Source organism: Rattus rattus, chromosome 4, assembly GCF_011064425.1.
Source record: "Rattus rattus isolate New Zealand chromosome 4, Rrattus_CSIRO_v1, whole genome shotgun sequence".
Taxonomy (NCBI): domain Eukaryota; kingdom Metazoa; phylum Chordata; class Mammalia; order Rodentia; family Muridae; genus Rattus; species Rattus rattus.
In genome coordinates this window covers 52439066-52568910 of record NC_046157.1, presented here as the reverse complement: position 1 = coordinate 52568910, position 129845 = coordinate 52439066, and the positions used below count along the sequence as shown (strand labels likewise).

The 129845-nt window shown below is 46.5% G+C and overlaps 2 protein-coding genes and 1 pseudogene across 2 annotated transcripts; 2 read left to right on the top strand and 1 right to left on the bottom strand.

Moving 5' to 3' along the window:
* The first annotated feature begins 10742 nt into the window (after positions 1–10742).
* Mrps6 (mitochondrial ribosomal protein S6) lies at positions 10743–66637 on the top strand. The gene is made up of 4 exons (XM_032899669.1): positions 10743–10763; positions 13806–14213; positions 55951–56090; positions 66265–66637. Exons 1-4 carry the CDS (start codon positions 10743–10745, stop codon positions 66455–66457), a joined length of 762 nt encoding a protein of 253 aa, XP_032755560.1. The 3' UTR covers positions 66458–66637.
* Positions 14101–34763, top strand: Slc5a3 (solute carrier family 5 member 3). Its single transcript, XM_032900410.1, has 2 exons — positions 14101–14213; positions 32238–34763. The coding sequence occupies exon 2, from the start codon at positions 32574–32576 to the stop codon at positions 34728–34730; it is 2157 nt and encodes a 718-aa protein (XP_032756301.1). The 5' UTR covers positions 14101–14213; positions 32238–32573; the 3' UTR covers positions 34731–34763.
* Positions 66638–111914: 45277 nt separating the features above from the next.
* On the bottom strand, positions 111915–112094 carry LOC116899939 (annotated as a pseudogene).
* Positions 112095–129845: the final 17751 nt, after the last annotated feature.

Sequence of the window (129845 nt, the reverse complement as noted above, 5' to 3'; positions counted from 1 at the left end):
CGCTCTGGTTCTGAGCCTTCAGGCACAAGCCACCACACACGAGGCTCTACTTCTTGTTTTTGAAACAATCTGCTCTCTTGTACCTGTTCCATGGACCAGGTTGTCCTCCAAGTCCTTCCACGGCCTCCTGAACTCTGTGGTATGAGTCACCACTCTCAATTCTACCTCATGTTTTTGTATCAGCAGTTTAGGTCTTGTATGCATATTTTAAACGTTAGAGCACTTCTGCTGGACAGAATAGTGGACGTTTTCCCCCATGGCTTTTACCATTCTTTGATTAGGCTAACTTTTGTTACTCTCACTTATACCCCCCCCCCATCCCATGACCCTCTGCTCTTTCCTAATACTTCCCTTTTATAGTTTTAAAATCAGAATTCCACACCTGAGAGACAATATTGTGTGTATGTTTCTGAAAGCTACGACAACTCCCAACACTAGTGTGTGTGTGTGTGTGTGTGTGTGTGTGTGAGAGAGAGAGAGAGAGAGAGAGAGAGAGAGAGAGAGAGAGAGAGAGAGAGAGAGAGAGAGATGGCCCCTTTGAGCAAACCATCTCCCCCGTGGTGCAGGCTGCTTCTCCTTAACTGCACCTTCCACGTGAACTGTTTTAGAGGTAGCTCTTGGCAGCCATAGTGATTCACGTGAAAGTGCGTTCTATTCCCCTGAAGTAAATGTTATCTCTGAGGCTTACGGCCTTGCCTGCTAACCTAGGCCCAGTCCTGGAAGCTTCTAGGCTCTGTATGATCCAATCTAGGACTATAAAGTTTTCAGCCTCTGAGGCTTGCTGCTGACTAAGTTCACTCTCCTAGTTCTTTCTGAGCTCTGTCTGCCTGATTTAACTTAGCAGTTCTGGCTCAAACGCCTCTCCAAGCTGACTGACTCAATCTGCCCTGCCTGTCAGTCTGTCAGTCTGTCTGTCTGTGTCTGCCTGTCTCTGTCTTCTGTCTCTATGTCTCTATCTCTGTTTCTCTCTGTCTCTCTGTCTCTGTCTCTGTCTCTGTCTCTGTCTGTCTCTGTCTGTCTGTCTGTCTCTCTCTCTCTCTCTCTCTCTCTCTCTCTCTCTCTCTCTCGCTCTCTCGCTCTCTCGCTCTCTCTGACTGAATTGCTCTGCCTGGCCTCACACTAACCCTGGCAATCCGTTCTAATCTTCTGGCTCCTTCTCATTCTCTGCTCATTCTGTCTTCACCTGCGTCTAGCTTGTTCCGTGTTCAACCTGTCTCTGTAAACTCTCCTGGTAAAACTCCCTCCTCTCCTCTCTGCACTGCCCTTCAAGAAGCTTCTCTTTTCCTCTCTCTTTTTGTGAGAGTTGGTCATATCCTATTCTGTCAAATCTTTCTGATTTGTCACTTTGTCTGCTACTCAAGTAGACATCACTTTCAAACATGGGTGCTTCCTTCAACTAATTTTACCTTCAGTGTTTGGGATTAAAGGTGTGTACTAAGGGTGTGTCTGTATTCCAGCCAGAGGGATTAAAGGTGTGGGCTAAGGCTGAGCCACATTACAACTGGAAACAGGTTTTTCCAGTAAACAACATAATCTCAGGGTTCACAGTGCGATCAAATATCCTGCAACATATGCCATTAGATTTACTCTTTAGGCCTGGCTGATTGGCCCGATGTGGGGTTGCTAGCCCAGGGTAGGCTAATCAGCATGCAGAGTGGGAAGGCCTGCCTCAGCCTCTGTCTAGGCAGTTAGAGAGATTCTAGGCAGTGTAGACTGAGGAGTTAAAGATGGCTCTCATCTGTTGTGCACAATCAAAGGCATAGACAATGGGGCCTTAGAATTGAGTGGATGGGAAGAGAAACAGAAAACAGAACATCTCTTTCTGGTCAGTTCCACAGTCTGGGTCATTCACACATTGCCTTGAATCTCCAGTGACATCTGTCACAGTTATTAACTCATCCTTCCCTTCTAAACCAGTTACAGCCAGCTTCTATTATTGGTACCCCAAATAAATCTAACATGCATGGAAATACATTGAACTCATTGTTTAAAGCAAACTTGTGTGTTATGTTTTCAATCAGGAAAAAAAAAATCCCAGTGTAGAATTGATATCTGAATCCCAGTGTAGAATTGATATCTGAGCCTTGAGCCCTGGTAAGTCTGTAAAATCAAATTTAATTGAAACCCAGCTCTTTTAGAAATTATACTCCGATAATCCCTTGTAGATGCCCAAGACCGACTGAGAATGAGGAAGGTCAGGTAATGGCTGTGACTGTAGAGCATTGTGCGACCTGTAGGAAGTGATCGGAGGCCCCCGCACACGGTCTACGGCAGAGCCTGTTAGTTCCTCATCCTTTTCCACTGAAATTTTCTGTTTCCTCTTGAAGTCACAGATCAACAGAGACAGTAATAAGTAATGCGTTGGATCCCCTGGGGCAGGAGTTACATGTGCTTGTGAACCATCCAATGTAGGTGCTGGGACCTGAACTTGGGTCCTCTGGAAAAGCAGCAAGTGCTCTTAACTGCTGAGACATCTTTTTAGCTCCCCACTTTGGAATTTTTTTGACCCTATTTTTCATTGACAGTAAATAATAATTCCTCCTCCTCCTCCTCCTCCTCCTCCTCTTCTTCTTCTTCTTCTTTTTTTTCTTCTTCTTTTTCTTCTTCTTCTTCTTCTTCTTCTTCTTCTTCTTCTTCTTCTTCTTTTTCTTCTTCTTCTTCTTCTTCTCTGCCTTGAATTCACAGAGGTCTACCTGCTTTGGCCTCATTCCTGCTGGTATTAAAGGCATGTGCCACCATTACCCTGTTCTTTGCCGTCTTTTAATGTTTTGCATTTCTTTAGAACTGATACTTAAACTTTTTTAACTTAAGACACATTTATATCTTCTCTTGCTAGATTATAACTTCTTGGAAGCATGGGCTGCTTGTTGCATATCTTTGCTCTGTTTATAGAGATTAATAAAATTCACTCAGTATTTACTATTAATTTTTGTTTAATCGATTTGAATTCAAGAGGTGGGTGTGGACTTTACCCCTTTCCAAGAAATTAAAAAAGGGGAAACAGGGGACTGTGCAGATAGACTCACCAAAGCGTGGTCTAAAATGACATTTATTCCTCAGAGAATACTAATGCTATGAATTTTTTTAAAGTTTTGAGGTATAATTGACTCAAAACAATTAGTACATAACAAGCCAGGCATAGTGGTACATACTTGCAATCACAGCGACTTGGAAGGTTGAGGCAGGAGGGTTGCAAATTTGAGGTTTACCTGGGCTACTTAGAGAATTCAAGACTGTGCCTGGCAACCTAACAAGACCCTGTTTCAAAAATAAAAATGATAAAGAGATGGGAATGAAGCCAGAGGTGGAGCACTTGCCTAGCACACACAAGGCCGTGGGTTCAATGCCAGTGCTGTGAAAACAAGCAAGTAAGCAAGCAAGCAAAGACAGCTATTGGATAATGCTTGGTTTGAGCACACATTCACTAAACTATTGCTTTAAGCAAGATAAACACTTCATTCACTAGGCCTCCACAGTTCCCTGTAATCTCTGATTTACTTCTACTCAACAATTGATGTCCTTTGTCCCTGTCATTTCTCATTCTTTAAATTTTTATAAAAATGGGCGCATTGAATGTGTACTTTAAAGATATCTATTTCTTCCAACCCAGCTCCATCGAGAGGCATCAATGTTGCTAACCATATCAATAATCCATTCCTTTTTTGTGCTGAGCATTGTTTCATCATGTGGATATGTAACTACTGGCTTAGCCATTGCCTCCTGTTGGGCATTTGAGTTGCTTCCAGTTTTTACTCTTGTGGATGTTTTTGTGCGTGGTTACGTGCCTTTCTACACCGTGTGCAAGTGAGAATAGGATGGCCGATGTCTAGAATCACATGATGTCTAGAGAGGACATTTTCGGAAAGTGCCAAATGAACCCACCAGGTTCATCCTCCTGAGTATTTCAGTGACCCCTCCAACTCTTACATTTGGTCTTTTGAGTCCTTTCTTAGTTACACAGTGACATCACACTTCACTGTTAAGTTGCACTTGCTTAAAAATGATAATGGTGAACGTCTTTCAAACCATTACGTGCCATTGATGGCTGACTCCTTTGTCTTCCTCTTGGACACTGTATTCAGTCACAATATTTTCCCCCCTTTAAGAGACTAGGTTGTTTTCCTATGATTGAATTTTGGCTTTCTCAGTGTAGATGTAACAACCTTCATCCGGTGTAACAACCTTCATCAAGTGTAACAACCTTCATCAGCTGTAACAACCTTCATCAGCTGTAACAACCTTCATCAGCTGTAACAACCTTCATCAGCTGTAACAACCTTTATCAAGTGTAACAACCTTCATCAGCTGTAACAACCTTTATCAAGTGTAACAACCTTCATCAGCTGTAACAACCTTTATCAAGTGTAACAACCTTCATCAGCTGTAACAACCTTCGTCAGCTGATGAACCTTCATGAGAGCAGTCCCACATATGTCAGACACCAGTCTGGATTCACACTTCATTATGCTCAGTCAATGTATTAGTGACTTTTTGATTGCTGTGATAAACACTGTGACCAAAATTGACTGATTAAAGAATGAAGTTCTGTTGGCTTTGGGTTCTGGGGGGGGGGCTGTATTTGATGGGGGAGGCATGACTGACTGACAGCTGGTTGCCAGGACAGGAGCTGAGAGATCTTATGGCCAATGACAATAGGAAGCAGACAGAGATAATTGGAAGCAGGGCAAGGCTCTAAACTCTCACAACCTGCCCCCTGTGACATACTTTCCTCAGCAAGGTTTCATAGTCTCCCCAAACAGCTCCACCAACAGGAACCAAGTGTTTAAATACCTGGGCCTATGGGGGACAGTTCCCATTCAAACACTGCAGTCACCAACTGAGAGCAGTGGCCTGAGGAATATGCAGCCTTAGTCTAAGTGGAGAAGTGGGATGGGAGGAACAGCAGCGAGGGACCTGGCCAGTATCTTCTCACATCCAACCTGTGTATCCAAGAAGGGATGCTAGGGTGGTGGAGGAAGCACAGGTAATGGCGGCCTACAGATGAGGGGCTCCAGACTGTCTCAGCCAGGGCTACTCTTGCTGTGATGAAACACCATAACCAAAATCATGTTGGAGAGGAAAGGGTTTATTTCACTCACAGTTCCATATGACAGTTCATCATCAACAGCAGTGAGGGCAGGAACTCAAGCAGGGCAGGAACCTGGAGGCAGGAGCTGATGCAGAGGCCAGGGAGGGGTGCTGCTTACTGGCTTGCTTCCCATGGCTTGCTCAGCCTGCTTTCTTGTAGAACATAGGACCTTCCCCAGGGATGGTGGCCTGGGCTGGGCCAAAATGGGTTGGGCCCTCCCACATCAATCACTAATTAAGAAAATGCCCTGCCAGCTTGCCTATAGTCCAATCTTATGAAGGCATTTTATTAAGTCAGTCTCTCTCTCTCTCTCTCTCTCTCTCTCTCTCTCTCTCTCTCTCTCTCTCTCTCTCTCTCTTTAGCTTATGTCAAGTTGACATAAAACTGTCCAGCGCACTGACTCAATCTCTCAGAATTTTAGTGGGCTTTATGAAGGGGCATTGGACAAAATATAGAACGGGAGCTAGCAAAATCATACACATGGCAGACCAAACTGCTGAGTAGTACCTGCTGTTTTGGAAAATGTTTTGTAATTAGCTGGAAAAGCTGAAGTTTCGCATACCACAGAGGTACATTTCATTTGCAGGTCCAGGTCTTAGCAAACACTCACACGTGCACATCTAGATATGAGTCTAAAAGTTCAAGAATTTCCCCACAGGGGTTGTTGGTAATAACTATCTTCCCAGTAACCAACCTGTCCTCATCAATGGTAGAGTTCATGCATGGTGGTTCGATGGTACAACGCTGTATCAGGAGAGAAAATGAGCTGGTTTCAATGGATGAAACTCATCAATCTAATGTTGGGGAGGAGAACAAGACACACAACACTGGAAACAAGCAGGGACATGCTGTTGCTTAGCAACATGTACACAAAGGATAATGCTATGAAAAGAAGCAAGAAAAGGGTCAGGGGAGAGGTGGTATTTTTACAGAGGTGTGGAAAGGGTGATTTGCTAAAGCTTCTTTTAATTACACATGCTTTGTGCAACTTCTGCTTATATGACATAGTTCATAATAAAAAGGAAAAAAATAGGAATAGGCCAGAAGAAGGGAAGGATGTGTACTCCAGACAGAAGGCAAAAGTCAGCAGGGAACGGTTATGCAGAGTTACAGGAGTGCCAACAGGGTGGACCGGTGAGATGGTGAAATGGTGTGGCAAGGAGTGGCCAGAGGAATGGGGCCCATACAGAAGGAAGTGCTATATTAGTCCTGTGGAGAAATCTGGACTTTAACCTGAGGGCACTGGGAAGCCACTGCCGTAGATAGGCTATGGAAACAGAATCAGATCTGCATGTTTAGAAGAAGCCTTGGGGGATGTGCCTCATTGTGGTAGTGAAGTGTGGAGTCTTCAGTGTGGCTACTGTGGGTGACCTTTCCCCAGAGCCTTGCCTGCATCTGGGAGGCTGGGAGCCCAGAGCTCACAGTTCAGTAGCACTGCCCCCAAAGCCTTTGGAGCAATGACCTTGCTCAGTTCCCGATAGTGCCATGTATCTGGGGGACTTGTTCCTGTTTAATCATGGCATCCTATGACAGGGGCAGATTCTCCTCTCCAACGTCAGCCAGGCTAACGTTTGATTGACGCGAAAGAGCCATCCCTCTTCCCAGTCACCATCTCGTTTAGATTCTGAGTGTTTTGGAGCAAAGGAGAAAAATTAATACAGGATTTGAGGGCCTCAAAACAGCTGGCAACCGTTGAACACTAACGCTGTGCAGGACCCATCCCAGGGCCTAAGTCTAACAATACCGCATGGGAAGTTCAGCTTACTGTTAAGACAGCTTGTTCCATCTGCAGTAATGTCAGAGGAACATCTGGTCCGTGCACAGTTTTCTCAGTGCCGTGGGCTGCTTTCTTCGAGTCAGGAACTACATTCCCTAGGTATAATCCTGCATCCAGTCTCAGGCTCTCAGTTCCAGCTGAGTTATACTGAGAGGCACCATCGGAAAGCTCCGATTAGCTTGCCATTTTAATTGTGCCCGACGGATATATGTTTTTCATGGTAGTCTAGATAGCCACTGCTATTGCTGCTAATGGATCTTTTTTTTTTTTTAAATACAAACAGCCTAGACACACAGCCCTCCCCTACACATTATGTATTGAAATAGTGTAGATTAACTTAATACGTTCTAAACTTAAAGACAAGAAAATCTCCCTTGTATCTGCTTTTGAAAGGTTTGGCTTGTGGTATCTTCACTGCAAAAGAGTGTTTATTTACTCATTTACCTCCCATTTCTCTGTTGGAGTTTTGCCTCCCACACACATCAAAAACAATATTTATTTATTTATTTTTTTCTTTTTCTTTTTTCCGGGGCTGGGGACCGAACCCAGGACCTTGTGCTTCCTAGGTAAGCGCTCTACCACTGAGCCAAATCCCCAACCCCAAAAAACAATATTTATTATTTTGAAATACGTGTGTGTGTGTGTGTGTGTGTGTGTGTGTGTGTGTGTGTGTGTGTGTGTGTGTGTGTGTGTGTGTATGTGTGTGTGTGGTGTGTGTGTGTGGTATGTGTATGTGGTGTGTGTGGTGTGTGTTTGGTGTGTGCCTGTGTGTGTGTGTGTATGTGTGTGTGTGTGTTTGGGTGGTGTGTGTTGCGTGTGTGTGGTGTGTGGGTGTATCTGTGTGTGTGTGTGTTTGGTGTGTGCCTGTGTGTGTGTGTGTGGTGTGTGTATGTGGTGTGTGTGGTGTGTGTTTGGTGTGTGTGTGTGTGTGTGTGTGTGTGTGTGTGTGTGTGTGTGTGTGGTGTGTGTGTGTGTATGTGGTGTGTGTGGTGTGTTTGGTGTGTGCCTCTGTGTGTGTGTGTGTGTGTGTGTGTGTGTGTGTGGTGTGTGTGTGTGTGTGTGTGTGTGGTGTGTGTTGGTGGTGTGTGCCTCTGTGTGTGTGTGTGTGTGTGAGTGTGTGTGTGTGTGTGTGTGTGTGTGTCTTGTGTGTGTGTGTGTGCTGTGTGGTGTGTGTGTGTGTGTTTGGTGTGTGTGTGTGTGTGTGTGTGTGTGTGTGTGTGTGTGCAGGTTCCTGCAGAGACCAGAAGAGGACATCATACCCTGGAGCTGAAAGAAGGTGGGAGCTGTTCCATGTCACTGCTGGGAACCGAACTCAGAACTGAGGAGCAGGAAGTGTTATCAACCACTGAGCCATCTTTCCAACCCCACACTTTCTTCCTTTTTCTTTTTAACAAATTCGTTGTCTTGTTCCATAATAAACGGGGAAGTCCAAAAAAGTTCAGATTTGGGGCAGAACTCTTACTCAGACAGTCTCACCCCCAGCCAATGTGCGCTGAAGAGCTATTGGGCCTAATCAGATGCCTGTAAGGTTGATTCCTGTGACTAATCCTGTGTTCAGCCCGGCCTGAACGTAATGTTCCCCTGTTCACGCTAGAGCCACTGCCAGAGAGCACTTGCGAGCAGAGGTGGGATGGCCCCCACGGACAGGTGATTCTTGTACATTGACCTCACCAGGAAGTGCTGGCCGGTGGCTATGACATCGTCTGTCAACATTCTAAAGGTGGAAGGATCTTCCAATGGCAGACTCAGGGTGGCTTGCTGTGTGACCATCCTCGAAAGTTTAAACTAGTGTAATAAAGGAGGCCACCATGGTATATCAGAAGCCAGTCTTGCTGTAAGGATTCATGAGGGGGGAAAATCAATGGACTGAATTGTGAAGTAAGCACCATGAATTAAGAGAGAGATGAGGACATCTCCAAGACAGACATAGCCTGAACCAAACAAAACTGGCTCGGAATGAGCTGAGCCTCAAACGTCCGATGTATCCTGTGTGCCACAGACATATCCCAACATGTCTTCTTCAACCCTCAACAGCCCAGGAGCATGTGCTTTGCCTGCTACAACAGCCCACTGCCATTCTCTGCACTTGGCATGTGTGAATGCCACCTTTCAATCCTTTCCTGCCCTATCTTCTCTCTTTGCCTGCAGTCTTAGACCTCCTCGTGCAGCGCAAGCCTGGCCCAGGTGACCCATTGCTCCTCTTCTGTCTCACAGTTCCCTGGGAGGGAGGGGCTCTCCTAGACCTCTATTTAGTGCCCCTTGGAGCCCCTGGGCAGATGGGGTTTGCTCCTCTCAGGCTTCCTACAGCTGCTGACCTGTCTTCCTTTTGCTAAATCTGAAAAATACTTCCAGAGCGTTCTTCTGAATTTGCTCTTGTGGGGAGAAAGCCGTTGTATCCCTCTAACATTATTGACATTGAACATCAAGGACCCTTGTGGGCCTAAGACAAGCTGTTGGGGGACACTTTACAACACTGTTAGCAAAGAAAAACTAACTTAGGAAGTGGAGACAGCAGGAGTGTTTTGCCTTTTAAAACCATAGTTTAAAAAAATATATTAAGTATCTCTTCACTAGAAAGTGATGTTGTAAGAATGTCTCTTAAGGAACAATCCATTACTTTTAGAAGGAAAAAAGATTTATTTGTATCACTTTAAAAGACTCTGTGTGTGTGTGCCTGTCTGTCTGTCTGTCTGTCTGTCTGTCTGTCTCTGCCTCATTCATGAAGGCTAGAGGTGTTAGATGTCCCTCGGATTGAGTCACAGCCTGACACATATACATGCCGGGAACTGAACTTGGGTCCTCTGGAAATGGTCTTGACTGCTGAGCCATCTCTCCAGCCCTGAGTTTTTGTTGTGTAATAGGAGAAGGTGAGGTTAGGGAAATTATGCTTCCAAGACCTTAGCATTTTCTTTGTTTGTTGCAGTAGAGTCAACAGCCCTTCTCCCTCAAAATGTACTTAATCAAAAATTTTAAAGTAACTGGGAAATTGGTGTATGAAAAGTGAGAAAATGTTTAAAGAGCTCGTCGAACACCTACCTGAAAAACACGCCTTCTATGTGGCATTTCATTCTGCAGTCAGGGCCACCGAGAGCATCTAAACAGGTAGTGTCTACTCTGTGTTTACTGAGAAGAAAGAATCCCAGGTAAGGGGTCTGGCCGAAAGGGGAGGGAGGGGAAGAATGTATGTAGTGCATGTAGTGGTTTAGGATTGACCAGAGGGGCCACAGGTAAAACAGTTTAAAGCAAGTAAGTACTAAATGCTGTGGCCTAAATTGGTCCATTGACTGACAAACACAAATGCACATGGAGTCATACACAGGACAGGCACACAGGGCAGGCACACAGGGCAGGCACACTGGGCAGGCACACAGGGCAGGCACACTGGGCAGGCACACAGGGCAGGCATGCCAGTGCTTCAAGCGTAGGCTATGGGAACAGAGGGCTGTGGAGCAATCCTAGCTCCCAGTGAGGTAAGATTCAGGAAAGTGCATGCAGTGTGCTGTTAACAGAAGCTCCTTTTTCTTAAGGGGAAGATGACATGTGATGGAGCACTGCGGTAACGGATGAGAACATGGTTTAACAGACTAGCACATGATTGTACATTAACTGAAAATTTTCTATTTCTCCACTTCTTTCTTTTCACTTTTAATTATGTGCCTGTCTCTCTGTCTCTCTCTCTCTCTCTCTGTCTCTGTCTCTCTCTCTGTCTCTCTGTCTCTGTCTCTGTCTCTGTCTCTCTCTCTCTCTCTCTGTGTGTGTGTGTGTGTGTGTGTGTGTGTGTGTGTGTGTGTGTGTGTGTGTGTGTGCAGGGCAGGAGATCCGCCTGAGTTAAAAGGAGTTGTATAGGTGCTGGGCAAGCAGACTGACTTAACTCAGATGGAAGGCAAGAACAAGCTGGTAAGCAAAGGTATCCTTTTGTTTTCCTTTTGAGTTGTGCCAGCCCAGGCCTTTATGATTTGTGATAGTTTGCCTTGTTTCCCTAACAGATTCTTTATCTGTGGACTATACTTTCCATGGCCCAACTGCTGTGCAACTGTAGACTGGGATCCTGGCAGGAAGAGCAACTCAAAATTCTACCCGGCCAAATTGCAATGCGCTTGAATTACAGGAACTCAGGATATGGCCCCCTCATGCTTTCAATCCTAGTTACCAGGACGTTGGCTGCCTCTGTTGGAGAACAGCCACCTTCAGGGACAGGGAGGGGAAAGGGACTGGGGAGGTTCCATCAAGATGGCAGCCAAGACCCTGGGGAAACTGCTCCTGGGCAGTTGGGGAGGAGACCCTGTAGTGATAGCCTGGGCAGACACAGACAAAGGGGCAGAGTAAGTTTGGATACTGTTGGAGAAATACAAGCCGAGAGGGCAGCCGGCCTAAGGAAAGTGAAAACAGACAGGCAGTGGTTGGGGGGGAAAAGGATGAAGCTTTCAGGGGAGAAGAGAGTTTAGTATAGTCGCTGGAGGGGAGGCTACAGTCACCTGGAATACTGTTGGTCAAACCATGGCTGCCACATTGGCTAGTAAGCACCAAGAAGCTGTGCAGTTTTGGGGTTAAATGTGCCAGCCCAGAGTTCTGCTCTGTCAGGCTTCATTTTCTTCCTGTGTAATGGCAGTAGGGATGACACCCATATTTATGGTCAGAAATGAATATTAATACATGCAAAGCACTTATAGTGCTTCCTGGCTCACAATGAATGCCAAAATGTTAGGTCTGGTAATAATAATAGTAATAATAATAATAGTAATAATAGTAGTAGTAATAGTAGTAGTAATAGCAATACTCAGCTATCTCGAGAATTATGGTAAAAAGCTCAAGGTCAAATCTCTCCCTACACAGTAATAGAAGGTGAGACAGCAAGGTGATGAACTGACCAGAGCATCCTGGATTTCATCTTCCACCTTTATTCTGTCTTCCTATTACTCCCCAGAAGACTTTACTTAAAAAATGAGTCAAGGGTTGGGGATTTAGCTCAGTGGTAGAGCGCTTGCCTAGGAAGCACAAGGCCCTGGGTTCGGTCCCCAGCTCCGAAAAAAAAAAAAAAAAGAACCAAAAACAAACAAAAAAAAAAAAAAAAAAAAGAGTCAAAATTTCTGGCCAGTAAAATCTTACATATCTACCGTGTTAGATTTTTTTCAAGATCCTAAAAAGACATTTTTTAAGATCAATAAATTAAATGCTATAGAAATGGCTGATGATTCTTCATGCTCACCAAATATACTATATATAGTATAAAATTATCTTGATAAATTTCAACTTGCAGTTTTAGTTGCAAGATGCTAAACTTTCATCCGTATAACTTTTAAGAACAAAATTATTGAAGCCAGCGCCACTTACTTAAAACTCTGAAAGAGGAGGGGGACTTAGGATAGCTAATTTCTTTTTTCACTTTAAGAAACGGGATGAGTCTGTGGGTGGCCAACAGCTTGGGGGGGGATGTGGGGGTGTTGTCTTCCCCTCCCCCAAGGCATTGTTCAGCCAGACTGACTTCCTCACCCTATTTGTCTAGAGAACTAGAACTTCATTCTTCCCTGGGCATCAGGGAAACCTGTGGTGCTTCCCAGAGGGGGCTAGTCCAGGCCAGTCAGTTCAGGGTGTGAGGCCCTTATCTTCACATTCCTAAACTGGGCCATGGAATTGACGACAGGAAGGACAGTTGAAGTGGGATGTCAGACAGATCTGGAATTCACTTCTTGAAGTCCAGAAATTCCTTCTTCCTTCTGGTGTTTTTTTTTTTTTTTTTTTTTTTTTTTTTAGCCTGCTGCTTAAAAACCAACCAACCAACCAACCATTCAAAAAAACACCCAACAATCAAAACAAAGCAAAAACCCAACCAACCAGGTGTGTGACTGATGCTAAGTAGATGGTTTTGAAGTTTGTTTTGAAGGGCACAGGTTATGGACAAACCTGAGAAATGAAAATGTTAAAAACCCAGGTGTCATAGATTGTATTCAATACCGTAATCTTTTGTGGAGATTTGTCTGTGGAGGTGAAGAAGATAAGTCTCCATTTGTGCTTTACTAAGATGTCTAATGCCACTGAGTAAGACCAACAAATATCCTGGCCTGTGAGGAGTATGGGGCGAGGTTCGTCGGTGTAGGCAGTGAACCTACTCTTCAGACACTCTGGACACAATTTTTCTTTCTAGGTGTTTGTGTATGACCTTGGACTAACGAAGTTATCCTTGCACGTTTATGGTTGCTAATACCTAAAATAGGGTTGAGCTGTAGGATTTGTTTCACAGAGCTAATGTGTGAACAAACAGCCTTAGTGTCGCGCCTGATAGGACAGTAAGCTCTCAATAAATTACCTTGTTATCAGAGCACTTTAAAGTTACAAGAACATTTCACTCAAAGACCCTTTCAGCTGGGGTAAGGTGGGAGCAGATGACGTCGATTGCAGCGGGATCAGCGCCTTCCAGAGGTAAGAAAACAGCAGAAGGAGGGGAGGGGAGTCCTGAGTTCGCTGTGTGTGCGCGTGTACGGGTGGGTGTGTGCATGTACGGGAATGTGAGTGTATGTGTGTGCGCTCATGTGCGTTTCCGTGCGCGCAAAGGAGTGCGGGAACTGGAACCTTATACGAAGCCCTTCTTACACCTGTGCCCCAGGGAACCCTTAGATTCCTTTTCCTGAAAAGCAAGGGTAATATTTAAAGAATAATTGGCAAGAGTCGAAGCATTAACCTGCTTCTGGGCCAGGCTAGGCGCACACGGCAAATGCCCATATAGCCCTTCGGTTCCAGGCTCGTTTCTTTGGGGTTGGGTGCAGCAGCACCCCGCCTTTCTCCCTAGAGACGCCGGCGAGGGGCGCACACTAGCCAGACCGCACCGCACCGCACCACAGCGCACGCGCACACGCTCGCCTAGCGCCCGGGAAGTGGCCGGGGGTGGGGGAGAGGGAGGAGGCCTGGAAAGTTCCACTGGGTTCTAGAGCCCAAGGTTGGTAGGCGCGGAGGCGGCGCGCAGCGGGTGCGTACGGAGATAGGATACGACCTCCCACGGGCTGCTCGAGACCGTGTCCACGCGCCGCGTGCTCAGGGGAACGGGCACGGCCCAGGAGGGAAGGCGGGCACCGACCGAGGCGCGAGTGCAGGCGCCCTCCGGGCGAGGGGGGCGGGGCCGAGGGGCGGGGCTCTCGGTGGGCGGGGCGAGCCGTCTGCGCAGCTGCCGGAGCCTTTAAACCGGGCCTCGCGGGGTCGCACGGTGCTTTCGCCGCCAGGGAGCCTACCGGCTGCATCTCCTCTCGTCTTCCACAGCACCCGGAGTTTCCCGACCTAGCGACCCCGGACTCGGTGCCGCCATCCCGGGCGATGCCCCGCTACGAGTTGGCTTTGATTCTGAAAGCCATGCGGCGGGTAAGTGACCTTCCCTCAGACCGAGTTCCCGCGCGGGCGCGCCCCGCCGCCTCTAGGCCCTCCCAGCCCCGCGTGCCCTGCCTGCGGGACACCGGGACCCCTCGCGCGGCCCGCGGGAGGTCGCGGGAGCAAAGGGGGCGCGCGTGGGTCGGGCGCTCGGCGCGGCCGCGTGCGCGCGGGAGGCGGGTGGGGGTGTGCCCGCGCGTGTGCGCGGTCGCGGGAGGGGGTGTGCCAAATACGCAGGGGGCCAGGGGGCGGGGCGGGCCTCGGACCCCGGCTCTCCGGAGTCCGATGGAAGGACTGCGGGAGGACACACGCGCGAGAACCCAGGCGGCCCCGCTCTGCGCCCACGCGTCGAGAAGCTGCTCGTCGTCCCCGCCGGCCGCTCATCCCGATCGCCTGCCCTCAGCGTCCGCGATCAGTACAGCCTTCCACCAAAGCCCGCCAGTGCCGGCTGTGTACCCCACGCACTTGTCACCGCTGTCACGCTAAAAAAAAAATCTTTTGACCTTTCTTTTTCTGACTCCAGCGAAAATCCTGCTCCGGGTACCTTTAGCCCAGTTTTATTCATCCAAGTTGTGGCCTTGCTTGTGCTTTCCGAAGACGTGTCTTCCCCCAGCTTTTGATTGATCTTGAGGTAGGGACTTTCAGGTTTGGAGGGATGATAAACCACCAGCAGCCGGGTCACGGACTGGGGTCAGCGGTGGAGGCAGCTATCTTCGTCCTCTGTTCTGAGTCAGGCACTTCTCAGTCGTCGCTGAAATCCCCATTCTTCTGAGAGAATTCGGTAACGTAGTAGCAGGTACAATTTAAAACAAAAGCAATCGTGCCATTTCTGAACTTTGGAAGCAGCTTTCTTTTAGCCCTGGGCATGTAGGCTTTGGGTCAATTTCAAGTAGTAGCTTCATTTTGAAATAAACTTAAGCCTGGGGTCATGGGCTAGGTAGGCTCTGTTGAACAAATGCAGCAGGAGGAGATTGTTAGGTGTGCCTTGTACAGGGTTAGCTTGGAAAGGACTCCAGAGCCACCTGATGGTCCAGAGGGTGGTCAGCATACCTTTGTGCCCCCAAGCTTATGGACTCTCTGCCTGGGGAGAACGTTGAGTTGTCTCACCTCTTGGTAAAGTACTTTATTTACCTTCCCTCCTCTTTGGGTTTATACAGCCTTAAAAGGAGCAACAATGGTCAGGGTTGCAAGAGTATTAAAGAGGGACCGTTTCTGATTAAGTGGAAATTGCTTAAGCCTTCCTGTATACTTTTTAGGTGATGTTAGAAACTGGAAAAAAAAATGTGTACCACCAAGATTCCCCTTTGACCTTGTGTTAGGCAAGGTGTGAGGTAGCATCGATCCTTTGTACTCCTGTGAATGGGAAACTCCTACCTAGCATGGCTGCCAGTATATTGGTAAATGTATTTTACCATTATATGGATATGTGTTCACTCTGATTCAAAAGTCGAGTATAACCTGCTCAAAGCCTTTGCCTGAGGGTAGGGTCAGAGCACCCTTGGGGAATAGGGAAGAAGAGCACTCACTCGCTCACAGTGTGGAAGTTGTACTGAGGAGATCCTTGACCCAAAGAGACCTCACTTTTTCAGTTCTGACTTTGAAAAGGTTGTTTGCTTTCAGCTTTAGAAAATTGAATTCTAACAGGATGCATACTTGTGTGGGTAAAGGAATATGCACCGTTTTAATATAAAATGCCCCAGTGGCTTGCACATCTACAGCAGGTGTTTGGGAAGCCACAGTTCCGACCTGGGACAGTTAGCTTCTGTAGCAGGAAGGCTTTCTAAACCCTGAGTTCTACGATGCATGTTGGATACCTGATAGTGCACCCGATGCATGTTGGATACCTGATAGTGCACCCTTTCATGTGACCGTATTCTTTCTCTCCAAGCATATTGTGTTCCAGAACTGAGAGTAAGCAAGCTTTGTGGCAGAAAAGGGAGTTGAGAGAATGTTGTCTGCTAGGGACTGACTCCCAGTGTTGTACTCTGGTTTTTCCTGTGCCTTCCAAACAGTCTGTCTGTCTTCCTATTGTGACTCTTGCTTTATTTTACTGTCCTTGACCTCAGGCTTGACTTACTGCAACCGAGCTTTTAGAGTTTAAAGATAGATGTTGACATGCCATAGTGCCTTTGTAGCAGATTGTCTGTGATAGTTCTCGGGCTGAGACCTCAGGATAGAAGTCCAAAAATTCTAGGGCTGTCTCCTCATTCTGTAGTTGGAGTTGACTCTCACGAGCCCTTGTTTTTGATATATTTCTAGGTTTGTGTGTTTACAGGTGCAGGCCACAGTCCTCAAGATTTGGTGCCCTTGGATTTTAATGCTATTACAAAGTTGTAATTTTGTATTCTCTAGCATAAGAAACAAGATAAAAACACGGGTAACTTCTGGAATACTGTAGAGCGTGAGGTTGGGCTTTGAGGGTGCTGACAAGTCATTGGAAAGGTAGCTGCTTAGGACACACAGCCTTGGATGTCTTCATAGAAGAGCTACCGACAGTGGCTTTGGAAGCGCTCCTACCCGGGCTTCTAATAGCTTCAGGAGAGAAAACAGGAAGGACAGACAGCTGCAGAGGGAACACCAAGCTACAGATCCCAGCAGCCTCTTCTCGAAAGGACTGATTGCCTGTGGGATGGTGAGTGTGGTCTGCTCCCTACCTCCACTTGGGAGGCACTTGGATGGAGATAGATTCAAGACTGGGCGAGGCTGAGAGTACTTGATGAGTTGCTTCTCTGGAGTCTGGGAAGAGCTATTGGACTTTTTGCAGTTTTTACTTTCAGATAGGTGAAAGGTAGTCGTGGATATGAAATGATAAAGCCATACCCAGCCCTAAAGGACTTCATAAGTTTTTTGTTTTTGTTTTTTAATACTTGAAATAGGTGTAGAAGAGGACATTTTTTAGAAGAAGAATCTGTGCAGTAGGTAAATATTCTTTGGTTACATAGTTCAGAGCACTTTGTTAGGTCTTATTCTTTTGGTCAGGTGATCGGTCATTGTTAGGATGGATTTGTGACAGCCACGAGGAAATACTTTTCTTGAAATCATGTCATTATTACTCAGGAATTGTTGTGTGTGAATTGTTTAAATAATAACTAGTTTAGTTACTAGACGGCTGAGTGTACAGTAAGATAGCATTTATATGTCCTTTTGTATATAGGGATTTTTTTTTAAACTAGGAATCGCAGTGCGTGGTGGTGCATGTCTGGGGAGTGGAGCTGGGGCGATCAGGAGTACAGTGTCACCCTTGGCTGTAGAGTGATTTGATGCCTGCCTGGAATACACAAGAACCTGCTTTCCTAAGAGCCATAGAGATGTTCAGGAGGGAGTACAGGACATCGTCACCGCATTAGAATGTGGAGCTTTGCTCAGTACTCTCCATTTTTAGTTTTAGTAAAAAGTTGATTATAATTTATAGTAGCTCACTAAAATAGTTTGCAGGATAAGAGTTTTATGGAATACTTTGGAGTTAGTTACAAAAGACTGTTGATAATTGTAACGTGCAGAAGGCAGTGATTTTTCCAAACTTAGCAGCTGAAGAGTTTCGTATTGTTTCTTTCACCCTGGCCTTTTTTATAATACAACCTGGCTAATGTTTTGTGATGCTCTAAAATTGTGTCCAATTTAGGATATTCTGGAAGAAATACTAGAAATGGTAGCCTTTTAGAACTCCCAGATGGGGCTGGCTTGACAACATTTGATCAGTAGACATGGTGAGATTTCTGTTGTTAGTTGGTGCAGAAGGTCAAGTGGAAGTGTCCAGCTATCATGTGTCATTCATATCAATCATTTTCTTGCTCTTAGCTTTAATGGTCATTCTTAGTGCTGTACTTGAAGCTACACACTTAAAAGAGCTTTGTAGACAATTTTGTACTTTAATTTGGCATTAACGTTCTCTTGGGTTACAGCTCACTGCAGCAGCAGGTGATAGAAGGAGTCTTGTGCCTGCCCCTGAGCTGCAGCTAAGTAACAAGGAGTGGCGTAGGGGTAAGGAGTATCCTGTCAGATACGCTTGTAGATCTACACTGCTGTCAGTGCACTCTACCCCAGTGGCACTCATGCACGCATTACTAATGTCTACTGTAGAGTTAGAACCCAGGTCGTATTTATAAGGAGGTTTCTACTAGATCTTTTCAGTGTAAAATACCCCAAAGCACCGAGAGCTATTTCGTAAAGTCATACTTTCCATGAGTGCTGTTGCTTGTCATGTTTAGTAGGTGAACTTTGGGACACAGAAGTCTGGCTGAGTATGCAAGTGCAAAGAGGAGTAGAGAGAGGAGGATGTGTCTGGTTATTCATATGTGTGTAAAAATTGGTGGCAGTTGATTTAATGGTAGGGATTTCTAGTTGACTTAGTCACTGGCTTTGTACTAGAATTTATAATATTCTCATGAGTTTATATATTCAAAAGAAAGGGGTATCGTCTTTTTTTAAAAAAAAAATATGCATTTTATTATTTAGACTCACCAGCAGAGGGCACCAGATCCCATTATAGATGATTGTGAGCCACTATGTGGTTGCTGGGAATTGAACTCAGGACTTCTAGAAGAGCAGTCAGTGCTCTTAACCATCTCTCCAGCCCAGGGATCTCTCCTTTTAGTGTTTCATTTAAGAAGGCCATTTTGTTAAACCATCAGATTTGTTGCAAAACATGTAATTATCTTTGTTTAGGGAAGTCAAATTTAAGGAATTAAATAAATACCTCATAGGCTATTAATTTGCATAAAAGGAAAACGGCTGGGCAATCAATTGGTCCCTCTTACTCTTCCATTGCTTGAAAGTAGAGTGCACACTGGCTCACCTGCCACTTAGCTTTTCTCCACCATGGTCTAAGAAACAGTTTCACATTTAATAGTTGAGGAAAAGGAGTGACATTTTATGGCTCTGTGGAGATGAGAAAAGTGAGGTTGTATTGAAGTATGAGCCTGTTCCGTTTATCATGTAGTTCTTTACAGGATAGACACTTTCCAGGCTTGACATTTCTCTTAGCTTTTGATGGTGCTGTTTTCTGACTTTCCTATTGTGATCCTTCCCTCTTTTGCAGTGTTTCACATTTGACATGTGGTTTGTGAATCAAGCCCCAAACTGGCTTTTCCCTCTGCTTGTTGTAGGCTCTCAGACATCACCTTGGCATTGCCAGCTGAGTGTAGAGTGTGGTTCCCAGAGTCACGTTAGTGCTGTGGAACGTCTGTTTTCGTTACCTCAGACTGAAACCGTGTGTTCCTGAGGTCTCAGTCATGTGCTTTCTGTCTTAGGTGAGCAATCTTAGATTCTTGCTTTAGTGGTTTCTTCTGCTGCTGAGAGGAGCTCTTCACTGAGGATAGTTAGCACTCATAATTTATTGGAGTACAAAGTTAGTTATTCTTGGAATATTTTAATAAATCTGAGATGAAGTTTAAGAAGGAAATAGGATTGTGTAGCTTTGATAGTTCATACTAGTTGATAGTGTGGACACTTGCTGAATTAGGGTATACTCTTTTCACAGAAGAGTGTGAAATATGGCATCACGGTGGTGGCTGATATAATTCCAAACTATTCTGACATCATTACTTAATTTCCTGTGTTCTTCACTCAGCATACTGAATAACAAAATTGTGGATCTCTGTGTCTACCATTCCCTTTCATTTTCTTCATGCATGTACTACATGGCTCTTCTGTCTGGAATCTCTCCCCTTTATACCACTTCCATGAAAACCTTCACGTTCGTTTAAGTTTACTTGCTACCTTAAACAGGTATCAAGGTCTGGCACTTAATAATGTAGACGTGGGTATTCCCAGTGTGTGCTCTGCATTGTATCATCCCCATGGGTTACTTTCTACTTTGTCCTAACAGCTAATTGATTAGTGTGTCTTACCTGCTGTGATAGGTTGTAGTTCTTTTGGGTCGGTTGTGTTTCAGTTTCATGTTTTCCTGTGTTCTGTGTAATAGGTGTTCACTAGCTGCCTTTGAGGACTGCTACTCTCTCTGTAGAGTAGTTTTTGATAGCATATAGCATGGTGACCCTCTATAACAAGCGATAACAAGTCAGTGAGCTTTCTTGGGACTGTGTTGTTTACTGCCCAAAAGTCTTTTTATAGTACTTTGCATATCATATAAATGGACTAAAATAAAGACAAACTTTATTCAGAAAACCAAGTTGGGGTCTTTGGAATGAGTTGGTCCAAGGCGAGTGGTTAAAATGGTGCCTATAGGATGAGAAGTGCTCAAGTTTTCTGAGCTCAGGAGAAGGAAGGACAGTGGGCTTGGACTCTGCCGTGTGGATTGCCTTACAGAAGCTTTCCCCTGTCAGGAAACTGGCTGGAGTTGCAGCTGCTGCGTTCGTAGATGCTGCACAGTTTGAACAAAGAGACTGTCATCATCTCCATTCTCCAAGGCTTGGTCTCATGTTAAGGTTGACCAATAAATATACAGTTCATGTATTAAAACGTTTAAGGTATGTAGGGATGGTTTGTGTCAGATATGTTGACTGGGTGAAGAGACCGGCTTCAGTATGTGCTTTGATTCTGTTGCTAAATGAGCAAACGAACATGCAATTCCAAATAAAGAGATTAGTTGCTATGGTAGGATCAGTAAGAACTGGCAGCGGGAGACCTGGAAGGTTCTTTAGAGGCTGATAGAACCTGTTTAGAGGCCGCTTGCACGTCCTAGGATTTTTAAGCATTTTAGACCCCTAGTTTCTCATTTCTGAATGAGGATGATCCGTACTGAAGGCCTTTGAAGGAGAAATGGATGCACAGTGTGCCTCCAGAATAGCTTCCGAACGCTATTTCCCATCGATCCTTTACTGATGCCTCACAAGGTAAACTTAATCCGCTTACTGTATCAGCAGCATCCAGTACTGAAACACAGTTGTTGCTCACCGTGAATTAGTGTGGTTAGTGCTGGTCACTCCAGTGACCGCTGCACTTGTGACCTGGGCTCACCACCCTTTCTCACTCTTGCTTCTTTGTAGAAATCAGGTTTTATAGGAAATCCAGTCTTCAGAATGTTGGCACCATGGGCCAAATGAGGTATGTCTAGATCAGGTAGCGCTCTCACTTTGTAACTTCTGAGTTAGTTAATTGGGTTTAAGTGGCTGTTCCAAATCTCTTTGGACAGTCATATAGACAAAGTCCACCTTGTTTATTTGTCATTGGTTTATAATGGACTAATTACTTACTCAGTAAACATGAAATATGTTCAATTCTTAAAAAATAACTACAAAAACCCAAACCAAAAAACCCTAGCATTTGTAGTTTCAGATTGTTGGATTATGTGAGGCCGCTTAGGCTAAAGTGCACGGAGAGGCTTCGGCGGTGCATCTGACTAGTGTGCCTTGACAGTGGGAGCTGTGAGGAACGGCATCTACATACACTGACACTTTAATTGTTGGATTATTTTAAGGATGCTTAGCTTTACTTTTGTTTTTCCTTTGTCTTTTTCCCTCCCTGTCCAGGTAGAATTTCCACTGTGCTAACCAGACTGACTGGCTTAGTACTCAGTACATAACCCAGGCTGGTCTCTAATTCATGCCATTCCTCCTGCCTCAGCCTCCTGAGGACTCTTACAGGGGTAAGCCACCATGCCCTGCTCATCAGGGCTGCTTGATCTGCACCCATTTTATTGATTTCTTAGGGGTTAGAGTTAGTGCTTCCACACAGTGATGCTTTGTCTGGAACATGACATTTATGGCCAGGAGGAAGATGGTAATCGTTAATCCATGATCCTCAAAATAGAGCGTTAGGGAAAACAGTGCACTTTCTTAGTCAAAACTGGAGACTGAGTTTCTATTTGTGACTAGGCTCTGTGCTTCTGTAGAGTAGAGACCATGAGTACCTCAACTAATCTTTTCTTTGTCTTTCTCCCTTCTTTACTCCTACTCCAGATACCTGACATCACATTGCACATTTGAACCCTCAGCTCCAGGCCCTTGTGAGCATACCTTTCGGAAAGGCTGTCTCAGTTGACTTGTTTGGTTCTCCTTTGCCTTACTAATTTCTCCTGTGATGTACAGTGTCCTTGTTAAGAGAACCTTTACTCAGTTTTTGAATACCCAAGAGATTGGTACTTAGGTAAGACCTTAGAAAATTGGAAGTGAAAGCATAAAAGTAACCAAGTATCTCCCGGTATCTCCCGGAGTCCTGAGGCTTCAGATCCTGGTACTTAGCTGCCTTTCCCTATAATCAACAGGAGTCTATTTTGACTTGGCTTTTATTTTACTTTTGGAAAATGTTCTCCTTGACATCTGTTCTGGCCATTAAATTCTTCCATTTTATCAGGTGCAGCAGCAGGAGCCAGATTGCTATGTCTGTAGCCAGAGAGTAGTGCTGTGGATGCTCAGTGGCTGGGATGAGGTTCCCACCAGGGATGTGCAGTTCTTGTCTCTGTTAGAAAAGCACAGAAACGGCTAACATCTCCAGTAAGTGCATCGCAGATAGAAACATCCAGTGGGTGCGGGCTTTGGTTCAGTGGTAAGGTGAGTTTCAGTTGGTGAGTTAAAAGTTAAAATTTGAGCATAGGCTATTTGCCTGGTGTTTTCTAGCATACATGTACTTTTGCTCCTCTGTTTGCCTTTTAAATTGCTTGACCTCTTAAGTCAGTGATCCAGTCTAGGTTGTTTTGATTGTTCTTTTGTTGGTGTACTGCTTGCTGGCTGATTTGTTAGCTGTAACAGAGAGAGTGCCTGTGTGGAGTTTGTGATCTGAAACCATAAGTCGGCAAGTTTCTGACAGGGACAGCCCAAGCCTGAGGCCTTGGAGCACTCTGGTCTCACAAGAATGCCACTTTCCTGTGTGGACGAAGTAAGTTTTTATTTTCCGGGGTTGTTGTTGTTGTTGTTGTTTTCCAAATTCAGTCTGTAAGAGAAAAAGAGTGAAGAAATTTGAGAATTTCTCCTAATAACATTTTTTTTTGTTGTTGTTGTTGTTAAATATTTTACCTGATTAGGATGAAATTACTGGAAGTTACTACTAAAATTTTCAAGATCTTATCTTCTGATATCCAAAGGAAAGCGGTTCAGATCCTTTCTCTGGAATTTTACATCTTTTCGTGTCTTACCTGAAACAGAAGAGTAGAGCCTCCTGCATTCCGTGTTTGCAGCAACATACATGCTTTGCGCTGATTTATTCAGGATATTGTTAAGTTATTCTGTTTCTGGTCTTAGTTTTGCTTCTTGAAAAAAAAAATTCTTTTTCCTTAGGGGAAGTTAGGACACAGCTAAACTGGCTTTCATAGGAGGCCTTGTTCTTAGGAGAGTTAGAGAGACTGTTTTATCATGAAGATGCTGTGGTTGCAGTGTCTGTCTCGTCACATGGGAAAAGAGAAGCCATGTAGTAACTGTTCTAGGAACAGGTTTTCTAGAAACATGAAACAGAAACCAAGTAGGTTGAACACCTACATGCACACACATACCTATACTCCTGTGAAGGTGAGCTCTAACGTTGACCTGGTTGTGTTTACTGCTTTAGGTTATATGGTCGTTAGCCTTAGAGAGGGATAGATACTCAAGTTGTACTGCCCAGTCTCAGTGATTACTGAAGTAGAGGCTGTGTGTGTGAATATGAGGTATGTGCTTTTCCTCCACTTTGGATTCTTCAACATCTTGAAGATTAGTGTGATTCACATTATGAAGAAGAAGAGGAAAGAGGAGGGGGGAGAGGGGGAAAAGGAGGAGCAGGGGGAGTGTTCAGCATCACATGGCTTACCCAGGCTAGGACTCTGGCAGTCTGAAGTGGGAGCCATGCCTTTATTAATTACATCTGTACTGTAGCTTAGTCCAAGTGCTTTTGTGTTGAATGTAGTCTACATCTATTGGGTACCAGTAGGTGCCAGTACTACCATGTATTTCAGGAATGCTCTGGTTAATACATAGTCTGAGTGTTCATGGTTTTCAAGGTTCAGATTCTAGCAGGAGACACTAGCAAATGTGTGTAAAGAAACAGAAGGTGCTAAGTTGCTTTATAGTTAAGGTGCTCAGATAAGGTGGAAACTCAGTACATAGATGAGCTGAGGCTGTTAACTGGAGCATAAGGAGGTCTTGATGGAGTTGTATTCATACATTTTTCAGCTCAAAAGATGTTGACAACTACTGCTGTTACTTTTTAGAAAAACCTTGCTTGAAAGAGTTGACAGAGCACAGAATTACTTAGTAGTTTTTCTGCATTCCCCTTGGCCCGTCTTGACACAGGCTCTCATGTATTTCAGCTGTTCCTGAACTTGGGAAGACCTTCAGCTTCTGTCTCTCCTGGGTCCACGTCCCAAGTGTAGCATGTGCCAGCGTATCTGGTTTATACTGTCCTGGGGATGGAACCTTCTCAATGAGCTGTATCCTCAACATCTCCACAATTCTTTAATTTGATAGTATCTGATGTTGCCTTGGGGTGCGTATTCCCACATTTCGTAGGTGTGATAAGGGTTAGGCCTACATTAATAGCACCGCTCAGCTCTAACAGATCCACCAGCCTTAGTCTTTAGCTACTTCTGTTGCCTGTTTTTGAAGTGTATTTTATACTTTGTTTAACCCTTAAAGTTTTAAACTGTTACAAGAACAGTCGATTTTAGTTTTCATCACAAGTTGTTAGAAGTCATACAATCTTTTTTTTTTTTAAAGATTTATTTATTTTATTTATATGAGTGCACTGTTGCTGTCTTCAGACACACCAGAAGAGGGCATCAGATCCCATTACAGATGGTTTAAGCCACCATGTGGTTGCTGGGAATTGAACTCAGGACCTCTGGAAGAGCAGTCAGTGCTCTTAACCACTGAGCCATCTCTGCATCCCTACATCTCTGTTTAATCTGAGATCTGAGTGATGTACACCTTGATACTAGTTAGGAGTGAGAGCTTCTCAAGTGCAGTGCAGGCATTGCATTAGAAATTGGTATAATAGTCAATTTATACTGAAATTTATTTAATTTTAGTTTTTAAAAACATTAGTAGTAAGTCAAGGATCATGCTTTTAGGTGTTGTTTGGTTTCCTTGGGCAATTCCACAACCTTTTCCAGAATGCCATTGGTGCTTTGCAGAATCCACACATCACTCAGGGTCTTCTGCAGTTCCTCCTTGTGCTTAGAGGCGGAGTAGATACCTCAGTAGGACTCTGCACAGGGATGTCAGCATTGTGTTGGGCGCTGTGCCAGTGTCTTGTTGGGGATAGTAAGCAGTTACCTGGTTTGATGATGTGTTAGATGACTCTGTGTTAAATGGTGCCTCCTTTCCTTTTGTGACAAGTGACATGTGGAATAGTAAACTTGGAACTGGATATTTTGATCTTGAGCAGGTATGTACTGACTTTCATACTTGAGTCAGTTACTGCTGGAAGACGTCAGTTTAAAAGCAAAAGCAAAGATGAGTACACCAGTTCTCCTGTAACCAGGAGAGTTTTACTGTGACGCCCTTTAAAAACAGCCACCTTACCATCTGCTGTTACGTCTTCACTGTCCTTTACTCCATTCTGAATTGGAACAGGTTTCACAGGTTACACTTCCTTACTGGTCTCACATGCTGTTAATAGTAGTGAATCCAATGTCTGCGTGCGCACAGTGTTCTTTGAGTTTCAATTTTCTGGAAGGTAGTGGGTAGGAATTTGGGTTCTTGAGGCGTACGTTTGTGGAGTACCGTGTAGTTATGGTCATGTGGCATTCCATTATAAGACTGACTTGTCAGTTAGCCACCAGTGTTTGTCCTAAGGGTTTTAGCACAGGTGCCATTACCGCAGGTGCATTGCTGTGCAGGATTGTGTGGGTCGTAAATGTTGCTTCCTCCTTTCTTGCATCAACTAGTTGTGTTTTTCTTGATGTGTATTCATTTCTGCTCATCTGTGTTTGTGTTTTCCTGAAGAATACTACAAAAGGATGCAATTCCATAACCACAGAGGTGTTCCTGTATTTCAGCAACCCTTGACACTCCTCAGTTCTTGCTTGTTTTTAGTCCTATTAGGGATCAAACCCAGGGCCCTGTGGAGGCCAGGCAAGTGCTGTACCACTGACCTGCATCCCCAGCCTCAGTTTTCTTACCTTTAAATTGGGAATAATTGCATCTGCTATTGAGATCTTGTGAGGACTGGAGGAGTTTCTCTATGTGCTGTACCAGCACTGCTTGGTGTTTGCTCAGTGCTGGTACAGGGACCCTTTCATCCGGGCTGCAACTCGGTGAGTGTTCACCTAGCCTGTGGCAGGTTCAGGAGTAAGCACCCGGCACTAATGATCATTATAGTTAGTGATGCAACTCAGGTCTGTTGGAGAGGTGGAGAAGGTCAAAGTAGCACATAAGCTATCACAGCAGGAAGCTCAGACTTAGGGACTTGCTGCCTGCCTGCCTTCAGAGTGTGTGGGAGCAGTCGTCTAAGAAGAAACAAACATGAAGCAACACAAAGAGCAGTAGATGTGAAACATGTTCCAAAGAGGAGTTAGGACAGTAAAGGGGACTGCTGGGAGGGGTGGGGGGCAGGTGGCATCCCCAGGTATACATTTCTATCTCAACAAAGGTCTTTCTTGCACGTAGAATGAGCCCATCATTCTACATACACCTATTTGTACCTGCTTGAAATTGAGGGAAGGAAGTGCTCTGTTCCTTTTTGACCTCTTAAATCTGCCATCTCCTACTGCTTAAGGAGCCATTCTTGGTGCTCGGTGATTGTGCAGGAGATCTGAACTTTACAATCTCAGTGCAGTACCTGTGAAGGAAACACCGTGTAAAGGACACTGGAGTCCAGTTGCTGGGCGTGTGATGTATGTCGGATGGTGATGTGGAAGGAAGGCAAACTGGAGGGGTTGAGGTAGACAGGGAGCAGACACCGAAATAGAGAGCAGGAGTGGGGACGGCCTTGAATGTGGAATCACACAGGTTCTTGTATGTGTTAGGCAACACTCTGAAACTGAACTTCATGTACCTTAATCTTTGTGTTTTTAATATCATTTTCTCCACATACTCACTTACACACGATTGCACTTAAATCCTTGAGTTGGATTTTGTTACATGTGCTCTTTGCAGTGTTCTGTTCATGTTCGCCATGTGTCTGCCATGAGGATTTTCTGGCCACTCCACATTGTTTCTTTTGAGCTGGTCTTTTATTTATGGTCTTTATGCAGCCCCACAGACTGGCCTCAAACTTGTGATCCTTCTGCTTCAGCCTTCCCAGGATTACAAGGATGTGCTATCATGCCTAGCTTGCAAACGAGTTTTTAAACGCATATGATGTGTGGAGGTGTTTTTTTTAATCTATCATTAGTATTTTTGTCTGTCAGCACAGGAAGACTTTCTCTGAAGGCAGTCAGTATTTCAGTATAGTTAGGGACAGAAGCAATACAGATACTGACGGTATACAAATTCTACCTTATACACAACTAGATTCTGGGGCAGGTTAACTCTTTGTTTTCTCGTGTATAAAATGATCACAATAACTGTCATGATGATGATCATGAGGGCTTTAAGATTTCAGTTTAACTCATTTATAACAGTTTATAACTCATTTATAGCATTGCCTTTAACTGTACCCATGATTAGGTGACATCCATGTCAGTTATATTAAGAAAACTTGTTTTTGCTTTTAAGTGTCCCTGGTAAACTGTACTATGTCTACATTCTGCCTCTTTAAAGTCAAGTTAGAAGACAGCTATGTGAGTACTTAATACTTCGCCTCAGGGGTTATTTACTCCACTCACAGAATTGTCATTGTTGGACTTGACTCAAGATGACATAAAGTGAAAATGTGTGTGAAAAGTCTAAGATGACATAAGTTTTGGTGTTTCCTCAAATCAAAGACGTAAGTTGATGGAGTGGTTGGGAACCTCTTTAAGACTTTGTAAATGAATTGCACACTCTGAGTACATTGTCTAATTTTACTCATTTGTTCTGTACATAAATAACATGTGTGAAGGCTCTGGAACCCCTTGCATGCAGTTGACAGGTAACAGGCAGAGTCCTCCTTCCCAGTCTGTTCAGGCTGGAGAGAATGAGTTGAGCCGAGCTGCCACCCTGTTGTTGGGGCAGTATCAGGACTTTCTCCATGTTGGTTATGTCCCTGTGATCAGGCAGTGGTTGCACATCACACTTGACGTTCACAGAGATATATTGTTATAATTAGGAACTGACAGATCTTCAGGTCCTGCTCTTCTCAGAGCCACTATTTCCTGCTGTGATAAAGGACCTGTACCTGTGTCCGGGCAGCCTATACCTGCTGTTTGGCTGGGTCATGCAATCCAGTGTTAACCTGTGCGGCTTTGTGGTAGAGACAAAGGAGGTCTCTTTTGTAACCCTTACATTACCAGAAGCTGAGTACTTTTCATTTCTGTCACTACAGTCTTGACTTGCTAGGCCTACCACCGACAGTGCTGGGTTACCCCAAAGCTAAGGACAGTGCAGTTGGTCATTTTCAGGGTCAACATAATCTATGCCATAGGTTCTCAGCCTTCCTAATGTGGCAACCCTTAATACAGTTCCTCATGTTGTGGTGACTTCAACCATAAAGTTGTTTTCAATGCTACTTCATAACTTTGACTTTGCTACTCTTACAAAACATAATGTCGATATCTGATATGCAGGATGGTCTTAGGTGACCCCTATGAAAGGATTGTTTGTTTTTGGGGTTGCTACCCACAGGTTGAGAACCACTACTTGATGCTTTGTTAGTTCACTTATATCTTGAAATTGCAACAGGAAACCAAGCTGAACTCAGTGACTATTTTCCTTGTTGCCTGTTTGGTGCTAGGACCTGTGGCTTTTCCTTTTTTAGATATATGCATCCTGGATTTCATAGATCGTTGCAAGTGATTTTCCGGTTTGGCGTATCAATAAAGTAGTCGCCTTAGACAGTAAAAATAAGATTCAGTGTTTAACTAGCTGTTTTCATAATTGTGTTTCTAACACCTAAAGGAGTTAATGGTTGATTTAAGTTGACTTTCACATCTCATCTTTTCTTCCCTTGTTGGTCAGACACAGCACCGTGTGTATTTCTCTCCTGTCTGTGGGTCTAATTCATTAATGCATGAACAACAAGTCTGCATTCTGAGTGTGAAACTATAAGTAATGTATCACCCATGGCTTTAGTGGACAAAGTCCTGCTACTTCAGAACACCTTTGTGTTTGAAATTATCATGAATCTGCCTATTATGGGGGACCATTTCTGTATGCTCCAAATATTTCTGTTCTGGAAATGTTTTCCTTAAAAAAAAGTTATATCAAAGAAAACTATTAACTGTGAAAAAAGGCTTATGAATACAAAATATAGTTTAAAATGTTGCATGTCAGATGGAGGTGTTTCCATGTGTATTCTTCCTAAAATAAAGGAACTTTGGACCTTGTTCATGGTGCTTTTATTGAAGAATTATTCACTTCTTAAACTTAATAATATACAAAATTTATTGTATATTTTATTTAGGACCCTACCCTCCACTTAAAGAAATGTGAAATAGTCTTGAGAAGCTGAAATTCAAGGCTTTGGTAATGTCTGTTCATAACTGACACTTGAAGTGTACTGTCATTGTACTGTAGTACTTATGTCTTTGTACAATCTGAATTGACCTGTTTCGTTTACTATTTTCTATTTTGAATTCTTTAAAAAGTATTAATCCCTGTAAGTACTTTAAGTTAGAAAACTCTAAAAACATAACTACACGCTATTACAGTGTCCAGTGAGAAGCTGGTGTCAGCAGCGGCTTTGGGGGAGCTGAAAGAGAGAAGACAGATTCACACACTTCCTGGTTTTTGAGACAGTCCCACGGTGGCCCAGGCAGGCCTGGGACTGAATGAAGCAGTCCTTTGCCTCAGCATTCTCAGTGCTGGGATTGCAGGTGTGTGTCCCTGTGTCCAACCGTGGACAGTTCTGAGTTCAAATTTGGCCGCTCTGTTTCCTGTGATGGCAGATTTAAGGGAGTTAGAACTCAGACCCTGTATGGGAATTTCAGCCAGATGGACCATTCTACAGAAAGCAGAATGTGACTTAGCTGATGCCGTGAGTGAGTCCTATTTGACAGAGAAAGAGATGGTCCTAGCACTGACTTCTAGTGATAGAGACAGGAAGTGTGTCCCTTGCTTTTGGGTGCTTTGCCTCTGAATTCATAAGCTGCTGCATCAACAGTGGTCAGAAACAGATCCCCTCCACCCTCCAAACAATGGCCTTTGGAAAACATGCTAAACTAATACCAAGAAGAGCTTTATGTGAAGGTCCTTGGAACCAGCAAGGGTTTAGCTTTGTGAGTGAACAGGTGACAGGGTACACCAATCTTCGAGTCATAGGGTGTCTCCACCAAAGGCAGGTCTCATGACTGCGCTCTGCATTGTGGCTGAGACACTTAAAGCTATCCTAAATAAATAGGTTTATTAGTCATCTTAGAGCTTACTGCAGTTTTGGAGGGTTCTTCCTAAATAATTTGGAAGGTTTTTGTTTGTTTTATTTTTGTTAAACCTGAAAGATTTGGAGAATTAAGAAAGCAGTTATTAAATATCTTCAGGATTTGGCAAGTATGAAGTAATGATACAAATTTATACTTAAGTTGGTTTTTTTGTTTCGTTTTGTTGCTTTTGGCAGTCTCTTGTCACTGTCATGACTTTGAGGAGGCAGGATTTTAATGTGGATTTTTTATTTGCATTTTTTAAATGTAGGTGTGATTATTGTGCGCATTGTAAGGGTGCTGGAGATGACAGAGTGCCATTCTCTAGGGAGTGGCATGGGTTAGACCTGAGGAGTGTGTAGGGCTCCGGTCTTTAGGAAACGACTCTCTTCTTCCTGGTGAGAATGTGCTCATGTTTTTACTTTTTAAAAATTGGTTATTTTATTTATTTGGTGAGCTTTTAAGTTTTTAACAGTATAGTTTTATTTCAAGCTGTTTTGAGAAAAAGTAGCCTTATTTTTATTTATGGCTCCTGAGTTTACTGTTGATTTTTAAAAACAAAATACGTAGGTTTATAGAAGCAATGGTTTTTCTGAAGCATGTGAAGCTTTATTCAGTGTACGCACAGTCACGTAGATCTTAGCATGTGGCTGTAATACTTTGAGTAACAACAGTATTTTTAATGATCTGTCAGCTGTTTTTATGATTAACTGAAGATTTAGGATTTGTTTCTTTACTAATTGGAGAACCATCAGCTTTATAATTTGATTGTAGTTACATTTAAATGTGTGTTTTACAGAGTGATCATCTTAATCCAGAACTGAAAATGTCAGATGGATTTATTGAAGATGATTTAATGGTTGACAACTGCTTTGTTCGGGTTTAGAAGAAGAATAACAAATTATTCATTCTTCCAGAACATCGTCTCCCTTTGCTTTTCATTCAAGAAGAAAGAATTAAGACACATCACAGTGTTGAAAATATTCTATAAGATCAAACCTTGAGTGAAATGCTTTTCTCTTCTTAGATTTTGTTTTGGAATTATTACCTGAAAAAGGGAAGAAGGAAGGGAAAGATGTTGTTACTTCTAAAGTTTTCTCTTTATTCCTTCCAGTACCTCCCTAGCAGAAAAGTGTCATAAAGGTAGTGTGCAGTATGGGGAGTTGTGTGTTGTACCACTTTTGTGTAGGGTGTCTTGTTTCTCATTAGCCATTTATAACTCTAGGTTTCCTTATGGCTATGCATTGACTATAGGAACATTTAACTTCTCAGGCAGATGCTAACACCTAGTAAATGTACCTGCATCTAGGACTCTAGGTAGCCTAATGTTAGTCCCCCTTCCCCTAGTTCTGCAAGGATTAATAGTATTTGAAATTCTGTTTTTGCTTTGTTAGGAAAATGTAGTGTCCCCCTGCTCCTTAGGGTGCTTTAAGATGTCCATCTCTGTTCTGAGCTGAGCTGGTTATAGTGGGACAAGAAAGGATGATGCTCATGGTGGGCAGATGCAGTTGTTTTTAGCTCAAAACAATGGCTGCTATCATCTATCCTCTGTGACAGTATTGATTGTGCTTTGCAGTTATTAAAATGTATTATAAACGTTTTTCTTTTAATAACAAATGTTGCGCCGCCATGTTTGCTCGATTGAAAGTTTCCTCATCGCTCGGTGAGACACTCCTCTAATTCAATCTTTGTCTTTTGTCTTTGCTGCCTTGCAGGGTTGGTACAGTAGGCTTCACTAGACTTAGCTGCAACTCAGAATTTCTCCTCCAGCACCTGAGTAAATGCTGATGGTCTTGTGGAGAGTGGATTAAGAGTACGAGCTAAGTTCTCAATCCCAATTGAGAAGCGGAGGAAATTTAAACTGTCTCCTTCCAAGTTTATCACAGCCACCACCATCAAGACAGCAAACCAAAGGACAAAGACTTTGAACTGCTGTGTTGCTCTGTGTAGTCCAGTGCACGCATGGTTTACAGACTTGGCTGGGGTTACTAATAAGTAATAAAAAGCTGGACACTTCTGTCATTCGGACATTTTACTCACAAGTTCCCAGAATGAGGGCTGTGCTGGAGACAGCAGACATTGCCATAGTGGCCCTGTATTTTGTCCTGGTCATGTGCATTGGTTTCTTTGCCATGTGGAAATCTAATAGAAGCACTGTGAGTGGATACTTCCTGGCCGGGCGCTCTATGACCTGGGTGGCCATTGGTGCCTCTCTGTTTGTGAGCAATATTGGGAGTGAACACTTCATTGGGCTGGCAGGATCTGGAGCAGCCAGTGGATTTGCAGTGGGCGCATGGGAGTTCAATGCCTTGCTGCTCTTGCAACTTCTGGGATGGGTTTTCATCCCTATTTACATCCGCTCAGGGGTGTACACCATGCCTGAATACTTGTCCAAGAGGTTCGGTGGCCATAGGATTCAGGTCTATTTTGCGGCCTTGTCCCTGCTCCTCTATATCTTCACCAAGCTCTCAGTGGATCTGTACTCAGGGGCCCTCTTTATCCAGGAGTCCTTGGGTTGGAACCTTTATGTGTCTGTCATCCTGCTCATTGGCATGACTGCTCTGCTGACCGTCACTGGAGGCCTTGTTGCAGTGATCTACACAGACACTCTCCAGGCTCTGCTCATGATCATTGGGGCACTGACACTTATGGTTATTAGCATGATGAAGGTTGGAGGGTTTGAGGAAGTTAAGAGAAGGTACATGTTGGCCTCACCCAATGTTGCTTCCATTTTGTTGACACACAACCTTTCCAACACAAATTCTTGTATGGTGCATCCTAAGGCAGATGCCCTAAAGATGTTGAGAGATCCAACAGATGAAGACGTTCCATGGCCTGGATTCATTCTTGGGCAGACCCCAGCCTCCGTGTGGTACTGGTGTGCTGACCAAGTCATCGTGCAGAGGGTTCTAGCAGCCAAAAACATTGCTCATGCCAAAGGCTCTACTCTGATGGCTGGCTTCTTGAAGCTCCTACCAATGTTTATCATAGTCGTACCTGGAATGGTTTCCAGGATACTGTTTGCTGATGATATAGCTTGCATCAACCCAGAACACTGCATGCAAGTGTGTGGAAGCAGAGCTGGGTGCTCCAATATTGCTTACCCACGCCTGGTGATGGAGTTGGTTCCTGTGGGCCTTCGGGGCCTGATGATGGCAGTGATGATTGCAGCTCTGATGAGTGACTTGGACTCCATCTTTAACAGCGCCAGTACCATATTCACCCTCGATGTGTACAAGCTTCTCCGCAAGAGTGCAAGCTCGCGGGAACTGATGATTGTGGGCAGGATATTTGTGGCTTTTATGGTTGTCATCAGCATAGCATGGGTGCCAATTATTGTGGAGATGCAAGGAGGCCAAATGTACCTTTATATCCAGGAGGTGGCGGATTATCTGACCCCTCCGGTGGCGGCCCTCTTCCTTCTGGCAATTTTCTGGAAACGTTGCAATGAGCAAGGGGCTTTCTATGGTGGAATGGCAGGTTTTGTTCTTGGAGCTATCCGTCTGATACTGGCTTTCACCTACCGTGCTCCTGAGTGTGACCAACCTGATAACAGGCCCAGCTTCATCAAAGACATCCATTATATGTATGTGGCTACAGCATTATTTTGGATCACAGGACTCATTACTGTAATTGTTAGTCTTCTCACACCACCTCCCACGAAGGATCAGATTCGTACCACTACTTTTTGGTCAAAGAAGACCGTGGTGACGAAGGAGAGTTGCTCTCAGAAAGACGAACCATATAAGATGCAAGAGAAGAGTATCCTGCGATGCAGTGAGAATAGTGAAGTCATCAGCCACACTATTCCCAATGGGAAGTCTGAAGACAGCATTAAGGGGCTCCAACCTGAAGACGTTAATCTGCTGGTGACATGCCGAGAGGAGGGCAACCCAGTGGCTTCCATGGGTCATTCAGAGGCAGAAACACCAGTAGATGCTTATTCCAATGGGCAAGCAGCTCTCATGGGTGAGAGAGCGCGAGAGAAGGAAACAGAAAGTAGAAGCCGGTATTGGAAGTTCATAGACTGGTTTTGTGGCTTTAAAAGTAGAAGCCTGAGCAAGAGGAGCCTCAGAGACTCGATGGACGAGGAGGCCGTTTGTTTGCAGATGTTAGAGGAGACCCCACGCGTCAGAGTGATCCTAAACATTGGACTTTTTGCTGTGTGTTCACTCGGGATTTTCATGTTTGTTTATTTCTCCTTATGAACTTATGGATATGGTGAGATACTTAAAAAAAAACATGGTCTTTGAAAACAAAAATGTAACTGCTGCAGCTCTCAGGCATTGTTTATGCTGAAGGTTTTAGCCAAATTCTACTTAGCAGAAAAATCATCTATTTGCAAGACTATTTTCCCAGAGATGGAGGAAAAGTAAATCTGCAACTTATCTGAAACAAAGCAGAATGAATTGTGCAAAAAAAAAAAAAAATGTGGTTTTAGAGTTTTCCATACCAAAGTAAGGAGAGACCAATTATTCTCATAGATCACCTAGAACAGAACACGTGTTAAGGTATCATGAGTAAAGTGTCTTGTCTACATTGCCAAGTATTGGTAGACTTTATGCTGAAGTAAATTTGCTCATTTATAAGTTTTTTGTCTCTAATCCCTGCTATAGTTAAAAAACTGAATTTGTAGAGACTGTATGATTAATTACGTCCTGAAAGTCTAATGTGTTATGTAGTAATGACTTGAGGACAACTTTGTGTATGTGTGTGTGGTTGGTCGTTAGCATGAGTCTATGGATTCTGCTTGCCAAGAGAAAGGAAGAATGTTTTCTCGTGGGTCTTTTTGTACCACTTGTATATAAATGTTAGCAACCAGTTTGGAGCAGACTTTGTGTCCATTCCCCCCTCCATTTTCTCCTACTTAAACTGAACCATACTCAAATGACTATCAAGTCTGTAACTTTGCTTTTAATTGGGGGGAAGTAAATACAGTTGATGATCCCCACATTTATTGATTCCGATAAGGTTATTTTAAACTATAGTTTGAGAATTACCAACTCCCATGGTAAATTTAATGCTAAGTGGATGATGAATCATTTTCTATCTGTGTTCTGGCTGATTCCTTGTCATTTTGTAACATTCCTTGTTTGCCAAATGTCTTCCCAAATGGGTCCAGTTGTAAGAAGATGTCCATTATCATAAAGGAGAGTTGACACTGCTTATGTGCTGGGGTTGGCACTTGCTTAGTTTGTGAAACACTGTTGTTAAGTTTTAGAGGAACAGTCAAATTCTGATGTACTGCATCCTTTATAAGTTCTCTTCCTCATTTCTGTCTGTCTTGAAGATTTGCTGTGTGTATCTATGCTGCTACAGTCAGTTAGCACATGAGTGTGTTTCACTACAGACTGGCTGTCAGTCAGAGCACTCAGCAGTCGTCCTAGGGATGAGCGTGGGTTTTCTGTGGCATGGCCAGCATGTTCTTACGTTGCCATGAAGGGGACTTTTGGGGTTAGCAGTGTGCTTGTGGGGGATATCACACTTGGGGAGTACTCGGGATTTTGACCTTCTCTTAGCTTGGAGGCCAGTTGTAGCATACATGGGCAGCAGATCTTTTTTTTTTTTTTTTTTTTTTTTTTTTTTTTTTCCGGGCAGTTTCTCCTTATTGAGGATAGTACAGAAGGAATTCGAGAAAAATTTTAGGATGATGTGTGTAGTCCCGTGTCTTCAACACTGCCTCTTCTCCATTAGAGATGAAAAAAGCAGATTCTGTACCTACTTTAAGCTGATAACTTTTTTAATTGCATGACTTTTATTAAGCCTTGTACTTAAGGAGAATTATTACTTTTATAGATCATTTTGTAGATTTTCAAACTCAGTCCTGATGACTAAAAACAAAGACAAACAAACCCCTTTTTTTGTAATGCATCAACTTGTTTGCAGGTGATGGATTTCATTCATGAGTCTGATGCTGACCTTAGGGCTTGTCACATAGTCTTCCTGTCTCTTCTGGAGGTTTGCTGAGGGACTGAGTCTGTAAATGGAAGAAGTCATGTCTGTATGAATCGCATGCATTCCTGAAGAACTTAGAGTGCCTTGTACAATTTTTTTCTCCGTTTCTATTTTGAGATTTATAACCTGGGGCCAAATAGATAGGGACCGTCCTTCTCGTGAATGGAAAGTTGAGAAGTCAGTTCTCCAAATGTGGACTTGAGTTTGCCCATGTGTTTGGATGGGTATTGGTGGTTTGTGGCTGTCTTCTCCTAAACAATTCTTCTCTTTGAGATCACCTTTCAGACTTTGAGAAAGTAACAGAATCTTGGGTTGTCCAAATTTGGATTAAGTTGTAGAAATTAACGTTTCCTTTGAACTCATTCCTATGCAAATTAGCAGAAATGGACACATTGGCCCGAGTGGTCTTCCTCATCCTCTCGTGTGTATAGTGTAAGTGAATAGGACATATTTATGTTTAATTTCTCCCTTTTATTTAGTGTGGAGTCATAATAATTTGGGATACTAGAGTCCTCTTGCCCCATTGTTGTTGACTTATAGTAAGATACATAATATACACCATCATGTGTCTGTCTGTGTAAATAGCAGTAGGTCAAGTTTAGAGAACTAATGTTCATAAATAAGGAATGACAGTGTATCTCCTAGATGTTTATTCTCACCAGTGTAAATATCACCTTATTTAGTCTGAAGTCCCTAAAGCTGCCTTTCTTCCTGCTTCCCAGCAATAGGTAATATGCTAAAGTATGTAACAGCAGCCTCCTTTCAGGGACCAGTCTTAAGAGGTCATCCCAGAGTCATCCCAGTGATTGCTCCTGGAATGATATATGACTTTAGACTGCAAAATGTCAGTCCTTCACCTGCATATGAGTTCTAAACGATGGCATGGTCTGTAGACATTCACACAGGTATTTCTGTGTTTGTCAAAGCTTAGGTTTGACCAAGACTACATTGACTAAAATAGTGGCTAAAAGTGAGGTACGTGAGGCTGTTGGTCTGTGGCTTTGTCTTCCTAAGCAGCTCTTGTCTGGGTCTGGGAAGGAGGGCTTTTGTTTCTTTCTGTTTTGTTCTGTTCTGTTTTTTGTTGTTGTTGTTGTTGTTGTTTTTGTTTTTTGTTTTTTTTTTTTGTTTTTTGTTTTTTTGTTTTTGTTTTTGTTTTTTTTGCCAGTGGTCTGTAGAATGATTGATGGCTCTTCTGTGGGATTTCAGGTTTCTCATTCTCTCAGAAGATGGTCCCACCATCCCAGGATAAAGAGCTGGGCTGAACTCTCCCAGCTGCTCTTTCTAGGAAGTGATTGCCTATGGTTTTAGAGCAGCATCAAGTAATAGCACCTGCCTTTGACTCAAATTCAGTTGATCTTATTTCCTGGGCTTCCTTTTCTCCAGCTCAAGGGATCCATTATCTTGTACAAAGAGGCTGACCTGGTTAGACTGTTCCTGTCTCTTACAGGTATTAGCGTAAGAAATAATCAGAGGTCCTTCACTTTGTGACACTTCCCATTTAGGAATAGATCGGTGGAGTTATGAGTTCTTCGAGTGTGAGGTTAAAAGCCTTGTCCAGGGTCATTAGGAGTATTTAAATTTCTATACCAGGATTCTATCTTTATTCCAGGTGCATGATCTTCTCACCTCTGAACATCATTTAGTGTAATCTACAGAGGAGCCTTATGCTCCACCAAATATATAAGCATTGTCATTCATTACCCTTTAAAGAGTTAGGTCTAATTTGGCCGATATTGTAGTACTAAGATGACTTCATCCCTCATGCCTTATTCCCTTACAGCTCCATTTGGAGGTGTGAGTGTAAAGGGACCACATAGGTTTCTAGTAGTAACACCTCACCATTCTCTAGGTTTATGTTGAAAGATTTGCACAAGACCATTCCTGTTGAATTATGTGACTGCAGAGCCTTGTTGGTGCGCAGATGTTCTAAGAAGTAATAACAAAATCAAACTTTGAAGATGTGAGAAATACCTGTGTAATACAGATGCGAACAGATTGTTATCTTTAGCAGCAGGGGCTGGAGAGACGGCTCATTGGTTAAGAGTACTGCTATTCCCAAGGACCAGGGTTCAATTCCCAGCAACCATATGGCAGTTCACAATTGTCTGTAATTCCAGTTTCAGGGTATCTGATACTTTCACACAGTCATCCATGGAGGCAGAACACAATGTACATAAAATGGAACAACAACACAAAACTGTAAAGTTGTACAATCACATTCTTAAATTCTAGAACTCAAGCATCTGAGCTGTCAGCTGGCATAAGCCCCTCTCCAGGGAGTAAGGTCCAGCCTGCTAACTCCTAGTTTAATGTTAAATAGGAAGCATAGATACATTGACAGAATAGATGCTCACATGCTGGTACCTAGTATTGATAGCTTAGTAAAATGAAGCTTTTAGGCTTCAGTATCTGTAGGCCTTCTCATCTCCTAAGCAGAGTGTCCGAGCACTGTTCTGCTTCTCTTGTCTTCATTGCTCCGTAGCCTGCTCTTATTTCAGCAGCTCTGCTCTCCTGCATAGCGCCTGGTCTGTCCCTCACACTGTCTTGATGTAATGAAGTCTTCCTTTGCTCCAGTATTGAGGACTTAAGAACCAAATAATGAGTTAAGCAGTTAGCTTTTAAACCTACCAAACGTAACAGTAGCTAAAGGTGTTTGGGAATAAGTGTTTCTAGAGTAACTTTCTCAGATTTATATTGGTTAGTAATAATAAAAGCACTAGTGTTTTGGTCAGGAAACAGTCAGTAGTGAGTTTTCACAGACGTCCCTTTGAGGTGATGGTGACACATGATGCAGAAAGAGTGTTTTTTCTTTATTTTTTTGCCTTGAGGGTAAAGGTTTGATTTTGTTGCTATAAAGGGAAACACTTGTACTGTTAAGGTACAAGGCTGGTGCATAAGCAGTGACAAGCTGAGACCCTTCTCGTGAAGACCATCTCTTAATTTGGTCCTGTCCTGTTACAGTCTTGCACGCTGTAGCTGCTCAGCTAGCTGCTTTGACTCCTAGAGTGAAGTGAGCAGAGGGTCTGTGTAAGAATGTTGCTAGCTTTAGTCATGGTTTCAGTTAACGTTCTCGCTCTCCTGGGCCAGTAAGAAGGCTTTACTACTGACTGAGCGTGTAACAGTGTGGTGAAATTGATCATTCATGTTTCTGTCTCCACTCCTTTATAAAAGGTAAGTTTTAGTTGTGAGCCACTCATTTTTCTGGCAACCAGCAAGTGTTGGCCTGTAGCCTTTTGCTCACAAACAAACAAAGATGTGCTGTGTGTCCTTTCTCGTGCTGTGTGTCCTTTCTCGTGCTGTGTGTCCTTGCTGCTCTTGGGCACGTTGCTCTCCTTCCAGCGGTGCATCCTGCATGCGCTGCAGACTGTCTGAGTCCTCTAAGTGTAGAGCAGTGGTTGTGTTGTGCTAGGAAGGCTGTGGGCTCTGCTCTGCTGACACGGTTGCCCCCGCCCTTTGTTTCTCTCCCAGGCAGTGTGTGTCTAGGGGAAGACATGCTAGGCATTTTCTTGACAGCACTGTTGACAGTGTACACACAGTGGAAATAGATGAATTCACCCTACTCTCCTAGTGCTGCTAGATATATAAATTTATATGTAAATAAGACATACATTTAATGTTCAGTTTATCTGCATAGCCTAGGCTTCTGAAAATAGAATGTCATTAGTAACTTTTGTGTATGTATGTGTGTCTGTGTGGGTGTGAGTGCATACATGCGTGTGTAAATTGGAGACATTGGGCTCATTGGAATCTTCAGATGGCAGATGCTGGTATACACTGTTTATGATCAGATTTTGAGATTCGTGTTTTGGTTGGTGCCTTCTGCTCACCAGTATTGATATGCTAGTTCACACGTGTCCCTTTCTTAGTAGTAGGCTCTCTCTGTTTGTAAACATGTATTATAAGTAACTAGTGAAGGAAACTAGTAGAAAGCGCACATTTACACACTTTTCTGCAGTCTTTTGATTCAAGGAGACAAGGCAGATGAGTTTCTGTATTGTTGCTTAATTTATTTATTCATCTTTACCAGCTTCTATATTTGTGTTTAGAATTTTAAGTTATATTCTAATTTTGTGTCTATTTTAACTTCAATCTAGGTTTGTTAAGGACATCTGAGGAAAAATAGTTCATATTTTCATGTGTGAGGAGAGGCTAAAGGTCCACAGAAAGCACAAAGCTGTGTTCCCAAGCATGTGTTTCCACTTGTGAAAAGCACAAAACCTAATAGCATTCTTACTAGCCCTCAAGTGCCAGTCATAAACCCACCCAGTCTTTGTCCAGCGGTGTCAGGAAGACCACAGCACAGAAGGCCTAGGTGGTGAGCCCACTGTCACAGCCCAGACCTCGGTGAGCTCACTCTGTGTGGCTTTGATGGAGAGGGCTACTGCTTATATTTGGGGGTTACTAGGGGAAATGAGGCGTGCACACAGACACACAGTCTGAATCTGAGACAGGAGCAGAACAGGCAACAGCTTTGTAAGTTGTAGTCATTTGACAGTTGAGAAAAACCTCATCTAGAGGAAATATTACTTGTCAACAGTGCTCTAAAGACATGAAAATATTCACATTAAATAGTGCAAGTACTATATTGGTTTATATAGTTTATACAAGGTGACGTTACCTTTGTTTTCTTTATGTGCCTGACTAGACTTTTTAGTAGAGAGTTGGATCTCTGTGTTCTGAACATCAAACTATTTCTGGACAGATTTGACATGACACTACTTTTCACAGTGGTACTAAGACTGTTTAATCTGTTCTGTTAACTCCTAGACTCGACCCTGGGAAGCTGTAGGTGTGCACACAGGAATGCAGTTGGCATTTCTTCCCACTCAGCATTGCTTTTCCCTTGTTTTCCTTACCTCCAAAGAGTCGCATGTTTACCAGGAGTGAGAATGAGCCGTGTTGACTTCCGTCTACCTTAAGACTCAGCTTGCAGAAAAGAGAGCGCCTCTTCTGTTTGGAAACTTCTTCTTAGGGAGAGGCTTGGAAACCTCTAGCAAAGATCTTAGATGGCATAGACCAGTGTTGCTGAGAGACAGAGGCAGACAGACAGACAGACAAGGCCTTGGTATGTGCTATGTCTTAAAAGGGTTCACAAGCACAATGATAAGAGATTTTTCCCTCCAGCAAAAAGCTAGGCTTGTGTGCCCACAACAGAATTTTACAACAGGTGACCTTGAGGCTGCAGTGTGGGTGGGAGCTGAGGGGAGGAGTGTCCTTGGCTTAGCAATATGTGATAGTGTAGAGCAGTTACCTTTTAGGCCTAAAGACTGTGTATTCCGTACCTTCAAGAGTTTATTACAACTTTATGAAATATTTGTTAAAATTTCTTTGGCAGAAATGATTTTCATTTATAATTTCATGGAAAACTGCTTTAGTTAGACTAAGTGAAATGTAGTTATAGCAGTGTAAATATGTATAATTTCCTAATTTCACTGTGAGATCTCAGACTTTTGAGTGGCAAACAGTTCACCAAGTCTTTTGCTGATGGACTTGTCTGTGGGGTTAGTAAGATGTAAAAGCTTTATTTTTTTAATAGCAACATATTGTGGTAATGCTTGGTGGTGGTGTGGGGCCGTTCCTCCACTGCCCTTGTTGGTTTTGCTTCAGTCTGTGAGGGCCTGCGATGTTCAGACCCAGCAGGGCTCGTCGGTCCCTTGCTTGGCTGCCTTTCTTTGTCTAGAACTGTTGCTAATCACCACATGAACTGTTAGGCTTTCTGCTCTGTCATTGCTGTTGTTTTCCTTTTTTGACAAGATGGATATCAAAAATAGTTGCTGTGCAAAAGTTAGTAGTCTTCTTCAAGAAGAAAACAATTCCTTTTCTAATAATATCCTGTGAAATTGCTTCATTCATTCCTTTATTTTAAAGCCAAATGTCAGCAGAATACTGCTGTTTTTATCTAAATGATTTTCATATGTAAGTATTAATGCATTTGAAAAGATGTCTCCATTGAGAAATATTTTCCCCAGTGTATTGTCTGTGAAAGCTTTGTTCCCATTTCTGGCTAAGACCCCAGTCAGTACCTGGGGCTGTGCATTATGTACACGTATGACTTTAGTCTGGTATTGTTGTACACCAAGTCTGGTTATGATAGAGTAGTTCAACATTAATTTGTTGTCAGTTAATTTTTAATTATTTCCAGTTTACTCTCTGTTGTCCTCAGACTCTCGTTTTCAAGTTCCACTAATCAGGTGCATTTCATTGTATCAGGCTTTAGTTTCAAAGAAATTAGGATTTGGTGTAAGCCAGGTGACTTCCATCTTGAAAGAAAAACAGTTAAAACTGTAGATTTAAAATTGTTAATTATCCGCGACAATTTTACCTTGCCTATACTGTATACAACTGATTTCTAAAACTGTAGACATGTATAATCTTGGTTTACTGTGTTAAGTGTTGCTGTTTATTAAATGGGGAGAAAACTGAAGCAAATCTGCTTAAAGAGCTGTCCGTTTTTATTGCTGACTACAAACCTCTCTGTTCCTTGTGTACGCGTGTTATTTTGCCAGCTGCTGCACTAGCCTTCAGAAGTATTTGAAAATTTAAGATGAATATATTTCTTGCAAAGTCCGTTCCTTTCTGTGGTATTTTGTCCTGTAACTGAAGTGTAGTAATTATTTTATGGAAATGTTAGAACTTCTGTACCAACTTTGAATAAAATGAAAAATTTACACTTCTGTGACTCAGTGTGAATATCTGTCTCAAACTCCGTGTTCTGTCTCAGTCAAGTTCTTGCTGACTTTGCTCTTGAGTGTTTTCAGAAATCCCCCTGCTGCTATTGTACATTAACCATTGTGAACAATGACACAGATAGTGGCTAAGGTTACTTATGTGTAAAACATGGAATAAGAATATTCTTGGGTTTTCCCTTATAACTTCAAAATCACTTCACGTTTCAGGGAAGTTTGGAAAGACAAGGGGGTATAGGAATGTCTTCCCCCGAGTCTCCCAGAAGCTGCCGCCGCCACCTTAGCTAGCAGGTGCACAGCTGTTTGCTCTGTGCTTCCTTTAGTTCTTGGTTCCCTTTTACAGCCAGGACAAGGAGTCATAATTAGTGTAAAAAGCCAGAGCGCCGTTGAGTGGCTTTGGTCCAAAGACTTCAGATGTGTCTGGGTAGCAGCCTTACAAGTCTTACAGCAGTCTGCTGCTGCATTGGCTGTGTGCCTTTTGTCTCTCTTAGTCTGGGACAAATTCCTTCTCCCACCTCATGTTTGAGGTCAGTGAATGTGAGTGCCTCACAACTTGGGATCATTTTATCTCCTAATGATTAGATCTAGATTGTACATTTGGGGAGGGAGTACAACGTAATGGTAGTACGGTCTCAGAACTTACGCTAGTGGGCTGTTGTGTTATCCCATTATGGTTGAGATTAATCTCGATACTCGGTCAGGGCAGTATCTTTATATCTCCACTGTCAAGCTGTTTTTCTTCTGATAGTTTGTGATTTAAGGCTATGAAAGCGCTTACTATTCTCCATCATACTGGAGCCCATTGTTTTGAACACTTACCATTTTTGCTTAAGTTGGAACTGACAGTACGGAATGGCTATTTTCCTCATCAGTGTAGACTCTGGAGTAATTTATTCAGTAAGTCATAGACCACTACTGTTCTGCTGCTGTTCATGTGTTTCCAGATTTAGCTAATGGGACCTTCAGGAGAGCTTTTGTGTTCTTTTGACATGGTTCTTCCAGTGTTTGATGTGCCTGATTCTAGTATACCAGAGTGTACTTTTTCTATCCCAGTTGGGTCAAGCATTTGGTAGAAAATGGTCTGGTGTGCTCGCTCCTTGCTGTAGAGAATGGCACATCTTACCCTATGATATATATACAGGGCATCACCTACTATCTACGGTGTCAGTTCTTTTTAATGTATCTGCTGCTGCTGCTGCTGCTGCTGCTGCTGTGTGTGTGTGTGTGTGTGTGTGTGTGTGTGTGTGTGTGTGTGTGTGTGTTTGACATTCAGTATCTTCCTTAATTGTTTGAGCTTGCTAACTGTAGTTAGCCATCTTGTCCTTGGAATCCCCTGTCTCTGCTTCCAGTCCAGTGTTGCAGTTACAGATGGCCACAGTGCCTGCCCAGCTTTTACATAGGTTCTGGGAATTTGAACTCCAATGAATGATAATATTAACCCTTTGTTACAATTAACTCTAAAGTCTGTAGAATTAAAAGGCTTTTAGTGGCATATTTAGTGTTTAACTGAATATAGAATTCTGAGTTGGAAAACTAGAAGCTAGAAAACAGTGGAAATTTGGAAGCGTAATAGAAATTTTTTCCTGGCTTGTATGTCTCATGTTCCAAAACTTCATAATTAAAAAAAGCTTTGCTGAATGTCTCTGGTTCCAGGTGGGCTCTTTGAGTGTGGCAGCATAGCCCTGGGGAAGTGGGCAGGGGGCTCTGCTCTCTTTGGCCCTTCCAATGCCTGCTTGGGTTGCTACACTTCATTTTCTCAGTCATTTCCTCTGCTCAGGAGTTTCTAAACTGTATCTTCCAGCTAACTCTGTGGACAAGCTTAAGTAACTTCTACCTGGTTTCATTTTAAGAGCTCGTTGGCCTTGTGACAGCCCCTCTTCTTGCTTCCTGGATGTGGCTCTCTCTCCTGGGGCCCTGGCGCTTTCCCTGCTGTGTTACCCCAAGACAGCTTTTCTCTGTTCATGTTGGTCTTTCATGGAAGGCTTTCCTCAGCTGTGTGCAGGTCGTTGGCTATCTGCTTATGGCTTATAAGGTGAACAGCAGCAATAAGGCTCTGAGGGTAAGTTTTTGTTAGCTTCAGTATTTGGCCTCCATGGCCTCCTTAGGGGAAATCCTACAGTGTCTTTAGAAAAGGCAGATTGACTGGCAGAAAGCTTTGAACTGAAGGGTATGGCTGGGAATGTAGCTCTGAGCACTACTATAGTAGGAGGTTCTGAGCAGCTGCCAGGGAAGAGGAAGAGAGCCAGGGTTCCAGTTTTTAGCCTTTTGTCATGGCACCTACTTGGAGCAGTTCTTGTGCCTCCTACCTCTGATGAGTCCACTCCAAAGACTCCAGCACATACATTGTGGCTTCCACCAATTCTGTGTGTTTTCTCTCTGACTTAAGCCCTGGTTTCAGAGGCTGATCCTCCTTACCATAGGTTTCCCAGCTCCTCCCTGTGGCTGTCTCTTTCCTATTTTTTTCAGGGCTTTACCCTAGAATGTGTGTCAGTGTATTGTGTTGCATACGTTGTGTGTGTATGTGTTCTGTCATACATGCTCTGATAAATCTGAACAAGTCCTCTTCTTAGAAGCCTTAGTGGATTTTCTAGAGACTAGATTCCAGCACTGACTCTTCCAACTTCCCAGTGTGTCTTGTGTTTAGCCTTTGAAGGTTGACATTTTAGAGCAATTGCCCTGAAAGAATTCTTCCAGAAAGAATGCTAGCCACCGGTAGCATTGCAGGCATTTGCAATTCTACTTATGTAGAACTGTGAAGACATGATGTTTCAAAGGTAGTAAACTCTACCTATCAAACCATTTTATTATGACGCTTAACTTGCTCGGTGCACAAAACAGCACAGATGTATTGTGAGTGGGTACCAGTTTTCACTACATCCTACAAATTGTTTTTGAATACTGATTCCCCTTGGCCAGGTTCCTGTGAACCCATTTTGTCAACTGGTAATCTTTATTACCTGTTTCTGCTTAAGACACCACATTTAGTATGTAGCAGGTGTGTTAGGACTCAGCTTGAGGCCAACAGCACTACAACTCACACCCTTGTGCTGTGCAACTAACATGTTCCTGGAGGCCCATTGTTATCTGCACACTACATCATTATCACTACATCATTATCTTTCTTTTGCTTTTTAAACAGTAATATCTATGAAACCATACACGTACAAAAAGCAAGCAACAACAAAGGACCCCACATCAATGTGGTACTAAATAGAATGCAAGATGGCCACTTGTTTATGGAATGGGAGCCCACGCAGGCTGGGGCATTGCCTTGGTCTGCTTCTGTTGGGAGTGTGTGCAGCAGCTGAGTGACCTTTATTTTTCACCACCTTGCATACATGGATGTCTGCAAATGGCTTTTAAAACTTACAGAATATGCATTTGGGGATTTCAAATGCAGTTTTGAAAATGCATTTTCATTAGGAAGAAGGTCCATCCATCCATCCATCCATCCATCCATCCATCCATCCATCCATCCATCAGCAATAGAACACTATCAGTCTCCCAGAAAGTCCTTGTTTTAGGGAGCTTTATCTAAAGGTCCCATTACTCAGGTTTTATTCAGAGTTCTATCTGAAATGTTATTTTTTCCATCCTCTACTGAAATAAGTGTACTCGTAAGTTTCAAACTGTGGTGTAATGTACTCCATTCTCTGGAACAATGTCTTCATTTGTTTTCTGCCATTATGACAAAGTAACAGACGATAATTTGTGAAGAATAGAAGTTTCTTTGAGTCGTGGTTGTAACTGGGAAGTTGAAGAATGTGGTGCCGGCATCCCTCACTGCCACCTCCCAGTCCAGTGTGCTGAGGACCTTGTTGAGTTATAGCATCAACAGGGCATCGGGCAGTAAGGAGCTCAGAGTATGACAGAGCCGCTCCTATGGTAAACCTCTAATCGTCAGTGTATCAGTCATCTCCCAGTGGCCCTATTCCAGGTAGCTTTAGCATAAGATGCAAGGACAGGACAGGGTTTCTCACACATGCAGCTTGGGAGATATGTTTGTCCTTAGCAGGTGTACACTCAGGACACGAATTTCAGTTGCCATCTTAGGGTTTTGTTTTTTGTTTTCTTTTTTTTGAAGACAGGGCCTGGGAAGTAGTGTAGAGTAACCTTGAACTTATAATCTTTCAGCCTGAGTTCTGGGATTAAAGACATGGGCCAAGAACCCTGTGAAGATGCATCTCCATCCTTGTATGTTCTAGACATCTAGACAGATGTAGCTCATTTTTCCCTAATCTCTGCCTTGGCTTTTGTACTCCAGATCTGATACTGTTAATGTTTAGCTGGTAGTGACGAGAAGGGAGCAACACGTGTCTGTGCATGCATGGACACGTGTGCACATGTCCCTGCTCACATGGACACATGCATGTATACATACACACCACAGAGAAAAGTATGTGCAACACAGAGACTGTGCTCTTTGACTCGTTCCCCTCCAGTCCCAGTGGAAGTCTCACTGTTACACTGTGGCAGGTTTCCTATAGCCGCGCCAAAAGGTGTGCAAGGCTTCGGGTTTGCTAACTCCATTTTCATAGATTTTCAGAGTCTTTGAATTGTTGTAGCTCTAAGTTCCCTGAATGCTTTAGGATTTGAGCATCTAATAAGGCTTGTTGTTTTACACATCCCAAGATACTCTAGAAATTCAAAGGCTCAGTGACTGACCGACCACCCTCTGCCTCCTACCTCACCTCGGCTGCTTCTCACTCTTGCTCTCTCTCTGGTTTTGAGTAAGGTTGTGCATTTGCTTTCTTGTGCATTTCTGCCTTTCAGAAATTATAGGACTGGTTTCTTGTGTGCAGCACAGATTTTCTTCGTTATTTCCTTTGTTTTCTGGCTATTTAATTCCTTCCTCCTTTCCAGTTGGATCAGTTAGTAAGCAATTTTCACTTCTTGGCCCTTTGACTTGTGTAGTCATCAGATGCGTGTTGAGCCTCTCACCTCCAGGGATGTGAGGGTAAGGTATGAACTTGAAGGGTTTGGTTTAGGAGAAGGCACGTCCAAATGACTGTGCTAGTAGAATGCTCACAGGATAACTGAGGAAAGGCTTACTTGTCATAAACGCCTGAATCTCACGGACAACTTTTTTCCTAAAATTTTCATTTTACAAAAAAGGTGCTTTTTTGACCTTTGTGTGTCTGCCCTGCTTTTTATGGTAGAAGAATTAGTTCAGTACCTTTATTCCGTCACCTGAGCTTCAGCACCTGTGCCGTGGTCCAGTCGGTGGGCTCCTGTGTTCTGCTGCTCAGCAGAATGTGCCACGCCGGTTTCTGATTTGGTAGTCTCAGGGTTTTTTTTTTTGTTTGTTTGTTTTGTTTTGTTTTGTTTTTAAAGTAAAGAACACTTCTTAATACAGACAGCCACCTAATTGATATTTTTCTAAACATTGCCCTGGCACAGAACCTAACTAGAATTTCCTTAGGAACCTCTGTCTTTGCTGTCAAATTCTTCGTTGCTTCCATCCTTCCATAGTGTCTCGGGCACTCAGTGCTGTCCTTCACGTGGAGAGGGTGACGTAGGCGGTGTAGGTGGGGACTAAGTAGTGCACAGACACAGCAATCAGCAAGCCTGGTCCTTGGCAGGCTCCACCTGACCCCTGCTCTCACCGCCTATTTTGGGAGCTGTGGCATTTCACTTACTTGCTGCCATAGTAACCAGGACTTCTGCCTGTTGTCTCCCATCCTTTATTTATCTGGAAGGGATGGGGAAGATAGAAGAAGATGCTAGATTTGTGAAATGTTCTTAGAACAGTAAACATAGGTACCTGAATTTTGGTCTTGTTTGCTGATGAAGAAGTAGAAGCCACCTGCTAGGACTGCTGTTCATGTCGCTCTCAGGGAGGGCTATAGTATTAGCACAAGGAAAAGAGATTTACTCGTTAAATTAGACACAGAAAAGGTCTCTGTGTCTAAATGAGGCCACCCGCACCCGAAAAGAAAGACCCGTGTTCATACAGATCCCAGTCTATGATGTGTCCTTGTGTGTACATACATATACATAAACAGTGTAATGTAGAAAGGACCAAGGGAAGGTAACAGGTGTTAAGGAAGGACAGAACACAGGCAAAAAGGCGGTCATGGAAGAGAATCTAAAGCTAATTGTTTTTCTAGTTACACTTCTTATTCTTAATGGTCGTATCATTTCATGGTGGATAAGTGAATATAATGTAACTGAAAGTGAAAGTGTAAAGGTCCTAGGTGAAGCTCCATCCTTCAGAAGGCCACCCTGACTGCAGAGGTCCCATCCTTCAGAAGGTCACCCTGACTGCAGAGGTCCCATCCTTCAGAAGGCCACCCTGACTGTAGAAGTTCATTGAGATACATAGAGTATGGACTGGGCAAGGGTTTGTTTAAGGCTACCTTCACTTAGCAGTGTGACATTTACCTTCGTGAGTTCATTACAATAAGGTGAAAAAGTCTTTGGGGTTTCCAGGATGTCTCAGAAGGTAAACATTGTCTGGGCAAGCCAGGGGGCCTGAGTGGGATCCTTAGGACCTGCATAAAGGAAGGAGAGAACTGAGGCTGTGAGGCTGTCCACACGGGCCACCTCACTCCCAGACACACAGATAATAGTAAGTGAAGAAGCACTGAGCAGAACCTCCACGCGACACAATAAGCCCACCCCCAGGCTGAATTGGATGGGAGAAATCAGTGTACTTGAGAGAGACTCCCTCCCCACCCCCCTGTGTGTTACAGCAGTGTCCACTACAGGCAAGACACAGAGAGAGTCTGTGAGACCGTCAGAGAACATGCTGAAATACATAGTGACATACTCAGACAAAAGACTCACGCTACCCGCACCAAAAAGGATGAGTCTGACTGGGATATTGCATGTCATAAGCAGGCACCAGAGGACAAAACTGCAGGAGCTTACTTCTGAAGAAGCTAAATACCTCAGCCCCACAGGTAGAGAGCAGACTGATTACTAGAGACCAGATTAACTGAAGTTAGTAATGGATTCAAGCAGCAGGAGGCCAAGAGGGTTACTAACTGAAGCAGCTAAGTGGGTAACTGAGAAACTTAGCCACTGCGCAGAGAGTGGGGAAGATAGTTTCTGTGTTCCTAGCACAAAGTGGTAATATCTAGGTGTGGGTAAGACAGACTAAGCTAATGAACACTGCTGTGCTCTCCAGAAAGCTTGCATTTTTCCCAGCGTTGTAGGTGAGCTCTGAAGCACCTGAAACCATAGAAGAGTGCAGCGAGCAGGAAACAACTCGGTAGCCTCCACACTGACTGCCCCACATTGCAGCTCCCTGTCTCCCGGCTCTCCTGCTCCTCTGGTGTGCAGCCTGCTCTCAGCACGTTGGCTGATACTGTGTTTCAGGAGCTGGCTGGACTTTGCTTTCTCTCACCTACCCCTTAACAGTGGCTGTCTCTTCCTCTGAGCTCTGTCAGTGATGCTTCTTCTCATGTGAGTTTTGCTGTGCTTTAATCAGCCGCTTGTCAGTGACTGTCTCCTACCTGTAGCGTGCTCTGATGGAAGGAGACTGCGTACCACCCCTTGGGGGTAGATTTCACAGGGAGCAACTTGGGCGTACTTATCTGTGGAAAGAAACTTTGAAAACAGTGTTTCCAGATAAGTATTTTGAGCCAAGAAATAGTATTTGGGTTCTTCCTGACTCTCTCAAAATGACAGCTTCAAAAGGCTTGACTCCCATCTCTGATACTAGGGAATTGGCACCCTCCTGAGAATCTGTGCTGCTCCGTGGCTAGTAGCAAGGGTGTGCACACATACCTTCTTTTCTACAGCTCACTCACTCAAAGGTGTGCACACATCTCTTCTACACTCACACAGAGGTGTGCACACATCTCTTCTCTTCTACACTCACACAGAGGTGTGCACACATTTCTGCTCCTCTACAGCTCACTCACGCCTTGTAAATCATGTCCGGGTGGTGAGGGGAAGGTTGATAGGTGCTTTGCCCATGACTGTTACTGTAAATGATTTTAAGTTTTGCAGAGTGATCATTTGGATCGCCTGCACTATGAATCTTGCGGAATTTTTTGTCTGTTGCATTTACTGGGACGACGACTGTGAAAGTGTTAGATTTGTTCCCACAGTCAGCGCCCTACTGAGTAGCAGCAGGGGACATAAAGAGGAGCATGATGGGAGGACGCATCCCACCCAGCACAGAGATGGACAGTGTGATACTAACAGAGGAAAAGAACAGCCACGAATACTTCAGCTAGATCGACAGCCCACAGAACCGTAGAAAACACCAGTTCCCTCAATAATAACTTTAAAAGGTACTAGCATCAACTCACCAGTTAAAGGATGCAGACTAACTGGGTTAAAAAGTAAGAACCAACTATCTGCCACCTTAAACACACTTCCCTGGCAAAGAGGTCAGGAAGCTAGGTCAAAGGATGAAAGTCAGCCTACCCAGAAAATGGAGGATGGGAAGAGCCGGCATGACCAATCTCATACCAGAACTAGTCAGAAGAGAGAAACTACTTCTGATAGAACAGTTGTAAATATTGATGTGCTGAATCTTGGCCTTCCAACTTCTTGAAACAAACACTAAAGGCTCTCTTTCAGTCATTACTTTAATGCCCCAGGAGACTTTAATACTCCACTCTTACCTTCAGACAGGTCTTCAAAACTCAGTCAGCAGAGTTAAATCATATCGTAGGGCAATTGGAATTAACAGACATTTACAGGACAGGACGGTCTGTCCAACAGATAAGAAAGCATGTTCTTCTCAGTGCCCCCTGGAGCTGCCCATCAAACTTTTAAGGTACCAACACTTCTCAACCTGTTCTGCCGAAGAGAAAGCAAAAGTACTTGTTCTGTAGTTTTACCCTGATATCAGCACCACAGAGGGGCAGAACAAGGAGAAAAATGGCAGACCGTTTTCTCTGATGAACATAAATGTAAAAATTCTCAACATTTGCAAACTGAATTCAAGAAAAGTCAAGAGAAAAAAAAAAGCATCACTACCAAGTTAGTTTCATTCCAAGGTTGTAGGATGTGAATCTATGGGTTTAATTCACAGTATAAACATAAGAACAGATATCACATGGTCATCTTGATGATGCAAAAAAGGCCTTTACCAAAGTTTTGACAGTTCTGGGCAGATGAGAACCAGAAGGAACATCCTTAGCCTGGTGTAGACTATGCCGGAAGTGTATCGTCAGCATTGCACTACAGGAGAAAACAGCATTTCTTACACACTCTGAAATGAGGCAGATTTTCTCTGGCAGTACTTGAGCTCTTACCCAGAGCAACAGGAAAGAACAGAAAATTAAGAGACTAGAGTAGGACATAAGTCATGCCGATCTGTTTGTTCATGATGTGGTCCTGTATGTAAGGTGTGAGGCACTCTCTGAACTCCAGAAAATTGAGAGCTGATGTGTGCGTTAGGAAAGTATCAGGATACAGAGTCAACACAAAAATCAGCACTTTTTCTCTGTACCAATAGTGAACTTGCTAGGGAAGTACCTGTTCTTCATACATAACAATAACAACAAAAACTGTAGGGATAACCCCGCTACATAGATTAAACTTGAAAGATACCAAAGAAAGAAATTGAAAGCATTGGTAGAAGGTGGCAGATTTTTCTATCCATGGATTAACAGGATTAATATGGTAAAAACGGGGTCTGTTACTGAGAGCAGTCTATAGGTTCAGTGCAGCCACTAACAAAATTAAATATATACAACTAGGAGAAAAGAATTCTAAAATCCACATGGAAAGTAAAATACCCTATCTAGCCAACTCAGTCCTAAGCAGAAAGCCCACTTCTGGAGTACCATAATATCTGATTTGAAATTACAGTACAGAACCACAGGGACAAACACAGCATGCTACAGGCACAGAAGAAGACTTGTAGACCCTGAGGGATTGAATGGGAGAGTCTAGAAATGAGCCCATGTGGCCACAGCAACCTAATTAATTTTTGACACGGTGTGAAAAACATAGCGGAAAAGTGGTCACTTCTTCAAAAAATGTTACCTGGGAGAGCTGGTTATCCATTAGGCAAAGAGTGAAATCAGACCCTTGTCTTTAATCTTCACAACAATCAATTCAAAGTGGATGGAAGGCAGTATAAGCCATGAGATGCTGAGGAGGACGTTAGGGGAAGCACTTCAGAATACAGGCACCGGCAAGAACTTTGTAGAGAAAAGACTTTTAACAGCACAGGAAGTAAACCCAAGAGTTCACAGATGGGATTCCATGAAACTAAAAGGGACAGGCACTCTCAGCACGGTACGGAAGCAGGCCGCAGATGGGAGATCGCTAACAGCTCTGCGTCAGATGGGTCTAATGCTTAGAATGTATAAGGAAGTGCAGGAATTAAACACCAGGTCCCCAGTTTTGTAACCAGCGAGTGAGCAGTGAAGTGACCAGTGTTAAAGGCGCAGACGCAGGTGGCCAGTGAGCGTCTCAGGATGTGTTTAGCATCTTTAGTCATCAGGTACAGCTTAGAACTGTGGGAAAGAAATCAGAGAAAACGTGGTGAGAGCAGAAACTACATAACAGTTTGCTGTATCGTTTACTATTATAAAACACACACAGATAGCTACACAAGATTAGAAGTGAGCACACTTGCCAGGCATGGTGGCTTCTTTCTGTATTCCCGACATTTGGGAGGCCGAGGCAGCTGGGGCTGCCTACTAAGTTCTGGCCTAAGCTACAGAGTAAGGTCCTGTCTCAAAACCAAAACAAGTTGGAAATTACACAGAAAACACACTTTTACTTGGAGATGCCAGGAGAATTAAGGACAAAATCTGAGTTCTGTGCAAGCGAGTGAGTGCTGTGCGACAGGACTGCTGTGGTCACTCCAGCCGGGTCCTGTTGCTCGTACAGTGGGCTCAGGTCTTAGCAGGATGCCCAGAATGAAGCTGTCCACCGTGAACAGTTCCTTTCTGTACTCTGCCGCAGCAAGGTGATTGTTGGCTGTCAGGTTTTCAGCACACGTAGCGCACGGCACATCTGATATATGCTAGCCGACTGTTCGGCAGGAGTCACCGAGACTCCTGGTTAGCTGGCCAGGAGTTAGGTGTTTGAATATCAAGTTTAGTTTGGGATTTGGGGCTTCAGGTTGGCACAGACAAACTCTGCTGCTGCTCGAGGCTCTACTATAGGGGAGAACACTACATTAACATAAATCCAGATAGGCACCAAGGTTTTTACCACTCCTGGATTCTTCAGCACCACATAAGACGCTGTGTTGCGAGATGTGACTCAGGTTAGAAATGGCCAATGGAGCACTGAGTTCCGGAGTTGGTTTTGAGCCTATGGCAAATTGAGGCTGACAGTGTTCATCAGCCTGCTGACCTGTCGGCTGGGATTCACTTTCTAAAGTCAGTCACGGGCTAGGCTGTGATCTGTGGTGCCTTTTAGGGTGAATGGACTGAGGCCCTGCTGGCTTCCTCATCCCTTCACAGTGTAGAACAGAGGTTGGCTACATAGTAATTATCAAGTTTGGGGCCATCTGGTCTCTGTTGTAACTACAAATCTGCTTTAAGCACAAACAGCCATAAACACTTCAAATGCGTGAGCTGGCTGTGTTCCCATAAAACTTAATTTGCCAAAACAAAGTTTGAGGCCCTGTCTTTAAGAGTCTACTTTGTTTTGAGGTAAGGTATATAAAAAAAATTGTGTAACCTTAATAACCAAAAATCTTTTGTTTCTCTTGCAGTTTCTTTTTAAAAGTTATATCTATTTAATATGCATGAGTGTAGGCTCACTTCCCACTGTATGCATTTAGAGGGTAACTTGTGTGAGCCAGGCCTTTCCATCTACCCTGAAATTAAGTACCCAGAGATTGAGCTCAGGTTGGGCACTGAGTACTGTTAGCCACTGAGAATCTCAGCAGCCCTCAGGTGGTCTTTAAACTACTGACTAACTTGAAATTACAGCAACAAGTAAGTCCGCCATCGCAGCCCACGGGCAGCCCACGCACCTCACGTACCTCACGTACCTCACGCCGTGATTTTGAAACAAAGGGAAAGAGTGAGCTCTGTTTTTGTGTTAGGAACTGGTTTCTTTTTTGACAGATATGATAAAATCCCTTTTTAAGAAGAATGTTTCTTTGTGCTTATATGGTATGTGCATGTGTATACACTTGTGTATGTGGGAGAGCGTACTCCCCCATGAATGTGTGTGTGTGTACTTGTGCCTGTAGAGGGCAGCGGGGGCGAGAGCACGGGTTTACTTCAGTGTCTTCTAAGTTTTACCTGCCACTTTCATTTTTGAGACTTAGTCTCTCACCGGACCTGTGCCCAGAGTTTGGCTAGACTGGCTGTCCAGTGAGCCCCGGGATCTGCACGCACGCACGCACACACACACACACACACACGCACATGTCTATATCAAACCACTGTGCTTTCCTCTGTCTGGGTCCCTTTCCATGTGTTTTGTTAAACTCTTTATCAAATTATTAGCTCCTTTGGGATTCAACCTCTTTCCCACTGAGCTGCGGCTGATACACACTATCAGGTGCCCTGCCAATAGGCTGACCTCTTGGAATTTCTCTCTGAGTCGTAGTGTAGAAGGGACGGTGTTGGCACTGGTTGAGCCTGCTGAGGCTCTTGAGAGAAGCCATGTTAGTTCTGCCCCCAGATCCTGGAGCCACACTGGCCTCCGAACTCCCCTTCCTTTGTGTCTGTGAGCTGTCTTACGTCGTCACTGCCTTTGCTCTGTTGCTTCTTGTTTAAGTCAGCTGAAGCCAGTTCACTTGCTTTTATCCAGAGACCTCTAGCAGCATGGACTTAGTCTTTCCAATTGTCATATTGATTGTGGTCCTTTTCTTTTTCTCCTTAAAAATGGAAATATAAAACAGCCAGAGACCGCTGCTGCTTTAAAACGTACAATAGAATCCCTGATGGACCGAGGAGCCATAGTGAGGAGCTTGGAAAACCTGGGTGAGCGTGCACTCCCATACAGGATCTCCAGTCACAGCCAGCGGCACAGCCGAGGAGGGTAAGTGTCTCCATGAAGTGGATTCAGTGTGGGCTTGGGAAAGGACACTGTGCATCATAGAAGCTGTCACAGTGCTGCTGCCATGAGTTCCCAGGTGTGCTGGGTGACCTTCAGGTATCACTTACAAAAGCAGTGTGTGTCTCAGATTGGGACGTTACGCTGACCATGCCATGCGGGTCACAACAGAAATCCATGAACAGAGCCACGGCTTACAGGCTCCCGCGGGGGAGCTCTGTTTTCAGCTTCAGAACGTTTGCCCTCAGAACACCTCAGGCTCCGCACACAGGCTGAGAGAGAGCACAGACAGAGATGATCTGTCCACTGCACACAGCGCTTGGATTTCTGAAGGTGTGGTGTGCTCTGTCCAGGCCCCTCACTCAGTACTCTTTGCCTTGTTCATGCACGTCCTCGAGTATTGACCTAAGTCTCACGTTTGAGTTGTCTTGGGGACGTCGTCAGTGCACTGTCAGGGCACCGCTTTATTCCTGTGGTTTCATGGTGTGTGCAGCGGACTCAGGTGGTCCAGGAATTCACACATTGCAGACATCGTCATTGCCTCGCCTTGTTTTGTGTTCAGCTTCTTGTGAGGGCCTTGCCAGATTGCCTTGGCGTTGCTAGGAAACAGGAAGTGCCAGTGGCTGAGCTTCTCCCACAATCATAATAACAAGGATGGAGTGTATATGTATGAGAGGGAGGGAGGGAGGGAGGGAAGAGAGGGAAAGAGGGAGGGGGAGAGGGAGAGAAAGTAGAGGAAGAGCCCCGAGCAAAGGAGGGGCTTTGTAGTTCACTACATGTGTGCCCTGTGAGCAAGCACAGAAGTGGGTACCTCAGTTCACTACGTGTGTGCAGTGTGTACAAGTACCACGAGGAGGACCTCAGGTTTTAGGCTTGTGTTGCTGAGAACAGTCATTGTCTGCATTTATCTGTTGAAGTCCTGTTTCCAAAGTGCTCTATCTGAATACTAACTTACAGAGATGAGGAACAAACAAACATTGGGTGTGGACATCAGTTCCATGTGGGGGCCTTATATGACCTTTCCCTGTATAGACACATTGGCATAGCAATGGTGAGGCGTTCTGTGAGCGTGTGCGTGCATGCGTGCATGTGTGCGAAAGTGCAGGCCTGTGCAGGCCATGGAGCATGTGTGGATGTCAGACATGACTCTTGACTCAACTCTTGACAGTTGGATCTCTCTTGCTACCTTGTAGGATCTAGGAAGTGAACTCAAGTGGTCAAGATTGTGTGCAAGCTTTTCTGCCTCCTGAGCCATGTTGCTGGCCCCAGCATGGCACTTTCTTTCTGTATAGTAGAGAATGTTTTCCACAGGGTTTTGGTTAAATGAGCCTGTGAGGGCTAACATACTTAGAATTGCCTGAGAAAGGGTTCTTATCGCCTGCCTTGGGGAGCTTGGAGTCAGTTGGATTCTTCAGAGTCCTCAAGCCTCGCCTTCCTTGTAGTAGGCATTTTCTCTGTTTGACAGATTGCTTGTGTGTATATGACTTTTCTATGTTCCTAAAGGCAGCCATGTTGCAAGTCAGCTGGCTGCCAGATCATGGTCTTGTAACTGCAGGCTTGAACAGACCCTTCCACTGCTTGGGTCCAGTGGTAGTGGCTGGGAGCCTTTGGTCTCCTAGATCAGCTTTCCAGATGGAGGCCTGGCTTCAGTTACCCCCTATTGTCACAGGCAGTGCTGGGAAGCCACTGGTGTTAGATCACCTGGCAGTTTTCTTCTCTCTGAGTTTGCTCTGGTCCCACTCAGACATTTGAACACTTTCTCTCTCTTTGTGCCTCAGAGACTCAGCCCGAACCTCTCTGTTTGTTGGAGAGGGTTTAATGGAGTCACACATTGTAGAGGGAGCAATGGGAGGAGGTGTTTTGTCGACTCTTTCTAAAAAGGGCGAGCATCTCCCTGAGGCCTAGTGATACTCCACTGCAGACACAGCAGCCAGCCTCACTCCAGGACTGCACACCGTTTGAAGCTCTTTGCACTAGGTGCTGGAGGGAGGACAGCAAAAGAACTGGTGATCTCTCAGTGCTGAACTTGTGTGTCCGGTGGCCTGTGACTGGCCAGGAGACTGGGCTCACTTCCATGCTTGTAAGAACTCGTCAGTTGTGGAAGGAGTTCTGGTCTTACATTCGGGTAGATGCTAAAGGTACAGCTGCATGTGTCTGAGATGCCCTTCTGTGCACAGCTCTGCTGCATGTGTCTGAGATGGCCTTCTGTGCACAGCTCTGCTGCATGTGTCTGAGATGCCCTTCTGTGCACAGCTCTGCTGCATGTGTCTGAGATGGCCTTCTGTGCACAGCTCTGCTGCATGTGTCTGAGATGTCCTGTGCACAGCTCTGCTGCATGTGTCTGAGATGGCCTTCTGTGCACAGCTCTGCTGCATGTGTCTGAGATGGCCTTCTGTCACAGCGGAGCAGAGGGATCAGAGTAACCAGCTCTTGGGTGAATGAGTGGAATTTTACTGACTGCTCCCAAGTGTATCTGCAGCCTCCTTACTCCGAGAGCGCTGGCGCCCTCTCTAGAGGAGCTTGAGTCTCCTGCAGTTTTCCCATTAGCTAACATTTCTGTGTTCTTGTGTTTTCCTGCCAGCATCGAGTCAAGGCCTGTGCCATGGCTCCAGTTTTGTGTGTAGATGCTCTGCAGCTTGTTTGGGGTGGCGATGCTCATCCTTGAAGGTTTAAGTGTCATTTCCCCCAAGATTTGTAGAATTGCTCATTTTTAAAATGCACGAGAGCCAACAGATAGGAAGAAAAGCAGATGGAGGCTCTGTGACAGCCTTTGGATTAAGGTGGACAACCCGTTGCCTCTGTGGAGTCCCAGATCAGAAAGGTTTAACCAAGACAGTCTAGGACAGGCATCCACACAGATCGACTCTTGTCTTCGAGCAAACAGCTTCCAAGATGCTCTGCTGCTGCAGAGCCCTCCCACCCCTCCCAAACTCCCCCACCCACTGGGAGCTACTGAGCACTTGAGTGGAAAATTCCACTGTGTGCCACTAGGAAGGGGAGGGTGTCTGAGAGGGACAGTGACAAAGAATACGACTCCAGTTTAAGCAAGCTCTTTTTGTGGGGTTCAGACAAGTGGCGATTGAAAGAATGTGACCTTTATATCTAAGAGCACCACCAGGATACATTTCTTTCCCCGACATCTCTAGCAGTGGGGCTGGGGGCTCAGCTCTGGGCAGTGACATAGTCTTGTGTCAGAGTCTGCCCTTGTGGTGCTGCAGGGTGGGGGCTAGCTTTCAGAGGCATGGCAGATCTGGAAGCTGGTTCCCTGGGAGAGCCCTGGTGTGCAGGGAGCCAGCTTGGGAGCATTATTCCCAGGTTGGGCACAGCCTGCCCTATGAAGCCATTTCTCTAGGCCCTTTCAGATCTCTGGAGCCCTGATCCTTGTAATGGAGAGTTTGGTGGTGTTAACGTGTTAAATTCAGAGGCAGGAAGCCGCCACTGCAGATCATTTTGTCAGAAGCAGTTCACTGCTCTCTGGCCTTGGAACATTGCATCTGCATGAGATGTGCTTTAGAATTGTGAGCCTGCTTTGGCCCCACCTCTCCCTGCTTGGAGGCAGTGAGTACCTCACTTCCACCTCTAGTGCTGTTGTGCAACTCAACAGAGAAGGTTGGGGGCAGCAGGTGACAGCTCTGTATAGTTGGAACAACATGGGAAACAGGCCTTTAAATGTAAGCACGGCTGGGCTCTGGGTTCAAGGCCGCCATAGCACTTTTACCCATCCGGCTGCCTGCCATGTACTGTGCTGTCTGTGGACAGCATGTGCTTAAAGAGGCAGGTTTGTGTTTGTCATTAGACTTTTAGATTATCACACTGATTTTTTTTCCCCAAAATGATCTGTCCACTTACTGCTTCAGTTAATGGTTAAAGTAAAAATGGGGAATGGAAAGTAATTTGTGTTTTACTGGTACTGTTTATTGGAATGTCCTCTTTGAGGCCTGTCAGGCGGTAGCAGGGGAGTCAGAGTTGTAAGTCGTTTTACCATGAGTGACATGGATGGATGGCAGTGAGAGAGAGGGGCCACACACCAAGGCCTAAGCTGTTTCTGCCTAAGTTGCCGAACTCAGCAGCTGCCCCTTTGAGGGGCTGCAGTCCTGAGTTCGTGAGGTGTAGTTTGATTCCCTTGGAGATCCTGGGTCTGTCTTTTACCCTGGATCTCCTCTGGCTCTGGCTCTGGAACCTGCAGGAGGTTTAGGGAGCTGATTCAGAGCTGCCCTCTCAGCACAGATCTGGGTTCTGTGTCTTCACGGGCGGCCAGTGGTGCAGCTTGTCTGCAGGCCTGGGTGGTCTCTCTCAGTGCTCTGGGGTCTGCGGCCCTCAACTGAGCATGGATCTAGGGTTTTGTGGAAGTTGTAGAAACCTGGACTTCTAGCACCAAACCTTGGCCAAAGGACTGTTCTAAAACCTGTGCATCTGTTGCTTCAGCCTTCTGAGGTTTGTCTGCACTGCGCGTTTGCCTGAGTCTAGATAAATAGTTAAGAAACAAAAGGACACCATGGAAGCAACCCAGGGACCTTGCAGCTCTTTTTTGTGTGTGAGAAGCCATGGGGACAGACTGAGCCACTCAAGCATCCAAGTGGGATATGCCTGGCCCTCAAGGAGGAGGAAGAGGAAGATGAGGAAGAGGGGGAAGATGAGGAAGAGGAGGTAGAGGTCGTTTGGCTTTCAAGGCGAGGTGAATACAGCATATCTGCCCATCTCTGAGGTACTTTACCCTTCTCTATTGGGTGTTTCCTTTTCATGGAAATTTCCATGGTGTAATGAGGAGCAGGGGAGTAGAAACAGTTTTTGCCCATGTCAGCCTCAGGCACAGATCAGCAAAGTGATAAGCTTGAGATGACAGTCACATGCTGTGGTTGTGGGCACAGACCCACTTGCAGTTTGGCTCAAGCTCTTGTTTGGGTTTGGTTGCCAATGGACTGGAAGACTGGTGCAAGGGAGTTAAAGGGTAAAGGTCACAGAGTTTGATAGCAATGGAGACTCCCAGAAGCCACGAAGTAGCCAATTCTAGAGACCTTTGTGTATCAAGGATGAGGTGTATCTGGGAGTTGCAGCCTAGGGCCCTGGCTTCCATGGTACACTGTGGAAGAGGTCAACCAGTTCCCTTTCTGCTTGTCATCTCCTCCGATGAAGGGATTGGGCTGTGTTTTCCTATCTGTCAGTTATAGCCTATAATTCTGTGACTTTTTTGGTCCCAAAGTTGTCAGCAGCTTCATGTGTATCCGGGATTGGAAAGACCTGATTTGTTTGATCCTCACTGCAGCCACACACGTGGCAGCAGGGTGAGCTGAGGACGCCATAGAAGCCTCCGGAGTCTCTGGTTCTTACCATTGGACTGTGAAGTTGAGAGACTGCGTAGGAAACCATACTGGAGAAAAGGATGCTGGGCCCAGACTGGCACTCAGCTTCCTGTCCTCCTCTTCCATTTCCTCAGCTGACACATGCAGGGTCACTGCCTCCACCCTTTTCCTCAGAAGACGTTGAAGAGACGTGAGGCATTTTGGAAATTAAGATGCATTAGACCTCAAGGTCTGCACTGGGAGGTTTCTGGAACAGCTGCCTCTGTGCTTGCGTCCTAGCGTTCTCTGTGCTCTTACTGCAGAGTGCTGCTTAAAGCTTTGTGTGTGCGTGTGGATGGTTTGGTAAGCAGTGACCAGGAAGACTGGCCGTTGACAGGAAGATGGCTGAGCTGGCTGTTGGCATCTGTAAATACACTCTCCTACACCGTCAAGATTCTCCTGCTACAGGTGGGCTGGAGAGGTCCGTGAGGCAGTTGAGTGGAGTGTAGAGTGCACCGCCTACTCTTTAGCTAAAACCAAGAGCGCCCAGATCTGCTATTTAAATACATGGGCTCTGAACTGTGGGGAGGGTAGGACTTAGACCTCACAGAGGAAAGGCTTGGGGCACCACGGGGCTGATGTATTACTGGGCCGGGATACCACAGAATCAGTCCCTCCTTGTCCCCTGCCAGCACAGGGCTGTGCATGGCCAAAAGCAGGACACACAGAGCAAAGGGGGAAAAAAGGCCTCTTAGACTGAGTGTGCTCAGAAGACGCTGCTGTCAACCCGGTGTAGCAGGGATCTAGTTAGAAAGAATATTTTATGAATACCAAGTGAAAGAGCGAATAGACAAGAGGGAGAAAGAAATGGGTTGGATTAAAGCATCCCGCCTGCCACCAAGTAGCTGAAATGAAGTGGATGAATAAGAGGTCCTGCCGTCAGCATGAGGAGGTTTGAGACAGTTCCCAGTGGACATGCTAGACTCTGCTCCCTAGCCGTGCCTAAGGTAAGTAGTCATCATTTAGGGTTGAACAAATGAGCAGTGCAGAGATTGGAAGGTTACAACCCTCTCGTTTGTATGCGCTGGATCAAAACAGATGGAATTAGCCCTTGGAGAGTGTGGGGGTTGGTGCACAGCTCCCACAGTCATCACAAGTGGTTGCCTCCTCAGGGCACCCAAGAAGCCATTCCAGTGGTGTGGTGCTGAATGAGAAATGTCCCACACAGGCTCCTGTTTTTAAAGACTGAGCTTCTAGTTGGTCCTGTAGGAATGTTTAGGAAGTACCTGACTGTGGGCTTCAAGGGCTGCTCTCTGGTTTAAGCTGTATCATATTGGTTGACTTTTCAGTGTCTTTGCTTGTACTTTATCAAAGTCTACCTTTGGTCTGTTCCATTCACAACTTTTTCAATTGGGGCCTATTTTGTTTTTGTTTGAAATTACTTTGTTTATATTTTTAATTATGTTTTGAGAGTTCTTTGTATGCTAGATTCAGGTATTTTATTAGAGATATAATTAGCAAATCCTGACTACAGCTTGTCTTTTTACTTAAAAAATTGTCTTTAATGTTGACGGTCTCCTTTGTTGTGCTTTCCTAGTATTAATTGTACTTTTGTGCTATCTGCTGGATCTTGGCTTAATCCCAAGGTCAGGAAGGCTTTCTTTCTTTTTTTAGACATTTAATGTTTGATTTCAGTCTGTTCCATTTTTTGAGTTAATTTTCCTGTATGGTACACAAGTATGGAACAAAGTGTACTTTTTCAAGCATTAAAGACACAGGATTGGCGAACCACTCACTGCTTGTTGAAAAGACTTTCCTCCTTTGTCCTGTCTTTGCACCTTAATCAAAAAAAAAAAAAAAAGAATCAATCGTACCTGTCCACAAGGGTCTGTGGTCACACTGTCCGCATGGGTCTGTGTGGTCACACTGTGTGCATCACTGTTGCTTCTTGAGTCTTGAAGGAGATGCCGTTTGTTGTTCAGCCTCATTCTCTCTCAGAGGTGCTTAGCTGGTGTGGTGCATTCTTGGCGATTCTATTTGAACTTGAAAATTCAGTTTGTTGGTTTTTAATTTGAGTTGTTGAAACCGTGAGTCAGATTGGGGAGAATGGGCATCTAAATAATTGAAAGAGTCTTACCCATATCAGTCTAAACAGAAAGGTTCTCTGTTGTAATCTTTATTTAGAGTAAGAATATAGACTCCAGTAAATGTATATAACATGGGCAATGTTCAAGGTTAAAACAAGGGTCCCTTTTTAAAGGTAAAAAAAGAGACATTTAAGGCCCTTGGATACAGTGTTTCCTACGGAGTTGAGGCAGGAGTATCAATGCCGTGCTACCTATCGCCTTACTGCTCTGTCAAGCGTCTCCAGTGCAGTGCTAAAGAGCGGGCATCTTTGTTCTTTGTTTGGGGGTGGGGATATCCAGACTTGAGTTGTAGGATTTTTAGAACGTCCTCTCTATGCATAGTTTTTGGAATTTTTTTCTCAGGAATTACCATGAGATTTGTTAACTCCTTTACTTAATGTGGTTACTGAAGTTACCATAGTTTTCTCCTTACTTCTTATCCGTGCAGTGAATTGTTGGCTGGTTGTTTTCTAGTATTAATCCAGCCTTGCATTCTTGGGATACACTGATTGGATGTGGTAACGTTGTGCTTTACGTGTCACTGTAGACCATGTGTGGATTGCTGTTGGGATGTTTTCACCTTCCTTTGCTTTGTCTCCTGTGGTATTTGTGTTTGGTTTTGTTATAAGGTGAGGTTAGCCCCATAAACAAGTTGAGATGTGTTTTCCAACTTTTCCTGAGTTTGTGTCAGAGTTGGTACTTTTCCTTCAACATTTAGTGTAATTCACCAGTGGATCCCCCTAGTCTCTTTGTGGGGACGTTTGCAGCTGCACGTTTGACTTTTTATGGACACGGTGATCTACTTCTTCTAGCACGAACTTTTTCAAGGAATTTGACTCTGACCTGAAATGTCAAATTCATTAACAAACGTCATCCACAGTCTTCCCGTGTCCTTATGTTCACAACACTGCAGTCATCTCACCTCCGTTCTCAGTGTTGGGCTGTTCCTGTTTAGCTGCCTGGCGAGGGGCACACTAGTTTAGTGATACAATAAACTAGCATTTGATCTCGTTCATGTTCTACTTTACCTTTGGTTTAGAAACCTCTTCTCATCCACTTTACTTCCCTCAGACTGGGTTTCATTTGCCCCTCTCCCACTTTCTAAGATAGAAGCTGACAGCAGTTAGAAACTTGCCTGTTCTTCCTTGCATGGGTGGGTGGTCAGTACCGTGCGTTCCCACTATGTTTAGTGCATTTTCCAATAATTTGTTGTTTTCAGCTTTATTCAATTTAGAGTACTTTGTCATTTCTCCTTTGATTCCTTCGACTCACTGACCCACTGTTAAGTGTGTTTAAAGTGCTTTATCACATGTATTAATTACACCTGAGTGTGGGCTTCATTGGGACGTTTTTTACGTACGCACATAATGTGTATGTGCAAATAATGTGTTGATTGCAGTCCCCTCCCTTACTGCCTCTTGTCCTCCTCCCTCTCCTGCTGTCTCTGTTCTTCACTGCCAGCCTCTCAGGGTTCGTGTCTTTTCTGTTTGTCTAGTTGGTGGCCCAGTGAGTTCCATCTTGTTGTTTACAGATGTATAAAACTGTATACACATAACGGCCATATAGAAAGCACCTTCCTGCACTGGGCAGCAGAGGCTAGCCCACAAGGAGGAGACTTACTGCCCAGCTACTGTTGGAAAGGAGTGAGGTGGATGGTAAACAGATGTCCACCATGTGAGTGGTGAAGCAGTGCTCGGTCAGAGCAGGTCAGTGAGGGAGCCGTGGAGGCATGGCTGTGAGGTAAGGCTGCTCCGCAGGAGGTGCTCAGAGGGCCACTGAGAATACCACAGACCTGAGAAGTAGGCATGAGCACTGACGGGAACATTGGTGGGGTGCGCTTTGAGAGTTGGGAGAGCAGGCTAGAAAGACAGATCTCCACCAGCTAGAACATGGCCAGGCCTATGAATCTCACAGTCTCTAGCCACACTGTCCAGATCAAGCAGTGCAATGGAGGCCTAAACTCTGCCCCTGCCCTCCTGGTTTCTGAGTTATGATCTCTCCACATAGCCATAGCTGGCCATGTAATTCACTGTAGAGGCCACTGGCTTTGACCTCAAGTGATGCCCCTACCTTTGTGTCTTGAATGCTGGTGTGCACTGCCACACTTGGCTGCTTTTGAGTGTGGAAAGCAGGGGTAGGCAGTGGACAGTCCTTGTGACATTGCCCAGCAGGGTGTTGATAAGGTTCTGCCGCACAGCTGTCTGTCATACCATTTGGCATCAGCCTGATACGAATAATTAATGTCACACCGACGGTCAGTTCTTGTTCCTACAGGTGAGCTCCAGGTGAGTCTCTGCCCTTTGTACTTTTCCTTACTGTGGCAAGTGGCTGATGACCGGCTGGACGGCCTGTCTGTCTGTCTTAGGTGTACCGAGTCACTAGTGAAGTCCTTGGGAAACTAGAAGACCATCTACTAAATGTTTCCACAGGAAGAATCAGTAGATGATATAAAATCCATTCTTGTTTATAGGGTAGAAAATTCTATGTACGCAATCTCATGACTACTCTGTTATTTCCTGCTGTGCCTGGTGTCACAGCCTTCTTGCTGCTGTGAAGGTGGTTCCAACTAGGTTTTATAGGGACGTAGCAAGAGATGCAGTGTGGAAAGAGACAGGGTGTGCCCACTGCACTTGCAGCTGAGCACTGAGTGTGTGAGTAGTGACCTCCGTCTGGGAGAGTGTGGGTCACACCACTGACAAAGCAGGTGTGTTACCCTTCGGATACAGGAATTCACCCATTTCTGTCTTGTTGCAGGTATTTCTTGGTGGATTTTTATGCCCCAACAAGTGCTGTGGAAAACATGCTGGAACACTTGGCGCGAGACACTGATGTGGTTAGACCAAATATTGTGAAACACCCTCTGACCCAGGAAGTAAAAGAGTGTGACGGCATAGTCCCGGTCCCTCTTGAAGAAAAACTATATTCAACAAAGAGAAGGAAGAAGTGAGAAGATTCACCAGATGTGGCTATGTTCAATTCTAAGTGCACCATGGGTGCTGATAGGTTTGTCTAGGATGCTTTAGCCTGTGACCATTGTGCTGCAGATGGGGACTGCTGGCCGAGACCTGCTCTGACATCCCTGCTGATATTTCACCCTCACTGTGTGATCGTCAGGGTGCGGTGGGGCAGAGCAAAATGTTTGTCATTCACACTCGGTTGTCTTGTAAACCTGTGTGGAACACAGAGCAGAGTAATAAACATGATTTTATCAACACTGACTGGCGTACTGCCTCTCCCCCTTCCCAGCACAGTGCATCCCCAAAGCTGGCAGCTCCTTTGTGCTGTGACCCCCCAAACTGTTCTGAGCACCCAGAAGTTTGGGATCCGGGTGAGTCAGTTGCTGGACTACTGGACAGTCTGCAGAATTCATGCTTTTTTCTGTCCAAGTGGCAGTGATCTTTGAGGAGGGCCATGAGAGTTTGGGGCTGTTGGACCGATACATTGTCTCATCACTGGCTTCTACCTCCCACTCCACTGTCCCTCAGCTGGGAAGCCTTTGAAGAAGGCAGTGGGATGGTATCCGCTAGGGGTTCCCTGAAACAGTCCAGGGAATATTAGTAGAGAGGAGTAGTAATCTCTCGTCCTTGGCCTCCCCAGAGCAGGTGACAGGAGTGTCCTTCCCCTCAGACTTCTCAGATGGTCCCTGTTGGGCGGGGGGTGTCACCACGGTGACAGCTGCTGTGGCTCAGAGCTTGGGACTGGCTGTGTTGTCTTACACAATCCAGTTGTCTCACCACAGGCAGAGGCAGGACAAGGGACACAGGCCTGTTAGCTTGTACTGCCCATGTTCATGGAAGCCCAGAGAGCACCTGCTTCAGCTTCTTCCGAGCAAAAATTATAACGACTTTTTCTGAAGAGCAGTAGAGCAGGGCTAGAGAGATGGCTCAGAGGTTGAGAGCACTGGCGGCTTTTCCAGAGGACCCAGATCCAGTTCCCAGCACCCACATGGCAGCTCATAGCCCTCTGAAACGCTGGTCCCTCTTCTGGTTTGGTGCCCTCTTCTGGCCTCAGTGGGCACTGCATACATGTGGTGCACAGGCACATGCAGGCAAAACACCCAGACACACAAAATAAAAACAAGACAAATTTTAAAAAGCAATAGATAATTTTTTAAAAGCAATGGAGAAGAGATCATCTGGAGAAGTGTTCCACTTCCTGTTCAGTTTGAATTACCTAAAACTGCCGTTGCAGTCAGGGCTCACGAGCCCTCATTCACCTGCCAGGCAGCTCGCATCCCGTGCTCCTTTACGAAGCCCATGGTGCAGGCCTCCTCACCTAATCTTTTCAGGCCTTTAAAGGGAGTGTTGTCACTCATGCTTTTGGATGAAGACACTTGACATGGATTTGACCTGGAACCCAGTTGTCACGTAGCTGGGGTCTTGTACTGAGGACTCTGGCTCTGGTCTGTCTTGCAGTACTGATGTTACCTCTCACGTTACTGTTGCTGGGGGTTAGCATCCGTTCTCGAGTACGTGGCTCAAGGGTGGCACTGCTGATTTCTGCTCCCGCTCAACCCTCAGAAGACACCATTGGGCATTCATGGGCAGGCAGGTATTCAGAGCCCAGTGGCACAGTGGAGTGTTAGGAAGGAGGCTGGCTAAGTAGAGCGGCTTTGTGTGCTACTTCCTGCTTGGATGCTTTAAGATGACGTCACTGTCCTGAGTAATGCTATACAGTGGGCCCGTGCATGCCTGGGTTTGAGCACGTACCAGTGGTTTCCAGGTCGTGTGTTTTCTGTCAGAGGTAAATGTCCACTCTTAGCTGGTGGCACCTGGTGGAGTTCTCTGCCTCTTTAGTGAGCAGCAGCGCGCAAAAGGCTTGAGCACAGCAAGAGCGATGGAGGGCCCTCCCTGGAGCTGGCAGTCAGCAGCAAGGTACACAGGACCTACCAATGGCTGGCACAGGGTGTGAGAAAGTGAGACCTGAAAGGTGAGGGAGCATGACTGAGACCCAAGGCCCTGGGGGCCAGAACAGAACTGGGGGGAGAGGTGCGATAAGACATCAAGGGGGCCAGCTGTGGGAGTCTGAGAAGTAGACTTAAGAGGTAGGTGGTTATGTTGGGAACCTGAGCTGCAGAAGCCTAAGAGCTGGGCCTTAAGGCCAGAGCGCCCCATGGATTCACGTCCTCGCAGAGGGCCTCAGATGTGTAATCTTGACTATCTGGGCTACTCTGGACAGGGTCATCTTAACTGATAATCTTTGCTTAACCCAACTACCCTTCATAACTCACAGTTCTCACTCAGCAGATTCTGAGACAGTTAGGGTCAAGAGGCTAGACCAGCTAATATACGTGATACTTGTCCTCATGGCCTCAATTTCCCAGTGTCGGAGGAAGTTCTGCTTTCTCCCACATCTCCTGCGGCTTAACCTGCGGAGGTCCTGAGAGGCGACCCAGGCCCTGGAATAGCAGTGCTTTTCTCGGTGGTCCATGGAGAGCCAGGGTGTGATGTGCTCCCACAGAGGTAGGTGGCACATGGAGGCTGAGGGCCCAGAAGCTTCTGTGAGGCAAGCCTTCAGGGAGGTGTCACACACACCTCCAAGTCAACAGTTGTTTCAGCCAGCCCTCCGTGAAACACCAGCCAAGGTCCTGGGTGATCGATGGGGGAGCCTAAGGCCTAAGCCACGTTTGCCTTCTGGGTCTCCCTGAGTGTGTGAGAGTTACTTACTGTCCATCTGAGGTCTGTGTGGTCAGCCAGAGCTCAGTGCGAACCTTGTTCCTCTTCCCTCTTCATGGTGGTTAACCCCGTCTTCCAGTGCTGCGCACAAGGCATGAAGTTCAGAGAAAATACCCTCATCAGAAGCCACAGGGGAGGAGCTAGGATTGAGAGTCCGACTGCCCAATTCCCAAGGCCATTTTTGGCTTGAACACCCTTCTGGAGACAGACCCTGCTGGCCTGCAGCCCAGTCTCCTGCTGTGGGTGACCTCTCCTGGGCCTTTCTTGTCCCACACCCAGACTCAGGCTCTGGGCTCCTTCACTGTGACAGTGGAGCTGGGCTCTACAGAGTTTTTCATTGCAGGTTGTCAAAGGGGTTTCTGGAGGCCAGGCCTCTTGCTTGCTTGCTTCTTGGCTCTCTGTAAGTTCCCACAAAGCTTTCTTCCTTCTCTGCATGTTGCTCCAGGGGTGTATTTATATAGCATGCAGCACTGTGCAGGATACAGGGGTGCGCTGAGCAGTGCTACCAGCCAACCCCAGGCACTCACAGGTAGGAGAAGAAGTAGAACTACTCAGTACTGTGGATCACGGGCCATGATAGAAACAGTAGTTGGGATCCAAGCCAAGCACTATCAAAGCGGGAGTCCCGGGAAGTTTGCTAGCAGAGATAGCATCTCACTTGTCATAGGGACAACCAGCACAGAGTGGAGCTGATCAGGGAGATGGAGAGCTGGTAACGTCACTGTTTCGGGGGCTCCCAGCATAGCTAAGTGTGGTATGATAGATGGAGTTGATAGCACTGGAGCCAAAGGCTGTCGTCTGTCACTGGAGGCAAGACTGGCAGGTCCAGGCTCCCTCTGGGGTGGATACACTTTAGCTTTGTGCTTCCTAAAGGACCATTTGGGATAGCCAAGAGGGAAGGCTGCGCTTACTGGCTTGTATAAGATGTGCCTTCTGAGAGAGCAACTCTCCTGGCCGGTTCCTTGTGTGAAGTAAACGCTATCCTAGATCCAGCAGGGGAAGACGGGGCCGAGGCGAGGTTGTCCGGTATCCACAACAGGTAGTGGGGTTTATCAGGAAGTAGAAGTGCTTGATTTAGTGGCCCCAGCCGAACAGAGCATCCCTTGAAGCGTGTGTGGGAGCATTTGAGAAGTACAGGGTATTCCTTTTTGTGTGTATGATCAGGACTACTGCCATTTGGGCTAAGAGACTAGCAGAGAGAATTAGTCCATCTGCGGAGACCTCGTAACTGCCTCCCGCTGCCCATTCTCTGCACTGGGGGATTATGACAAGACGTGTTTCCATGGTGATTTTGTAGAATTCTTGGTCTTGAAAGAAAGTGTTCAGAAATAAATGAGCATAGAATTTTCGGCTGGAGACCCGCTCCAAGGCTCTGGCTTTGTCCCCTCCTCCCCCATTGCTTGAGCATGACATTTTGTCATTGTCTCTCAGCTTCATGTTCTCACGTGTCGAAACAGGAGTCCAGAAACAGGAACCCATTGGAGCCTGGCCCTGTCTACTTTGCTGAGGGTAAGCTTCGGCTGACAGGAAGCTCCTATGGCAGGCGGGATGAGGAAGTGGGGTGTGCTGACAGGATCTCTTAGGTCTATGGTATACCCTCTTCTTTCCTTTCTGACAACAGTTGCTTGCCCACCCTGGCTCCTTTGTGGGCTTCCTGGCTGACTCTCCCCAACTTCCTCTTTGTGTTGGAGTGTTCTAGCTCCGTCTGTCTCTCCTCAGTCAGCATCTCGCCAGCCCCTGGTTTTAAATACCTAGACTATTAAGGTCTGTTCTGGTTTTGTCTTTTCTTGGGATTTTCTCTGGGATCCCCATGACCTCTCCAACACCCTGCAGCCATAGTCCCCTTAAATCCTAGCAGGCACCCTGAATTCACTGTCTACAGTTTCAGGTGCTGCCCACTCTTCAGGAGACGTCCTGGGTCCCTTACTCTGCTTCATATCCTTGTCTACTCCAACTGAAGCCTGTTGTCTGTCTTCTCGCCTTCACAACAGCCAGAATCTAACCACCGGCCACCACAGGATACCCCACTGTCACCACCAGGGCCTAACTGCATCTTCCTTTCCAAGGACCATAGCAGAACCTCACAGCAGTTGACATTCTGGGTCCTAGCACTTGTCAGAGTACTTCCTGCTGTGGAGTCACTGGATGAGGTGCCTTTCTCCTCACAGATTTCTGAGTCAGCATGGGGGGGGGCATTGAATTCTGCCTCTCTAACCTGTAAGAACTCTTAGAGGGCTGGTTCTGAGGGCCGTTTTTATGGTGAATTTGTTCCTAACAGCTGACATGCTGTGTATGGAAAGAGAGCTTTCTCTGAACAGCAGTTTGAGAGGCTGGGTTCCCTCGGCTTTCCTGTGTTTTCAGGGGATGGCAGGGGTGGGGGCTTACAAAACTAGATCCTCAATAATGAAAGATCTTTGAGGTATATAATCCTAAGTCCAAAATGTTGAGTGGTATTCCACAGACACTGACTCTTTCTGAGGAAGACGGCGATGGGCTTTTAAATTTTTCTTCTTTTGTTAATAGTTTCTGACTTTGAAAACAGTGACTACATGCTAAAAAGAAAGAGAGAGAGAGAGAGAGAGAGAGAGAGAGAGAGAGAGAGAGAGAGAGAGAGAGAGAGAGAGAAAGAAAGATGTTTGGAAACAATGAAGAAGCAGTATGAGGGGCCACCCAGAATCACCCTGCCTTACAGATGCAAGTGAGCAGAGCTTCTGTTCTGTTCTGTGATTAGACAGACAGTAGGCCTGGTTTGTGAGGTCATCACCCTTGGGCCCTTACTGTGTTCTTTCTGGGCTCAATGGAGTCCCAAGGGGTTCTCAGCCACGCAGAGCAGATAATAAAATTAAGGTGATTGCCGATTGGATTACGTAGTCTAATAAATTATGGCCTAAGAGATGTGAGGATACAGCCTTTGACATGAAGATGCCGATCGGTTGTTAGTCATCTCCACAAAGAACAGACTGGGAAGGAATGGCCTACGGTGATGGAGAGCCAGCAGCCTGAGGACCCTGCATGGGTAGATATGGCTGACTGAGGGTGCACACGGGACATGCCATCTGTTCCGAGCCAGCTGGCTGGACAGTTCCTTGGAGTTCTGATTCTATGCTATCTTGATGAAAGTGTAAATTCACCTCATCCATTCCTGAACCGCCTGTGCTGGAACTTGGTCTGCGTTCTTAGCCGGGACCGGTCTGGCCTGGTGGCCATCCGTGTGGGAGCCCAGCCAGAACCACACTCCTGTTGCTGTGTCATGCTCTTGGACATCCGGCCAAGTGACAGTCATTTTGGGGGTCATCTAGAACCAATGAGTCTTCCCACCCCAGTTAAACAGTGTCTTTATCTAAAACTCTACTTACTCAGAGACATTGGATTCACGTATATATAGATAGATACATATGTAAATGTATATGTATATCCCCTTTCTGACTCTATCTTTGTATGTATGTATCTATGTATGTATGTATCCCTGTATGTATGTATCCCTGTATGTATGTATCCATGTATGTATGTATCCCTGTATGTATGTATCCTTGTATGTATGTATCCTGTATGTATGTATCCCTGTATGTATGTATCCATGTATGTATGTATCCCTGTATGTATGTATCCCTGTATGTATGTATCCCTGTATGTATGTATGTATGCATGTATCTATCTTTTCTATCATCTATCTATCTATCTATCTATCTATCTATCTATCTATCTAGTTTCTATCTATCCTATGAATCAAATAGGATCGGGGGTGTTTTAGAATTAGTATGGGATTTTCTATGTTGAGGGATTATTTAGAGATCTTACCCACGGCTTGGGATGTGGCTCGGTGTCTGCTTAGCATGTGTTTGGTCCTTGGTTCAGCCCCTTAGTACTGCATAGTGGTACAAGCCTGCATGTCCAGCCCTGGGGAGGTAGAGGCAGGAGGTTATCCTTGAGCTAAATAGCAACTGTGAGACTTGGGCTACATGAGACCTTCAGGGAGCTACGTGTTTTGGGTCTGAAAAACTTAAAACAGCACAGAAGACTTAGCTGAAACTTAGAAATAAGGCAAAAGGCTATGTCTTCTCGGTGACCTGCTGGGACATCGGCAGGCTTGGGCAAGAATAACTTCATTCCAGGGAACAAACCTGCTCTTTTCTTACAGGTTTGACTCTGTGTCCTAAATGTTGGCAAGCCTAGATGCAGTAAATATGCATGCTAACTTGTTGGCTTCTGTTTTTAATGAAAGATAACCAAGAAGGTCATGTCTCGTTCCTTGGCAGGGTGTTGACCAGTTTTCTCTCTGATCTGGCAACCGTTTTACAGTCGCTTTGTTTGTGAATGTTGGTGAAATTCCATGGATGCTCTTTGAACTGTCTAAGCTGTCCTGCTTGTTTAATGTGTGTAATGTTGCCTTCCCTATTGGAGGAAGAGAGGAAAGAAAGCTTTGAGAGAGTGGATGGGTGCACGGTATAGGATGAGACGGGACCATGGGAATGCTCTGAGGAAGATGAATCAGGTCTCAAGAAAGCTAGGCAGCTGCTTGGTGAGTGAGATACAAAGTGCTGAGCGCTCCAGTTGTAACAATTAGTTGACAGCCAGGTCTGCAGGAGAGTGTGGGTGTAGCCAGGGCCACCAGGACGGAGGAGGAGATTCCTAAGTGCTGCTAAAACTGTGATTCTGAACCAAGATCCCTGGTGGATTTGCTTGTCAAACTGGAGAAAGATATTTCAGAGGCAGAGAAATACAAGGGAAGAGAAAGTTCTGGAAACTGTAGGAGAAACTGCCCGGGTGAGTAGGAAGTAGACAGAGAGCAGGTGAGGCAGAGAGTGGTTGGGAGCCGCAGAAGCCATCTGTAGGGACACTGAACTGTTCCCTGGTGGTGACATGCTCTGGCGGGGTGGCCTCCATGAGGAGGAGGGAGGCTTTCAGGGGAGCCAGGCCTCAGCTAAGGCCTGAACTGGAAGTCAAAGGATGGCCGGAATGAGGGAGGGTTTGGCAAAGGGGAGTGAGGGGAACAGCTGAGCACAGGAGCTAACAACGGTTCGGTCCTACACAGTGACTTGTGTGGTGAGAAGCTTGAGTGGGCAGAGACAGCCAGGAGAGGAACCAGGGGGCTGCAGGGCAGAGACAGCCAGGAGAGGAACCAGGGGGCTGCAGGGCAGAGACAGCCAGGAGAGGAGCGGGGGGTGGGGGGTGGGGATGGGGGAGCTGCAAGGAAGAGGTACAGGCACTGGCTTGTGTGGTATGGTCATCTGGCACACAACTCCAGAACTCTTAGGTAACAGAGCCCCTCCCTGCGCCCTTCTCATACAGAGGTCACAGGGAGAAGAAACAGGAGAATGGTCTCACCTCAAGTATTACAGTGTGCTGGAAGCCTGCAGGGCCCACTGCACCACAGATGGTTAAATGCTGCTTCTTCCCAACGCAATGGCTAACCTGGTGCTGGGTGGACCTGGCTGTTGCATTACTCTACACTGTAGGGCCTGACTTCAGGGCTGCTCTGAAGAGTGTGTGGACTGTAACACACACACACACACACACACACACACACACACACACACACACACACACCACACATGCTACTTCCCTGTAGTTAGTTGGGTATGGGGGAAATAGCTTGTGAGCCTCTCTGTACAATGGCAAAACAGAATTAGGCTTGACTTTAGAAAGAACTTGCCATGCGAACCTTGTCAGCTTCCTGAACGTGAGACTCAGCATCTGAGCACAGAGCTCATCCTAGCCGCGTGAGGGCTATGACCACTTGATCCCAGGAGTTGGAAAACCAGCCTGGGCAATACAGTGGGGCTCTGTCCCACATAAAGCGTAGCCAGCATCGGCTTGTCTGTAGATACTGGTCTTGTGTCACAATGATGACACTCTCCAAGGCTTCTGTTCAGGCTCCTGGAGAGACGTGTGTGCTTAAGATGCCTTCTGCATTTTTGTTCTTCTCTGCAGAGCAGCTGAAGATGTTACCCTGGCTTCCAGGTTTGGCGGAGGCTTTGGTCATGGCCACCCAGGGTGCTTCACCCCCGCTCTGACCTTACTTTCTTGGGTCTAGAAAGAGCACAGGGCGAACCTCCCCCTTTGGAATCAAGCGGGTCCCTTCACCACTCGGCCAGGCTGATGGATGATGTGTGCTGCCTCCCAGAAGTTTCCTGTCATGTTCCGAGTCCTCAGGTTTGAACCTGCTTTTAAAATGTTTTCTTGCTGCTTATTTGCATAGTGTCAGGCTGGACGTTTTCAGTGTTCTATGAATGTCATGACTTGCACAATCCAAGATGGCTACACGGGAATTCATCTTACCGGACCACTGTCATCTGTGCCATCTGCCCCTGCCCAAATGGTACGTGTAGCTGGACTTAAATATAGGCGTGCGCTTCTATCTATGTTTCTGGGAGAGAAAATAGAATCACATAAGAGGGCCCAGCCCCTACCCAAATTGCGCTCAATTTAGGGCACAGGCTTTGATCAAACCATCTTGCGTCTGCTTCAGTGAGGCAGATGAAAGGGAAGCAGGTCTTTCTGACTCCTAACGCTCTCCAGGAAGGGCGTGGGGAGCACACCCTTTTCCCTATCATCTTTTCTCTCTCCAGTCGCCCTAGAAAGCATGCTACCCGTGTAGAGAAACCGGAAGCCAAGCACACTGCTGGTGTGAACGAGGAGTGATGGTGGCTGATGAGAGCAGGCTGGCAGGTCCTGAAGTGTTGCACATAGAGCCAGTGCATGATCCAGCAGCTTTGAGCCTGGAAGAACTGAAACGCACCCGCCCAGAAGCCTGTACTCGAGAGTCCGTGTGTTCCTAATAGCCAGAACGGGAGACATCCTGACTGCCCCTCAGCCGCGGGACAGACACAGTTACCTGCTGACCTAGCCACACAAGTGGTAGGTTATCTGCAGTGAGGACCAATGTAAATTTGGTACAGCAGTCATTGTCTAGAATTCCAGCCCTCCACGGGTGCACGCAGAAAAGGCAGGAGTTCAAAGCCAGCCTCAGCTACATAACAAGACCCTATCTTAAAAACACAAAGGACCGGAGAAATAGCTCAGTAGCTGAAAGTTCTAGCTATGCAATCCTGAAGGCCAGGGTTGGATCCTCAGACTCCACCTAAAAAACTGATGTGTTAGCATGCATCCCTAATGCCACCGTTCCTATGGCGAGATGGGGAGATGGTGAGACGGGGAGATGGGAGATGGAGTCAAAGGCACCAGCAGAAGCTCAAGGGCCACAGAGCCTGGAGCCTGCAATACAACGCCAGCAGCAAGAGAGGTCTTTCTTTGACAGAGCAGAAGGTGAGGGCAGGCTCCACATGCACAGTGTAGCACACATGCTTCTGTGCACACATGTGCACATATACACTATGAGTACTAATAACAAGAACTAAAATAGAACCACTGATTAATGAATTAAAGAGGGATGCAGTACCAATTCATGTTGTAACACGTAAACATGTAACATGCTACATGTTGTCACGTATATAAACCTCAAGAATAGAGCAATAGGAAGAATCTAGTTCCCAAAAGAGCATATTTAGATGAAACATGCCAGAGGTGAATCCAGAGGCCGAGGGGAGATTCGTTCTATGGTAACAGAACTGTTTTAAATTCGGTTGTGGTGACAGTTGCCCCATGGTGGCCATAAAAGCAATAGAACTATACAATAGAAGTTTGTAGACGGTCTGGCCTCTGGATTATAGCTCAGCAGAACTGTTGTTGTTGTTGTTGTTGTTAAGAGAAAGGTCCTAGAACCCCATGTTGATGTGGAAGTGACAGAAGATGTGGAAATAACCCCAGCTTGTTTGGGGGACTTGACTTTGATTTCCTTGGGAGTTTGGGTTGTGTGACACTGAAGTAAGTCAGAACCTCCAGGGATCTCAAGGAGAAGAGATGGGCGTGTGGTGCCGCCTAGAATGTACCTCAGGCTGGCTGCACCTGACTGTCTACAGATTCACAGACTGGATAGGGTAGGGTGAACCCATATGTCTTCACCTCCTGAAATCCCACACACATGAAGCTGCACCAGCAACACCCTCTGATCTAGACCAGCAACACTCCCCAACCTAGACCAGCAATACTCCCTGACCTTTCATTCCAAGGTACTGACTCACTAGGAATTTTAGGAAGATTTTTTAAACCTAAAAAGAAAAATTTGCCAGTGGAGTAGTCTTTTCTCCTTCCCATTTTCGTCAAGGACCCTATTTATGGTTAAACATGGGGTAACTAACGATACCTCCTGCCCCCAGGGTGGCTTCAGTTTGGAGAAGAAAGCTTACACCACGGTCTGGTTTTGATCCTTCAGATCGACTTGTTTCCTGGCACCTTAGGAGAAAGTTTGAGGCTGAGGGAATGGGTATAAATTGGTGGCACTTGGGACTTGTGCTGGCTGTGGATGGTGTACCTTCAAACCAGCCAGACCTGATGAGGAGCAGCTCAGTAAGGGCTTGCTTCAGATAGCAGGCTAGCCCCAGGCAGGCAGGCTAGCCCCAGCATCACTGTCAGTCTAAGCAATCCCATGGTGAGTCCAGTTTCTAAGGCCGTGAAGTGGAGTTTATCTTCTGTCCTTCTTGATGATCTCCTAGAGTCATGTTCTTCCCTCTCTGTGTTGTCGTAAAATTATAAAAAATAAATGGCTATCTCTTACCCCCACCAGATCCAGCACCACAGTGCCCCAAGATACCTGCTAGATATCTTGCCAGAAACACACATCCCAATTCCATGGCGGCCCAGTGTCTCTGCAGCCACACACTCTCCCAAACTCAAATCACCACAAGAAAGAACACACAACACAATAACCTCTGATCCAATTGACAAGATATAATTGCCCACCTAAACATGCAAAGCCCTGTACACATCCATCCCTTAAGAATATTCATAGCAACCTGTAAATGCACAGAGTGGAATTGTAACGTCAGCCTCCATGTTCTCTCTGTGTCTCCTCCAGTTTCCCACCTCCTTCCATTCCAGGCTCCTCCTCTTCCTTCAAACTTTTCTCCCGCCCATCCTTCCTTCTCATCCAATGACAGGCCTCGTTCTATCTTGTACCTGCCCCACCCGTATGACATCATCCCACATCTCTGCTCTGCTGATAGGTCACCCCTGGGTTAACATTTCTGCAAACCTGCAGTCAACATTCACCTTTGTGCCTGCTATGCTGGCTAATTTTGGAGGCAACCAATTGGATTCCGAAGTGCGTATGATGGTGAGGAGCACCGTTGGGTATGTCTTGAGGGTGTCTTTAGAGAGGATGAGCTGAGGAGGGGAGACCCACAGTACCCCACAAATCAGGGTCCTAGGCTGAATAACAGAGTAAAAGGTAAAGAACATACTGAGTGCCAATGATGTCAGCTCTCTGCTTTATGATTGGTCCAAACGTGAGTAAGTAGCCTCATGCTCCTGCCGCCATAGCTGTGATGGTTGAATAAGAATGTTCCCCATAGGCTCATATTTTTGAGTGCTTCGTCACCACTGAACTACCAAGTGGTACTATTTGGAAGAATTAGAAAGATTAGGAGGAGGTGTGGACTTGTTGGAGAAAGTGTGTCACTAGCGGGTGGACTTTGGGGTTTCAAAAGCCCATACCAGGTCTCTCTCTCTCTCCCACTCTCCTGTCTATGCCTGTCTGCCTGTCTGTCTGTCTATCTATCTGTGTATGGATCAGGATGTAGCTCTCATCTACTGCTCCAGTACCTTCCTGGACACTGCCATGCTCCCAGCCATGATATAATGAGGTAAGCCTCTGAAACTGTAAGGAAGTAAATGCTTTCTCTACCATAGTTGCTGTGGTCATAGTTTCTCTTTGCAGCAATAGAACAGTGACCAAGGCAATGGCTAAGAGCTGCTTCTGCCTTCCTGCTTTCCCCAACCTGATGGACTGACCCAAAAAAATCAAGAGGCAAAGGAAACTTTCTCCCATGAATTGCTTCTTGTATTTGGTCATGGCAATAAATTAGCTAATTCAGAAAATTGGTACCAGGAGTGGGGCTACTACTTTGATAAACCATCCTTGTGGTTCTTAGGTCTTTAGAACAAGTTTGTGGGAATCATGTGGAAGCTTCTGAAGCTGTGGGTTACAGAAGTCCTAGAATTCTGGGCTTGATGGGAGAGTCCCATGGGAGTTCAGGATCCCAGATGCCAATAGAAATGTGGACAGTGAAAGTCAGGCTCATGAAGTCTTAGAGGTGAACAAGGACTGTACCAGGAACTGTGCTGGAAGCCATTCGTGTAACAGTTTGGCAAAGCACCCAGCTGTGTTCTGCCCATGTTGTAAAATTCGAAGTGAGACTGATTTGAGAAACAATAAACTAAATTGTTCAGTGGAGGGAATTTCAAGTCAGTGTAACATTCAGGGCATGGCATGGCTGTCACTGGCTGATTTTTTAATAAGACTTTTAATGAAACTTCAAGGCACAAAATAGAGCCAGGAAAGGGCATGGACACTATTAAAGTTGTTGGCAACAAGGAAGCCGTAATTATTAAAGACTTTTAACATTAAATGTGCCGTTAAAGAGACACTTTGCACTGAGACTATAGGAATAATGCTTTGAATGGAAGACCCAAGAATTAACTGTGCAAACTGACTTGAAAAGAGAATCCCAAAGACAGCATCTAGGGCACCCTGTTCAAATCAGCCAGGAAAGCAAGCAGAGGCCACTGCAGCTGCAGTTGTTCTGAGGGAGCCAGATATGTAGAGGGGCAGCAAATCATGGTCCTCCACATGGTCCTGGCTTTGCAGGTGTACAAGGTAGGAGGTGAGGAGACCAGGAAGCTTTGCGCCAAGGTCCAGAAAGCCCAGGCAGCATGTATCAGGGTCATATGCATTTGTGGGATTCCCGAGTGTGAAGATGAAGCTTGAGTGGTAGTAGAGACTGGAGTTACAAGGGCCACGAAACACTGAGGAGAGCTGCAGACACAAAATGGAGCCAGCCTGAGAGAATGACCACATGTGTAGCTCATGACAGAACTGGAGGTGGGGTTCTCAGGCATCTTAATCAGGGTTTCTATTCCTGCACAAACATCATGGCTAAGAAGCAAGCTGGGGAGGAAAGGGTTTATTCAGCTTACACTTCCATGCTGTTCATCATCAAAGGAAGTCAGGACTGGAACTCAAGCAGGTCAGGAAGCAGGAGCTGATGCAGAGGCCATGGAGGGATGTTACTTACTGGCTTGCTTCCCCTGGCTTGCTCAGCCTGCTTTCTTATAGAACCCAGGATCAACAGCCCAAGTACAGCACCACCCACAATGGGCTGGGTCCTCCCACCTTCACCACTAGTTGAGAAAATGCCTTACAGCTGGGTCTCATGGAGGCATTTCCTCAAGGGAGGCTCCTTTCTCTGTGATAACTCCAGCTTGTGTCATGTTGACACACAAACCAGCCAGTACACCGGGCTTGGGGTCTGAGGAGAACCAAGAGGAAATAGAGAAGGAGGACACCATGGGGTAGGAGAGCTGTAAAAGCATTTCCATGAGGGTTGGCCAATAGAAGTTAAAAGCAGCCCAGACGGCACATGGCAAATTATAATTCGGGGAAGTAGATTCTAACAGCTTAGAGGGTGGATTTCTGCGCAGCTCTAGTGCTGATTAAGGCTTATTATAATAATAAAAGTTGTGTCTTTTTTACCAGGGAACTAAATGTTCAAAGGCTGGGTAGAAGCCCCCAGTTGAGATTAAGTAATTTCTTTGACACTTTAGCTTCTAAAAAGTGTTGAAACGTTGAAGAATATGAGGATATTTGAAGTTAGACTGGAGATACTTTGTATTGTGAGGTGATACACTTATGGGGCCAGGGGTGAAGCATTAAGGTTTAGATGTGAAATAACCTTGAAAGACTCATGTGTTTGTGTGCTTGGTTCTCAGCTGGTGGCACTGTTTGAGGGAGCTTGTTGACCTTTAGGGGTGAAGCCTTGCTGGAAGACAGAGTGTCTTCAGAGCTTTAGCTCAGCCCTGCTTCAGATCTGACCATATGTTTCCCATCCCACCAAGACAGGAGGAGACAAGTAGACCCAGCCACAAGCTCCACTGCCCCAGATCCAAGCTGCCATGGAGCCACACTGCTCCCATTGCCACGGAGCCACACTGCCACGGAGCCACCTTCCCCCATTAAGTGCTCGAGCCCAGCATTTTGTCACTGTAGTGAGAAAAACAATGCACACCTTGGGTGTGTTTGGGCCATGAAGCAAGCCGCTGTAGTCTAGAAGGCTAAAACAATAGAAGCTTATTTCCTAAAGGCCAAAGCTGGAGACATCGGCAGCTTTCATTTCTCCCAGGGCCTCTTCCCACAGCCACCTTCCTGTGACCTCTCCCAGCCTTTTCCCTGTGCACACATTCCCAGATCGCTTTCTCTGTGCCCAAGATCCCTCTTCCCATAAGGACCTCACTTAACCCTGTAGAACCCTATCCCCAAATACAGCCATGTGGAACTGGCCATTAGGCTTTCGGGCAAGCACCTTTACCGACTGAACCATGGAGCTGGCCCCTGAAACCACAGTTTTAAACGACTATCCAAAGGTCTGTGTACGTACCCACAGCAGAGTCTTATTCCCACATGTACAAAATGAGAGGATTCTTCACTCTGGCTGTATACCAGAGTCCATGTGTAGAACTCAAGGGGGCACCTGGACTGGGGTCTTTGATGGAGGTCACCAAGCTGGAAGACTGAAGGAGATTTAGGGTTTCGACGACCTTCAGTGGATGCCAGCGTGATGCAGTGAAATGATATGGTCCCTTTGTTGGTTTCCACGGCTTCAAGTGCTCACTAAAGCCCCATCCTGGTGGTTCTGAAGCACTCGCTCCCCATGGCTCACACTCCTGATGCTCTACTTTCCTGACTTACAAGCTTGCCTTTCCAAACCCGCTAAAGACACACACACATACACCCCTCACAGGAAACTTTCCTGAACCCAAACCAGCCTGGTGTTCACCAAGGCTTCCCAGGAGGCCGGCCCTGGCCCCCAGCATTAACAATCCTGGTTCTGAACATGTATCAGTGCATCAGCTCCCCACTCTCGACACGATGCCTTCCTGCACCACGGAACTCTTCATCATCTGAGGAGTCTTATAATAGAACCATGGTTTCAAATGCATGAGACAGCAAGCACATTGGGTGCCATTTCTCATAAACTGCACAAGCATATTCCAGACTTGAATACTACCATGAAACTCATACAGAATGCATGAAAGAACCCGAAAGCCAATGCCAGCATCTGGGCAAAGACGACAAGTCTCAGGTCTTGCTAATCTCCTCCAGCATTACCTGGCCTAAAATTCAGGCCAGCCTGAGACCCAGACCCATGCACTGGTACACACAGAGTTCCTGGATGGCTCTCTAGCTTGGTTTAAGGAGCAGGAAGAGGGTCTTCTAATAGTTGAGAAATAAGACAATTCCATATTGCTTTCTTCCTCCTCCTCCAGCTCCCCTCACCCCATGTCCCAATCAGTCCTTGATGTCTGGGGCACAAGACCTCTCAGGAAAATTCAGAGAAAGGAATATTCCTTGTGAAGAGAGAAGCTGCAGACACAAGAGGGAGAGCGTGTTCGATGTTACCTTGACACAAGCTAAAGTCATCTGAGAGGTGGGACAGTGAGATCTCTATGAGTTCGAGGCCAGCCTGGTCTACAGATCGAGTTCCAGGACAGCCAGGGTTATATAGGAAAACACAATCTCAAAAAAGAAAAAAAAAAAGAAAGAAAGAAAAAGAAAAAGGAAAAATAAAGAAAAGAAAAAGGAAAAAAAGAAAGGAAAGAAAGAAAATGCCTCCCTAAGATCTGGCTTTTCTTCATTAGTGATTGATGGGGGAGGTCCCAGTCCATTACAGGGGTTTGGAGAAGGGGTGCATCATGGACTGGTGGTCCTGGGTTCTTTAAGAAAGTAGTCTGAGTAAGCTATGAGGAGCAAGCCAGTGAGCAGCTCCCCTATATGGCCTCTGCTTTAGCTCCTGCCTCAGCCCCTGCCTCCAGGTTCCTGCCGTGCTTGAGTTCCTGCCCTGACTTCCTCCAATGGTGAACAGATGTTTAAGCCAAATAAACCCTTTCTTCCCCAATTTGCTTGTGGTCATGGCATTTCATCACAGCATTAGAAACCCTAACTAAGGCATAAATTGGTACCAGGATAGTGAGATACTGCTTTGACAGACGTGACCACATTGGGGATAGGATTGTGGAAGGACTTTGGAACGTTGGGTTAGAAAAGGCATTGAGCATTGACAGCTCAGAGGGATGTTCTACAGAAGCTTGGGAGATGAGAATGTTGAGAAGTGCAGAAGGCCTGGCTTGTCAGTTTCAGAAGGAAGCAAAGACTCTACTGGGCCTTTTGTGTGAAGACTCTGTCTAACCAGCTGGGGCTGAAGGGTCGGTGATTAGCAAGAGACCGTACCATGAAGTGACCTGGAGGTACTGGGACAGTTGATGCTGGTCAGTTGGAACTGAGACATTAGTGCTGAATAGAGACCAGAATCACTGAGGTAAAATCTTCTGGGAAGGCAGGGTCAGCACACGGAAGCTGTGTTCCAGAGGTGACCAAGGTTGTACCTTATGTTGGCAGCTCAGCTTGGTAGCGTATGAGTCACCAGGCGGTACTGGTTTTGAAGGCATGAAGAGGTCATAGAGAGCAGCTGAGGCTTGGCACTGTGAGAGGCCAGGAGAGACCATTGGTGAAGGTGCAGCCTCAGTGGCAGTTGAAGGACCAGGATTGAAGGGGTCATGGAAAAGATTTGAGGCTCGGCACCATGAGGAGAGCCCAGAGGAGGCTGTTAACCAAAGTGCAGCCCAGTGGCAGCAGAGTTTGGAGATGCTAATGTCACAATACTTTTCTTGGAATGACCACCAAGGGCCACAGCAGTGGTGTAGTGGAGCGGGCCTGGCCTTAGGAGACGAGCTGTGTGCGCGCAGAGGACAGCGTCAGAGAGTGACCCAAGCCTTCAGAGGAGCCGTGGGCGTGAGCAGATCCCAGACGTTGGCCGCTGAGTTATTTACAGTTGGATTTGGGTTGATTTGATCTCATTGGGACTGTGCCCTGAGTCTTACCTCTTAAATTAAGAAAGTACTTAATTTTGATTTTACAGGAGCCCTCAGTTAAGAGACTTCGAACTTTTAAAAGAGATTTTGGATTTTTAAGGAAACTATGGTACTTTTAAAATTATTTATATTTCAAATTAGGATTTTAATATTGACATGCCAGCTTGGGGAGAAATAAGAAAGGCAAAGTTCTCACTGAAAAGTGTGTGTTTGCGTGTCAGGCTGACCAAGGGGTCAGGTATGCTGGCTGCTTCTATGTCAACTTCACACAAGCTAGAGTTAACTGAGAGGAGGGACCCTCGATGGAGAAAATGCCTCCATAAGGTCAGGCTGTAGGCAAGCCTGTAGAGCATTTTCTTAATGATGGGGGGAAGGGGCGGGAGGACAGCCCATTGTGGTGGAGTCATCCCTGGGCTGGGCTGGTGGTCCCGGATCTCTAATGAAGCAGGCTGAGTAAGCCAGGGGAAGCAAGTCAGTAAGTAACATCCTCCATGGCCTCTGCCTCTGCTCCTGCCTCCAAGTCCCCTGCCCTGTGTGAGTTCCTGTCCTGACTTCCTCCGGTGATGAACAGCAATGTGGAAGTGTGAGCTGAATAAACCCTTTCCTCCCTAACTTGCTTTGGTCATGGTGTTTCATCTAAGACAAGTTGGTACCAGCACAGTAGGGTATTGACAGCTGTGACCGTGTTTTGGGGAGGATTATGGAAGGACTTTGGAACTTTAGAAAAGCCATTGAGTATCGAGAGCTTCAGATGCTGTGGGGGAGCTTGGAGGATACGCATGTTGAGAGCGGTGCAGAGGAGGAAGGCCTGCCTATGACAGTCCAGAGGGAAGTTTGAGAGTCCTAAGAATCATCATGGCCCTTTGTTGTTGAGTTGAGAATCTGTGGTTCTTGTTAGCTGGGGCTGAAGAGTCAGCGTGATTAGCAGGAGACCAGAACCGCTGAATAAAACCTTTACTAGGAACAGTTGATGCCTGGAGCTGAGACATTAGTGCTGATTAGGAAGAGACCAGTATCACTGAGGTAAAGTCTTCTGGGCAGGCAGGGTCAGCACACGGAAGCTGTGTTCCACAGGTGGCCAAGGTTGTACCTCACGTTGGCAGCTGAACTTGGGTAGTGCAAGAGTCACCCAGGTGGGACTGGTTTTGAAGGCGTGAAGGGGTCATGGTGAGCAGCTGAGGTGGCCCGACTGGAGTCCCTCAGGAGAGCCCAGGAGAGGCTACTGGGGAAAGTGCAGCCCAGTGGCAGTAGAGAGCCCAGAATTTTGGAGCCGTCAGTGCCACATGATGACAGCAGGGGTGGAGTGGAGCCGGCCGGAGTCGGATATAGGCTGTGTGTGCTGCAAAGGGTGAAGCTGAGAAGTGACCCAAGCCCCTTGGGGGAGTCCAGAAGACCACGGGTGGCTCCCAGACATTGGACATTGAGTTGTTTACATTTTCCAAGTTTTTGCTTTGTTTCTATGAGACTGTGCCCTGGTTCTCCCCTCTTCAAGTGAGAAGGTATTTTACTTGATTTTTACAGGAGCCCGCAGCTAAAAGACTTAGAACTTTTTAAAAGAGATTTTGGGTTTATTAAAGAGACTGAATATTTCAAAGAGACTGAATTGTTAATGTGTTTGAATCCGTAAGGCTGTGGGGCTTTTAAAGTTGTGCTTTTAAAGTGAAGTTTTGGGGACTAATGAGGAAGAAAAGGTTGTAGCTTTACGCTGAGTGATGTCTTTGTGAATGAAACTGAAAGGGGTCAATTGTTTCAGATAGTTTTGCGTCACCTTGACTTAAGCTGGAGTCATTTGTGAGGAGGGAACCTCAATTAAGAAAATCCCTCCACAAGATCAGGCTGTAGGCAGGCCTGTAGGACGTTTTCTCAGTGGCTGTCTGCATCTCCGCTGTAGTAACTCTTACTCAGACTACGACTAGTTAGTTTCCTGCCAAGCTCCTTTGTTGTCTGGAGATAGAGGTTCAGGCCTGGGAGCCTGTGGTAGAACAGGCTTACTGAAGCTCCCACTTTCCAACCGGAGGAGCGAAAGCTGGATTCTGGGAACTAGAAAGTACCCAACAGAGGGAAGGTTTAGGGAAATCACCCTGGAAATGTGTTTCTACTGTGTGGGTTCACCCCTAAGGCAGAGTAAAATAGACAAAAACATAAACAGTGCATCTCTCTTGACAGCTGAACTACAGAGAAAGCCGTTGCCCAGGTTCCAGACTGGTCCCTAGCCAAGGACAGGGACAGATCTCTGCCTCGGATGGTAGAGCTGCTCAGAAGTTTAGGCTTGAACTCAAGGAGTAAGAAAGCAACGTTCTCACAGGGTTTGTAAGGTCTGGAGCCTTACAATCCACAGAAGGTCTAAGAAGCCATAAAAGATGCTCTGCGTACAGGAGGAAAAGACTGGGAAATCTCACTGTGTGCAGGAAGCGGTGATTGACAGGTGTCACTACTGAGATGACGCGGATTGTGAAGCAGCTGGTGTAACCATGCTCGGAGATACAGAGGAGGCATTCTCGAAATGAATGAAAGAATGACAAGGCTTAGAAAAGAAAATGGTAGCTGTCTTAGGGTTTTACTGCTGAGAAGAGACACCATGACCAAGTCAGCTCTTATAAAGAAGACATTTAATTGGCTGGTTTATGGTTTCAGAGGTTCAGTCCGTTATCAAAGCAGGAAGCATGGCAGTGTCCAGGCAGACATGGTACTGGAGAAGGAGGTGAGAGTTCTGGGCCTTTATGTGAAGGCAACCAGGAGAGACTGGCGCCATCAGGAGGAAACTCTTTTCTGCAGTGGGTGGAGCCTGAGCAGAGGGGGAGACCTCCAAAGCCCACCCCCACAGTGACGCACTTCCTTCAACAAGGCCACACCTCCTAATGGTGTCACGCCCTGTGGACCAAGTATATTCAGACACACGAGCCTATGCGGGCTGAATCTATTCCAACCACTACAGTCATAGAGAAGACCCAGAAGCAGGTTTTAGACATGAAATCTAATATAACAGAAGTAAAAATCTCACTGTAGTGAGAACGGAGTGAGAATGCTCAGGGGTGGGATGGAGACGAGGAATGAGTGTCCGTCATGGAGATGAAGACGTGACTTCTCCAGCACTGGGGGAGGCGAGGGGGGGGGAGGCCACAGTTCAGGCTGGTCTGAGCCACTCAGCCAAGCTCCTGTCTCGGAGTCTTAAAAACAAGGACAGAAAAAGAAAGATAGTGATTTTTAAATCTGAATGACGCAGAGGAGAAAGATTAGAAAATAAAGACAGGGGTTGGGGGATTTAGCTCAGTGGTAGAGCGCTGCCTAGGGAAGCGCAAGGCCCTGTTCAAGTCCCCAGCTCCGAAAAAAGAACCAAAAAAAAAAAAAAAAAAAAAAAAAAGAAAGAAAAGAAAAGAAAATAAAGACAGCTTCACGAATCTGTAAGGAAAGACCAGCGTGTCCGACAGTCTTACGAGTCTTAGAAGTGATAGGTGCTGGGAAGGTGGCTCTGTGAGTGGACACACAGCACTGGAGAGAACAAGAGAACATGAGCACTGAAGTTCGAATCCCGGCATCCAGGTAAGCATAGGTGGTAGAGGAGGATCCCAGAGCTCTGGCCAGCTAGACTGCTTGAACTGGTGAGCTCAGGTGAACAAGGCCAGAGAAGACCCCTGACGTCAGCCTCTGGCCTCCAGACACATACCACGCCACAAGTGCTCATGGTATAAAAGGGTAGGAAGGAGAAAGAATGCAATATGTATGTAAGGAAATTAGAAGAAATGGTGCCTGGAAGTTCCCCAAATTCAGAGAAAAACACAAGCTTGTGTATTTTAAGGACCCCAGAACCACAGCCAGGCATATCAGGAATGCCAATGAATACGGAAGAAAATACCCAAAGCAACCAGAGGCTAGCACATCACTTCCACGGCAACGCAACCCTAAGGGCTGCACACTTCTCTAGAAAGGACGAGTTAAAACCACACAAGCGCCGATCTCAGGTCGCACTGTAGTGACTAGATTATGAATTAAAGATATGGCATCCACTGCACGGTGGTGCACACCTTTAATCCCAGCACTAGGGAGGCAGAGGCAGGTGGATCTCCTGAGTTCGAGGCCAGCCTGGTTTACATAGAGAGGTCCAGGTATAAAAGGGCACCTTGTCATTATGGTCTTCACAGACCCCAGTCTGTGAGAAAGGGGTTATCAATTACTTTCCTGTTGAAAATACTCCTGTCTCTGTGTGGTGGTGTGAATGAAAGTCGCTCACAGACCCATAGGGAGTGGCACTATTAGGAGGTGTGACCCTGTTGGAGGAAATGTGTCACAGGGGGTGGGCTCTGAGGTCTCAGGTGCTCAGGGTAGGCCTAGTGTCTCCCTGTCTTCCTGCTGTCTGTCAATCCAGATGTAGTTTCCCACAAAGTTTAACACACACCGAACATCGACTTAGAAATCCCCAGGGAACTTACAGCGCTCGCACTCACGTAAGAATCAGTGCATGGATGCTTATGGCGGCTCTGCTTATAATTCTCAATAGTGAGAAATGACCTCCACGCCCTTCAGTGAGCTAATGGTAAATTAGCCGTGGTGCGTTCTGCAATGAGCGATAAGCTACAGGCTCATGGGTACTACCTGGATAAGCCTCTGAGACAATGCTGCATGTTATTCAATCTCTCTGTAGTGACAGGGAGAACGAACCATCTAGGGAGCAGGGGTCCGTGAAGACTGTTGACCCCCTTTCCTCACTCCTGTCCTGGGTCCCTGAGTTCTAATTACTAACCACTTGGAAAGGGTGTGTTGACCCTGGATTTAAAGCTCTGCCCTCTGCTCTATGTGGAGGCTATTTCTTTTTCCCTTAGGCCCCGAACCCAGGGCACTGGATGGCATCCGGTAGGCATTCGGTTAACTCAGTGGATAAAACCATAACAAGCAACTGCTAAGCCACTACAGTGACCCGAGAGACCCCAAGATGGAAGGATGGATGCCTTTTACCTAACCAAGCCAATTAGAAGGCAGTGCTCTCCCAGGATTCGCCTAGTGTGCTTTGTTTGACGCACTACTGTGTTCTGTGGCCCCTGTGGCTCATGAGTTCAGAGACCGATTTGCTAAGAAGTCACTGACTCCTCTCTTGGGCCTACTGATAATTAAGAGCCAGATGAAAGCCTGGCTCTCTCCTCCTCCTCCTCCTCTTCTCCTCCTCGTGTCTGTCTCCTTCACCGTGGTCACATGCTTAGCTCTGTGGTTGGCATGCTAATCATTCAAGATGCACCCGTCTCATCTTCAAGGCCGAATGGGGACTTGGCTTTGGATTCCAGGATGGACAGTTCTTCAAAGGGCAGACATCCCTCTGCAACGAAACCCTCTTGTCCCCCCGCTGCAACCAAGATAGTTATCCACAGGGCAAGGTCTTCCTCTGAATCAGAAGTGATCATCTTGTAGAAACCAGATTCATCCCCTTGACCAACAAAGGCAGAGATAAAGACTTCCTCACACCCACCCGGGCAGAACCAGAATTGAAACAGTGATGAACCACACTACACTCTGAGTGAGATTGCTTAATTATGCACACTTCTTGTGTCTAGCCACAGTTCTTTCTCTCCTTAAACCTAAGGTTCACGTCAGTACCCCGCTGGCAATGAACTCAGGGACATGCTTATAACTTGTGCCTCTGCCGGGTGTAGATCATATCTGAAAACTCCCCTTCCTCCGCTCCACTCCTCACTGGACAGGCCTCTTGTAGTAGCATAATGTGAACAGTGGCTGAGCCTGGCCTGCTGGAACTACTCGTGTCTAGGCTTTAGTCCTCAGTATTCCAGTCACACCTGCCTGCACCACCTCTTAGCCTCTCTCCAGCTTCTGTCCTATAGTGGAAACATAATTGCACACAAGTCTTTTCTCCGAAAGCATAGGAGTTAGGTAACCGGTATTAAAGTACATAGTGAAGTTAGGGTTTAGGATTTGTGACAAGACATAATAAGCATCATTTAGGCTTAGCATGGAGTCTACGGGGAAGGAACAAACTGGCCAAGTGCTACAATGTATTCCATGGGAGGAAAATCAGGTATGGGGGATGGTGCTACAGTGACCTGGAAACTAAAGTTGTTATTAGAAGCAGAAGACTTCTCAGCCCAGCCAGGAGTAAGGACTCATGGAGAACTAGGTCAGCAGAGGGTTCTGGAAAACTGTAGAGACTGGGTTGCTATTTTTTACTGGCTCTACCACGTCTTGACAATCTTTTTGCTGGCCTCTGAGGAGGCTGTTACACACACACAAATAAAAGATTGGGGGAGGTCAGTGCCCTAGCTCAAGTCAAGTCCAAGATGGCCTTGATGGGCAGACAATTTTCCTCTGGTAAAGAGAGAAAACCATTGCCCGTAGACTGTGTTGAGTGCTGGCGTGATGGTCTTGAAGGCTATATAAACCTGTCACACCAGATGCCGTTCAAACATTTTCCTTTCTTCTGAGGGCTTTGATGGCAAGCAGGAGGAAATGTCTCTGGAGTTTCTGTCACATTTGGTTGTCCTTTTGCAAGTTAGTGCAGACACATGACCATCCCTTCTGTGGTAGACACTCTCCTGCTCCATCTTTCTGACTTTGGCACCTCTCTTAGCAGTTGGGCCATTACAGGGGAGTCTTTCCAAGGCATTTCTCAATGGCAGTCCAACTCTTACATTCAGCTCAAAGGGCAGTTGAAAGGAAGACTGTGGGGGATAGTCTGGCCAAGGGACACCCTTGAGAGTGAAAGGCTGCAATGTCCTCACTGGCAGGTAGCGGACATCTTCTGTATTATGGTGCACTGAGATGTCAGAGACTCGTGACTTGCAGGAAGGTACACATTTACACAAGCAGGACATGGTGCTTCTTCTGGAGTCAGTAGCCAGGGAGATTCCTGTGCTAAGGATGTGTTCTTGAACATCCTGCTTGCTGGGAAATGTTCTAGGGTTCCCGTGGAAACCCTGCTGCTTAGTTAGGGTTTCACTGCTGCGAACAGACACCATGACCTAGGCAAATCTCATAAGGACAACATTTAATTGGGGCCAGTTTACAGGTTCAGAGCTTCAGTCCATTATCATCAAGGTGGGAACACGGGAACGTGCAGAGAGGCATGGTGCAGGCAGAGCTGAGAGTTCCACATCTTCATCTGAGGGCCACTAGGATGAGGGTCTTAAAGCCCATGTCCATAATGACACAACACATTTCCTTCAACAAGGCCACACCTACTCCATCAAGGCCATACTTCCAAATAGTGCCACTCCCTGGACCGAGCATACTCAAACCAGCATACCTGCCTCACAGAACTCACAGTGGGCAGAGAGAAAAGCCACGGGAAAACAAGAGGACACCAAGAGCACACACACAACCCCACCAATTCTACTCTTCTGAGCGCAATGAAGGGAGTGCACAGGAAGCTGGGGTGCAGTGGGTAAGCACCTCAGAGATCTTGCTGATTTCCAACTAAGTCAACCTTCAGATTTGGATCTCTGTACCCATTTCTTGAGGAGAGAGGCATGTGGGTCTGCCCTGATGAGGAGGTTCTGGCCATGGGCACTTGTGGCACTGTCACATCTGCATCCGCAGGAAGAAGAAATGGGGGGCCATGTTGGTATTCAGCCTGCTTTCTTCTCCTTATTCAGGACCCCAGCCCATGGAAGGGTGCCAGCCACACAGGAGCTGGCCCATATGCGTGTCCAGAGGTTTGTTTTCATGGAGATTCTAAATCCCACCAAGTTGACAATCAAGGCCACAGTGTCCAGGTCCTAGAGCCCTTGCAGGGTTGTCCACTGTCCCAAGGTCGCCTGGGACTGAGACATTTCTGTAACAGAACAGGCAGTTCCTCGCTTCCCAGCACACTGGTCACCTGTGGGAGAGCTTAGCCTCTCTGCTTTATGACTCTGTGTGATGAGAGCTGACATGGAAACCATAACTGTGCTCGTTGCTTTCTTCCTCTCCAGTCTCTCCTGTCTTCACAAACAGGTTAATTCAAAAGACAGCTAACGTCGTATGACACCAAACCTGTTCAGTCACTGGACAGCTAAGCTCCTACTTCAGGTCCTTTGGGATCTACGAAGTCAGGAGGGGTGAGGAGACCGGGACACAGCTGTCAGATGGAGTGGTTTGTGAAGGTGCAGGGCGACTGTTGTCTGCTGAGGCTCCGTCTGAGGGACTGAGTGGGAGGTGGGTGAGGCAGAGGTGGGGAAGGCGGGCGAGGCTGCTTTCTGCATTTTTATTGTCCTTTGGATGAGCAGTACCAGCAAAAGGCTCTGAAGGAGAGTAATTTTCTCTGCCTTTGAAATAAATTAAAGGCAAAGCCGACTCCCCTGTCACATGCATGATCGCTTCAGCGAGATGGCGTTCCTTTTTTGTCTTTTAACAAAGATGAGCGAAGCTCTGGGGTACAGAGGCTTCTGTTTTTTATTAGAATACATTTTTAAAAACGTGCACGTGTGCACCTAGGCACACTTACCTGTTAATGCAAATGCAGAAGCCAGAGGCCAATACTGGGTGTCCCCTCTGTCATGGTCCACCTTATCTTTTGAGATAGGCTCTCTCACTGAACCCTTAGCTCACTGTATTTGCTAGACATTGCAGGCCAGCAAAGCCTAAACCCACAGCATCTGACTGGGACACATCCCTCCCAGCCCTGGGCTACAGATGCACACGGCTGTGCTTGGCTTTTACATGGGTTCTGGAGATCTCAGCTGAGGTCATGAGCCATCACCCCAGCCCCTTGAATATTTTTATTCAAAGTGTGGCAGGGGGCAGTGGAGGGGTGAAGTGTGGGAAGTAGAAACGTGAGGCGTGGGGCAATGGAGAGGTGAGGTGGGGATGAGTAGAGAGATGGAGTGTATCATTGGAGGGGTGAGGTGGGGAATGTGGAGGGGTAAGGTGTTGGGGTAGAGAGATGCAGGGAAGGTGGTAGAGGTGCAGCCCATGACTTCTCATGTTCTAGGCAAGAGCTCCATTACTGACCTACAGCCCCGGCCACCTTTGGATATAAAAGTGATATCCTCTCAGGATAAACCACACTTCAAATTTTGAATGTCATCTCCGAGGCTAATGGACTCTCCAGAGTGCTGAGCAAAAGCAGCAAGCCGTCGCTCCCTGTCAGTCCCGGGTGACCCTGCCACAGTAGCCTCTCCATCCAGCAGTTAATGTTCAGTAGTCCAATGCTTTCAGCCCCGTCAGGTCCGGCATGCTGCCTGCGGAGCGCACTAATGCTGAGTGCCTACGTAACCTCTGTGTCTTCCAATACAGTGGTAAGCAGACGGCGGGGGCTACCCAATGATTTTGCATATAGCAGCCTTTCTGTCACATGATTTAGTTCAACTCTAGTTGTTTCCACGAGGCCTCCGTGATGCCGTGAGCTTTACATTTGATCCCTGCAGTCAGGATCCGGTGATGTGCACTGCACATCACCTCCTGCTGCAGAGGAGTCCTTTCTACTCTAGTTAACCCTTTGTGTCACATCTCACAAGCAGCGGAACCTTCTTTGAAGACTAACTATTCTGATACCATAGCTAATCTTAGAAGCGTTATCTGAATCAAGCAATCATGAGGATGCTGATGCATTGGGTATCTTAGACAGTTCCAGGTTCTGTGTCTCAGAGGAAGGAATCAGGACAGTGAGTTTATATTGAGCGATAGTTTGCTTTCACAGTATGGAGCAAGATGTAGTAGTTCAGGCCATGCTGGTGTGCTAAGAATGGGGCCAGGGGCTACGGAAGTGACTCCATTGCCAAAATGCTTGCTACGGAGCATAAAGACCTGATTTGAAACTCTCTCTCCCCCCCTCTGCACACACACACACACACACACACACACACACACACCCACTGTGCACCTGCAATCTCCATGCTGGCAACAAAGAGACAGGGAGGAGGACCCCTGAGTCTTGCTGGCTAGCCACACTTGCTAATCAGTGAGCTCCGGGTCCACTGAGAGATCCTCATCTCAGGGATGAAGGTGGCAGGGACTGGAGAGAAGGCTCAGCGGCTAAGAGTACATGCTATTTTTGCAGAAGCTCTCAGTGTGGTTCCCATTACCTCAGTGGGATGGCTCACACCAGTCTGTGATTCCAACTCCAAGGAATGCAGGGCCCTCTTCTGGCCTCTGCGAGCACATGCTCCCATGTGCACATATACACGGGCATACACATCCATGTGCACACACACACACACACACACACACACACACACAAAATCGGAAACTAAATCTTTAATAAGATGAGGAATGATAAAGGGTACCACAAAGGTTAGTCTCCGGCCTCTACACACTCATACCCTTTGTGACTATTGCATGGCTTTCTCCTCCATGATCCCTTTGTTGAATGTGGCTCTGCATATAGCTTCATGCATTGCATATCTTATTAGCTCTCCATCCAGTGGTGTATGTTTGATAGGTCTGATGGTTGGAATGTGCTTGGCCCAGGGAGTGGTACTATTAGGAGGTATGGCCTTGTTGGAGGAAGTGTGTCACTGTGGGTGTGGGCATGGGCTTTAAGACCCACCTCCTAGCTCTCTGGAAGCTGGCCTTCTGTTTGCTTTCGGAACAAGATGTAGACCTCTCAGCTCCTCCTGCACCATGCCTGCCTGGATGCTGCCATGTTCCCACCTTGATGATAATAGACTGAACCTCTGAACCTGTAAGCCAGCCCCAATGAAATGCTGTCCTTATAAGAGTTGCCTTGGTCACGGTATCTGCTCACAGCAGTAAACCCTAAGCTAAGACAATATGTAGTGAGCCACTGGCCACCCTCAGACACTCTGGAATGACCCTGACCCATGCCTGCTGGATTTAGTGGACTGGGGCTGGGATGTTTCTAGACTTCCTCTTTGCCAGCTGGTTTCTTTTCTAACTTGCAGACAGCTGACCTCCCTCTGGACCTCTACCATATCCTCCTGCCTCAGAACTTTCTCCTGATCATTCCTAATGTGAACCGAAGTTCCGTGAAGACTATAGAGAAGATTATGCAGAGTGATGGGCTGGTTAGAGCTTTTGTGACAGAAGAGAGTTGGAATGTTGCAGCTCCAGAGTCAGAATTCTCTTGGGCTTCAGCACCCTTGCTCCATACTTGTTACTCATCTCTACATCCTTCCTGTCATCAGGAATCGAGGGGAATCCCACCAGTGTCACCAGGGAAGTTGCGATTCCCTCTAAGGGTTGTCTTGTTCTTAAAAATATTTAATGACAAACCCAGAAGGAAGCATGGGAACAATTTTATTAGTGTTTAAAAGAAAACTCCCAGGACAGCAAGCTGTAAAGCTCGGTGGCTGCCTGGAGGAGGAAAACGGGGGAGGGAAATAGAAAACACCATGTGCTTGAGTGAAAGCCGACAGGGAGGTCACAAGCAAGCAGCTATGTGGCAGCGTGGGAGCTGTTAAAGAAAAAGCAGGACCGGAGAGAGAGATAGAAGGAAAAGTCACACTTCTCTGAGTAGCTCAGAAAGTGCGGATGCATGAAGCTATGTGGCTGTGGCCCTGAGAGCACACATTCATGGAGCCTGGATCCCGGGAAGGAAAACCGTGTTACCTCCTGGTGGATCTGCCTTTCTGGGATGGGAATCATGTTCCTGAGAGGTGCTCCCTCCCTCAGGTTACTCACTTGCCTAGATGGAACGTGAGGCTACCGCCCATTCCCTTGACCAGAAGAAAAAAGGTTTTCTCTCAGTGGGCCTGTAGTGTGAGTGGGGCATTTTAACTATCACCTTGACTTTGGAATGTGAAACATCAAGGGGATCATCACTACCTTCTACCAGCCTCGAAGCTAAGCTCAGCATGAGACCCACAACAGAGTCCTCTGCTTTCCTGTAGGCCGCCAACCCAACGCTGCCACAGGAGTGTTCGAGAATGCTCTGGTTCCCGACCATCTTTTATTCTGTGACTATTAACGTTATTGTTAACATAGTCATGCCATAGGGGAAACACGCCACTCCTGACAACCTGAGTCTCCGTTCCAGAACCATGGTGACTCGTGTAACAAACCATCTCATACTCCCTTCAGAGTGAGAGCTGTTTTGTACTGAGGAAACAGATGGTGGACAATACCAGAGTCTGGAGCAGTGGGGAAGGAGACCCTAGAATCTTAAAGTTACGTAAAATCTGGAGTCAGCATTTCGATTAGCCATGCTCTATAGACCAATGTGGTTTGAACGCTGAATAGCTGGTGTTTAAAATAGACTTTTCCTTTCTTTCCGGAGTGTGGACAAGGGCCAGTAAGTGGCAAAAAATAACCACATGCATTTCTTGGACTCTCTGTTCTCACCCCTAAGGGTTTTCTTGTGTAGGAACCAACGATTTCTTGGATGGACATGCTGGATGGACTGGTCGATATTTTAGGGTTTGGAGAACTTTGGATTCTTGGCGCATTTCTGGTGTTTTTCTAGTGTAGTAGGCAAATGGTAGGACCAACAGGCAGAAAGCCCATTCACACCGCCAGCTCTGGATTCTTTGTGAGCGACCGAGCCACGGTGGGTGGCTGGCTTGCATACTTCCCTCTGTCTTAGGAGATAATGTGGTGACCACAGACATGGTGTCTAACCATGGTCTTCTGGAAAGCAACTAGCCCTCTGGGCTTACTGGCCAGTGTAGCAGGGCAGAGGCAACTTCTGCTATCTGCCTGCCAGCACAGCCCACCAAGGGGGTAAACCTCAGTTGCTGGTGGAGGAGGAACAATCGCCCCATTGTCAGACCTTTCTTCTTCCACTTTAGTGCAGAGGCTGGGCGGCTTTGTTACACAGTTGCAGGCTCTGTGGCGAGAAGCCTCTGCTCACCCGTGCACTTGTACCGCTCCTCGCATTGGAAAATTCCATCCTTTAATGCTGGGATTATATGTCTCCATCCCTGAATCAGAGCGCACTTCATTTGCTGCAAGCCTGAGAAATAGCCCGAGAGAGGGATAGAAGATAGCGTTCCCTCACATAAAGAGAGGATTGAATGAAGCCAGTGAACCGCAGAGCCAGCAGGTCACAAGCCCTCAGGGAGGCAGTTAAACCTTCCTGGGCTTCCTGTGCTAGGAGCAACAAATTTACCTCTTCAAACAGAAGTATCTCAGACCCGCTCTGTATTGCTTGAGTTGGGCAGACAAAGCCTTTGAAAACTCTGTGCTTTCTGGACTTTTGTGTATTTCTGAATTTTTCAGCAACTGAGAGTTTTTAGAGAGTGTTTGAATAGCATTCTTTTTCGGCAGTTCCAGGAGCTCTGGGCTGGTGTAAGACTGGGAAGGAAGGCTGCTCGACTGAGCATGCCCAGACTTGGTGGCAGCTCATCTGTGAGCTGAGCCGAGGACTTTAACCTTCACTGTGTTTCCAGCGGCCTTTATTCTTAGCTCTTCTGTCCCTGTCCAAAGTGGATCCTCTGTAAAGCACCGGGAACCTGAGTGCCATGGGGGAATGCATCCTTACCATTTGGTAAATGGTCTCACGGCCATCTGCACTTTCTCTGATGATGCCCTTCCTCTCATCAAAGTCTGTCCCTCGGGGAAAATGACTTTAGACATCAGAAACCTAGTGTTTGAGAAAGGATAGCAACAATTATGCTAAATTTTGGTTTCTCATTTATATTGACAAACAAATGGATACAAATAGCAGTTGGTATTTTAAGCCCACATATCAGGATTTTAGACATGAGGTCATGAGAACGGTCTTCGATGCCCCAGCCTGTACTTAATTTCAGCCTAATCATTAATCTGAGTGTCAAAGCACTGTGATAAGGGTGAGTTTTACTGATTTCTTCCTCCTCCTATCTGGTGGCCCTGACATGGTGGTCATGAAGTTTGTTTATGCATGGTTTCCTAGGTGCTAAAAAAGTAGAACTTTCTAGAAATGAGGTATATAGGCATACTGTAAGACTGAAGGATTTCAGAAGCACACTCCTGGCACTTGATCTTAACCTTCGTGTTAAAATTTTAAACATATCGCATATGTAGCAGTGGCCCTTGTATTGGTTGCCTTCTCTGTGAATCAGATTCGAAACTAAATTTTAAAAATGCTGAAACGGGTGGCCATAGACATCAGTGCATGTGTTTTAGAACTCTAAGGTCTCCAGCCAGCCCTAACTGTCCCACAAATGTCTGAATCTCTCATGGAGACCATAGAGGATCCCTAAGCTTTGTCAAACCTCAAGGACATCTCTGAGCAGGTGGGATTTGGGGACGACACTAAAAACAAAACCAAAGAAAATGCCTTCCCGATGATTCCCCAAATGGCAAATCCTTCAGGCCTTCCACGGCACTTCTAGACCTAAGTATAACTGAACTGTGAGTGACGGGGTTTGGAGGGGTGGGGGTGGGGATGGGGCATCCCAGGGAAAATGTGAGCCCTGTTCTCCAGGCCTGGTGTCCGCCTGGAGGTGAACACAGAACCGAGCCAGGGCAGGCTGCCTCCCCCTCGTGACCTCTCCCCGGAAAGGTGGTATGGATTGGCCAGGGTAAGTGTCGGGCTATTAAGGATCCAGAACATTCTGTAATTGTCTGACCCAGGTCAGTGGGCCTCACCTGGGTGGGGGATCTCCTCTAGGTAACTCTTCCAGTAGGAAGGGTATTTGGGGATGGCCGTTGTTGGGTCCCTGTAGTTGATGTCTATGTGAGGTGAGGGCAGGCACAAGATAAGGCAAGGCCTGTGATTGGGCAGTGAAAAAGTAAGGCGGAGGCAGAGTTTTTTAAGGAAGAAGAGAGGAAAGAGGAGAAGAACCAAGATGGAGGAGGAGGAGGATGACCCAGATCTGTCTGGCCTTAAGGGGCCACAGGTAGTTATGAATAAGTCATAAGGGATGGAGTTTTATAGGACAATTCGTCTCATCTAGGTGGGCAGTTTATTTCATTATCAATTGGTTGTGAGTTTATTGTGCGGACGTTTTGTGGAATGAGAATTTAAGATATAAATCTGATTGCTAAATTACAAGCTTATTGTGTTTTGATTGTAACGGGAGTTGTGACTGTAACCACAGCGGGCGGATGCTGGGAACGTGAGCAGAGTCCACAGCTAGAGTTGAAAGAGGCTGCTGCCTGGTTCAGAGAGTAGCCAGAGGCAGAGTGGGACGGAGTTTGGGAACTCGGCGAATCCTGTTGAGAGCTTTGCTCTTTAAGATGAAACTACCCCGCAGATGCCATGTGGCCCAACGGAGCCAGCAGTAGCGTGGGATGGTAGTTTCCTTTCTTAATAGTTACCGCTACAGGCCCCGCCCCAGGTCTCCAGGTCTGAAGGGCCCCGCCCCAGGTCTCCAGGTCTGAAGGGCCCCGCCCCAGGTCTCCAGGTCTATTGGAAACTCAGTCTTTAGCCCTTTCTTTTGTATCCAGGCTCACACTTTGGGGCCTTTGCTGCTGATTCTCATTCTCATGCACAGACAGAGCCCCAGAAGCACAAGATCACTTGAATATCTAGGAGGTGAGGATGAGAGCGGTTGGCCTGGCGTAGCAACCACGTGCTTTGGCGCTCCCCGAACCTTGGAAGTTAGCAGTCTGGAACGTGGCCGTTTTCCTAAGACTGGTGGATTGGCTCCCGCGCCAACTCACGTGGCGTATTAAATCATGAATTTAGCTGAAATACTGTTGCGTCACAATGGAAAGGAGCAGGCCTTACTGCTCCGGGAGAATTAACAACCACTCCAAACAGGATAGAGCTGTACCGAGAACATCATTAAGGAAGTGAGCAAAGAGAGGTCGAGTCAGCACAAGAGGAGTTACTGCGATTCTGGGTTCTACAGCCATTGTCTTCAGAACGCCAGGGTTCCCTATTCTATAAGCACCGTGTTAAGTGTGGGCCTGGACTGTTACCTTCTTTTCTGGGAACACATCTCCCACCAGCATGGGCAAAGAATTCTAAGACGAGTTGGCAAGAGTCGCAAAGGAAAGGGGGAGGAGTAAGGGAACCCAAGAGGGTATGGGTGTGTCTGTCTGTCATCGAGAGCATGGGCAGAAGGTGAGGGAACGTGGGCTTTGAGAGATGAGATGTAACTGAACATGGACAGGATCACAATTCTCCCTGACATCAGCAGAAGCAAGGAAGGAAGGCAGATAATTACTGACCAGTGTCTGGGCCAGGCAGGGGCTGCTGGCCTGGACCCCTGTATCTACTCACCCACGCCCCCTTAGCCCCACCCCATGTCACCCCATGTCGCGTGTCTTCCTGTCATCTCTGTGGCCCAGGATGGCCCAGAGACCAATGGTGTACTGAGATGAGCTGAACCCACTCTCTCTTCCTCCCTAGAGATGATTTGAGGAGCACTCAAAGCGGTTTTCAAGCCAAGAAGGAAAGGACGCTGTTGGCTTTCTGTTACTGTAACAAAATGCCTGAGATAAATTCAGTAAAGGAAAAGGTTGACTCTGCCAGAGTCTCAGAGGTTTCCATTCGTGGTCACTTGGCCCTCCCATTTTTGGGCACTTGACAGCCTAATAGAGTATGGTGTCAGAGGCTGGGAAAAGGCAACAGATCGAAGGATGGGCTCCCAGCATCCCCTTCGAGGGGACGTGTTCAGGAAACTAACTTCCTTACATTAGGCTTTATCTCTTAAAGGTCCCATAACCTCCCAGTGCCTGCAGCCAAGCTTGTGACACTCAGGACTTGGGAGGGCACTTCTGAAACACAGCAAAAGGGGCTCAGGGCTGCCCCCCTAGTACTTCTCACATTCACAAATAAGCCTCCTCCGGCTGGCTAGCTGTGTTTCCTGGGGTGGTACACACATTTCTTTCACTTTTGTGACACGCTAATTCGGCCTTTTCTGTTTCTGCATAATACAAATCATAAGAGCCGACAGCTGAACGGCTCTGCTCAGAGAGAGGCAAGGTAGCCTTAATGGAATTAATTAATCGAATACGACTGTCCAACAAATGGCTCCGTTATACCCAAGAGGGCCTGTGACTTAATTACTGATGTCGCTTATCTTCCTATTCATACCTCAGCAATAAATGACTAATTCCTCATTAACGCTGGGTCATCTTCCAGAAGGAAGAAAGCAGGGCAAAAATACCAGGAAGTAGGTGTGTGCACTGCCTTTGTTTTCTCTCTCGTTGTCCGGGGACTCAGACCAGAAGACTCTGCTAATTAGAAGGGCACTTAAAGCACCCCATTCCTGTCCAGTCTCAGAGAGAAACCCTACTGAACATGCCCCCCTCTTGAGAAGAGATGAAGGGGGGAGCGTCCACAAGGGAAGAGGGTGTCTTTCCTCCAGCTGGAAGGACAGGACAGAGGCCATCTGCAGAGGTCCCGCCTAATCCAGTCTTGGTTAGTTTGAAGGGAATGGCCTTCAGTGCTCCAATTGTCCCCAGGAGATCAGGGGCTAATTAACAAGGGAACAGGTGCGAATAGGGCCTGGCTTGATCTGGCCAAATTAATTGCTGGAATTGGCCTTGTGTTTGGTAACTGGAACCAGCAAGTTTACTCCAGCCGGATACAGCTAATCCCTGGCTGCTCTGTAGCTTCCTTGAAAACACACCAAACTCCTGGAGAACACAAACAGAGGGATTTGCAGCCATGGTTAAAAACACATCCTTGCCTGAGAAAGACTGGGAGCCGCTGCAGCCACAGACACTAGCCCAGGGCCTGGTACTGCCTAGCTTAGGCCTGTGGCAGTCACAGAATTGTTACTAGGGGTCCCTCATTCTCAAAAGGCACCCCAGTTTGGACATCTACTAAATGGCTACTGGATGCTGGTGTTAGCCTTTTCTCTTTCTTTACCAGAAGAGTGTTGTTATAGGATTAATCCCTGGCACCTGTGAACAGGACTTATGTCCTCTCATTTCTGTTCCTGGGGTGAAAACCCCTTACCAAAGCAACTTAGCAGATAAGGAGTTTATTCTACCTCACAACTCCTGTCATCATCCATGGCTGTTGGGAGGCCAAAGTAGGAACTTCAAAACAGGGGAAACTCCAGTCGAGAGTACAGACAGAACGCATGCATGCCTAACTACTATTTTCTCCATTTTGTAAACAGTCCAAGATCCAAATCAAGGGAATGGTGCCACCCACAGTGGGCAGAATCTTCTCACATCAGTTAATATAATCAAGACAATCTCTCACAGACAAACCTAATCCAGACATTCACTCACCAAGTCAGGCTCTCTTTCCCAGAGATTCTAGATTGTGTCAAGTTGACAATTAAAACTGATGATCACAGATCTTAATTGGAAATGGGGTCTCTATAGATGAAGCAAGATGAGGTCTTAGGGTGGTCCCTATCAAGTATGACCAGAGGGAATAGGGACTCTGAGAAAAACCATAGGAACATGAAGGCTGACAACAGTGATGCCTTTAGGAGCCAAAGAACACCAGTAAACCACCGAGGTCCAGGGAAGGAGCCTGGAACAGATTGTCCCTCTGGTCCAACCCTGCTATCACCTTGGTCTCAACTTCTGACCTACAGAACTGAAACTAAAATACCTATTGTTTAAGTGGCCCTGTCCAAGGTACTTTGTCCAAATAGCCTTGGCAAACCCATCCAGGTAGGATCTGGTTTCAGAGTGTCTGATATCGTGCTAATTACTCCTGGTTTGTATCTCGATAGTCCTGGGCCACCCGGTGACAATGACTGGTGCCTGACATTTGGGCTGAGGAAGCTGGTCAGTGTTAGATCGAAATATTGGATGTGTCACCTCCATGCTGCTGGGCTCTGGGAATAGCATAATGTAGGTACCTCAAGGTGACAGCAGGCTGAAGGAAGGGAGGGTTGTACAGGTGATCTTGTGCTCAGGTCGTCATAATGCATATGTCAGTGCCCGCCTCCTGCCACCCTCTGGATGGGGATGTGAGGTGTGGGGTGGTACAGTGCAGAGAAGCCCCCTATGCTCGTGTGGGAGGATTCTGCTTCCTGAGGAGGGACAGCTCAGCAAGGGCTACCTGGACAGAAAGACAGGAAAAAAGAAAGACATGTTGTAGTACTGGGGTAAGCAGAGGCAGAGTCTGCTTCACTCAGAGTCATCCAGCTGCCTCAGCAGAGAATGCACCTGCATATTCTGTAGGGTCCCATTCTCTCTTGTGCTTCATGGCCTCAGTCATCAAAAGACTAATTACTGTCTGCAGACCACACATCAGGCCTGACTCGGGGATGGAGACTCGGGGACTGAAGAACCTCCAAGTAAGAGTCGTGGTCCAGGGCAGGGACGTGAGGGTCCACACCTAGACCAAAACTGCCGCCTCTGAGCAGGAGGAGTTTAGGGAAGCAGAGGTACCTTGGGGAACCCCAAAGGGAAAAAGCTACATATGGTTCCCTGAAGGGAAGAGAGGGATGGGGGCATCCAAAAATCCGAAACCCTGGTTCTGAAGGGAGCTATCTTGATCAGCGATCTACCCAGTCAAGAGTTTCCATGGAGTCAGGCATGGACGGGCCATGAGTTACACCCCAATCCATAGGGCCATGGCATTTCCTAGGCATAGGACAGCAGAAAGGGGCACAAAAGAGAGTGAGGCTTTCAGGGTGGGTTTCTCGGTCGGATACTGAAGTCAGTTTCTCTTCTGTTGCTGGCCCCTATTGACTTTAGGTATTGGGGTCTGGCAGACCCAGGGCAAAGTATTTGGGTAGGATGAAACTGGGCTTTGATTTCATAGCCACAGCACAGATTATATAAACACATGGGTCTGTGTTTCAAAATGAAAAAATTAGCAATAATTCAGGCTCCTGTAGCTTCTTTCTGTCCAAACCAATCCTGAAAATCCACTTTTGGAAGATCCTTACATTGTCAGCAAATCAGAAACATATGGGTTTAATTTCTCCAAAATGCACTGTGTTGGGGGAGGGCAGGGGGAGACGGGGCAGCAGTACCTGGCAGCCCACATTTTAGGATTTGCCAAATCCCAAATCTCTCATACTCCCTGGAACAATGCTATGTTGTCTCTGCGGTGTTATCTGTCTAGCCCAGCCACTGCGTTCCTTACCACGCCATCTAGAATTTTCCCCAACTGTGTGCTGCTCTTCAGGGCCATTTTAGCTACCAGAAGAACTGTTCTCACCACCTGCATGCCGTAATGGGACTTGGAGGAGACACCTATGCAGCCATGAGAGGTCAGGATGGCTTTGTCCTGCCTGGATCAACAGGACATCATTTTGCTTGTCACCTCACTGGGTAGGAGATCAGGGTAGAGTGTAGGGTCCAGAAAAATCTTGCAAGAAAACTGTGAAATTAGCATGAAAGAAAACAGTTGGCAGAGAGGAAAACCAGAAAAGGCCAACAGGTAGCAAGTGGGACAAGGAGGAATAGCCCATGATGTGCAAACACAAGGAATCCTGGCCCTGTGCAAGAGGCTTCTAAAAGTTCTAACCCTTCGAGCGTGCCACTGTGGAGTGCCTAACCTCCTCCTTGCTCTGGTCACTGTCTTAGAAGTTCTTATTCTACTATCTATATTTCTCTGCCTGATTTTGTTTGTTTGTTTTGAGCCTGAAAACATCATCAGGTGCTTGCTGGACCCCATGTTCACTGCTGACGTCAGCCTGCAGGTCTCAAGACTTGTTAGCCCCTGTGATTTTATGAGGCTCTCCACCCTTATCCTATGCCTCTTTAGACATACACAGAAAACCTCTCGGTGTGTGTTGGCTGATGTAAAGTCCAAGGCCATACCACAAGTCAAGACTTTTGCTAAGCTTCTCAAGCCATTTACTTTTAAGTCTAATTTGCAAGACCCAGCCATGGCGTAGGGCTCAGAAACAATAAACGCACATGCACGCACGCACGCACGCACGCACGCACGCACGCACAAGTGCACATACACACCCCACCATCTTCCCGGTGGACACTCTGGCATGCTGGAGACAAAATCGATCTGCTTAGCACCCACAGCACATCCTGTCTGTGCTCAGCTTTGTTCCATGGAAGGGAGCGGAAGATTGGGGAAACCGTGTTTGCCTATCTCCTCCCGCATGTATCATGTTCAGAGATCAGGAAGGAGGCTCCCGGAGTCTTTGGCCGCTGTCTAGGAGGTACAAAGGAGAAATTCTTGGTGGGCTTCAACAGCCACGAGACTGATGTGCAAATTCTCCAGCCTTCCTCCGCCTTCTGCCCTCCCGCTTTGGACGTTTGCGTAGGAACACCTGTAGCCATAGAGACCGGAATGGCTGCCTTCGGAGACAGTTCCTGTTGAGCCGGGCAACCTTCCCTCTGTGTTTTCAGGAGACAACAGATTGATAGTGGATGAGGAAGGTTGGGACTGGATGGAGTGGTAGGTGGGACGGGAGGTCCCCAGCAGGGAGTCCTTGGTTTGAGTGAGTGATCTGGAACAGGAGACAGAATTGAGGATCAGGCTCCTCATAGCGGATTTGATTCAGTTTGGCCAGGGGACTGAAAATGTTCTTGTCTTTTTGTTTCAGCTAGGTTTCCATTGCTATGAACAAACGCCATGACCAAGGCCACGCTATAAGGACAACATTTAATTGGGGCTGGTTTACAGGTTCAGAGGTTCTGCCTGTTATTAAGGTGGGAGCATGGCAGAGTCCAGGCAGGCATGATGTAGGAGGAGCTGAGAGTTCTACATCTTCATCTGAAGGCAGCCGGAAGACTGGCTTCCAGGCAGCCAGGATGAGGGTCTTACCTACTCCAACAAGGCCACACCTACTCGAACAAGGCCACACCTAATCGAACAAGGCCACACCCACTCCAACAAGGCCACACCCACTCCAACAAGGCCACACCTCCTAATGGTGGCACTCCCTGTTCCAAGCATATTCAAACCACCACACCTTTAAAATTTTTTTAATTGATGCCTAGCAATTGCACACACTTGTTGGGTACGGTGATGCTCTCACACATGTTCACAGTGTCTAATGATCATATCAAAGTGCCTAGAATAATCCTTGTACTCAGAAGGCAGACTTCTACCTTTTCCAACCCCTTAATCTCAGAACAACGTCATTTTCAAAGGGTTACATTTTTTTGTGGCTCCACACCGTGAGCCGGTCACTTGTGAGCAAGAATGAAGAAAATACCATTTTCCACTTTAAAAGCAAGTCTCAATGCCATCTGCCTGAAGCCAGGAGCCGCGCCCTCTCTAACAGCCTCACGTTGAAACCTCGCTCTTCAGTCCCTGCTGGTTGAGTGAGCTTTTGTAAGCAGGGTTGGACAAGAGATGGCTTTATCCCCAGCCCACCCACTTACAGGCCAGACCAGCTCCACATGCTGGACAATGGACTTGCTGCTTGAGGGGGGAAATGGAACTTAGTGAGGCATCTGCTCTGGGGAGAGACAATGAGCCCAGAGCTCTTTTCATTCCCTCTGGCCTTTGAGATGGGTATCAATATTGTGGCAGCTTAGGCTTAATTACTTGCTAAGGGGCAAACCGGGCTCTTGTTGCCTGCTTCTCGCTGAGGTTGCCTCCCCCGCAGAAGCCTTGGTTGCTGGGTATCAGTGGTGTCAGATGCTGTTCCGTAGCAGCTGGAGTTTCTGGCAGCTCGGCCTCCCCAGGGGGCATGGGGATTACAGAGCATCCTAGAGATCTTCCCAGGGAGGCGCTTTGAAGATGCAGCCAGGATCGGGAGCCACTGAACTGTAGAAATGAAAACCACTCTCTGGCTAGGTTTGTAGAGGCTTTGGGCTATCTGTCTGTCACTGTGGCTGACTCTGTGGCATTTGTAGGTATGAGAAAGGAGCTACATCGGACAGATTATTATTCCCTGGGAGATGGGAATTCACTGTTGCTGGCTCTATTGTTAGGGCAACAGACGTCCTAAGCTAAGCCCATAGGCAGGCACGTGTGCCTGTGCACACACACGAACTCCTATCTTCTGTGTTGACCCCTCACACCGGGTGCCTGACAGGCCATGTCAGGTATGTAGCTGCACGAGTGGTTGGCCTGATGACCTCAGCACCTAATCTGCTCCTCAATCTTTCACCACCCACAGTCTGGCCTTGTCATTCCAGTAACTCTGGAGGCTGAGGCTGGAGGATTGCAAGTTTGAGGCCAACCTGGCAACTTAATAAGGCTTGCTTTTTTTTTTTTTTTTTTTTTAATTTATTTATTATATATAAGTACACTGTAGTTGTCTTCAGACACACCAGAAGAGGGCATCAGATCCCATTACAGATGGTTGTGAGCCACCATGTGGGTGCTGGGATTTGAACTCAGGACCTCTGGAAGAGCAGTTAGTGCTCTTAACCACTGAGCCGTCTCTCCAGTCCCCCGCCCCTTTTTAAGTTCTTAATTTACTTTTGGGGCCTTTCTAAACCCTATAAACGACATCTTTCTTGAACCAAACAAAAATGTCCTTACTTTGATGGTCCATTACAAAAGGACAGGAGGGATAATTTTCTTATTTTATCACATTATAATGATTACTTCACATGCAGCCTGTGTGTGTCTATGTGTGACTGTGTGTGTCTATGTGTATCTACGTGTGATCGTGTGTGGAGGCACACATGCCACAGCCCATGACTAACTGCTTCCCATCTCATGGCAGTGCTGGGATTACAGATTCTCACCACTGCACCGGCTCTCTCATGCCCAGCCTTACAGGCCAGTGTTTACTCAACAAAGCCTTCTCACCAGCCAGAAGATGCACCCTGTGCACAGGCACCCTAGGAACTGCCTGCTGTCCTTTGTTCATTTGGAGGCCTCCCTCTATCAACCCAAACTCAGAATCTCCCGTGGTGAGAAGAAGACGTTGTTTGGGAACTTAGAGATCGCAGTCCAGGGAACACAGGCTGCTGTAGTTCCAGGTCAGTATTAAGACAGCTCAGAAAACTGGAGCTTAGAGGGACAAACTGTGTTGTTATGCAGTTACAAAGCACTAAAAGCTCTTCCCTGGAGAAGAGAACTGAGGACATGTGCCACGGGCAGTTATCGATTAGCCACTCATTTGTCTAATTATTTGTTTTGTCTATCTTTTGAGACAGTGTCTTAGAATTTTTGAGGCAGGCTGGTTTTAAACTCATGTTGTGGCTGAAAGCGACCTTGAACTTGTGGTTCTCCTGCCTCTGTAGTTCCAGGTCCTGGGATTGCAAGCCTGTACCACCGTATCTCATTTGACAGAAGGCCTTGCTTTATATCTTAGTCGGTGTCTTAGGGTTTCTAAAGCTGTGAAGAAACACCATGACAACAGCAACTCTTATAAAGGAAAGCGTTTAACTGGCGCTGGCTTACAGTTCAGAGGTTCAGTCCATTATTGTCATGGTAGGCAGCTTGGCAGCATGCTACAGAGATGGTGCTGGAACGGAAGCCAAGAGGTCTATACCTGGACCAGCAGTGCCCAGAAACTACTCTACCCAGCATGTGGTCCTGCAGCATGCGGGACTGCAGTGTGTGGACCTACAGTGTGTGGACCTGAAGCATGCAGACCTGCAGTGTGTGGACCTGCAGTGTGTGGACCTGCAGCAGGCAGGCCTTCAGCTCCCGCATCATCCGAGAGCTTCTTTCCCAGAACTGCCGCATCAGAGTCTGCACCGTAGCAGTCTCTTAGCATGGCTCCAGGACATGCACATCACACTGCTGCAAGCCAAATATTTAAACATAATGTTAAACTGTTAAAGGAAGTCATGAAAACTTTGCTTATTTAGTAGCCCAGCCTAAGATAAGAAGTTTCCACGGCAGTGTGCTTGCCCCCAGGATCCTGTTCACTGGTTACTGCAGGCCAGGCTGGAGGAGTGTGTTGCTTTCTGTTTTATTTCTTATTCACTTTGCATCCTGAGCACAGCCCCCTCCCCCAACTCCCCATTCCTCTTCTGCTCTGAGAAGAGAGGCCTCCTCATGGGTACCAACTGGCTGTGGCGCATCAAGTCATAGCAGGTGTAGGCGCATCCTCTCCCACTGAGTCTAGACAAGGCAGCCTAACTAGGGCAAAGGGATCGGAAGGCAGGCAACAGAGTCAGCCCCTGCTCCTCTTGTTAGGGAACGCACATGAAGACCAAGCCGCATATTTGTTACATATGTGTAGAGGATGAGGTCAGTTTCATGGCGGCTCAGTCTCTGTGAGCCCCCATTGGCTTGGGTTAGTTGTCTCTGTAGGTTTTCTTGTGCTGTCCTGACCCCTCTGGCTCTCTCAATCCTCCCACTTTTCCACAGGACGCCCAGAACTCTGCCTAATGTCTGGCTGCAGGTCTCTGCATCAGTTTCCATCAGCTGCTGGATGAAGTCTCTCAGATGACAGTTATGCTAGACTCCTGTCTGCAAGCACAGCACAGCATCATTAACAGCATCAGGGGTTGGCTCTCTCCCATGGGATAGGTCTCAAGTTGGGCCAGTCACTGGCTGGCCATTCCCTCAGTCTCTGTTCTGAAATCACCATTGTTTTAAGTCTCTGTCTTTTAGGAACTTGATATTTGTAGCCGAGCACTGCTCCTGACCCATACACAACTCAACTTGATTATCAATAAATTATCACTTATAGACAGGATGAAATACTATACAGCATTTAAAATTCATGGGGTTTCAAATTATATCTCAGAGAGGACACCCCCTACCCTCCCCACCCCCTGCTTCGTATCAGTCTCCCAGGCTCTCCTGGGCTCACTCACTGGGCTATCCTGGAGTATCCCCTGCACGCTTTCTCCACTCTGCAAGGCTATCCTGGGGTAGCTGGAGGATGAGGACTCAGTCACCTCTCCACCCTGCAATGCATCCTTCTTTGTAGGGATGCCCTGACACCTTCACATGGTTCCAGAATTTGGTGCAGCTATAGAAATGATTTGAAAATGATCCTTGAAATTGTCCCTTTGCATGAGAAAAGACACACTCATGATTTTGTTAAAGCAAAGTGCTCACTAATGGAATCTAGCACAGTGGTTCCATTTTTTATATTAAAATGCTCCCCCCCCTTTCTGGTGTTATGGTGTGCTGTCCTTGGAGGGCATCAGTCATTTCTATCTCCCTCAGAGCGGCTGTGACTTCCTCCAAGGGACAGGTGACTCACGTAGATCTGTGGTACCAGACTGGTTCAATAAAGGGCATTTCTTCTCTGTGCCCGATCTATGGAATCCCAGCATCTGCACAGTCAGGCCTTCATATCTGCAGGTTCCGGTTCTCAGATTTAACCAGCTCATGATGGGGGGTGTGGGATTGCATTTATACTGGACAGATATTTGTTTTGTTTTTGTTTTTTTGTCCTGGAGTTTAGGCTGGCTTAATTTTACCAGTTCTTCTGTCTAGTGGCACGGAGAATGTTTGGAAAACTAAAGAGTCTGAAGTCTGAGGATACCTACCTGCCAAACCACTTTTCCCTTCCCCCAGGGGTTTTAGTGAGCACTTTGCCCAGGAGTGCCTGCTCACTGGGCTCTCCACTCTGTGGCTGGTGGCAGCTAACGTTGGGGACACAAGCTGATCATGCGGGAGGAGGGGGTTGTACCACAGGCCGTCCGACTGGTGCACCCCTCAGTTCTCATGCTAGCACACCGTGACAAGGCAAGTTGGGGCAGGTCCAGCAAAGTTCATGGGGCGGTTAGATGGTGGCGGATACTACGAAGGATGAGGATGGTCTGGATGGGAAACAGGAAGTGCCCATCCTGTTAACTTCTCACTCCTGATTACTGCTAAGGGCTGATCTGCAGCTTGGAGCTGATTAGCAGGAGGCTCACTCTCCCAGATGATTCTCACCTCAGGCCGGGAGGAGTCTGCAGAGGGGGCAGAGGACACCTGCGAGGAGGGTTCTACATCAAGAGCTGAGCTCATGATGGTTTTCTTTAAGGACACCACTGCTTTGGCACGGCAGATGCGACTTCCAGAGCTTCGCTTGCTAACTTTCCCATCACAAGGGACAAAACTCCTTCCACCGTCAGGATAAAAGAATGCTGTCTGTGTGCCTGTGTGTGTGTGTGTGTGTGTGTGTGTGTGTGTGTGTATCACAAATGTCAGCGTCACCCCCAGTTTTGAACCACTCGTCTCTTGGGATAGTGACCTGGGGGGCAGCTCCTGCTTGCTCTATTACCAGGCTATTCCTTCAAACCATTGGTCTTTACCACCCCTGCCCTCTGGGACAGCATTCCCCTGTCCCTGTCCCTCCACGCCACAACACGGTCACCCATCTCCTCCTCTTCCGTGCAGTTGATGCTTTGCGAGCACAAGTTCCTCCCCAGGCTCACAGGCGCATTGGCTTACTCAATAGTTTTTCGTTTTTGTTTGTTGTTGTTTTTTTCCCCTCCATCATCCCCCATTGGTTAGGTGAGAAAAATGGACTTCTGCAAAACCTTGGCTTGAGACCCCTCTGGGCCCTGCGTGGAAGATGGCAGAGCTAGGCCATACACCAATCCTGGTAGCTTCACTCCTAGACCAAGCGCCTGCCCTAGATCTAAGGATCCGGCATGAACATTTTAATTTTAAAGACTCCATCCTGTGACCCACAGCTTCCTATGGTTTCCATGGTGCCTCGAAGCCCTGCAGAACACTGGGAAGCAGGGACTGGGGTTAGAGCAACCCTACCCCACGGAGGAAGTTAGAATGCAGGCTTTTAACTTGCTGAACGTTTTTATAATAGGCGGTTCTATTTCATCTTCAGGCAGGCAATTTTGTTACTAGTTTTATTAACAATTGTTTTCACTGCTGGGGAGGTAAGCTTGGCTGTGATAGACATTGAAAGCTCCAGGACCATAGTTCAGATCCCTAGAAGCCCTTGCTGATCCCCGGTGGCAAGGTGATCTACTTGGAATTGCAGCCCAGGCAGGTGGAGGCGGAAGATCCCTAGCGGAAGCTGGCAAGCAGGACTGGCATGTGGGGAGGTCTGGTTAGGTGGAGACCCTGCCTCGATGCGGAAAGGGATAGAGTCATAAAGCAAATGAGGATTCCCAATGTCAACCTCCAGCCACTACACACATGCACTCACACCTGCTCGATCACATGCACCCCCCGGGGGGGGGGAATTTAAAGGGACAGTTTTTTTTTTTATTCCCCAGAGGGGGTGCACCGTTTCTGGAGGTACTGCAATACCAGGTCGATGCATGGAGTGTACGGAGCAAGCTCCTATTCCAACTCCTAATTCCAAAAATCCATTTAATATATTGTCCTCAGATATGGGACGTATCAGATATTAAACTGATAAGAACTTGATCTTAGCCAAAAGGCCGAGAAGCGAACGAATTTGTTTTTGTTGTTGTTGTTGTTGTTTTGTTTTCCGGAGCTGAGGACCGAACCCAGGGCCTTCTGCTTGCTAGGCAAGCGCTCTACCACTGAGCTAAATCCCCAACCCCACAAATTTGTTTTATTAAGAAGAAATCCTCACAACATAAAATGAAGCGTTTTACAGAGTCCAGTGACAGTACTTCATGCTTCCACGAGTCAGGGGGTTGCCCAGCACCCCGCCCCCCTTCAGTAACCCAGGCTGTGCTGTCTTTACAGACTCCGCCTGCATACATCACTGCGTGCCGTCTACCTCTGCTTATTCCACCTGGCATGGTTTTCCGGGTCAGCTTGACACGCGTCAGTCGGCATGCCCTTCGGTCCACCGCTGAGTACTACCCCAGTGTATGGGAGCCCACTCTGTTTACCCACCTTCCGGTCATGGACACGGGGGTGGGGGCGGGGTGAGCTGTGGGGTTTACTGTAGATTGTTCTGCCGTAGCGTTCTAGTACCTAAGAATGGTATTGTTGGGTCAGAGAATAGTTCTCTAAACTTTTCCGAGCAACCTATTAGCCTTGGGGTTTTTTTTTTTTTTTTTTGTTTTGTTTGCTTTTTGTTTGTTTGTTTTTTTAAAGCAAAAGGCAAGGTCACATGACAAATGAGTAAACCTGATGAGCCAGGGCTTACCAGGCTGTCACAGAATCCATTCATTCACTCAGCAAACATTTCCAGCTAGCCGAAGGAAGCCACTAAGGTGGATTTCACTACTCACTGGAAGCCTTAAGAATCAAAACCGGGCTGGGGGGGCGGTGCTTTACAACCTGTAGCAGGCCTGGCTCCCCCACAGATTCCTTTAAGTATGCTCCGTGTGCTCGAGCGAGTTGATTGGACACTGTGTCTCCTGTCTTGCACATATTTTAGTCTTTGTGGGGATTTCTCTCGTTCAACAGAAGCAAAAAGACCACTTGCCGTCTCCAGCATCCTCCGCCTCTTTTCTGCATGGTGGACCTGGGGTGGGTTCCCACTTCAGTCTGTGGTCTGATCCAGGATCTATGTATTGGTGACACAGAGCTTAACGGGTTAAATAAAGGCCAGGAAGAGGGAGCAGGGGTCTGGGGTCAGGCCAGAGGGAGGAGGGGTGGGCCTTGAACAATGGGGAGCGTCGTCTATCCCCATCCCCACACCCAAGTCTGGCTGCAGAGCCCGAGGGCTGGGGACCAGCTACCCCACTCCCGCCTCCCTCCCGGCTCCGCCCTCTGCGGAGCCCACTGTGCGTGGCTGAGCTCACCTCCGCATCCTCACAGCGACGCCACCTCGCTCCGCCAATGGGATGCGGCTGTGCGGGTCTGCCCACCGGTGGAAAATTCCATGCTCTCCGCTGCAACCCCTGAGGAGCATTGGGCTCAGATCGCCTGGCTCCCGCCCAGCCTGGCCTAATTATTGATTTAGGACCCAAACTGTGCTGTCTTCCACCTCTAGGACAGCAGCTTTGTGAACAAATATCCTCGAGACAGCGGTGGTGTGTGTCGCCGCGGAGTGGGTGGGTGGGGACGGTGGTGGCTTTCTTCTTGTGTACATTACAAACGCCGGTTCTCACCTTGCACACTTACGCTATAAATCCTGCCCGGGGCTGTCTCCTCCTGCACTCGCCCCAAACTCCTGGGTGGGACACTGTATGTAGCGGGAATAAAGAACAGGTTGTTTTCTTTGATCCGCCCACCCGGGGACAACAGTGGAGTCTAGAGAGAGAAGGGTCGAATTATCAAAGATGTGGGACAACAGTGAAGAGTCCCTTACAAGTGACTGACCTAGTGCGATAGTCTCGTGATTCAGACAGGCACAGAAAATTCCACTAAGAAGGGTCATGCTGATTTGTCCAGAGCGAGGAGGGGATGCTGGCTGTGGGCAGAGGAGACTGGAAACTTGCCATGGGAGGAAGGGGGAGGTGCCAGAACCCTAGGGCTCTGTGACCAAGTTAACTCTGCATGAATTGTGTCAACCAGCGCTCCCGGACCTGTTTCTGCCCTTGGAACCGGGAGATAACCCGGAAAGCAGATGTTGCAGAAGCTACCACCAAAGGGGAAAAGCAGTGGTTTCTTCCTGGAAGAACAGTGATTTCTTCCTGGAACATGGTACAGGGACAGAGGACAGTGACAGCCATCCATATAAGAGGTGGGAGAGAGAAGCAAGGAGGTAAATACACAGGGGTGTTGCTTGTGGAGCAAAGCATCTCAGGGAGAACGGATGGACAGAGGAGGAAGAGATAGAAACCCACAAAGAACCCTAAAGCTCCGAGGTAGGGACCACAGCTCAGAAAAGCTACTGGGAACTAGGGCAACGGCAGGTGCTTCAGCAGGCTGGGGTGCTGCTGATAACATGCTGCATGGCATGAGAGGCCTCAGTCCTTGGATTCCCCTGTGCGTCTTTCTCTGCTTCCCTTTCCTCTCCGTGGCAACATAGAAACTAGAACCCCAGTTCCCTCCCCCACCCCCAAAGGCAGCGATAAAATCTAGAAATACAAATCCAATCGTACTCCCATCTGTTCTGGTAAAAGCTAGCCATAATTCTCCGTGTCTGAGAATGGATCCTACCATCTCATTCTGGAGGGTTCACACGGTTCCTAGATGAGTAGGAAGAGTCGGGATCGACCTTGCTTGCTCTGGGTCCATTTTGTTGGGATTTAGGGGTCGCCCTACAAACCACAGGAACATCGATCTCAGTCAGACAGGGATGGTTTGTTGAACGCACACCCCAAGACTGATCGATCAGGACAACAGCTCAAAGCTGTGTGCGGGACATTTCTCAGGGGCAGCTTATAAAGGCTAACATCACGAACGCCACAGTGAGCTCACACACAGGTGCTGCAAGAGCTGCTTGGCCGTCGGCCTTGACTCAAACCATTTTAGACTTAATAATTCATATTGACCTTTACCTCTACGGGTCCTTGGTGACACAGCTTCTAGTTGTGGAGTTTCTTAAGATTAACAAACCTCAGAACATACAGAACATAACAGGACATGTGGTCAGCATGACCTTGCTCTGAGTCATTTTTCTCCATCAGTGACTGGCAGGCGTATCACAGCAACAATATGAAATAACTGGCAGGCCTGGAACAAAATGGCTACAGCTGTGCTAGGGGGCCGGCCTCAATAATCCTCATTAGGTTTTATCCCGTGGGGAATCCTATTTCTACATGCATGATGGCTTTTCAGTGAGAGGATCAAAGAAAAATAAAATGAAGTCAGCAGCCATCGTCTCAGAGGGGCCCACAGCAGAACTTTTGAATTGGGCTGCAAGGGTGCCTGGTCTGGATTCCATTTGAGCTTTGGAACACTGTGAACCCCATCTGGCCTTCCATGCACTAGGTTACCTGCGCCCAGCCTTCTTAAAAGCCTTAACTTCCTCCGGCTCCATTCACAATTCCAACAAGTTGTGTGACAGTCAACTCAGGCTCTAAGTCATAAATCCAGAGGCCACTTTGCAGAGTGTCAGGCATCCTCACAACCGCTTGGATCTTCTTCCTGGATGTGACCAGGCTCGACCCCCAGCAGGTGTAATACACTTTGCTCTTAGTCTTTATCCTAGGTTGACAAGACTGAGCTCAAAAATACAGATTTTCTTGGGTTCCTGTTTGAATACCTGACCCTACTCATGCAGTGGTTTGGCAAAGTTGTGGACCCTCCTGCACTTGGAGCCTTGCTGGAGGGACCAAGTGAGCAGCGGTGGCTTCGAGTTTTAGCTTTTCTAGCCCCGCCCCACTTCCTGCTCTCTCTTTGCTTCCTGAGCAGGAGGCAGTGTGGCTAGCCGGCTTCTTGCCCAGTTGCAGTGTCTCCCTTGCTATGATGGACTTAACCCTGACTCTGCAACTCTAAGCCAAAGCAAACCCTTTTTCCCTTAAGTTGCTTTTCTTGTGTCCTGTAAACTCTGATGAAATAACTCTCTTTCATTTTCCCTTGTCAATCTTCCCTTTGTTAGCCCTACTTCAGTAACAAAATCAAGCCCAGGAAGAGATTTAGGCCCTCTGGTTCCCATGGTGACCCAGTGAAAGGCTGGGGGCTGGGGAACATTACCTCTCTGGTTCCCATGGTGACCCAGTGAAAGGCTGGAGAGCCTCACCTCTCTGGTTCCTATGGTGACACAAGGAAGAAGAGGTGGGGAACATCATCTCTGGTTCCCACAGTGACCCAGGGAAGAGGTGGGGAACACCACCTCTCTGGTTCCCACAGTGAGCCAGTGAAAGGCTGGAGAACATCACCTCTCTGGTTCCCAGGATGACCCAGTGAAAGGCTGGGAGACCTCACCTGTTTGGTTCCCCTGGTGACCTAGGGAAGGGCTGGGGGAACTCACCTCTTTGGTTCCCATGGTGATCCAGTGAAAGGCTGGGGGACCTCACCTCTCTGAATCTTGGTTTCCACATCTATGGCATCAGATTGCTTTTATTCCTGCTTCATTTACAAACCAGATTCATGTGTAAAACTAAAAACAAATAATACTTCCTCTTTGGCAGTGTAAAGAAATAGGTGGAAGGGAATTTTACTCACACAAACAATGGGAAAGGGACGCCGTTTTAGTCAATTAAAGCAAGAGCTACAATAAAATTACTCAATTGGCATTTGTTTTTCTGTGTCAGATACATATGTGTTAAGCTCCCAGGTGTCAGGCAATGTTCCTCAATACAAAAGCCCTTACCATCTAGAAAACTCACATTCTCATTGGAGGAGATGGAAAAGTATATTAGAAGGTAGTTGGAAATGTATATTGTTTTAAGGCAGGGTCAGAAAGGTGGGGAAAAACAAAGAATGAAAATGAAAGGAGAGGGGTTGGGAATTTAGCTCAGTGGTAGAGCACTTGCCTAGCAAGCGCAAGGCCCTGGGTTCGGTCCCCAGCTCCGAAAAAAAAAAAAAAAATGGAAGGAGAACGTGGGAGAATGGGAAACTGTTTTTCATTAGTGTGGCGAGGAAGGCCTTGGGACGAAGGTGGTCTTTGAGCAGAGACCCAGTGTTTTAGTTCCCTTTTCTTGCTATGATAAAACATCCTGACCAAAATCAACTTAGTGGAGAAAGGGGTTAATTGACTTACAGGTTATAGTCCTTCATTGGAGGGAAAAAAAAAATCAGGGCAGAAACTTAAAATTCTACATCCACAGTTCAGAGGAGAGAGAGGATAAATGGGTGGATCCTTGCTTCCTTTAACTTTCCCCTGTCTTACGTAGTCAGGACCCCTGCCTAGAGAATGGTGCCACCCACTGTGGGCTGTGTCTTCCTTCATCAATCAATAATCAGAACACTCCCCAGACCCATGCCCACAGGCCAACCAGATTTAGAACATTTCTCATAGGAACTACGAGCTGATAACTAAAATTAACCACTACATCCAATAAGTAGGTATGGTGGTGTGTCCCACAGATCTCAAGGGGAGGAACATTTCAGGAGTGGAATGTATGCTGACCAATGGGTCTGAGGTGGGGCTGTGGTCCTTCCAGTTGGTGGAATAAGATCTGTGCTGTTGCTAGAAAGGTGTAAGTGTACTGGTCCTAGTCCTGTCGAGAATGAACGTATACAAAAGAGACACCTTAAACCTTTGCTTTGGCTGTCAGACTATTGAGACAACACACCCAAGATGCTTGGGTTTCTCTTTGGAATCTCAGGGTGGGAGAAGGGGAAACTGGAACCCTGGTACCAGGAGGGTTAAAAATCCCTGTGCTGGAGGCTCTGGAAATGCAAGGGTCTCTGACAGAGCAGTGGCTTCAAGGAGGCCAAAAACAAGGAGGGACCAGGATACACTGGTTTATCACTGGCCTCTCTTTGTGGAGAAGCCTTGAAAGTATTAGGAATTCTAGAGCTTGTGAGCCTCTGGGATGCTTCAGGGTGTGATGGGATCACAGGCGCCGCCCAAGGCTTGTGTGCAGACAGGCGGCTCAGGTGGAGGGAGTGGGCAGCACATTGTGGCTAAATAAGGCCTTCTCTGCTGAGACCCAGAACTGCCTGTGGCCAGTGTTGTGTCCTGAGTTGCCTGCTCATAGCAGGGGCTGCTGTATATGGCCCTCTAGCCACAGGGTCATAAAAAGGCCCATTGAAGATGTATCAGTTGCAGTAGGGAATGCCTTCCCCTGGGGAGTTAAAACAAAACCAGACTCTGGCATCCAGGCTGCAGGCTCACTTCTGTCACAAGGTCAGTCAAGAATGTAGGGCTAGGGCCTGACCACAGCCATCTCCTAGTCAGGAGCCAGTGTCCTTCAGGTCTCTCTGGTCTTCCTTGGTCAGGTCATTCTAAACCCTCTCAGCTCTGCCAGGCAGGGAGGGTGCTCACGGATAGATACATTAGAAGTCAACTGGAAATTCCCATAAAGCTTGGCCACCCAGGCTGGTGGGCCCGGGTTCCACTCATCCCCTCTAGGGTGCATGAAAGGCCCCCCACCCCTCCCCACTGCCTCTGAGTAATTGTGCTTTCATTTTGGGAATTGGGACTCCCTCCCAGCCTTGGACTTCAGGTTCTGGAATAATCTTTGACTTCAGCAGACAGGCCTGGGCAAGTCCTGTTTCCTGCAGGGACTCAGCTAAGCCCACCGGAGGCCCTGTGAATCCAAGACAACACTGCCCTCCTTTTGTGCACAGTGGAAACCATACTACTCCTGGGTGAGAGGCTTTGCTCTGCCTAGGGAACCACACCTGCCCTGTTTTGCCTGTACCTCGGAGAGGTTGATATACTGAGGGTTCTTTTTAAGAAAAATTTAACATACAAGTAACATAGACATTATTCTCACTCTCCCAGCTTTTTTTGCTTGATGGGTATTACACAGTACAGTGATCCCACTTAACTGTAGGTTACAGCCCAGTTAACTGTAATGTGGGACACCTTTTCATACAGCAGGGGAAGCATTTTTCCATTCTTTATTTTATTTTCTTTACTCTCCAGCACGCACGTGCCCAGGCAGTTCCCTACAAGTGTGCATGGTCCTTGTTGTGTTTAACCTGTGCCTCCGTGGGTCGCTCTGCCCTTCTTCACAAGGTCCAGGATTTTGTCTTTGCGCAGGGTAACTGGTGAGTCAAAGGGCAAATGCATCTCTGTGGAACAGATGTCATGCTCTACCCTCTCCAGGAGATGCCCAACCAGGTCCTCGGGGGCATTGTATGAGAGTACCTCAGTTCCACACGGGATAGAAAGGGTGCTTTCCAAAGTTCTGGAGTTTCGTTTAAAAAAAAAAATCACACATGTATATGTATGTGTATGTGTGTGTATATGTTGCATATGTATATGTATATGTGTATGTGCATGTATATGTTGCATATGTATATGTTGCACATGTATATGTATGTGTATGTGTTTGTGTATGTGTGTGTATGTCTGTATATATTGCATATATGTATCTGTATGTATGGATATGTGTATGTGTGTGTATGTGTATATGTATATATACTTCTAATGATTGGCACTGAGCATATTTTCCTATGTTTAAGAGCCATGTTAGGGCTGCAGCCTGCCCATTTTTGAGCCTACTTTTCTAATGGCTCATTCATCCTTTGTTGTATTTTTTATAATTTGTAGGAGCTGTTATAGGAAATTCTAGGGAAATTTAATTTCTGGGGAAATTAATCCTCCACTGACTCATTTACAGCTCTCATTTTGTCCTTTGCTCATTGGGTTAAGGTTTCTGACCACAAGCAAGGTAAGGGAGGAAGGATTCGTTTTGGTTCACAGTTTGAACAGATGTGGTCCATCCTGTGTAGAAGACGTGGTGGAAGGAACGTGGGGGGCTAATTACACTGTATTTACAGACTGGAAGCTGGTAGAGATGAGTGCTTTCTCTCTCTCTCTCTCTCTCTCTCTCTCTCTCTCTCTCTCTCTCTCTCTCTCTCTCCAGCTTGGTGTTCAAGCTCCTGAGATGCTGGGTGGGTCTTCCCTCTTATGTTAAGCCAGAAACTCCCTCTCAGAAGCCCCTAGAGGTGTCTCTAAGGGATTCTAAATTTAGTCAAGTTGACAATGTAGATTAACCACGGCATTTACTGATTTTGCCTGAAGAATATGTGGATTTGAAATGTTTCTTCTTTTGCTACCTTGGAGAACAGTCTGGAAAGTGTCGATGTGAGCTCTTTGAAGGACTGGTAGAGTCTGTACTGAACCATCAGGAACAGGGAATTTGGTACTTGGGAGATGACGCTGTGGGTCTATATAAATTATTACTTCATATTGATTTAATGTGGGTGGGTCCTTCTCAGAAGGACTATGTTCAAGAGCTCAGTGTGCAAGTATTTTATTGAGAACTTTTGCATCTATGCTTATCAGAATGATTTCTACAATTCCATTTTCTTGTTGGGTCTTTGGTTTTTGGCATCAGGATAATACTGCTTTAATAAAAAGAATTTGGAAATATTCTTTCATAGAAATTTAAAAAATGATATCAAATTTTCTTTGGAAGCACAAAAGACCCCGGATTGATTTGCTTATAAAAAGATAAAGAGAGGGGGGATATGTTCTATGGAGGTGTGGTGAGATGTGGGGAAAGGGCGTGCCTCTGCGGGCCGATGCTGAGACATCCCTTCCTCCTGAGGGACCAGTCACAGGGGAGATGAGAAGGTAGTAGAGGCAGAGAAAGGCAGGAGAGAGAGAGAGAGAGAGAGAGAGAGAGAGAGAGAGAGAGAGAGAGAGAGAGAGAGAGAGAGAAGAGGCCAGCCATGAGCACATGGAGAGAGAGTGAAGGCTGGAAGGTAAAGGAAAGAGAGAAGCAAGAGAGCAAGAGAGAGAGGAGGGGGCAAGCAGCCCCTTTTATAGTGAGTCAGGCACACCTGGCTGTTGCTAGGTAACGGTGGGGTGAAGCTTACCTGGCTGTTGCTAGGTAACTGTGGGGTGGAGCTTAGACAGAATGCTAACAAGGATAGCCCACACATCCTGAACAATTAAAAAAAACAAAACAAAACAAGCAAACAAACAAAAAAAACCCAAACCAAAACAAAAAACTGCCAGAAGCTTCACTGTCGGAATTCAAGTTATGCTACAGATCTGTAGTAACAAAATCAACGTGGTTACTGGCATAAAATCAGATAAATTGATCCAGGAAACACAGTTGAGAACTTAGATATAAGTATGACTTCCGGCAGCCACTTGAGTTTTTACAAAGAGGCAAAACCATACGTTAGAAAAATATAATATTGTTAACAAATTGTGCTGGCCAATCTGGACAGCTACATGCAGAGTGTAGATCCTTATCTCTCATCTCACAAGCTCCGCTCCAAAGGTATCAAGAACCTCAACGCAGGACCTGATATCCCCAATCTGACAGAGGAGAAGGCAGGGTGGGTGCTGCTCTCAGGCTTTTGGCACAGGGAAGTACTTTCTGAACATGGCTCTGGTGGTGTCAGCATTAAGGTCAACAACTGATAAACCAGACCTCGTGAAACTCAAACATTTGTGCGGCAAAGGACACTGTCATTCACACGCAGAAGCAGCTTTCAGAATGGGAAAAAAATCTTTATCAACTCCGCATCTGACAGAAGGTTGATGTCTACAATACACAAAGGACGGAAAGCCACAAACCCAGAACATAAGAAAACATGCAACCCAGAAACTGAGCTGCAACTAAACAGAAGCAGACGCAAGAAATACGAAGGGCTGATAATTAATGTTTAAAGTATGAAGTGTCCTTGGACATCGGGAGATGCAAATTACAATTATTTTAAGATTTTATTTTGCCCCAGTCAGAATGACTCAGATTTAAAACACGGTAACAGATGCCAGCACAGGAATAGGGGAAGGGGACACCTTTTCACTGTCGTGGGAGCCGGGGCTACAGTACAACCAATGAAGCGGACACACGATTTAGCTATACCACCTTAACAATAGCTAACTATACCACCTTAAGACTATACCTAAAGGACTTCATCGTCTACTATGGAGACGCCTGCTCATCTGTTCACAGCTGGTCTGGCCACAGATGCCAGGAAATGGAAACAGGATAGACACCCACCAACCTAAGATTGGGTAGTGAAAGTGCTTACATTTGCAAAATGGAATGTTACTCAGCTCCTAAGAAAAACTGAAATTGGAAGTTTGCCGGTTAGTGGATGAGCCGGAAATCTTCATTCTGAGTGAGGTAACTAAGACACAGAAAGACAGATGTCGTGTGCCGTCTCTCATATGTTGTTGCCAGTTTTGAATCTTCCATTATATCTGATTAGGTTGGAGGTGGGAAAACTGGTCGGGGACCAGAGGGAGTGGCTTTCAAATGAGAAGAGATGGGGTGCAGGTGGTGTGGGGAAATGTTGAAGTAGGAGGGGAGTGCAGATGGGAGTTTAGGGTAGAGGAAGGGCTGTGGGGAGGGAATAACCAAACACCTTAAAGAAAGCCATGTGGGAGCCTATCACTGCAGGATGAGTGTGTGCGCATGTGTGTGCATGTGCATGCTTCTGTGTGTGTGCGTGCGCGTGCATGCATGTGTGCATGAGTATATGCATATGCATGTGTGCATGTGAGTGCATGTGCATGCATGTGCATATGCGTGTGTGTGCATATGTATGTGTATGTGTGCATGTTATGTGCGCGTGCATGTGTGCATGAGTATATGCATGTGCATGTGTGTGCATGTGCCTGCATGTGCATGTGCATGTGTGCATGTCATGTGCGTGCGTGCATGCGTGTGTGTGTGTGTGTGTGTGTGTGTGTGTGTGTGTGTAAAGACAATGTCCTTCTAGACAGCATAGGCTATCAAATCAAAATCCCAGTTGACAGAAACAGCCAGTGCATAAACCACCACAACACTTCAGGCTGTTGGTCTGTTCTTGTTTCCTCTCCAGAATGTGATGGTAAGACCCAATTGCCGGAGCCACGACATACTTGTCATGGGCATGGGGAAATCAAGCTGGTGCTGACCGAGAAGTTCCGTCCCTACTGTCTAGTTTTCATGTCATTCACAGTATTGAGGGAGAAAAGCGACCCTTGGTTCTACCGGGCTGTGAAGCCCGAGAACTACAATATGGAGCAGCTTGTTGGGACACGCCCATTGCAACAGTGGCATGAGTGGGACTGCAGCTACCAACCACTCTTCCCTTTGGATTTAAGGCCCACTCTGCAACATTAAGCCCATAACTTGCCAACAACATGTGACTAGATAGATCACAGGCCCTAGCAGGGAACCTACCACTATCATTTTGCTCAGTGGACATAACATTAAACTAAGCTATTGGGCTGGAGAGTTGGCTCAGCGGTTAAGAGCACTGTCTGCTCTTCCTGAGGTCCAGAGTTCAATTCCCAGCAACACATGGTGGCTCATAACCATCTGAAATGGGATCCGATGCCCTCTTCTGTGTGTCTGAAGACAGCTACAGTGTACTCATATAAATAAAATAAATCTTTTAAAAAAAACAAAAAAACTAAACTATTGTTGTACCCATAGATTACTGCATCCCTCAGCCCTCATCAGAGAATCTTCCTTTAGTAGTAGATGACAATTAGCCCAGAAACCTGCAAGCAGTCGACTTGCAGAGAACAAGAGACGGTAGAGCATGCAGGTACAGATAAATGCCCAGCGCTCGTGACAGCATGCACAAGAGCCGCATGAACGTAACCCGGTCTGAATCCCGGCGTGGAGCAGGGAGATGATCACGAACTTCCACGCCCTGCCTGAAGAGCTATTGTCAAGTGATTGTTAGTGGGAAAGGGAGAGGCACATTTGTCCAGGGACGTCGCTCCTCAGAGGCTGCCCGTGCTCCAGTACATGACCCTACGCCCACACACACACTGGCAGCTCTGAGTAGAAAACAGTCAAACACGTGAAGCCGTTAGGAAGTAGTCTGGAGGGACCGAAAGGGTGGATACTTTTTACATAAACAAAATTCTTAAACAATAAGACCCTGTGTGTTTCCCAAGACATGTTATTAAGGAGAAAATGAAATTTTCTATCATATAAATGATCAATTCAATAAAAGACTGAGGAATCTGAAACTTGTTTGCGCACAATAACTTAATTTCAAACTACAAAATCAACAGAGTTGAGGGAAGACAGATGAAACTCTCCACTTTGGCTAAGGCAACATCACATGACTTTATATTTCATTTTCTCATTTATTAACTTTCAAATTATACCTCAATGTGCAATTCCCCTGGATTTTGTTATGTATCCCTGGTTTGTTAACCTATTTCCAATAGTTCCTCTTAACTTTTAATTAATAATGTGACAGTTTCTGTTCATGTTTTCTCTCCCACACTTTGGGATGTTGTCATTGTGGTATAAGTTTGGTTTTGCCTTTGCTCTGTAGCTGACAACTCTGCCTCAGACAGAAGCAGGTCTTTATTTCCCATCATGCATTGCTCTTTCTACCCCTTCCTATTCCTTCCCCACACTCTGTGCTTCCATAGGGAAGTGGCTTTCTTTTGCTGGATAAACTATCTTAATCTTACTGCACCCACAAGACAATTTGGGAGTCTGTATGCACCCATGTCCCCAGCACTGTGGGAGTGGACACAGAAGCATCATGGCACCTTGCTGGCCACCAGCCTAACTCCAGGTTCCAAGAGACCCTGTCTCAAAAGAATAAGATGGAGACAGGTAGACCAAGCTACTCCACATCTTCCTCTGGCCCCCTCATTCACACACATCTGGAACACATGCACACACACACACACACACACACACACACACACACACACACACACACAGCATAGCAATCTCACGCACACAGAAATCAAATGTAGTGAAACTCTTTTGCATTGTAAGTAGGCATTTTACACAGACAGTGTGTGCGGGTTTAAAGCTGCCATGTTTTTCAGTCCTTGTTTCTCTACGTGGGGTCGGTGCACCATGCTGACCTTCCCAACTCCAGGGCACAGAGACCCTGCCATCTACAGATTTGAGATCCTATTTCTATAACACTGGACAAAGTGCCTTGACGTGATTGGTTTGGTTTCCATGGTTACACCAGTTCTGGGGACTCATTAAGTCTCCTTTTATCTGTTTGTTCTCTTTTCATTCTTGGTTTTCCTTAGGCAGCAGTCATGTATTTTGTGTCTCAAAGAAACTGACTTTGAATTCCTGGTTCCATGAGGGTCTTTTTTCTATAATTATTATATTTGAAATGTTTGCACACGAGGGGCTGGTGTTGAGGATGCCACCACGGGCCTGGTGCCTACTAGACAAATGTCCTGCTGCTGACCTTCAACCCCAGCTGTCCTTGCTGTAGGGGTCAGGGCTACGCTTTGTAGTCAAGGCTGAAGTAAAAATCATGACCGTCCTGCCTGGGCCTCCAAAGAGCCGGAGCAACAAGGAGCGACACTGAGCCTAGCCTAAGCCTAGCACCGAGTCCCAACTCTGCTGAGGTGAGGAGGTGATTCAGAGTAGCTTTGATTTGCATTTCCCTGACGTCTAGGTCTGTGAGACACTTTAAATGTACATACTGGTCTGGCACTGACGAGATGACCCAGTATTTCAGAGCACTGGCTTCCCTGCCAATGGTGCTCAGTTCAATTCCCAGCATCCACGTGACCACAGCTCTCTGATGCTGTCTTACAGTGTACAGATGTATATGCAGAGAGACATAAAACACACAAAAAAATAAACCTAAAAGGAGACTTCCTGGCTGCCTGGCCGCCTGGCCGCCTGGCCTCCTGGCCTCCTAGCCACCTGTGTTTCTTCTATTGAGACTGGACATTAGCTTCCTCTCTGAAGTGTGGCTGATAAGGATGTCCCCATGCTGGGTTTCCTGACCTGAGTTTTGATGTACTTTTTATGCTCTCATGAGAGCATCTTTCCTGTTCTACTTCTGTTCGTCGGCAATGTTGAGGGTGGTTCTGTGGTCACCAGAAAAGAAGAACTCAATTCTCCGTTAAGTTTGTCAGACCTCCCCCCTCCTACCATTTGCTCTATAAAACCTTAAAAATAAAGAGATTTAAAAATTTTATTTTACCTGAATATTTTTCCTGTGTGTACCATGTGCGTGACGCACCATCAAATGCCAGAAGAGGGCGCTAATTCCTCTGGAAGTGGACCTACAGACGGTTGCAAGCCACCCTGTGGTTGCTGGGAATTAAATCGGGTCCTCTGGAAGGAAGAGCAGCAACTGCTCTTAACTGCTGAGTCATCTCCCCAGCCCTAAGCCTTTCTCGAACCGTCCTGGGCAGAGTCTCATGTATTGAAATTGTAGCCGAGCAACTTCTGGTTCTCCCACCATGCCTCCCAAGTACTGAAATTTTGGGCGTGTTTCTCCACGCGCCCTTATGCCGTGTCAGGGGTGGAACCCAGGTCTTATGAATCCCCGGTCACCTTGCCACCTGAGCCACATCCCCAGCCGCTGGAAAGCCTTGATGACTTATTTTTCCTTTTGTTTCTGTCGTTTTGTAGTTTCATCATTGGGTTGATCGGTTGTCTTGTCAGCTCTACACAAACTAGGGTCATCTGGGAAGAGGGAGCATCACAGGAAACCGTTTCCATAGATTGGCATGTGGTGAAGCCTGCGGGGGCATTTTTAATTATTATTAATAATGATTAAGGGCGGACCTACCCTCTGTGGGTGATGCCAACCCTGGGTGGGGTGGTCCTTAAGCCTTCCAGATAATTTAAAATTATTATTATTATTATTATTATTATTATTATTATTATTATTGATTGTTTCGGGGCGAGCATAGCCCGTGTAGGCGGTGCCAACCCTGGGTGGGGTGGTCCTTAAGCCTGCCAGATATTTTAAATTATTATTATTATTATTATTATTATTATTGATTGTTTGGGGGCGGGCATAGACCCTGTAGGCGGTGCCAACCCTGGGTGGGGTGGTCCTTGGACCTATAGAAAAGGAAGCTGGATTTAAGCCCAGAGGACAAACTCACCAAAGTACCTGATATGGCTTCTGCATTCCTCTCTGCTTCCAGGTTTCTGCACTGACTCCCTCAGGGATGGACACAGAAGTGTAAGTCAAATAAATTCTTTCCCCAACTTGCTTATTTGGTTTGTTTTTAAGACAGTGTCTCACTGTGTAGCCCTGGCTGACTTGGAACTTGCTATGTAGAGCAGGCTGACCTTGAACTCACAGAGATCCTCCTGCCTCTGCATCGAGAGAGCGAGAGTTAAAGGGGTGCACCATCACACCAAGCTGCTTTTGGTCACAATGTTTTATCAGAGCAACAGACACTTGAACACTTATTTTTGTTTTTTTTTAAATAGACATTTATTACAACTCTCTCACATAACTTGGTTCCTTCCTTTCAGTGTTCACGTCTCTCTTGCCTATGGTGCCCTCCATGCACCGACTCAGTTTCCCCGTAGAGAGCGTACATTTCCTCGTGCAGAATTCTACCTGGTTCTTAAACAGTGAAGGGCCTCAGCTGTTTTTTTTTTTTTTGTCTGTTCTTGCAATCTCTCCTTTCACATTTAAATGTCCTTAGCAACATCCTGCGTTCTTTGCCTCTAAGTGTGCAGTCCCCTGTGTTAGATGTCTCTTTAGCCTCATCGAAATGCATACAACTAAAAAGAAAATGAATCATTTTTTTAAAGAAGCAGTTCAGTATTCAAGAAAACCCCAAAGGTCATGGTGGAAGAAAATACAAATCAATTTTACAGAAGTGGCCTCCAGACCTAGGGATCGGGGATTTGCCATGATGTCACACTGGAGAGGAACATGAGGAAATGAATCACTGGGGGGAAAAGTCACAAATGCCTGAACTGGGGACGGTGTACTCGGGGACAAAGAGAAGGGACAATGCCAGAGGCATCAGCTGCTTCCAAAACTCAAGTAACAAGTATTTGTAAACCGCCATATTTGAGTGCTGGGAATCGAACTCTGGTCCTCTACTAGAGCAATCCCCACTGGGAGCCGCTGACCACTGAGATACCTTTCACAGCCGTCCTGCGGCCTGGGGCTACTGTAACAGCCATTTTAATGATGCCACCATCATTTAATGATTCTCCATCCAGATTGGCCTGAATTCTGATAGCTGCTTTCCTATTTTTATTCCCCAAAGTCGAAACAGATGGTGAGCATCCTGTCACTTATCAGACTGGTGGGTGGGGTCCTTTGAGTCTGGTGTTAGTGTGTTTCCAGTTTGGGGCTGCACTTTGTAAACCTCAGCCCTCGGTGTCATCTTGGCTCTTATTCTTCATGTGCCGGTGTCTGGCCGGTCTCTCATGTCCTCACAGGCATTCCATGTCCATCGTGAAGATGTCATCCAGAGTACCCTCATGTACTGCATTCGCCATTAGGACTCACTACCTAGTTAAGGCTGACCTGAGCTCTGGATCTTCCTGCCCCTGCCCGCTGCCCGAAAGTGCTGAGATTAGAAGCATAAGCTACTATTCCTGCTTTATGGGATACTAGGGATCAAACCCAGGGCTTCTTCATCCATGCTGGGAAGCTCTCTAATGATTGAGCAACATGCTCCCAGCCCTTCATAATCTTTGAAAGAAAGATTAGACACACAGGCAAGCCTATCTTTTGTCTTCTCTTCGCGAGCCTGCTGCTGTGCCCACCACTCTCAGGTCAGGTTCTAGGAGGTGCTCAGTGATGAGTTGTCTTGGCTGAAGTCTCCTTTTGCTATGTTTAAGCTCTGGCATGTAAAAGGACTGGTGCTCTGGGCAAGGCTTGCATTACTACAGAAATGCTTTTAGGATTCTTCCACACCAGCCTCCCCAAGTTTGGCTCTCTGCCTCCTGATGTGGGATAGAGGGTGCATTGAAACTCCCGGGGGCTGGGCATGTGCTTTCTTAATGCCAGGAACTGTACTCTGTATACCAGGTCTCCTGTTTCCTAGTTGGTGACTTCAGAACAGGCTGTCTGCCTTGTCAAGGTCTGGCCCATGCCTCCGGACACCTAAATGCCATCCATGGTGCTGGGGCCTTGGGTTCTGTTTTCAGTTTGGAGCCCATCCATCTTGAGGCAGCAGAGTTTGAGTGGCATAGACTGCAAAGGGAGTTGTTTACTTGGTGGGGATCATTATCCGAATGCTTAGAATTCCTGCAGCGGTCTTGACACCGGACTGGATGCAAAACCCAAACCAGAACCAGAAATGGAAAGAAGCAAGTCCTTGTTGACATCTGAGACCCACTTATTCAGCCGTCCCAAAGCTCCCACCAGGGGCTGTATTACATAGAGGAATACTTTACCTGTGGGTGCTGCTGCCTCTGTAGTTCAAGCACCCCAGTGCAAAGAGTAGTTATACTGGGGGAAAAATACCCAGGTCCCCAGCTCCACCACAGTTCAAACCATGGATGTTTTAACTTGCCCAGAGCCCGGGCTCTTTTGTATATCATTCCCAAATTTGTGATGATTAGTATCGATTGTCACCTTGACAAGATCTCCAATCACTTGAAAGCCAATCCTCTGAGCACACCCACGAGGAGATGTCTAGAAAGGATTATTTGAGGTGGACAGAGACACCTGGACTGTGGGTTGTACTGTTCCAGGGTCTGAAGGACCAGGATGCATCAGTAAGAAGGAGAAAGCGCTGAGCACTTCCTGCTTTGTGACTGTAGATGCCATGTGGCCAGCCACCCCATGTCATGGCCACCATGACCTCTCTCTACCATGATGGGCTGTACCTGGTCCGTGTTTGCCAACTCTTCTGTGGTAACAAAGGGAAAAGTAACTTAAACAGAGCAGAACATTTCTGTTTATTTCCCCTCTACACACCCTACCTGGTCCTCTCGGCTCTTCCTCTTCCTTCTGAAAGACGCAACAATGGTCTCGAATGGGTTCCGGTTCAGCTCCCTGTTTGAGAGCAACTTCCTACTGCGCATGCGCCAGCGTGCGTGCGTGCGTGCGTGTGAGCGAGAGAGAAAAAGGGAGCTCACTGA

Excerpts from the sequence above, each read along its gene's own strand:
- Mrps6 (XM_032899669.1), top strand. The coding sequence starts at position 10,743 with ATGGAAGGCAAGAACAAGCTG. Across the intron at positions 10,764-13,805 it reads TGGAAGGCAAGAACAAGCTG|GCGCGGAGGCGGCGCGCAGC; the intron begins GTAAGCAAAGGT and ends CAAGGTTGGTAG. Across the intron at positions 56,091-66,264 it reads CAGCGGCACAGCCGAGGAGG|GTATTTCTTGGTGGATTTTT; the intron begins GTAAGTGTCTCC and ends GTCTTGTTGCAG.
- Slc5a3 (XM_032900410.1), top strand. The coding sequence starts at position 32,574 with ATGAGGGCTGTGCTGGAGACAGCAGACATTGCCATAGTGGCCCTGTAT.